General features: G+C 44.9%; 3 protein-coding genes and 1 non-coding gene across 6 annotated transcripts; 3 read left to right on the top strand and 1 right to left on the bottom strand.

Annotated features, from left to right (window-relative positions):
- Positions 1-1,280: 1,280 nt before the first annotated feature.
- Positions 1,281-37,067, top strand: TMEM132A (transmembrane protein 132A). 3 transcript variants are annotated; one of them, XM_053285573.1, is made up of 12 exons: positions 1,281-1,590; positions 24,877-25,091; positions 25,218-25,436; positions 27,052-27,452; positions 27,717-27,866; positions 29,595-29,787; positions 29,885-30,028; positions 31,089-31,294; positions 32,964-33,240; positions 33,921-34,112; positions 35,020-35,377; positions 35,689-35,934. In XM_053285573.1, exons 1-12 carry the CDS (start codon positions 1,521-1,523, stop codon positions 35,781-35,783), a joined length of 2,520 nt encoding a protein of 839 aa, XP_053141548.1. In that variant the 5' UTR covers positions 1,281-1,520; the 3' UTR covers positions 35,784-35,934. The 3 variants fall into 3 exon arrangements, with proteins under 3 accessions (XP_053141548.1, XP_053141545.1, XP_053141546.1); XM_053285570.1 differs by having other exon boundaries at positions 35,020-37,067; XM_053285571.1 differs by lacking the exon at positions 1,281-1,590 and adding an exon at positions 18,783-21,707 and having other exon boundaries at positions 35,020-37,067.
- Positions 37,068-39,370: 2,303 nt separating this feature from the next.
- On the bottom strand, positions 39,371-64,498 carry SLC15A3 (solute carrier family 15 member 3). Its single transcript, XM_053284042.1, has 8 exons — positions 63,777-64,498; positions 59,097-59,395; positions 54,916-55,078; positions 51,090-51,197; positions 46,575-46,743; positions 43,014-43,172; positions 41,844-42,002; positions 39,371-40,815 (listed from the first exon to the last, which is right to left on the bottom strand). Exons 1-8 carry the CDS (start codon positions 64,341-64,343, stop codon positions 40,661-40,663), a joined length of 1,779 nt encoding a protein of 592 aa, XP_053140017.1. The 5' UTR covers positions 64,344-64,498; the 3' UTR covers positions 39,371-40,660.
- Positions 64,499-96,520: 32,022 nt separating this feature from the next.
- LOC128341408 (U1 spliceosomal RNA) lies at positions 96,521-96,679 on the top strand. The gene has a single exon (XR_008314411.1). It is a non-coding gene; the product is annotated as a U1 spliceosomal RNA (small nuclear RNA).
- Positions 96,680-114,157: 17,478 nt separating this feature from the next.
- Positions 114,158-140,591, top strand: CD6 (CD6 molecule). The gene is made up of 12 exons (XM_053250330.1): positions 114,158-114,182; positions 116,110-116,202; positions 121,504-121,812; positions 127,643-127,945; positions 129,935-130,009; positions 131,397-131,546; positions 132,667-132,670; positions 133,776-133,894; positions 134,926-135,027; positions 138,979-139,095; positions 139,557-139,664; positions 140,497-140,591. Exons 1-12 carry the CDS (start codon positions 114,158-114,160, stop codon positions 140,589-140,591), a joined length of 1,500 nt encoding a protein of 499 aa, XP_053106305.1.
- The last annotated feature ends 3,588 nt before the right edge of the window (positions 140,592-144,179 follow it).

Below are 144,179 nucleotides of genomic sequence, written 5' to 3'. Positions count from 1 at the left end.
AAATTGTAACGTTTTAACTTTTTTCTTTTAACTAACTTTTTACTTTTTCTGTTTTTACTTTGTTGTAAACCATCCAGAGACGTAAGTGTGTGTGTGTGTGTATGTTGTACTTTAAAAACACGACAACAACGAACAAAGATGAAGTGCGCGAGCACTTTTGAACAGGGTAGTTTAAGCCTATAGAAGGAAAGTGCGCCCTTCTGCCACCGATCTAAGCAGGGGCGTAGCAAGGTTGGAGTGGGCCCAGAGACAAGATTTTAAAATGCACCCCCCCCCACCCGAAGCTCAGCTCATGAAGTAAAGAAATCTTAAATGAGGGTGAATCGTGGTAACAAAAAGCATATATATATATGCTTTTATATATATATATATATATATATATATATCCTATGAGCCACAATAGAACATCATCCTAAATTATTTTTTTAAAGGTTTTGTCAATTGTGGACGATGCAAGTCATTTAATGGTACTAGAGAAAGACATGCTCCAGCGTGGTGTAGTGGTTAGAGTGCTGGACTAGGACCGGGGAGACCCGAGTTCAAATTCCCATTCAGCCATAATACTAGCTGGGTGACTCTGGGCCAGTCACTTCTCTCTCAGCCTAGCCTACTTCACAGGGTTGTTGTGAAAGAGAAACTTAAGTATGTAATACACCGCTCTGGGCTCCTTGGAGGAAGAGCGGGATATAAATGTAATAACAACAACAACAACAGTTTCGGAGGATAAATACAACTGGAGGAATCCTGGGCAGGTGCGCGGCTGGGAGAGTCAGTCATGTGACTTGCCTCCGGGGGGGCCCCCAAGGCAGTGGGCCCCCAGACAACTGTCTCCCCTTGCCCTATTATAGTTACGCCCCTGAATCTAAGCATCCCTACACTGTGTATAAAGTGACTGCTACGTGTTGTTAACTAGTAAAGCGCTGCTGTCGATGCCTCTCCCTTTGCTCCCCGTTCCCTTCTTCCTGCTGTTCTGTAATAGTTTACTTTGTTCTTCCTTCTCTTTCCGCTTTTGCCCACTCTCCTCCTCCCGCTCCCTTTGCCCTCCGTCCGTCTTCCTTGTGTGGCCAGCTACTCCCTCTTTTTCCTTTCCCCACTCTCTCCAATTGCCCTGTCCTGCACCGGCCCCGCCTGCTTCTACATTGATTTGTGGCCCTGCCCCAGGATGCCGCGACTAGTAGGGCACTGGGTCGTCTGCGTGCGGGGCAGGCACTTAGGACCCAGCGGTGCGGCGAGAAAGCAGGCAGGCGTTGATCCCATGTGCGGCGGCCCCCTCCCCCTGCCTGCCTATCTCTATTGTCTGAGCAGCCCGGCGGCAGCGGCAGCGCCTTGGCTAGCGAGTGCGATGCAGAGCTTGAGCAGCGCGCAGGCGAATGTGCACGGCCAGCAGCGTTAGTCGCCAGCTCGCCCATTTGCAGCTTGAGTTCCGGGCTGGTGTGGACATGCGCCCCACAGCGCCGGCAGGGGGGATCTGAGCGGAGGGAGGAATCCCATCCCCGGTGGAGTGAATCGGGTCCTGCACAATGGACTCTCGTCGAACGGCCCCCTGGCTTCTGCTTGCGATCGCGATTGTTCTCCCGAGTGCTCCCGGAGGTGAGTTGTCTGGCTGGGGATAATGGGAAGGGGTCTCTCCACCGACCCAAGCGCCCTGTTTTTGCCCCGGGGAAGGTGAGGTCCTCTCTTGCCTCAGAGTACTGGAACTGGGGTTCCCGCCGCGCGTTCTGTTTCTGGGAGATCGGCTAAGAGTGGGCTCCGCTGACCCTCTCCCACAGGAATGCCGCCCCCTCCCCCAGTGAAGTGATTCGGTAGGGAACCCCTAAACATCGGGTTTGGGAAACTATCGCGGGTTCTCTTTTGATTTCCATGGAAACAGCTGAGCACTTCTGCTCGTTGGGAGAGGGGCGCGTAGGCTGAGCCAATGGGACCCTCTCCCTGTGTTCCCCCAACCCTTGCGTGTTATTCCCGGATCTCTCTAGTGATGCTGCCCCCAAGATCGTTTCCCGAGCCAGCAGAGCCTCCTTTCCTAATCGCCGAGGGCCTCCCCTACTGGAAGTTTATCTGGCTGTATAGTGGAACACCATCACCTTCCCTACCCTCTTGACCCCCTGGCCCCGATCGACAGTGCCTAAAGATGAAATGATCCCACGGCTCCACTCTGAACCCCGCAGGAACCCCTAGAACCCCTTTGTTGTCGTGATTGAATCTTTGCAATGAGCACTACCTGCTGCTGGAGACTGGAGGGCAAGCAGATTTCCCTAGGAATGATCATGAAATGCAAATGAATCTTCCCGGGTCTGTTGCTGCTATAATTCAATTAGCCTTTGGTAGCCCCCTCCCTTTCCAGCAGGGTAAAATTAATCCCCACAGTGAATCGCTCTTGAAGGTGAGCTGGTGGCTTGCAAATGACTGAAGCTATAGAACTGACACCATTTCCCTTGGGAAAGTGAAGCTCATAAAATTGTGTCTTATGGAGAGCTGGGATTTTCAGCTCTGCCTTTATGGGTTCTGGCTGGATTTTATCTCTACAAGATTACACCTAGCTCCCCAATTCATGTAACACCCTGAAGAACACTTGTAATCTGCCGTGGGTCCATGGGAGAAAGAGGCTCTCCTCAACCAAATGTGGTTTAAATAGCACCAGTATGAAGACAATAGAATAACAGATGCACCACCAGTTGCCACCAGATGACCCATCTTCTGTGGTATTAATTCCTGTAAGGCAGAAGGTCTGTAACCATTGCTTCTGCTTCTCACTAGTGATAATCACTGGGATGGGTCTATAGCTCTGTGGTAGAGCATCTGCTTGGCATGCAGAAGGTCCCAGGTTCAATCTCCAGCATCTACAGGTAGAGTTGGGGAAGACTGCTGCCTGAAACCTTGGAGAGCTGCTACCTGTCAGAGTAGACAATACCAAGCACATAAGGCAACTCCCTGTGTTCCTATGTGCCTGACTGATTTCAGAATTTCTTCTGGAGCACATACGCCCTGTGAGCACTGTCAATGTTGTTCCCTTAATACTGGTGTTATTTGGCTGTACTGTATATGTGGTACCCGCATCAGCAACTCTTCGATGTTTTTGGCCAGGTTCTCAGTGCTATTTTACTCAATTAGTTCCCTGTTGGATCCTTGTCCCTTTAACAGAAAATGAATGTCCTGTGCTGAATAAATCCTCCTGGTACTGTTAGTTAGCTTATGGAGCTACTAGGGAAGCCTGCCTGAAATCTTGGGCAAAGGTATGTTTGTTTTCAGTGGGTCAGGAAGAGAAGGGGCTTTGCCTGCTTTGGAAGCACTTGCAGAGATGCTGAATGTTTCGATGGAGAATTTCTAGAGAAAAACTGGGTTCCATAAGGGAAAGAGAGAGAGAGATACAGGAATATGGGAGGGCTTTGAAGGGGGAGGGACACTCCCCCCTCCCTTTGAAGGGAAGAGAGAGAGAGCTGGAGCCATCACAGAATGAAGAGAGGGAGGGTTATGTCTGGATCAGGCTGTCAAGCTGATGAGAGGGAAATTGATGAAAGAAATAGTAATTAGCAGAGAAGGGAGCAGAGGTGATAGAGGTCACACCCTAGGGGATGAAAAAGCCAGATTTGTAAAGAGTCCACTTGTTTCTTCCCTGCCACCCGGCATTCTAGGACCTGAAGGGCCAGCGTGTGATGTCATGGTATCTCTCAGCCATCTGCTCCTTTTTCAGGGGAGCTCAGTAACCCAAATCTGGGGAGGTACGATAAGGGATCTCAGCAGGGCTCAGCATCATTTGATGTACTCATTGTTCTGTGGGGGGTGGCATTTGTTTGCTGTCATGCTGCGCAATATACAGAGAACGAGTAGGGAATATGAATATAATGAATATTTATATACTGCCTTTAAACAGCCACCTAATGGTACAGTGGGGAAATGACTTGACTAGCAAGCCAGAAGTTGCTGGTTCGAATCCCTGAAACACCTATATCGGGCAGCAGCGATATACATACAATACAACAAATACTTATATACCGCTTTTCAACCAAAGTTCCCAAAGCGGTTTACACATGGAAATAAATAAATAAATAAATAAATAAATAAATAACTTAAATGGCTCCCTGTCCCCAAAGGGCTCACAATCTAAGAAGAAACATAAGAAAGACACCAGCAACAGCCACTGGGATGCTGTGCTGGGGTTGGATAGGGCCAGTTGCTCTTCCCCTGCTAAATAAAGAGAACCACCACTTTAAAAAGGTGCCTCTTTGCTCAGTTAGCAGGGGATATAGGAAGATGCTGAAAAGCACTGTCTCATACTGCGTGGGAGGAGGCAATGGTAAACCCTTCCTGTATTCTACCAAAGACAACCACAGGGCTCTGTGGTCGCCAGGAGTTGACACCAACTTGATGGCACACTTTACTTTTTCAACAAAAGTTCCAAAAGCGGTTTACATAGATATAAATAAAAAAAATGGCCCCCTGTCCCCAAAGGGCTCACAATCTAAAACAGAAACATAAGATAGTCACCAGCAACAGCCACTGGAGGGATGCTATGCTGGGGATGGATAGGGCCAGTTGCTCTCCCACTGCTCAATAAAGAGAATCTGCTAAATAAAGAGAATAGCCACAGCATACAGAGAACGAGTGGGGAAAAGCAAAATAACTCAGTTTATAGAGGCTATATGGCATAAATACAGGTGTCTATGGGCTTGTGTGATTTATTTAGAGCAGTTCTATGGATCCACTATACTATGCCAGTGACCATGAATGTCAGTGGCATGTAGTGAGGATTCCCTCTTCGCCCAGCTGGTGCAAACTGTGGATGGGAGTGTTCCCTCAGTTTGTCTGAGCCATGATTGCCTTTGGTCAAAAAGTACATTTTAAACTTTAACATAAGAATAATGCACTCAGTTAAAATGCCTTTAATTGAAGAGTCTCCTGCCTGCAAAAGTGGTATAAGTTGAACAAAAGCTGTACATCTCAGAGTAAAGCAGGCTATTCTCAACTGCCCGCCCGGCTGCAGATGTCTAAAAGAACACCTGTGGTGTTGTGGAAGAGCATTCTTGCACTAAATAAGAATTTTGCCATTGTACTTCCTCAGCGCTGTGGCCATTGAAAATAACAGTGTTGCAGTGCAATTGCACAGTTTTACATATTAAGTCTTTTGCAACACTGTGGGTGTTGTTTTAGATGCCCGCAACAACGTGGACATGTGAGAACTGCCCATGTTACTCTGCACGGAATGTCAGCCACTGTCAGGAACTGATCCAAAATTTCTATTTTTCAAGCAACAAGAGTTCTTTTCAGAAAGAGTTTCAGAAAAAATTGGGAATGGTAGGCCTTCCTCAAATAAATGGATAAGCATTTGCAAAAAAAGGTCCAGTGAAACCAAAACACAGCTCTTTCTTTTGAAAACACTTTCTCATCAGACTTTTTTGCCTAGCTCTGGTTTCAACCTTTTGCTCTTGGTCCCTCTGTATAGCAAGGACTAGGCTTGCTAGTCAGTATGTGCCAGTCCCTGAATCCTATCTTCAGTTTGTATGCTCGACTGATGTCTGGAGCCTGAGTCCAAACACAATGAGTGTAGCCCCTCCTCTTTATATTCTGAGCCTACATCAGACCATCCCAGGCCAGCTCCAGCAGCAAAGTATCCATGTGTCAGTCTGGAAGGGGAAAGGGTTGTGCCTCCTACACATGTAACCTAGACATGCCTGTGGCTTCAATCCAAGCTGCTCTCTGCAAGCCCATGCCACAAGTGGTGGTAGTAGTGGGGTCAGTGCAGGCAAAAGTTCTGTGAGCCTGCCAGCATTTCAGATGAATGAATGAAGACCAAACCAAAAGCACAGACAGGTCTGATCCAGGCACATCCATTAACACAACTGGGATAACTCGTGTACTGTTTTGGTGTTGTAGCATTAATGTGGAAGCACAGAAAGGCATTGTTAAAAAAATGCAGGAACAATGTGGCAAGTAGTGACTCCCTTTAATTACTTTTAAAATAGTTATACCCTGCTTTTCTGCTTATAAAAAAGCATCCACCGAAGTAGCTAAAAAGGAATCAAAATGTGCAAAAAAGTAATCAATATAATAAATAACCCTTTAAAAAGAAAACAAAAATCAACAAAACATTCACCAGCTAGCAGAGAGGATTAAATCACAAGGAATTATGACATGTGCCATCCAGCACTACAAAGTGCTCTTGAACACAGGCACAAAAGCAAATCCACAGAGGTTATAGAATTCATGGGTTGAAAGAGAATGTGCTGTTCAGTTTGGCCTTGTTCAGAGTGCAGATGGAACTAGTGCCAGCCCTTGGGTGGCATGTGGAGGGTCCAGCAAATAGAATGTCACCAAATCAGCCTGTTCTGGTATACTCTTAGTATGGCAGTTTCTTGACTCAATGTGACCTTTGAAGAGTTGGTCCCAAATTAGGATCCTAGTGGAGAACCAAGCTGAAATGATTACTGGCTCTTCCAGACAGTAATAAACTGCAGGACATGCAAAGCCTTTGTGCGAGTTCCAAGCCCGTTTTTACTCCCCGTACACATTCTGCAGCAAGCTTCTGCACTACTATTTTCTGTACACATGCCAAGCCGGGAATCTTGTGCAGTTTCCCCATGCCACCTGCCAGCCAGCTCTACCATTCTGAGAGGAACGTGTCCCTTTCCCTAGTTGCCAGGAGAGCAGTGGATAGGTTCTTCTCAGAATGCAAGAGCTGGCTGGCAGGTGGCACTGGGGAAATTGCGTAAGATGTTCTAATAAAATTGCACTAGGTCAGGACTACTCAATGGTGGCCCTCCAGCTGTTTTTGGATTCTCAGCTCCCAACCATCTGCAGCCACAGTGGCCAATTGTTAGGGATGATGGAGTTGTAGGCCAACATCTACAAGAGTGCTGAAGCTGAGCAGCCCTGCACTAGGAAGTAGTGCAGAAGCATGTTGTGTGTATGGGGAGTAAGATTGCACTTGGAAAGTTTTGCACATCCCGCAGTTTATTGCCATCTGGAAGAGCCCTATGTTGGATTTGGAGGCAGGGACCTGAGTTCAAAGGTTCTCAGCCAGGAAGCTGAATGTGTGCGTCCTTGGATGGGACACTACCACTTGACTTAACCTGTCTTACTGGAATGTTGTGAGGATAAAATGGGATAACCCTGCCTACACCACATTGTGGCGTAAAGGGGCAATACAACTATCACAGATGAGTAACAGGCAGGGTAATTTTTTTTTTAATTTTACATTTTATATCCCGCTCTTCCTCCAAGGAGCCCAGAGCGGTGTACTACATACTTAAGTTTCTCCTCACAACAACCCTGTGAAGTAGGTTAGGCTGAGAGAGAAGTGACTGGCCCAGAGTCACCCAGCAAGTCTCATGGCTGAATGGGGATTTGAACTCAGGAGCACTCTTAACCACTACACCACGATGGCAAAGCATCTCAGTGTGCTATTATATGGGGTTTAGAGAGCTGAAGCTTCCGTCCGTCGTTGCTGCTGTTTTACATTTTGCTGACTGCTCAGAACCCCTTCTATAGAGCATAATGGCCCACTTTCCAGGGGTACTAATTGCTCAACAACCCTCCCTTGCCTCAGCAGCAGCTGTTGCAACAACAACAATGCTTGAACTGTCCCCAAAGATATAAGTGGGGGGCATCCCTACATCTTCCTCAGGTTGCATCTGGAACCTGGAAAGCTTTCTTTAAAGCCAAAACAGCTGGAGATGTTATTTGCTGAAACCCTGAAAAACTCAGAGCATAGCCTTGAAAAGATGCCGAGTGGCTGATGCACAGAATGCATTTCCCATGCCCTGATGGACCACTGCAAATGTCCTCCCAGTGGACAGTCTACTACACACATGCGTACCCCCTCCCCCTCGGGCTTCTTTGATACCAGGAACATGCTGCCTTTTTCCAGATAGATAACTCACTGAGCCTCTAATTAGATCTCAGTTAATTAAAAACAGCATCATTATCATTTTTAACATTGTTTGGAAGCAGGAGAAATCCCAAATCAAAGCTAAATCCCAAAACCTACTTGGGTTTTTTTTTTTCTTTCACAAAAGCACTGCAAAAAACACACACCCAGTCCTTATTCTCCGTCCTTGCACATCCTACAGCATTAAAATGGCTGCTTTGAAAAAAGCAAACCTGCAATCCAGGTGGAACTGAGGTGTTGATAGAAATATTGACAGAACTAAACAAAGCACATTAATGAGCAAATCACAGGTGTAAGCAAGCACAGTGGATGGCAATGGAGCTATGCTAGTTTACTAGTTGCCCCCAGAGAAAGTCTTAAAATGACATACAGGTTTTTTATTTCTTTTTTAAAAACAGTTCTTTACAGCTTTCAAAGCAAATACAACTTCTTGTTACACAAACTGATTATGAGAATGCTAGGGTTGTCTGCCCCCACCCCCAATTAGAAGTGCCAGTCCTCTAGAGCTGTAATATTTTGAAACCAGAGCAATCCATTGTGCTTTACAGAGCTTTTGTATGAAATAAAGAACATCCCTTAAAATAATGTCTGTTATTCCTAATCCTTGCTTTTTTCTACTTAATGCTGACGTATCCTTTGCCACCTTCCAACTACTAGGAAAAGAAAACCCTTTGTAACATTAGTGTAGTCGATCACTTCTTTCAGAAATCTGACCTGATCATGGTTTATTAATTCCATGGAGAGCAATTGAAAAGAATGATTTTTGCTGACTGCAAGTCATTTCTTCAGTGATGAGCAACCATGAATGTGTGGTCCAAAGAGTTAAATTGTCAGACTAAAAATCCCTTTCTCTCTCAGCTACTTGGCTTTCATTCCCTTTTCTCATCTGATGTTGTGTTCATACCAGTCCCTGGGTGACCAGAGAATTCGGGGAAAGATGAGGCTTGAATTTCTGATAGAAAAAAAGGAGAAATGCAAACACCTTGGATTGTATATATATATATCTCCTCCCCAGGCATTTCATGAACATCACAAAGGCAGTATTGCTAGCTCTAGGTAGTCCAGATAATTGGATGTGCCTTACAAAAGGATGATATTTTTTAAAAGAAACCCTTTCCTTTTTATTTGTCTTGTGCTTTTGGATTGTTTAAGTTAATGTTTTTCCAAATCCTTCATAATCGGGACATTTTCTCTTCCCAAAAGGCAGCTAAGATTTCACAAAATCTTTCACAAAGACAGTTTGGGGTTTAAAACTGCTAGCTAGCAGCGCAATCCTTTGAGAAGTTCTCTTCTTCACGTCCCATTGAAAACAATGGCGGGGCGGGAGGGTTGGCTGCAGAGCTTCCATTTATTTCAGAGAGGCTTGTGCAGAACTTCTAGGTGGATTATATGCTAGGTTTGCTAATACACCAAGGAATCAAAAAGCGAGAGAAACTAAATGTTATCGTTTTATATTACATTCATTCCTAGCATGCCTCAGGTTAGACTGGGGGCAGCCGTCTTCAAACTGATGCACAGCCACATTGGGAAATGCCATCCCTAGTCAAATGAACTTACACTCCATAGCCCTTTGTTCCATTTAAGTGTATTCATTTCAGTGTGTTGGGGATTGTTATTCACTGCAATATCTCTTCTGTGTCTTTCTTACAATAGCTCCTACATTAGAGCCCTCTTCAGACATTATTATCAGACTGGGTCCAGCCAACCAATCCCAACAGCACACCGCTCACGGTTACAGTGACACTTGTCTGCAGAGGGATATGCTATAACCATGATGGCTGCCATTTCCGTGACTGGCAGCCTTGGGCACCTGTGAGCAGTGCGCTGCTGGGATTGTAACCATGAGCAGCATGTTCCTGAACTGATTGACTGGCGGACAGGACCTGCTCTGAGAGGCTGTACGCAATTACAGCGTCCCTTCTAATAACATCTGAAGAGGGCTTAGGTCAGGCACCTTTGTGTTGTGTTGATGCAGAACCACCTAGTACGAAACAGTTGCTGACATCCTGACGAACGAAGCATGCGTGTTTTTATAGTCTTGTTTTTAATTTTTCGGTGATCCGCCTTGGGATTGTTTTAATGAAAGGCGGTATATAAATTTAACAATAAATAAAATAAATAAACAATGTGTGCTTTGAGCCTCTGTGGGTACGCAGCGGGAGCCTTTGCACAACTGCCCCAGTCCTCTAGTATGTTTGCTGCTGCACAAGAGCCCTAACACTGAGCGATGTGTTTCTGCTCTTACAGAGTGCTTCTGGAGTGTGGGCTATGCTCGGAAATATTAGGGCTCTTGCACAACAGGGCATGTTCTAGAGCAGGGATTCTCAACTTTGGCTCTCCACCTGCTCAATAAAGAAAATCGCCACTTTTAAAAGGTGCCCCTTTGCTCAGTTAGCAGTGGAAGAGACACTGCATTCATGTCAACTGTGCTGTGTCCCAGTTGAGTCACCTCAAGGACATTTTAATGGGGAATGTGCTGGTTCTACTCAGCATTTTCCCGTTGTAACAACTACACAAAGTATCGGAGGAAAGGGAGTAAACTCTGAGCCCCAGTGGAGCACAGTGTAATCTCCTTTACTACATTTATCCCACTCTGTCTAAAATCCAGGAAGATTTCTTTTAGGAACATAAGGAAGCTGCCATATACCGAGTCAGACCATTGCTCTATCAGCTCAGTATTGCCTTCACAGACTGGCAGCGGCTTCTCCAAGGTTGCAGCCAGGAATCTCTCTCAGCCCTATCTTGGAGGTGCCAGGGAGGCAATTGGAACCTTCTGCTCTTCCCAGAGTTCCCATATTTCTATGGACACCTATGAACCTCTGTTTCAGAAATAGATGCTTTTGCATAGTTACAAACCACCTTTTGATTTAAAACTTAATTTTTTGGAAAAAAATTCCCGAAGTATAATTGTGAACAAAAACATAAGCATATTATCTATTAAACCAATCAAAGAAAAATATATGAATAAACATTATAGTAAAATGTGTGCTCTTGTTATTAATAAATAAAATCCAATTTCTAGCAAATTTGTGTCCGTATTCTTCTTTGCTTTTCTGTAATATGCCAGCGTGGTGTAATGGTTAGAGTGCTGGACTAGGACTGGGGAGACCTGAGTTCAAATCCCCATTCAGCCATGATACTTACTGTGTGACTCTGGGCCAGTCACCTCTCTCTCAGCCTAACCTACTTTACAGGATTGTTGTGAGGACAAACTTTATGTACCGCTCTGGGGTCTTTGGAGGAAGAGCTGAATGTAAATGTTACAAAATTAATATCTCAGGTGTTTTGTTTTGGTTTTTTGCAATGCTGTATTCCAGATTTTTTTGTTTAATACCGATCAAATACTGCTGTGGATTTCAAAGAGGATTTATCAGAGAAGGCAATGCAAAGTCTAGCAGCAGTTAAGTGTAGTACAAACTCCAGATTATCAGTCATAACCTCATCTTTCAGATATCTAAAAAATACAACCTTTAAGGAATAAATAAAATTCTGTCCAGTTATTTCTTTTTTCTTCAAGATTTCTACCCAAACCTTTCTTACTAAAGAACAAGAAAAGAGTGTGACATCTCCAACAGTGATCAGTGCAAGATTTATACATATGCACTAGGGGTGTGCAATTTGGGTTTTCGGGTGATTCGGCTCGGACCCGAACCGAATCACCCCTGTTCTGTTTTGTGCCCGAATCTGGGTCACCCGAATCACCCTTGATTCGGTTCGGATTCGGATTTAATCACCTCAGAAGTGTGAATTCTCATTCTATCATAGCAAATGAGATTTTTTTCAATTAAACAACTCTCATGACCCCACTTTCACTTTTTCACACTTTCCTTTACTATGAATAATATGAGGAAGTAATCATTTTAGCACACTTCACCTTATGAAGACAAACCTCATAAAAATAAATTCACCAAAATTCACCCCCTGCCCAATCACTCTTAAATTGGGGGTGGGTGGTAGCCTCCACCCATTAGACACTATCTACCAGCCCACCCCACTCCTTTGGGGCAGATCCACTTTCTGCCCCCAATCTGCCCCAAAGACACCCAAACTTCAAAAATTCTCAAAAAATCAGCCCTCTGCCCAATCCCCCTGAAATTGGGGTGGTAGCCTCCACCCATTAGGCACTACCACCCCACCCCACTATTTTGGGGCAGATCCACTTTCTGCCCCCAAACTGCCCCAAAGTCACTAAAACTTCAAAAATTCTCAAAAAATCACCCCTTTGTCCAAACCCCCTGAAATTGGGGTGGTAGCCTCCACCCATAAGGCACTACCACCCCACCCCACTATTCTGCCCCAGGCCCCACTTTCTGCCCCAATATGCCCCAGTCTGTCCCAAAGACATGAAAATTTCAGAAATTTACCAAAAATCAGCCCTTTGCCCAATCCCCCTGAAATTGGGGTGGTAGCCTGAACCCATTAGGCACTACCACCCCACCCCACTCCTTTTGCCCAGATCCCATGCTATGCCCCCGAACTGCCCCAAAGTCACTAAAACTTTAAAAAATCTCCTAAAATCAACCATGAACCGAATCACCCGAATTTTTCGGGTCCGAAATTCAGGTGATTTGGCTCGTGCCCGAAAAATATCGGGGGACATCGGGGATGATTCAGTTCAGCCCCGAATCACCCGAAATTGTTCATTTCGGGCACAGATCATTCTGTGCCCGAAATTTTTTGCACATCCCTAATATGCACCAAATCTGGTGGGATTAGATACCACAAATAGGGATGTGCATGGAATCGATGGAGTGGTGGTTCAGAGGTGGGGGGGGCATGCCTTTAAGGGTGGGGGTGGGTGGCCTTCCCCCTCCCACTGCATTTCCCCCCGGTGCTCCATGTAAAAAGTGCCCATTGGGGCAGCAGTGTATCTCCCGGCCACCCCAGTGTCCTCCTCGGCTGGAAGTACCCGGTGCACCTGGGTACCAAACTGGGTTAACAAATATGCAGGTTTTTAAAAAAATTGGGTTAAAAACACAAACTGGGGCTCTACAGATGGGTCCTGAAAGAAACAAGAATGGGCTCAAAAACAACAAAAAAGAGTCCCCCAAATAATTAAAAAATGCAGTGCACATCTCTAGAGACATTTTTTTCCCCTTCCAGGAGGGGGGGCGGGAAACAGCTGGGGATGGGATGACTTTTGGTGGGAAAATGCTACAAAAGAGTTTAGCAGCCCTTCTCCCCCTGCAGTAATTTTCCCCATCAAATTGCAGTCTCAGCAACTGCATTGTATACGGGGTGGGGGGTGGGGGGGAGTTGCTAAAAAAGAATCATGGAACTACATGCATTCTTCCTTGAGAGAGCTGAAATTTAATCCACAGGGTGTGTGGGAAGTAAATGAAGTGAGAATCTGTTTTAAGCAAGAGGGAAACAAAGTTAGCTTCCATTTCCCAGGTCTCTCCAAAACATGACATAAAATCTCAAGAGTTAAAAGCACAGTTAAGGTGTCCACAATGATGAAAAGTAGCCTAATCTGTTCTTTTACTGCATTTTTTACTGCAGAGTACACTTTGTTATGCCTTCTCAGCCATAATGTACCACAAAGTGCAGTTAACAAAATCCCAGAGCTTGATTTTCCAGATCAGTGAGATGCTTGAATCTGCTGAGCTGGGGCTTGAAGTACTATGTTGGAATGAAAGGATCTTGAATTCATTCAGAAATATGATATTATTAAAAAAGAAGAGGGTAGGATTGTTGCAACCTAGCTGCCACTCAAGCGTGAAGACATCCTAAGATGGACCTTGGCAGGAGGTGGAGTTCTAATGCCTTAGGCTAGGAATCTGTCTGATCCCATAAACACAACTAGTTTAACTTGTATCTAACTGCCAGACGTCATACATCTTACATTGCCAGTCATGCGTTTTCTGGTACTGCGCATTTCAGTGCAATCTTTGTGGATGTTTTACTGAGAGGTAGAAAGTTCTTCATGAATATCCACATAGTTTAAGGAATTTTCCAGATTATTAAAAAACCTGCATTTTAAATCTTTCGGAGGTTGGAAATGTCATGCTGATTAAGCAGGCTTTTAATTGCATATCATAGTGTTGTCTTTGTGTTCAAGATTATTGGAAACAAGTTATAGGCAAGTAACTGGTATAGTGCTAAAATGTTAAGTAGTAACTTCTTAATTATTTAGAAGATAACTTTTAAGGGGCTATTGAACTTCTGTTGTAAAATCTTTTCATTGATGTGAAAAATTGTACTAGCTCATCACCGGAAAACCACACCAACCCCAGGTGTTACTGAATGGTTAATTAAGGTCCTGGATATCGCCAATTAGGTGGATAAAGTGGTTTTAAGGAATGGTGGTTGTTCCTAGTACTGAAAAAGTAGTCTCCATTCTGTATTGAAATACTCCGTTTTATAACAAAAACCTGGAAATGTAATTTTCCCCTGTAAATTAATTGTGAACTGTAAAATAATTATTTAACCTGAATTATTTTATTTTTAAACATGCATTTCCCATTTAGTGCTCGTAATGATCTAGTGCCAATTACTCCCATCCAAATGTAATGGTATGGTGAAATAACTTTGCTGGCAAGGGGGTGGGGCAGCTGTTTGTAGCTGCTGCTGTTCGTTCTTTCTTAATGGAGAGAACTACACCATAATATTGGAGAAGGCACTCACATAGCCTTCAAAATAAAGGCTAACATAAATAAAATAATTCACTCAAGCAAAGGTCCTCAAAACATTCTGGTATTGCTGTGGGGGATGAGGTGGTAATCTTGCTGCCATGTTTGCCATCTTTTTTGGGGGGGGGCGGGGAGTGACATGAGCAATTTTTTTGCCAGAGACAAAATGAAGTCTGAGCATGCAAGCAAGCAAGCAATGTGTCCATTGCCAGGGCCTCCTTCCCAAAACGCTTGCCTGTTTTAAAACTGGAGGATTGGTTGGTGTCCTCTAGCTTCTTGAGTTCCCTTTGTTTAAGCACCTTGTGCTTCTGGCTCCATGATTTGACTGATTTTACCAGACATGACAGTGTGGTATGTGTCAAAGCTGGTGTCAGGAATTGGCAAGAACAAGCAGTTGCCCAGGCCTACACACTGGCAGAGCCTCACTTCTCAGAGTCCTGGCTTTGCTCCTCACTGTTGTTGCCTCTTTGTTTGCCCACACTATGTTCAAGAGGGGATGAGCAAGAGAGTAGCCATGGCAGTTTCTGTCATCTGCTCTCTCACCAGTGCTCTGCCTTGCAAGTGAGAAGCTGAGGAGGACGAGGGCCCTCAGAAGGAGGGGACCCACACTGAGGGCATCTTGCCCAAAGGCCCTCTAAAATCTGGAGCCAAACCTTATCCATATTTACTGTATAAGAGTGACAAATGCCTTTTATATCCTGCTCCCTGCCCCTATGTTCTAGTTCGGTTCTTCTGTGCAGTTTGGAGACCTGAGACCTAATTAAATTTCTCATATAAGTTCTGAGCCTGTAAATGCTATCAGCAACACTGGCTCCTAACCATCCCTGAGTCTAAAATGTCACATTTTGTTATGGTGCTTGTCCCTCCCTCCTGTTGCCAGACTGTTGGCTTCTCCTGACTGTGTACAGGAAGTGCTGGTAATGGCAGGGACTAAGGAGCTCTGGGACTTGTAGTTCTTGAGATGCCTTTTCACAACCTGAGGCACATATCTCTTTGTTTCGATTTGCAAGTCCTAGAGTTTTTCCACCGTAATCGGAGCCCATCCTTTAGCTAGGGTATTTCCTTCATGCTATCAGAATCGGCAGGAAGTGATCACAGCAGAGTTTTCCTGGAGGCTAGGTTGATCGCTAATCCCCAGTTCCTTTCCTGTTGCCTTCAGGATCGGCAGCAGAGAGAGAGCTCTCCAAACTTTACTTCTTTAGTTTCTTTGTTCTCTTTGTTTCTTTCTTTGGTCGATACCTGCTGGGTCGTTTTCAGTCTGTCGCTTTCAGTCTAAGCTCTCCCAGCCATCCTGTTTTTCTTCAGCAGCTGCTAAGCTTCTTTCCCTCTCAACTTTGAATCTTCTGCTCCTCCCCAATCTTATCTTCCTAAACTCAGCAATGGAGCGCGCTCATGCCGCCGCCGCCGCCATCATGACTTCAATGTCGGAAGGGGAGACAAGAACCTCAAGTGCCACCCTTACAACGGGGGCGTTTTCCAGCCCGGGGCAACAGAGCATAGCTCAAAGTGCTACCCTTTCTATGGGGGCCGAGGCCGTGCAGAGAAAAAAAGACCAAAAAAGCCCCAAAGGCAAAGAAACGAGAGTAGGGGGCGGCGGAGCAGCTGAAGGCTGCTGGAAGCCGCCGGAAAACTACAAAGCCCCCGATCACGAGGTGAATGAACGCCTGCCTTTGTGGGCGGTCTGCAAGCAGCGGCAGCCCCGTCAGATTACTTCCCCAAGGCTACTAGACCACCAGGGAGTGGACCAGCTGGGGAAGGCGGCGGAAGCAGCGATGAGCGCCATGATACTGCCCGTGATCGCGCCTGTGGGAAACCAGGGCAAGGAAGCCCTGGAAGGAACCACAACGGCTGCTGCCACAGAAGCCTCACCTGCGGATGCCCAGGGGCCCAACTCGCCGTTACTCGTGAGTAATCCCCTGTTCAGGGAGGTGCGGAACCACCCATATCAGAGGAGGTGGCTGCAGGGCCGAGGGGTTCAATAGCCAGGGAGTTTTAAAACACTTTCCCCTGCCCTGGCTTTGGAAGCGGGGACGTCCCCACCCCCAGTTGGAGTGGGGCATAGGTATGACCCCTCGAGGCCATTCTGAAAATCAGAAAGAGGAGGCGCTACCGTTCTCCCTCAACACCCTCCTCAGAGACTGAGGGCGCCTCTCCAAAGAAACCATCTAGAAAGATCCCACCTATAGCGCCTACAATCCCAATCCCGTTGCGGCCAGGGGCCAAACCATCCCCAACCCCCCAGGGACCAAGGGGCCACCCTGAGGTATCCCCCACCTCCCGGGAGGCCAGACACCCCGGACCACTTCTCTTCTGGGACTGAGGAAGGAGAGATATCCGAGGAGGGAGAGTCTACTCCCTCAGGCAGGCAGCAAGTTCAACCTGCTCTGGTAGAGAACCCCTCTTTTTATTATAGAAGAGTGCACAGAGGCACAACACAGCAGACTTAGTTGGGCATGCGTGTATGCTGAGAGTAAAGTAACTTGGAGCCAGTTCATAGTTTCAAATCAATATATAAGGCATTTATTAGAGAACTTCATTCTAGATAGGAAAGTGAGGAGTTGGGATTTCTGGTCTGTCTGTCTGGCTGGATGCAGATGGATTCTGCATCTCTGCACACATCGTGCAGGGAAAAGAGCTTACTTCCATGCTGCAAGGTAGAGGAGGAGGAAGAGAAGAGAGAGAGGAAGGAGGAAGTGTCCCTGAGATCAGCAACCTACATTCCATAGGGATAGTGTCAGAGCAGGAGAGAAGGGATCACCAATGTCTTGACCCTCTAGCCCTCTGACTCACTAGTCTGCCCTCCTATGTTACGGAGACAAGAGACAGTGCAAAGCCCTTCACTTCCAACACCCCCTCTCAATGTCTCGTGGCTCAGTTCACTAGATTCATTTTCTCTCTCAGCTTTTCGAAGCAGGGTCTTGGTAGTGTCTTAGTGAGTAGATCTGCAAGCATTTCATCTGTTGGGCAGTAGATCAGCCGGATTAGTCCATCCTTTTGCAGATTTCTCACTAAATGATACTTCACTTCAATATGGTTGGTACGCCTCCTTACGTCTGCTTGTCTGGAGAGTTGAATGCAACTTTGGTTGGCTTCATACACTGGTATGTGCTGTGGTACACCCATAACTAGATCTCTCAGTCATTGACACAGCCATTGTATCTCGTGACAGCCCTGTGCAGCTGATACATATTCTGCTTCACTGGTTGATGAGGCTGTTATGTCTTGCTTGGTGCTTGACCAGCTTCTGGCTCCATCTCCATAGAAAATTATGTGACCACTGGTGGATTTCCTTTCTGTTAGGTCTCCACCCCTGTCTGCATCTACATACCCTTCTAGTTTTTGGTTGAACTGTTAGCTGGTAGCTTGAGCTCAAAGTGTGCAGTACCCTTTAGGTGCCTAACAAGTCTCTTAATTGCATTCCAGTCCTTGACTGCTGGTCACGCAGTTTTTTCTGAAAAGTAAGCCTACTGCTGTACTAAGATCTGGCCTAGTGAGCATACTAATGTATAAAGCTTTCCCAATGCTTCGCGATATCTGTGGTGGTCAGATAGTGGCTCAGTTTGAGCTTCTTGCTTTATGTAGTTCACTTCCATTGGAGTTGGAGGGATTCACGTCTTCCAGCCGGAGCAGGTTTATTAAGTCTTTAAGTCTTCTGTTCTTGGGTGATGAGGAAACTTCCATCTTTCTCTCTTTGTACTTGAATGCCCATGTACTGTGCAATGTTGCCAGGTTGCTTGACTTCCACATCTCTGTTCAGATGATGCTTTATTCCCTTGATATCTTCTGGATTCTCATAGGCAAGAATCAAATCATCAGGATACGCCAAAAATGTAACTCCATTGCCATCTATGAATGTCGTGTACAGGCAGGGATCCACATCACTTCTTTCGAAGTTTGCTTGAAGTAGTATATCATTTAGTTTTATGTTCCATGCTCTGGCAGCCTGTCATAAACCGTAAATACTCCTTTGCAGTTTGCATACATAGTCCTCTTTGCCTTTCCCCAAGAAACCTGGTGGTTGTTGCATGTAAATGTCCTCTTCTTGTTTGCCAGGCAAGAATGCAGTTTTATGGCTAGGTGTTACGGCTAGGTGTTCAACAACATGCATTCCTTTGCTAGCAGCAATACTTAACAGAGTCCTTACTGTGGTATGTTTAACCACTGGTGCAAAGGTTTCATCTTAAGCTTCTCCATTTGTTCTGCAAATATCTTTTTGCTACTGATCTGACTTTGTAGCGCTGAATCTCGCCATCAGCATGATGTTTGAGTTTGAGGACCCATTTTCAACCTATAACTTTTCTCCCTTGAGGTAACTTAGTAAGAGTCCAGGTGTTTTGTTTTTTTCTCTGTGGAGCCTCAAGCTCTTCAGTTGCAGCTTGTTTCCACTTCTGGACTTCTGGTTGTGGTAGCCGGAATACTTCCTCCCAGGATGAGGGTTCTGGCTGTTCCGCCGTTCTTGTGAGGTAGGACAATCTCGGGGCTGGAACACCTCTGTTTGAGCGCGTTGGTCGCCTCACCTCACCCTCTGTGGTCTCGCCCATTACCTCAGGTGCGTGGTTGGATCTGGACCTGCTGTCTCCTCCTCCTCAATTCTGCTGAGATCAGGAAGCATAATCAGTCGTCAGGGTGTTTTGGTCTGGTTGCTGGCTTCGCTGAAGAAGGAGCTCTTTCATTCTCATCAGAATACACCAATCTGCCTCTGGCTATCCGGCTGGTGTCAGGAGCCAGAATTCTGTAGCCTCTGGATTGTGCTGAGAGCCTACAAATTCCCTTTTGTGGTCCTAGCCGCTAAGCCGTGCTTCCAAAGACACACAAATGTATCATGGACGGCTTATGACATGGATGGCTTATGACCATGCCAAAGTTCATATGGTGTTGTGCCTATAGGCTTTGTGTGCATTCTGTTTTGTGTGTATGTAGCAGTCATGATGCCTTCCCCCCAGAGTTTCCTGTGGGAGGTGCGTGTCAGCAAGCATGCATCTTATCAGGTCCAGGAGGCTTCTGTTTTTTCTTCTGAGACTCCATTTGGGACAGATTGTAAGCTACTGTGGTTTGATGCACGATTCCATGTTCTCTCAGGAACTGCGGGGTGGCGCTGGACATAAACTCTTCTTCCATTGTCTGTGCACAGGATCTTTGGCTTCCATCCAGATTTGTTGCTTGCCATGGCACGTAGTCCTGGAGTTACTCGAGCATCTGTGATGTCTCCTTTTCCTGCATGCTCCGGATTGACTCATAGCTCCTGTGTCCCAGATGTCTCTGCCACAGTTGCTACCGTAGCAGTTTTCATGCAGGCACGACTTAGCGAGGTTCACTTCATTGGACTGGTATGCCTCAGTGCTGAACCAGGCTGGTCTTTCTTTGGCTGTCTTTGATACAGGTTGCTTCTGCACACTGTACAGGCCTTTGCATTCAGAGCCTACAAGGCAAACTTATCCATTCTGGGTAACAACACATTGTCTGTTTCTAATATACAGCTCAAAGCCTTGTTTTCTCTAGCTTGGATGTTGAAAGCAAGGAGCCTGAGAAGTCAGGGATATACAAGACATCTCTCACAAAAAACTCATTAATTGATCCATCCTAGGAATTGCAACACAAAATTCCTTCGCCTCTCTTCCTTGCTTTAATTGTAGTATTATTGCCCAAATGAACAATCTCTTCGGGAATATCAAGCAATTCAGTATAGAAATCCAAATTTTTTGAGAGATGAACTGAGGACCCACTGTCTAATATGAATCTTCCATTTCCTTGAAACAGTGAGGCACTAAAATTCTTATTGGAATTTGCACGCTTAATAATGAATTAAAGAAAATATTTAAAATGACATTTCCTAAGAAGCCAGAATCCTTCCTGCTGGGAATAACACAAGGTGTAATCTCTACAACTAATTTAACATTTTTTATGTATGCTTCTACAGTGGCCAGAATTATATATGCACAGAAATGGAAGAGTAATGAACTGCCTTCAAAAGAAGACTGGCTGATAAAAATTTTGGAATATGCGGAGACGGCAAAACTTACAGCACTAATAAGAGACCAAAACTTGGAATGTTTTAAAGAAGACTGGAAACCATTCTTGTTGTATCTAAAGAATTACTTTCCTACTATGGACTTTACAGCAGGGTTTGAAATTTAGCAAAAAACTGCAGGTTGGATAGATTAGCTATGTTTGTAAGGGTTTGAATTTATGTTTTGAAGTATTATTATTATAGCAAGGGTAAATTTTATAGCTGATGATTCACGAAGAGATGTGTGCGGGGAGTCCACCTTTTTGTGTGTATTTGCAATGAATGGCTGTTAAAATTAATAAAAATTGAATTTGGGGAGAGAAAAAAAGGAATTTGCACGCTTAAAGTTCTTAGTTAAATTCCTCTCAGTAAAATCGACTCTGTTTGTCTGATTCCTGGGACAGCTCGCCACCTTGGGACCAGATTGGCTACACAGAAAACATCTAATGGGCATTTGTCCCAGTTGCCCTCATTCCAGGAGCAGTCTCCCTGGTCATGTGACCTCTCTGTCTGGATTGAGTATCCTTGGTATAAAACTCTACAAGATCTCAGCCTTCCATGGGGAGCAGGCAGCCTTCGAACGAACGGTCTCTCAGCAAGTTGTCTAGCACACTTCCACGCCCCACCCAGGCATTGCTTACTGTTCATCCGACTTGGGTATGTCCCTAGCTAAAGGATGGGCTCCGATTACAGTGGAAAAAGGAGCATTGGGTCTTACCTGTGAAGGGTCCTTTTTCACCGTAATCGGAGCCCATCCACCCTGACCCGCGGAAGCAAACTTAATATTGGAGGATAATAAGCATAGTTGGGGCCAACACTGAAACTATGATCACCGGGGCTAGTTCATGTGTATATATGTGTACTATATAGAGGCGTTGGTGTGACAATGGTTAGTAAATATTAGTAGATATTACCGCTCATGTGGATGGGCAAGGGCTAATCTAATCCATTTCCAACCTTAGAAAAGATCATTCCTTTTTTGGCTAAGCTAACCTCAAAACAGAGCTCTCTCTCCAGTAGTTTTTCACAGCATCCTTCAGCACGACAGTCGGAACTGGGGATTAGCGATCAACCTAGCCTCCAGGAAAACTCTGCTGTGATCACTTCCTGTCGATTCTGATAGCATGAAGGAAATACCCTAGCTAAAGGATGGGCTCTGATTACGGTGAAAAAGGACCCTTCACAGGTAAGACCCAATGTTCCTTTCTATTCATACCGCTCTCTCTCTCTCTCTCTCTCTCTCTCTCTCTCTCGGTTCACATGTAACCACAGTTAAGCCTGGTTCCACAAAATGTCCCCAAGGCTCAGAAGCACATGTGCTCACCCCACCCACTATCCCATGCCCCCAATTTGTAACTAACTTCAGGAATTGATACAAATTGCAGCTTATTTCAAGTGAGTAGGTTAGAATAAACTGAGATTGCTTGGTTTCGACGTCATAACTGATATTGGTGTATTCCAGGGCTGCTCAGCTTCAGCCCTCCTGCAGATGTTGGCCTAAAACTCCCATAGTTCCTGGCTATTGGCCATTGTGGCTGGGGATTATGAGAGTTGTGATTCTTACCCAAGTTAGAAGTAGATGCTTGTGTGGGCATGGGAGGGGGGAGCATTTGGGCAGAAGAGACTGTTCTTCAAATTCTGAACTTTTCTATGCTGTCCCTCAGGGCTCCATATTGTCTCCGATGTTGTTTAACATCTACATGAAATTGCTGGGAGAGATCATCAGGAGATTTGGTGCAGGGTGCTATCAGTATGCTGATGACACCCAAATCTGCTTCTCCATGTCAACCTCATTGGGAGAAGGCATAACTTCCCTAATTGCCTGCCTGGAGGCAGTAATGGGCTGGATGAGGGATAACAAACTAAGGCGGAATCCAGATAAGACGGAGGTACTTATTGTGCGGGGTCAGAACTTGGGAGACGATATTGATCTGCCAGTTCTGGATGGGGTCACGCTCCCACAGAAGGAAGAGGTACGCAGTCTGGGGGTGCTTCTGGATCTGAACATCTCCCTGGTGTCCCAGTTTGAGGCGGTGGCCAGAGGTACTTTTTATCAGCTTTGGATGATACACCAGCTGTGTACGTTTCTTGAGATGAATGGCCTCAAAATGGTGGTACATATGCTGGTAACCTCTAGGCTGGATTTCTGCAATGCGCTCTATGGGTGGCTGCCTTTGTACGTAGTCTGGAAACTACAGTTGGTTCAGAATGCAGCAGCCAGGTTAGTCCAATAATGGTTAGTCTCTGGATCATCTAGGAGAGACCATATCACTCCTGTGTTGAAAGAATTAGATTGGCTGCCAATACATTTCCAAGCAAAATACAAGGTGCTGGTTATTACCTATAAAGCCCTAAACATCTTCGGCCCTGGCTATTTAAGAGAACGTCTTCTTCACTATGATCCCCACTGCCTGTTGAGATAATCTAGAGAGGTTTGCCTGCAGTTGCCGTCAACTCGTTTGGCGGCTACTCAGGAACAGGCCTTTTCCATTGCTGCCCCTGGACTTTGGAATGCGCTCCCTATTGAAATAAGAGCCTCCCCACTCTGGCAACTTTTTAAAAAGCACTGAAGACACATTTATTCACCCAGGCTTTTAGTTAGATTTATGGTTTAAATTTTTAATGCTGGTTTTAAATTATTTTAATGTCAATGTTTTTGATGTTTAAATGATTTTAATTGTTTAGTTTTTATTTTAACTGTTAAATTGATTTTAATTGTTTTTATTTGTTGTAAACTGCCCTGAGCCATTTTGGAGGGGTGGTATATAAATCAGTCAAGCAAACAAACAATTCTGGGGAACCAGGTTTAACCATGGTTCTGCCTTACATCTAAACCAGCTCCTCCTGGTATTTTGGAAGACAGCCTTGGCTGGTAGCTCACTGGAGGGAAGGAGAAATGATATATGGTTTCTATTGACTCTTTCTTTGTGTTTTCTGGACAGCTGTCCCTGCCATGTCTTATAGTGGTATCTACCATGTACTATGTTTATGCTAAGCAAGCAGAATAGCTGAGTACTAAAATCTGCCATTCAAAATATACAAAAATATGCAAATCACCTGTGCTGTGTTTTGCTCAAAAACTCAAACATTGCATAGTTTGGCAGCTGTGTAAATAGCTGAGCACTGAGTCTTTTAAAAGATTAATAAATAATAATAAAATAGGACAAAATCGGCCACACTGCTATGTTTGAAGTGCTACACCTGTAATGGTGTAGTGTGAAGGTACTCCAGAGTTTGGCTGTTAAATAAGAAAATAAGATAAGTCCTTCCAGATCAGACCAAAAAGCCTTGTAGTCCAGCATCCTGCTTCCCACAGGAAGTTTTCCAACCAGATCCTCCATGAAATACAAGTAGGGCTTGAAGACAATAGCCCTCCCCTGCTGTTCCTCCCCAATAACCAGTATTCAGTGGCATACTACCTCTGAACATGGAGGTTCTGTACAGTCATCATGGCTCAAAGCCATTGCTAGGCCAGTTCTCAAAATACCTGTCTCCAAAACCTGTGGGCAGAGTATGCTGTTGAAACCATGGGAATGATCTAGAATTATTCGGGGTAAAAGTCACAGATAATCCACTGTAAAATCAATTTTGGAATAGATCATAATCTGGAAGTCCAGGATATCTAATGGAGAGTCAGGCTTTACAGTAGAATTCATATCATGCAGCATTAAGGGATTCATAGGTTTGATTTTCTTTGTTTTAGATGTGCCACTGTTTGGTATCGAGTCTTCCAGAGTGACATTCAAGTTAAGCAGATAGTTTTTGAAAATAATTTTTTTAATGGATTTTTAAATAATTAAAAAACTTCAAAAAATCAGCACATATGCGGATTATGCAGCCCGTATGTTCAATGGTGTGTGACCATCAGAAAGAGTGTGGTGGGGGCTGAAGAACTGATGTGCTTCCTGAAAGATCCTCTCGAGAGGCACGTTTATAGTGGCTCTTTTGCCTTTCTTGAATATGCATGAGCACTGTAACAACACGAACACTGTGCATGGAGTATTATTGCTTCTTTTCCTTTTACCATTGCTTGATTCAAATTTGGCAGAGTCACCTGGATCAGATAGAATTGTTTTTAGGGCTAGGTCTTGTGGCATTATGAGCTGCAAGTTGGCTGTCTCTGATCCAAGCAAGGCATGAGACTAGAACTCTAGAGGTCTTCGTTTTAGTGCCTGGTTCTAACAGAATTAAAAGCAGTCTCATGATCTCCAAATATTCACTGCTTTCACTTTTCCTATAGCGACTGGGAAAGGAAGGGCCATGGTACCACAGGGGAGGAACACAGTCTTGTGTGCATGTGGAATGGGGAGAGGTTACATATCTGGTGCTGATGAATATGGTTCTCCTCTCTGCAGTGAAGTGTGAATCTGACTCTCCTGGTGTGGTGTACCTGCCAGCTGAACTAGAGGTGCTAAATGGCCCGGAGTATTTCCGTCTTCAGCGTACAGATCGTTACTTGCCAGGAAATGCTTCTCTCAGCTCCCGCTCTGAGACCTTCCTCTTCCTCCACCGTCAGCTCACAGCAAAGCCTGCCATCCAAGCTTCCTACCTGCCTTTCACTGCCCAGCAGGTAATCATTCCGCCCAGGGTGGGAAGGGAGCTCTTTAGTATAAGGGATGGTGCAAAGCCACCTTCCTCTCTCGATTGTTCTGAGAGAAGCTTCACTACAGAGCTCAGCTTCTCTCTCTCCCCCCAGGCAGTCCCAACTGACGACTCCGAATTCACAGATGTCTCTTCTGCTTGGGACGTCCGGGCTGTATCCATTGAGGGTACAGTGTCTCCTTATGAGCCATACTCTAGGGTCCTATTCCATCTCCAAGGGCAAGAATGGATGTTGGGACAACAGGCCCTACCTTGCGTCACCCTACATGTCTTCCACCAGGCCCAGGTGGTTCACAAAGCCTGCCACCTCCAGGTTGGTCCACGCATATATATGTATATACTATCACAACTATCATTTATATACTACTTTTCAACCAAAAAAAGTCCTCAAAGCAGTTTACATAGAAAAAGAATACTAAGGAGAAGATGGTTCCCTGTCCCCAAAGGACTTGCAGTCTATGTTAAATATGATGAATAAAAGGAAACACAAGGGAGGCACCAGCAACAGCCACTGAAAGGTTGCTGTGCTGGGGCTGACGAGGGCCAGTTGCTCTCCCCCTTTTCACCAGTTTGAAAGGTGCCTCTGCCTAGTTAGGGATTGGCATGAACATGCCACGCCCATGAATCATTCTTCTGCCCAAGGAGGAATTAGGTATGTGACCCTGGGATGCCACAGAAGGTGAATTGGGACTTGGAAGAATTGCAAGTCTCCTTTGGAAGAAGATTCACACACCACCACCCTGGGCAGCTTGTTTAGGGGATGTTTAGGATGACAAGTGTAGGGAGTGCATTTGCCTGTACATTCTGAGTCTAAGAATCTTTTCACAAGTCCAGCATTTGTCTCTGCAGAGCATGTCAGCACAGGTGCTGGCTTACAGGTGTACTCTCAGGGATGCTGTATGTCCCCAGATTCCATAACAACTGAACAGGGCTATTATTCAGCACCACCAGGCCAAGCAAGCACCCACTGCATGTGTTACTCACATGCACATCTCAGTGTGAATTTGCATGGGAAGGAGGGTGCATAAGTCTGTCGTACGGTCCCTGGATGGTGGGGATAGTCATACTTTATATTAAGGGGAGGCATGTGAAGATATCTGGGTGATTCTTAAGAGTCACTTCTTTGGACCTTATGGGGGCTTGGAACACAATGGGCTGCAAAATGGCACCATTGATCTTGGCTTTCCCTGTAGCCTGTTAGCTTTCTTTCCTGAGCCTGTTGTCTGTCTCCTCTGACCACTGAGTCCTCTGGTCTCCAGAGCATCTGCGTGGCCTGGCTCAGAGCCCCCCCCCCCCCCGGGCCAAGCATGTGGTAGCTGTCAGATCTCCCTCTTGTGCTGGTGGCCTAGTAATGTCAGAGTGAGTCTGAAGTTTCTCTTGATGTGAATTCCCTGCTACTTCCCGACTCCTTCTTTGTCACTGCAGAACATAGAAGTGACTGCTGAGAGGGCTTGCAGTCTGCATGGGACTGAAAAGACCAGGGTGGAGAAAGAAGTTGATTGGCAAATAATATGGGGAAATGGAGTACGATGGCAAGGAGCTGGGTGAGCTGAGGCTCTGGAAAAACCTTGCTGAAGAAGTGGGTTCTTGTTTGTAGTGCAGCAAAAGGGTTCATGTTTTATATCCAGAAGGTCCTAGGATCAGTCCCTGGTACATGCAGTTAAACCGATCTCGGTTTAGGTACCTGCAGTTAAACCGATTCCCTGGTACCTGCAGTTAAACTGATCTCTGTGCTGGGAAATATTTGCTGGAGACCTTGGAGAACCACTGCCAGTCAGTGTAGGAATTACTGGGCAAGATGGACCAATGGTCTGATCCAATATAAGGTAACTTTGTATTCATTCATTCATTCATTCATTCATTCATTGTCTTGGGGCTTAAAAGGGGAAGAAGGAAGTGGCTTGACTTTCTCTGCTTTTCCTGACCAGGCACCCCTGGGGGTGTGTGTAGTGGAACTAGAGCTGCCGCCTCGCTGGTTCTCTCCTCCGCCTGCCAGCAGTCAGCGCAAACCTGAGGATTCTACTCTCACTCCCCTACGGGCTGAGCTGTACTACACCCTGGGGCCCTCTGTGCCTGGGAAGACACCTGGAGAGTGCCCCCACGTGAGACCCCCAGAAAGACCACGGCCAGGGACAGAGGGCACCAAGGAGCATCTGCACTACGTGGGCCCTGTTGAGATCAGGGTGATGAGCCCACCACGACGGCAGGAAGTGCGGCTGGATGATAACGTGATGGTCCGGGTTCCTGACATGGCCCTGCGCCCGGGGCAGCTCTTCACTGCCACCCTCATTTTGCAGCAGAACTTCACTGCTGACCTGCTGACACTCCGGTAAGTCGAGGGAGTCCAGCTGTGGTGCTTGGATTTCTGTCATAACTTGCTCCTTCCACTTAATTACAAAGAGGCTTGGATTTCGAGAGAGAGGAGTCGAGATCTCCTTGATGACCAAGGTTTCCCAGTTTCTGATGGTTTAAGCTCATTTCTTCAAGGCGGACCCTGTCTGGCCCTCCCTTGACCTTTCATCTGGCTGCTTGTGTGGTTGTTCTGCTGACTTTTACGTGTTTGTATGCATAACCTTGCTGGCTTTTCTTTCAGAATCAAGGTGAAGAAAGGGCTCCAGGTTCTGGCAGCTCGCCCCACCAGACCTGAGGCTTGGACTGTGAAGCTGGACAAATTCAAGGGTACCAAACACCACACAGCTCTGGTCACCTGTCGCCGTTCCCTTAGCAGTGGGCTGGACTGGAGGTGGGTGATCAGGGCCTTCTGTAGGATTGAGATTCACACTTTATTCAACAGGACTAGATGTATGAGGAGCCACACAATCCACATAGGAGCTTGCTCAGCCCTCAGTGCATTCATTTCAGTGGGAAGGAACATGGCACTGCCAACACTTTGGGGACTTTGGTTGAAAAGCGGTATAAAAATATCCGTCGTCGTAGTAAATACTTACTCATAGCTGAAAAGGCAGTATTGTAGCCAGGGCTCTGTGTGTGTGTGTGTGTGTGTGTGTGTGTGTGCGCGCGCTTTAAAAAGTTAGAATCCTGCAAAGAGGCAGTCCAGATCCTGCATCAAGAAAAACTGGATTTTGTAACCTGCATAGATTATGCAGATATAGCAATTTGCATCCATCCCGACTTTGCATAATGGTTTGTGCCATTTCTACTATTTGGCACCATTCTGTTGTTTTTAAAAAAAAAATCATCAGGAGAGGCAAGGGGCTATATGGAACAGTGATGCTCTGTTCTACCCTTACTTTGCTATTCTCCTGCTTTCTGAGATCTCAGTAGGTGCTTCTTGCAGTACCTTCACAGCCATATAGGGGCTAGAAACCTGTCAGTTTTTTAGAGCGGGGGGCGGGGAATTGAAGCTGATATTCTCAGGAATTCTGCACCCAGTACCACATTCTAGTATGTGCCATGTAGAGTCATGGGGTGCGCGCACACACACACACACCCCAAGTGTAGCGCTCTAAGTATAATTATTTGTTCCTGCCAAACACAAAGTGTGTACAAGGGATTCTAGAGCAGAGCCATACTATTCAGCTGCACCAAAGTGGACATCCCCTGCTATTCTGACAGGCTCCCCAAAACCTCACTTCCTTCTCTGCCAGAGGTGAAGAGATAAGACACTCTGAAGCAGGACAGTCATTGTAGCAACTGCTAACATGGAACCCCAAACCCTGTCCAGTTTGACCCAGTTATACTTGAATCTGGCCTCTAGATGACTAGAGATGTCTGTATTGTCCAGATTGACCCTTCCCTGGTAACACTGAAGAGGTGAGCAGAACCTCCTTGCTTTTTCCCCAGTTGCCTGAGCGGTGGTCCGGGGGAGAACAGTATGGTTGGGTGTGTGAAGCTGAACTGCTTATTCCCCATAAACCCAGTTGAACAGAAATTCAGGAATGGAGTGGCTAATAGAGCCACCTCATCATCAGTCCATCCAACCTGATTGGGTATGCAAAACATAGCAGTAAAGAGAGAGTTGTAGGTGGTGAGAAGCTAAGGTACTGCATCCTGGTACATTTGAATGGAAGCCACCTAATGGTGCAGCAGGAAATGACTTGCCTAGCAAGCATGAGGTTGCCGGTTCGAATCCCTGCTGGTACCTATATCAGGCAGCAGCAATACAGGAAGATGCTGAAAGGCCCCATCTCATACTGTGTGGGAGGAGGCAATGGTAAGCCCCTTCTGTATTCTACCAAAGACAACCACCGGGCTCTGTGGTTGCTAGGAGTTGACACTGACTTGACAGCACACTTTACCTTTACCTTACATTTGAATGGATGGAAGGAACTGTGTGACCTGGAGAATACCATTCAGCTCTTCCTGGACTTCAGCACCACATGTCTCAAGATGGTGAGGTGGATTCACAATTGCTCCAGGATGTTCTGTGAGGGGCTCCGTGTCTCCTGGGCTCAGTGCACTCTTCGCTCCCCAGTTAACGATGCCTTCTCCTATCCTCATCTCCATTTAGGGCAGCCGATTCTCCAGAGTTCCTGTATCTGGATTTTGTAGTGGAGAATGGCACAGGGGGCCTGTCTTCTACACGTCCTGTCACTTGGCAAGTGGAGTATCCTGGCCAGGACCCTGAGGCTGAGAAGGACAAGATGGTGTGGGAGATACAAGTCTCAGAGCGAGATGTACGGGCTTTGGTTCCACTGGTGAAGGTGAGGCACTGGGGTTCCACCCTTTCCCACCCCACCCCATGATGCGCCTGAGTAGCCTGTAGCGCTGGTCTCATGTTCTTCACATGATCCTTTTCAGGAGCAGGAGATTGTGAACACTGCACTCCTAACAGGAATTCCTTACTCGGTGCCTGTGAAACTGGTTGTGGTAGAGACCGGGGGAGCTGTGTCTGAGGTCACTGAGCAGATGGGCTGTGAATCTTCTAACAAACAGGTCTTGCAGGTGAGAAACCAGTGTGCCTCACAAATGATGTTTCCTTCACTGCTTACAGATCAAAGAGGCGCCTTTTTAAAAAGCGGTGATTCTCTTTATTTAGCAGGGGGAGAGCAACTGTCCCTATCCATCCCCAGCACAGCATCCATCCAGTGGTGTCTATCTTATGTTTCTTTTTTAGATTGTGAGCCCTTTGGGGACAGGACAGGGAGCCATTTTATTTACTTCTCTCTGTCTGTCTATCTATCTCTCTATCTATCTAAACCACTTTGGGAACTTTTGTTGAAAAGAGATATATAAATATTCATATTCATATTCACTGTGTCAGCAGTTGTAGGATGATAGGTCCCTCCCTACCACTTGTGAGGGGTCCCAGCTTCTGCCTTTCTCACATGTTGCAAACTTAGTGTATACCTCGTGGCACTGAGTCTTTGCCCCCAAAGAGTCAGATATTCTTTCGTATCCTTGTATGTGGAATGGCTATCTTGTAAATGGAAGAGGCAGATCCTTCCTTGTGACTTGGAGTGCCCTTATGCTTCTCTTCCCTATTCCTTGCAAGCCTCCTGGTCTCACTTATTCTTACTTGTTATCCTTTAACCTCTCAGTTTCAGACATGACAAACCATTGATCCAGACCATTCTGTACATCTTGGTCACACCCTTCTGGTTACCTCCATAACTGATCACAGCCCTGTCCTCATCTCTCTGTTATCCTGAACTTCCTTCATTTTTTAACACAGAAAAAAATTTCAATAGAAAAATGCTGAACCACAGGAAAGGCTACCCCCTCCTAACAAAACATCCATACATCCTCTCTCCCCACCCCCCAACTCCTGCCTTCCTTAGCTGGTTACAAGAGGGTGGAGCGCCATAACCATCCCTGACAGTTCCTTGCTAAAGTGTACAGCCAAGGAGGAAAGAGAGGCCATTCCAAGTATATGGCTGGGTCCCTATTGAGAAAGGGAACGTGGTCGTCCTCCTCCTCTGTCCTCCTACACTTTGTGCCAGCATCTTTCTGGGTGTTCATCTCTGTGTTTATCAACCTTGGTGTTTTTAAAACTCATCCTCAGGTGTCGGATGTGTGCGATGCTGTCTACGTAGGGGGGAAAGAGAGCCGAGGGGCACGTGGTGTCCGGGTTGATTTCTGGTACCGCCGGCTCCATGCTTCCCTGCTCTTCACTGTCTGGGCCCCGCTATTGCCTCTGCGTATTGAGCTGACAGACACCTCCCTGGAGCAGGTGCGGGGCTGGAGGGTCCCTGGCCCTGCCCCAGAAAGGTAAGCGCTACGGAGCCAAGAGAATCCCCAGCCTTGGTTTGAGTCTGCTGTTGACACAGTGTCTGCATACAACCAATGCTTCAGCAATATAGGAAACAGCCACTGTATAAAAACCTGGATAGAGGAGAGGGAGAATGGAAGGGTCACTCACAAGTGAGTGTTCTGAATCAAAGCCCAGAGTTTGTATCATGTGACAGGGTCATTTGAAGAAGAGTCCCAATTTCTCCATATATGTCCAGCACTTCCATATTGACAGTTGTTGCTCTGTCAGTCCAAGGGAATCAACAGTGTGAAATTAGGTGATATCTTATGCCCTCTGGGCCAACTCAAGAGTGGTGTAGGACCATGCAAGATCTTGAATTGCACCAAAGTCTTTGTCCGAATCCAGCTGTTGGGATCCATGAAGATCTGGGTAGAATCAAGGAGGGAACATGAGGGTGGTCAGAACAGTACTCCCTCCCTGGAGAGAGAGCCCATAGCTTAGTTGCAGAGCACATGCTTTGCAATCCAAAGGTTCCAGGTTCAATCCCTGGCATGTCCCAAGTAGGGCTGGGAAATGCCTCCGTTGAAAATGCAGGAGATCTGCTGCCAAGCAGAGTAGATCGTACTGAGCTAGATGGGCCTATGGTCAGACCTAGTCTAAGGGAAAATGTTCAGAGATACAGAGTTTTAACATGTGGTTCCTGTTGCACTGTTGCTTGACTACAGATCAGTTAAATTGCTGAGAATCAACGTGAGAAATAGATATTCCTATTTGCATTGTGGCAAAGAGATTAATGGCCACAGTGCTCTCGAGATATATTACTTGTAAGTTCCTTGAACGTCTTTCATGATCAACAAATAAGTGTCAACACAGCTTGAAAAATAAGAGCTCTGGCCATGTTTGATTAATACCTGGTACACATTGAGAAAGAGATGATGGTGGTGGTGGTGATGGTGATGATGATATTAATGATGATGATTTAATATAGTGCCTAGAGGTGTGCTCTGTTAGGTGTTTTACAAATATAAAATGTTATAGAAGACCCCGGCTCACATACTGCACAGCAACCCACATGTCTAAGGGCAGGCGTGCTCATTGCTTCAGTGGTACTCTACACCCCACTGGTGTGGCTTGTGGAGATAGGGAGGCTCCGTGGCTACTAAGGAGTGTGTCCTTGCACTCCCACTGCTACCCCCGTTATTCCCAATGGGAGTAGCAGTGTGAGGACGCATGCCTTAATAGCCACAGAGCCTCCCTGCGTTCACAAGCTGTGCTGGCGGAGTTTAAAGTGCCGCAGAAGCAGTGAGCATGCCTGTCGCTTAGACAGATGCCTCCCTGTATTATGGCGTGTGAGCTCTTGTGCCAAAGAGCTCATAGAGTAGACGAAATAGCAAGGCACAAAGAGGGAAGGGTAAGGAAAGCAAAGGAAAGAAGGGTATGAGAACATGTAAAGAAATCCTCGTTGGCTTCAGTACAAAGCTTGGTTACAAAGTTCTGACTCTAGTTGTAAAGGAGGTTACTTTCCATGATTGGAAGCATTCTGCAAAAGCCACTTGAGATACAGTATGTAGGTTTTCTTTGAGGAGAATGGCGATCTGCCCTAAGGGACACTTGTAAGGATTACTGAGATAATGTGAAGTGCTTCTAACACTTGACATGCACTGTGCAAATGTCTTCCCTGAGCAGCAGCTCAGCAGATCCTGAAGAGGGAGGAGAGGAAGCTGAGAGGAGAGCACGCGGCTGCCGGCTCCAGTACCAGCGTGCCGGGGTTCGTTTCCTTGCCCACTTTGTGGCTCACCCACTAGATGGTGGCCGTCACTTGACCTACATGCCAAGCTCCGATTGGCTGCTGGATGTTTCACATCTGGTGCAAAAGCATGCTCGAATCCAGGACCCCCGAGTGGCGACACTGGAAGGTGGGAGCGTGGTGATTGGCCGTGAGCCAGGAATGACATCTGTGGAGGTAGGGAAGCTATTTGGCGGGGGTGGGGAGACAGTGAGGTGGGGTTTGTTGGTTATTGAGACTGAGGGGGCTGGGAAGTTTGCTTTGACATGTGGTGAAAACTTACTGCAGATGGGCCGTCTGGAAAATTGAGATCTCTGGAATATCAGTGGTTGGCGCGTATGCTTTCGATATGTACTCTGTTATTGAATGACTGATGTGTTTTGGCAAAAGGTAGAGGGATGGGGTGAACAGACTTCTGTGAACAGGTGCTTGGAATTGGTACACACAGTTGCGCTGTGTGTGGAAGTGGGGAGCAAAGAGGGTTGACCTGAGTTAAGTTTCAGCGTACTTCACTTGTTGGATGACGTATTGGATGATGTGTTGAATATCTAAAGGGAGACTAGCAAGGAAGAAGGATTTGGCAGTGTTACAGAGAAATCCATGAACCTTACTAGTCCACAAATATAAATAGTTCACCTGCCCATGAACATATCTATATTAGTCACTTGGAGACTAAGGCTGGAAAAAATAACCCACTATCCTGCCTGGTGGCTTGGAGGCAACTCTCCCTCTCCACAGGTGGCTATTTACAAGTTGGGTTTGGGGTAGACAAGGTGGGGTGGCAAAGAATACGGATCTGGGTTCTGTGCAGTATCCTGTCTTCAGTGTCCTCCTGTCTTCTCTGTCCCCTGATCCAGGTGCGCTCTCCTGTTTCTGACTCCATCTTGGGGGAGCAGACCCTCGTGGTGTCGGAGGAGAAGGTTTCCATCTCAGAGCTGCAGGCTCAGCTGGTCTCCGGCGTCTCACTGACTCTTTCTGTGGAGCCGGGGCACCCCAATGTCTTCACGGCCACGTGCCAGGGACTCTCAGCCCTGCGTTTCCTGAAGCAGGTGAGAAGGCGTTGTCACAGGGTAGGAGAGGGAAAGCCACAATGGCAGGTAGTATCTTGCATAGCGAATATTCACCAGGCAGCTGGCCACCCTCCGTCAGAGATGTTGATGGGAAGTTTTTAGGTATGTATTGCCGTTTATTAATGTTGTAACTTTTGGGAGCTCAGGTTGAAAAGCAGGATAAGAATTTAATAAATTAATGACATTTGGGGGGCCAAGGGGTTGCTGAATGGTGTTCCCTGTAATAAGGATTCCCAGAAGTTGTTGACTACAACTCCCATCATCCTTCAGCTGTAATGGCCTTTGGCTGGGGATGATGAGAGTTGTATTCAACAACAACTGGGAATCCCTGTTTCAGGAACACTGATGCTAAATCCATACAATGAAGATGTAGCCCCCCATCTTGTTGTGGTCCAGCCAGGCCAGAACTAGATATTACATGAGCTGTGTGGCTGCCTCCAAAACCAGGAGCCCCACATCGCCTTCTCTTCTCTACCCTGGCAAAATCTAGTAATAGAAATGGGGGCAGGTGTTTGAGTTTCTCTGCTCCTGCATGCAGTAGCCAGGGGAGGGGAGGGGAGAGTAGTAATGTGTCCCAATGCACTGAGACTGCATGGCTCCTGTGCAGTTCTTGCAAGCTAAGTGACCAAAACCTGCCACCATGCAGTATTTGAGTGCGCATGTCTCTGCTCCTCAGTGACCCCTGGAAGCCATCTCTTGACTCTCAGAACTCAGCAAGCCACTATCAGGGTAATCAGGTGGCAGGACTGTGCTCCAGCATGTTGGAGCTGACCCATTGCAAGCCTTAGCTCATGTTAAACTGGATGTATGCCTGACTCCTCACATCATCTCTGTGGTCTTCTTCCCTTCCCTTCCCCTGCCCATCCCCATCCCCTTTTCTCTGCAGGAAGCAGTGCTAAGCTTCTGGCTGGTATTCACTGATCACACCTTGGCTCCCATAGAGCTGTACAATGGGCGTGACGTGGCGGTCTCACTTTCTTCTCTGAACCCTAGCGTGGTCTCCGTGCGGCTGGGTGAGGAGCAGGCCCGCCCAGTGATTGTTGCTGAGAGCCTGGGCCGAGGGTCCCTCCTGCAGCTCAGCCTGCATTCCCCAGACTCCTGCCGCAAGGGCAAGCACAGGGCTCCACTCTCCCAAGGCACAGTGTGGCTGGAAGTGAACTTTGGACAGCAGCCCCCAACAACCAGCAGCCCGCGTCAACAAGATCACCATCGCCATGACGAGTCCCCCTTCCAGCGAGCAGAAGGTGCCATGTCGGGGGAAGCAGTGACAGTTGCAGCTGTCACAGAGAGTGGAAGGGGATCGCGGAGGCGTGACCCAGTGGGGGTGGGGCCACCAATGACCAAATTTGAGGGTCCTGGTGGTAATTCTTATGAGGATGCTGAACAGGAGGGTGTGGAGGAGGAGGAGGGGGAGAAGGAGGAGGAAGATGAGATGGTGAAGGCCCCTGCAAGAGTAACAGACCTGGAGATTGGTATGTACGTTCTCCTGGGTGTTTTCTGCCTCGCCATCTTCATCTTCCTCATTAACTGTGTGGTCTTTGTTCTCCGTTACCAGCGCAAGGAGCCTCCAGATGCTGGTTCCGGGCCAGCCTCTTCGACCCAACAGCCCCACAACTGGATCTGGCTGGGCACTGGCCAGGAGGAGCTTGACCGGCAGCTGGATCTGTGCACCCAGCACTGCCAAGACCAACCCCTTGACCCTTCCAGTACCAACGATGGGTGCTGCTGCTGTGCGGGGCCAGAGGGCAAAATGGAGGCTGTGGCCCAAGAGAGCCCAGCTCTACCAGGGACAGAAACCACTGTTTCTGCCAGTACTCTGGGCCCAACTGGCCCAGGAAGCCCTGCCCTTGCCACCACCTTGTCCAGGAAAAAGGACGGCAGGGAGGTCGGTGGCCGGCGGAAGCGTGTGGAGTTTGTGACCTTCGCCACTCCCCCTGGCTCTGCCCCCAGCCCCCCTGCCTCCGCTCCTGCTGTCCAGTCCATCCTGGTGGCCAGTGAAGATGACATCCGTTGGGTGTGTGAGGACATGGGGCTGCACGACCCCGATGAGCTGCGCAGCTACATGGAGAGGATCCGGGGCAGCTCCTGACCTCAGGCTCTCCTGGGCCTCACCCATATCCCTATGGGCAAACCAATAAGGGACCAGCATTTGCCCCCCTTGGGTGCTCTCCTAGGATCATCCCGCTGGGCTTTCTACCTGTTCCTTCTAGTGGGGACTCTCCACAACAGGAAACTAGCCTTGGGTCACTCTGCTAGGGAAAGCTGAGCCAGAGATACTCTGGATCTCTATGTTAGAGATCTCCATCCTTGGCTGTACCATTAAGCCCATCCTCTTTTCATTCTGGAGAGGGGTTTACAGGTCAGAGTCGACCCCCTCTTGCTACGGTCTCAGTGGAGTTAGCTCTCTCTCCTGTGGATAGAAGACCCCTCGAGTCCTCGTTGCTTCTCCACCCCCACCCCCAACGCAGGATTTTATGAGGTGGGAGGCGAGGGGCTTACAGACTGGAAATCAACTGAACACCAGCAGCCAGCCAACTGTGATGTGCTCTGGAGGGGAACCTGGGGGCCTGCTCCTGGACCTCCCTTATTGCTTTGATTCTCATTGCCAGTTTGTGTCCATTGTGATGGTTTTAACAGCGAGTGTCCTCCCTCCTTCCCTCCCTGTGGTCTGAGCCTGGGGCTCTTCCCCTTCCGCCTCCCCCACCTTGTAGCCGGGCAAGGGCAGATCTCCAGGGAGCCCTGGCCGGTCCTTGTTCACCCCGGCTGCGTGCCTGGTGTCCTTGACAGTTTTGTACAATCGCTCATATTTTATACCTGTAGTATTGGGAAGCTGCCAGGCAAGTCCTTTATTTATGGAAGATTTTTAATTCTTACATTGTTAAAAAATAAAATAAATAATAATGGAGGGGGAGAAAAGAAAACCCACCAAAGATTTCCGTGTCTGTGCTTTATGGTTCATTTATGCTTCCTTTGTGATAGGGGGACCAGTCTAGTCCTCTGCAGCACTCTCTGCTCGCCAGGTCAAGGCTGGGCATCTGGAAGCTTCACCCTTTCCGGATCTCATCTGTAACCTTTGTGGGCCAGGACCTCACTTAGAATGAGTGGGAGATAACCGTGGCAGCTCCACAGTTGTCAATCTTTTGTCAGTCCAAGAGATTATCTGGGCATCCATCCGCATGGTATGTGTGAGTCTGTCAGCAAGACAATTTTTTAAAATAGCCAAAACCCGTCAAGGGAATTCCTGTCTGAACCAGGGTGGACAGATGCAAAAGATGACAGGGCTCTGTGGCCGCTGCCGCTGCCAGCCAGATTATTCTTTGGGAAGCAAAAGCTGGTTGTTGCTGAGTAGGGATCAGTGGGGATGTAACACCCTTAACAATCATGGGTATCTTATATTTAACCCTATCCAGCACCAGCACAGCATCCCTCTAGGGGTTGTTGATGATGTCTGTCTTGTGTATCTTTTTAGGTTATGAGAACTTTGGGGACAGGGAACCATTATTCTTTTTTCTATAACTGCTTTGTGAATTTTTTCTTTGAAAAGCAGTACGGGATATAAATAATAATCACCATCAATGGCTGACACGATCCGCAACCCTCCAGTGATGGAAGAGGGTTGCAGAGGGCTTGGGGTCCACAAGGAGCCTTCAGAGTCCCTGCACTGAAGGCTCCTTTGCACAGCAGACTGCATGCGCAGGGGAGGGGGAGCAATTTCCGCCTCCCCCCTCCAAAACCCCTTTCCACATGCATAAACCCATTCTTGGGGGCTGCACGGCCCCCAGAAACATATGTATACAAGTGGCAGTGAAGGAGGTGTGGAAGCTGCTAGGTTAGCACTGTGCAGGCATGCAATTTCCACATAGCTAGCAGCACCCAGTGAAAATGTGGGCCAACATTTTCACTGGGAACCATTGCAACACCCTGGGCTGGGTGCTGCTGACTAGTCTGCAGCCATGCGCTGGTACAGTGCTGATTCAGCCAAGCCCCCTTCCCTTCGCTACTGTCTCGCAAGGCTCCCTGGTAAGAGTCTCCAGTCCCCACCACCCTTGGTCACTGCTCAGCAGGGTCAGCCTCTTATTTCTCACCACCCACCAGAGGGTTCCTACACCTGAAAGAGTTGTGTGTATAAAAGAGAATTTCAGCCGGGGCAGCTTTTCTTATCATTGCATGAAAAGCTGCATCAGCAGAAACTCCCTTTTCTATACAAGTTTTAAGGGTAGAGGAGTCTTGTCCTGTCTCTGGTAGGGATGAGCCCGAACAGGCTCAGGCGGGTTGCGGAGCAGTTCCCTTAAAAAGCAGGCAAGTAGGTCCTTAGCTGCTCCTGCGCTGCCCCACCACTTTTCCGGGCACATCGCTTGCTCTACAAAAGGCCGTGCACAACTGTGGTGCTTCTCCCTGCAGCCTGCATGTGGCATCAGCACAAATATGGCCGCTGTGCATACGTGGTAGCCATATGCATGCCACTACCATGCACAGGGTGTAGCGCCACAACTGTGTGCGGCCTTTTGTAGAGCAAGCGCCGCACCTGGAATTGCGGTGGGACAGCGCAGGAGCAGCTAAGGACCTGCTTACCTGCTTTTTAAGGGAGCCATTCCTCTGCCTGCCAAAGCAGTTCAGCTATGGGTGCCTGAGCTGGTTCAGTACTTCTCTAAGGAGGCCCCAAACTGCTTCATGCACATCCCTAGTCTCTTGCACTCCTAAAATTTGGAGACACTGTGGCAACCTCTTAGCTGTTATGATGAACTTCCTTACCCCCCACCCCCCACTTCTAATATAAACCAACAAGTTTCAGGCCCACTGCTCATAAATCATTTAAGATTATGTTTTTATGACTGGGAAATGATCGCTATAGGCCCCGTGGAACTCATCTCTGGAATTCCTGAAATCTTTGTCAGCATGAAATGTTTCTAGATAGATTTTAACATTTTAATTTTTGTTACACACACACACACACACACACACACACACACACACACACACACACACACAGCTAATGAGCAAATCCAGTGCATTCATGGTTGGAATTTAAATGGGCTGTGATAAATTCCAGCCCAGCTGGGTGTGTCTGATGTTCTGGACCAGTTCTCAGACCCTGCTAAATTCAACCAACCAACCACATTTCCAATAACATTTTTGTTTGGGCTTCATCCACCCTACTGTTAAGAAACCATCTTTTCATTGTGTTTTCATTGTGTTTGGTTATCCCAAGTTTTTTCTGAAGGAATACAGAGGCTAACTTAGAGGTCATCAAAAAGGTTACTGAATTTATTATTAGAATGTCTTGGTTTTGTACACGGGGGCTCACATTTACAAAAAATAAATTTCCAGTCCAAGGATCACAAATGTTTTTGTCTTTCAAAACAAAAGTAGAGATGCTTTCACTAAGGAATATAAATCTATTTCTGTATCTTCCATGTATGCAAGATGAGGTCATACAGCCACTTCACAGAGCGGAGGCCAAGATGATCAGCAGCCCTCTGGTGAGAGAAGGAGGGCTGTGGGTCTGTAAGCAGACTTCAGAATCCCTGCAGCACATCTCTCAGGAGCAGATTTATGCAAGTAGAAAGGGCTTTGGAGGGAGTGGAGAGATGCAAAAATTTCTGCCCCTCCCCCTTCACACCTGGACCACTGCACAAAGCAGCCTGAACGCATCGTATCAGCCAGTATATGTAACACTTTCTATGTTCTTCAAATGCCAGATTCACCATTTTTAGGCAGAAGAGGAGAGGAAGGAGACCACTGCATATTGATTTCCCTCTGGGGGGGGAAATGGCAACTGATAATGTGCATCATTATTGTGTGACTAAGCCAGTTCACACAAGAGAAGAACATTTCATCAATTGCATTTTATATGCAATTCCCATTCCCCATTGCATATTATATACAAAGTTAGCTGTAGATCTGATGTTTTGCCATCACCCACCACCCTTGATCTCCATTTATTACATCCATCCTGGCCTTAGCCAGTGAGAATCTTTTGTCTAGGAGGAAGTTTTCAAGCAGTCTCCACAAAGGATGTAAGGATAAGATGACCTTACTCAAGGAATGCACTCTAAATGTGGCGAGCAGGGTAGAGTGGTATAGAAGTCCCCCCCACTTTGAGGGAGTATAACTCCCCCAACAAAGAATGACTTAGCTGCAGATAAAATTAATAGGTAATGGTAGGAACAGGGCTCTGTTGACATAAGAGCAATCTTATGAACAGCCCACCTAATCTAGACTCAGTGGCCTGAATTCAGGGTACTCTTCAGGGTAATACTTAACCCCCAGTCTCCATGTTCTGTTATTCACACTCAGGTTCTGGACATAAGACATTAATGCTAATTTGAATAATGGGGCTATATTCACCAAGTCTCTTGGCTAGCTGTCACTGATGGCTATATTCCCCCATTCATTTCGCTAATCCCCTTGTATATATTTTTAGCTGTCACAGCATCCCACAGGTTAATCATATACCATGGTAGTGTTGTTGGGCTGCATGCTGAGGTCTTTGATCCTCCTCATGGTCCTGAAAACTCCTAAGCATGTTAGTTGTGCTCACATCCAACACAGGAGGGGCAGGAGGCAGACCGCTTATGGCGCTCGTAATGGACGGAGATCCAGACAAAGAGGACACAGGTTACTGTCTGAATCGCAGCCAGCAGGAAGAAATAATAATCCATCCGACACTTGTTTATATTCCCTGGGGGCGCAGGGGGAGAAAGAGAGAGTCATTAGTGTACCCAAAGCATGGTTCTGTCAGAGAGCTGTGATCTTAACATCCTGGTTTGTTTAGACCATGGCACCATGGCTCATGCAAAGCTGGGAAATGTTATTTAAATTTGGGTTATAAGCCAGGACATTAAGTCAGTATTAAACTCTGGTTTAACATCATGGCTTGCAAACTGGATTTACACCACAATTCCATTTTTTGTTAAACAAACCGGGATACTCAGCTGTGCAAGCAGAGGTGGTAAGGGGAGGCGGGGGGGGAGGGAAAATGGAATTGTTAGTCTTAAGGCCCTAACTACGGTAGCTAAGGTTAGGTGATCATCTGAACTGATCCAAACTGTTTCCAAAGAATGGAGTAATAATTCAAATCCAGATTTGTGAATATGAAGACATTCTAGATTTATTAGTATGACATCTTAGCAGAGGTGCCCTTAGCTAATTTTGGAGCCTGGACCTAAAGGCCTTTGGAGGGCCTCCCTCTGCTGCAGGACCCTCCCCCACTGCAAGTTAAGCATCACAGACACACACACTGTGACACACAGTATTTTTTAACACATAGGTTCTTGAGGGCACAAACAGCAACTGAACTCACAAGAATATAAGAATATAAAACAGGTATATTTATGCAAATATGCATTAGCAGAAGCATTTCAACACGCAACCTAACATATTCCCATTCTTTCTCCACTCCCCCCCCCCGTCTCTAAAGCACCCGGCACAGGTTTTAATCCACACTTGGCCACCCAGCACAGCAGGCCAGCGGCAACCACACCACCCAAAACAGTCTAAGGAGGATTTCTGGGGCCCCAGGGGATGTGGAGGCCCTGGACTTCAGCCCTGAAGTCCAGGCGTAAGAGTATACTACTGCATCTTAAAAGTGTGACTGTGCAATCTTTTGCACTTGATCCATCTTCCCAACTCTGGTAAACACTGCCTTGTTGACTTCAATTCTGAGGACTGGTCTTGTGGCTGGAGGGCATTTATGTCTCTATTACTTACCATAATCCTCTGGGCAGTTCATCCATCCATTGGGTGACACTGAGAGCAAAGTCAGGAGGCCAGATCCTAAAAGAGATCCCACACCAGAAATGAAGAAGAAGAGGCCCATGATGGCTCCTTGCATGGATTTGGGAGCTTCAGAGTAGGCAAACTCCAGCCCTAGGAAAGAGGGAAGAGTCAGCAAGCCAAGAAAGTACGGTATAGTTTTATGAACCAGCCAAGAGATGACAAAAGAACAAGTCATAACCTCTGAAATTAAGCCCCCATTGGCAATTAGGACTTTATAATTAAACACTATAGTCTTATGAAAAGGAAAAAGCTTTCATTACACACACAATTTTTTAAAACTGCTTTCCAGTAAATCCCCAGTTGGCTAACTAAAAATAATTTCAATTCAATTTTTTTAATTTTTGTTAAAAGGGAATGGTCTCTCTTTGGATTTCGATCCTCCTCTTCCTTCACATAGTTCTTCCCAGAGATTTCAGAATGTCTCTTTCTATTGTCTAACATGATATGCTTGTCTAGCATGAATGGGAGTGACTTGCAGAGCCACTGCAGACACAGAACCTGCAGCACCCACTGCAGAGGATGGGCAGAAGTGCTAGAAGCATGACTGCACTTTCCCCCATTCACTACAATGGAAAGAAATACAGTAATGCTTCTAGCACAACTGCCCGTTCTCTAGGGTGGCACTGCTGCTTCCGTGTCTGCAGCAGCAACTCTGCAAGTCACTTCCATTCATGTTAGACACGCACATCATGTCAGCCAGAGACATTTTCAGTGATAAGTGGCTTCTTCCATATGAGTCTCCCTGTGGCTTTACTCTGCGATCTGCGTCCCATCATTTAAGGTTTTGGTCTGCCAGGAAACAAAGTAGGGCCTTCTCAGTAGTGGCTCCCATGGTCTGGAATGCTCTCCCCAGAGAATTTCATTTGTGCACCACCCTGAGTAGAAAGGCAACTAGCAAACAAGCAAAGCGCCTTTTGGAAGAGAAGAGAATCTGCTGTGGGGGGTAGGTGGGGGGCACTAGCAGGGAAGTGCAGGGGGGGCTAGACCTTTCCCTGCCCACCGTTCCTCTCTTCCAAATCCCACACCCCCCTGCTTCCTAGTGGCTTTCCCCTTGTGAGGGTTGTGTTTGCAAAGGCAAAAGGTGCCTGTGGTGTTGCTTACCTGGAATACTAGCAAAGATTTCACTGATTCCAATGAGCAGGTACTGGGGGATTTGCCACCAAATGGGGAGTGGGGCTGCAAAATATTTATCTTTCCCAATTTGCTGTGAGATGGTCTGGTTGTTGTTCACGTATTCCAGCCTTTTAGTCTCTAGAACACCTGTTGGGAACAAACAGCACTTGGAACCAAAGGAAGACACATACAATTAGATGAGGCCGCCCACACAGCATAACTGGGTGAGGGGACCCCATCTCTGTCATCAGAAGGACCCCTTAGCAGGATTGCTATTCCTTTAACAAGAGGACAGTATGCTTTATACAATGACAGCCCCAGCTGTTAATAACAAGATAACCTCATGATGTACTTCAATGCATTTTATTGCTTTCCAATTCAAGCTCTGAACTGCCCCCTCCCCCTATTGACTACTGTTTTGATGAGTTGCTGTTGTGATGCTTAAGGAGTCTTAAAGGCTGGTGCACAGGCAGTGAAGCACAGGGCGGGGTGAGAGGAGGCCAAGCACACACCTCTCTTCTGAGAAGGAATGTCTGTTTGCTGCTCAGGACTGCCTCCTACTGCAAGTGGGGTTGCTCTGGTCCCTCAGGACAACCATACTGGGCTTCCATATGGCAATCAGGGAGCCCGCGATATACAGTTGCTCCTGGTGAGGACAGTGCTTTGAGCATCAACATCAGGATATCAATCTGGAAAACTTTTCCAGATGTTGCAAGTCACCAGTCTATAACTGCATGGGGCTCATATAATGACAGGGAAAGGAGGAGGGCCTTTCATGAAATCCACAAGCTCTATCCCCGACTGTCCCATCAGTAATCAACTCAGCACCCTATAGCCACCCTATAGCCTTCTTAAAACAGTGGTTGACAGTGCAGCCTCCTGTGCACGTTCAGCACACTGTGGGTGCTGCTCTAGCTTCCGAATGGCAGTTGTGAAAGCACACATTAGCACAAATGACAAAATTGTGCAAGGGAGTTGTGCGATCTCCCAGCCATTATGTCCAATGGCTGTGTGATGGCACAACGTTGTTGTGCAATTCCAGCATTTGTACAAGTGTGTGCTTTCGCAAGTGCCATTAGGAGGTTGCAACAACACCCCCTCCCGCAGAGCACTAAATGCATGCAGGAAGCTGCATGGTATGTGAGCCTGGGGACAGGGGTGTATCTAGGGGTAGGGCAGGCAGGGCACGTGCCCTGGGCGCCACTTGAAGGGGGGCACCATTTTGTAAATTTTTTTTTTTTTAAGAAATGGCTGCCAAAAACAAAATGGCCACCGTGCATGCTCAAATGGCCTCTGTGAGGCCCTAGGTCATGCCAGGCCTTACAGAGGCCATTTGAGCATGCGCGGTGGCCATTTTGTTTTCAGTGGCCATTTTTTAAAAAAAGATTTTTTAAAAAGGCCACTGCACATGCTCAAATGGTCCCTGCGAGGCCCTAGAGGCCAGTGGAGGGGAGGAGGAACCTTTGCAAACCCCCCAGCCTTTAGGAAGCCCCCCAAAGGGGCTACAGGTAAAAAAATATATATATAATATAAGTCACTGTACACATATTCAGATTGGCACTATGTACAGAGAATCAGGGCTTGTGAATACTGAGCTGATGCTTATGAGCTAGGATTGTATTCATTTGCTCTTACTTTGCTTCTTGTGATAAGTGAGTTAAATGTGATGTCTTGCTAATATGGCTATTAATGGTGAATTTGTCTTTGAATCAGTGTGAAATCCTTAATATTAAGGCCCACTGGGAGTTTCTTGCTCTCTTTCTCTATTTTAACTGTCTTTCTGAAAGACTAGAATATATTCCAAGCAGTGACACAGTTTACTCTGCATATCCTTTAATTATTTACAGAGTATCTGGGAAAAGTCAAATTCTCCATTTATTTTTAAAACTTATGTAATGGTGATGCTACAATACATAGTAGAGAATTAGACAGGCACTTCTGTTTAGTTTTCCAAGTACACCTCCACATAGTATTTGGGTATTTCATCAGCCCCAGCATACTGAAATTTGTAGTTTTCCAGCATTTTTTGGTCTGGCTAAGTCCACTGCTAAAATAGTTTTTGAAATTTTAAAAGATTAACGAGCTTGACATATTTTTCAGCTGATATTATGGTCAAGTTATCTGAAAGATGGGTGTCAGATGCTTGGACAGGGGGCGCAATTTCAGTGTTTGCCCTAGGCGCTATTTTCCCTAGATATGCCTCTGCCTGGGGCTTCAGAAGGTGTAACAGGGCTGGGCCTCCTCTTGTAAATTTGAGCACCCCAAGTGCACCATTGCCTAGTTTTGCAAGGACTGCCAGCTGGCCGCAGGGCAGGATCTCCTTAACAAGTTATTTGGTCTCATAAAAAACTTGATCTCATTTGCTCTGTGCCCAGATGGCCCCAACTGGGCACAGCCCTGCTCAACTGTACAGAAAATGTGCTGGGGAAACGCAGGCACCTTCCACTTGAGGACCTCCCGGTACTCACTACATGGACCAACTGTGTGGTCTGTGCTGGTCTCTGCCAGTCATATGGCCTGGTGGGGAGCCAGCACTGCTAAAGCATCCTGGGCATCCAGCACTGGAGGACTCAGGCAGATTTACAGCTTCAGGGGGGAAAGGCATATAGTACAGTACTCCGGTGGGGGATGATGTGGCTGCATATGTGTCACACAAAGCTTCCTGCTTATGGGAAGTTTGCTTGCTTGATCAATCAATCAATCTACCACTTGGTATCTCTCTCTCTCCAGGTGGTGTACACAATCCAAATTACAATATGAAACTAAAATGAAAACAATTAAAACACGTTCACAGAATAAAAACTAGCCAACCCGCACAGAGCATCTGTGCGCTTTGGGGCCGGCTGTTTTCCCCTCCCTCTCCCTCCTGCCCCGGTCTCTCCTCTCTCCCCCCTCCCTCCAGGCTCACGCTCTCTTGCCCTCCCCCCTTCCGTTCCTCCCCCCTCCCCCCACACAGACCCTCATCAGGCTGCAGGTGGACAAAAAGGCACACACACACACACCCACAGCTGCAGCTCAACTCAACAGCCTCCTGCCACCCAGCCAATCCCAACGTCTCCCACCACCCAGCCAATCTGGCGCCTCCGCTGTCCAACCAATCCGCTGGGTTGCCGGGACGCATCCCCACAGAGGCACATCTATGAGAATTAAATATATAGTTTACAAACAATTCACGGAATAAAACAAAACAATGTATATGTCACAAAATAAGGTTCAAGGTACGCTTTCTTTCTGGTGTGTCAGTTTTCTGTGTTTTGTTTTGCTTTGCGCAGAAGAGCATCCAAAAACATGCAATCTCCCAGATGCTTTTTAAAGTGGTACAAACCTAGGAGGGCTGCAGCACATGATATTCCTGAGCATACAAACGGAAGCTCAGAAATGCTAGAACATTCTCCTGGCCCCTGAAATTATCCACCTGTAAACAAGTTTGTTTCTCATGCTATTTCGGCAAAGTAACCAATAAACCCCTGATCTTTTATGTTTTGAGTTTAAACACAAGAAATGGGAGAGGAATGGTGATGGATGGATGGATGGATGACCGGAACTCACCTGCTGCAATGACTGAGGTAATGCCAAAGAACATGCCCAGAGCCATCCTCCTTAGTGCTGAAGGCAACAGCTTCCTCTTTGCCAAGAATGGATCTATGATTCGATCCTTCAGTGGGACTAAGATAAGCAGAACCACCACGTTAGCTAGAAGGAGCCAGGCATCTGGAAGCTAGAGGAAGAATGAGGTCAGGACAAAAAAGAATCAGATGTAGATAGGGACATAGGAAGTTGTCTCATACTAAGGTCATTCACCTGATATTGTTATCTTGGGCAGGGAGGACTGGAGGGGAAACACAGGATCACACCTACCTTCCCCCCAGATGATCCAGCTTCCAGCCATCTTCTCCGGTAGCACTGCTCATGTGCCCACAAGACCCATGCTGCTGGGAGTGGCGCGACCATCTGGAGCTGGGTAAATGCAACCCAGCCTCCAGAAAGCCCACAGTGCACTGCACGAGGAATGTGGTGCATTGGGGGATTTCCCCACTGCCAGGCACTCTAGGCAGGCAGCCCAAGCAGCTACATGAACTGAGGCAGAAAGGTGTGCTTGTGCCCTTCTACCTCAGTTGAACACCCAAGTAAAAAACTCGGGCTACCTGGCGGGCCCTGATCCTAGCGCTGCATATGAGCAGCCCTTCCCGGGTAGGGCTGTGCAAGCCCAAGTAGGGCTACTCATGAGAACAGCCCCACTGAGTTAGACCATTTGTTCATCTAGCTCAGTATTGTCTACACTGACTGGCAGCAGCTCCCCAAGGTTTCCGGCAGGAGTATTTCCCAGCCCTACCTGGAGATGCTGCCAGAGTTTGGACCGGGGACCTTTCACATGCAAAACAGATGTTCTGCCACGGGCCTACAGGCCCATGATCCCCTGTGTATTTATGGATACCATTATTACTACTACTACTATTTACATTTTATATCTCGCTCTTCCTCCAAGGAGCCCAGAGCAGTGTACTACATACTTAAGTTTCTCCTCACAACAACCCTGTGAAGTAGGTTAGGCTGAGAGAGAAGTGACTGGCCCAGAGTCACCCAGCTGAATGGGGATTTGAACTCGGGTCTCCCTGGTCCTAGTCCAGCACTCTAACCACTACCCCACACTGGCTCACGATGGATACAAATATGGATACTGTAGATTTACAGCAACCAGTCACAACACTATGGATTTCTGCTCCATGGGGTTGATGCACATGAGCATATTTTATAGAGTGTTCGAAATAGGGCTGTCCGTTCCATGACACTGCTAAGGGCCATATCACGTAAACAAGCTGTCATACTGAGTGGAATCATGCAAGGACTTCAATAGTTGTGCTTAACTAAATGCCCACAACTTGCAATCCTATCCCCACTTACTGTGCCAAGAATGACTCCCCAAAGCGCCAGGGTAAGTGGACCAAGTTGCACACTGAACACTTGATGGGGCGGGGGTGGTGGGACAGACACACAGCCACTTCACCCTGTTGGGAATTCTCTCTGGTAAGAGATACCCTTCTAATATAGCAGAGTGCACAGAGGCACAACATAGCGGAGTCTGCCCAGGCATGCGTGTATGCTAAGAGTAAAATAACTTGAAGCCAGTTCATAGTTTCAAATCAATATAGGAGTATTTATTAGTGAACTCCATTCTGGATAGTAAAGTGGAGAGATAGGATCTCTAATCTAGCTAGCTAGCTGGATGCAAACGGATGCATCTCTGCACACATGGTGCAGCGAGAGAGGAGCTTACATGTTGTTGCAAGGGAGAAGGAAGGGAAGAGAGAAAGAGGAAGTGGCAGGAAGGAAGGAAGGCAGTCCCTAAGAATAGCAATCTACATACCAAAGGGATAGTGTCAGATAGGCTTGTGCCCGAAACGTTTAGGAGGCCATTGTAAAGGCCTCCGAAACATTTCGGGTGTAGGGGCTGTTTCGGCGCCGGCGGGGGTAGAGCTTTAAGGGCGGGGGAGAGTGTACTCACCACCCCCCCGCCGTGTTTCCCCCGCCGGCGCTCTCCAAATTTAAAGCCCCTCGGGGCGGCAGCATTCCTCCCTGCCGCCTCGTTCCCCCCGTTGGCCGGAAGTGTCCGGAAATCGCAAGCGTGCGTGCGCCCGTCGTGCGTTCCGGCCACTTCCGGCCGACGGGGGGAATGGGGCGGCAGGGAGGAACGCTGCTGCCCCGAGGGGCTTTAAATTTGGAGAGCGCCGGCGGGGGAAACGCGGCGGGGGGTGGTGAGTACACTCTCCCCCACCCTTAAAGCTCTACCCCCGCCAGCACCGAAGATTTTCCGTGCACATCCCTAGTGTCAGAGCAGTAGAGAAGGGATGACCAATGTCTTGACCTCTCTAGCCCTCTGACTCACTAGTCTGTCCCTCTCTGTCACTGAGACATGAGACAGCACAAAGTCCTTCACTTCCAACACACCCATGCTGAAGTCTATGCCCATCTGCTCAACCTATATTTTCAACGAAATGTCTGTGTGAAGTGGCTCTCATTATGGCCAATTCATAGTCAATTGGGCACATGGCGACCACTTGAAATCACTGTGCATTGCACCCTTGCTCTCATGGGCTGCTTGGAGTGGAGCAGCACATTTTTACAGGCTCATTCTTTAGCACACAACTCCCAACACACATTTATGGAGGTTTAAAGCAACATTCAAAAAGCCGAATTCTGCACATGGTGAGACATGCACGTGGTTTGTTGTTCACCACAAGGAGGAAGACGGTGTTTGCAGACATTTCAGACAAGTTTCCACAGAGACTGCCATATGCCTCATGGCTGTGTGAATTGGCCCTCAGTTTTGTGGAGCTGTGGTGTAAACTAAAGGATGTTTTCCTCAGAACAAAGTTGAGAGAGATCCCTTAAATTGCAATAGCACAGACAATAGGCAGACAACATCAGAAAGCATGGGGATGTAGGCAAATCAGTATTCTATTCCACCATTTTATTCCTTAAAAACATAAGGAAAAAATAAAAGGGATAGTTTCATATTCCTGAAATAGAAGCAATCCCCTTGAGAAACAAGTCTGCTGTTAGCACAGGCATCTGACTTCTTCCCCCCAAATCCCTCATTCTCCTGCAAATACATAACATCCTTTCTTCCACTTCAACTCCTCCCTTACCATAGCCCAGTTTGTGGCCTGCAGGGAAGAAGAACAATTTCTGTTCTGTCTGTGGTAGCCAAGGCCTGTGAGCATAGCTAGAGTCACATGCAGCTTGTCAGGAGCCATTCTGCTTGCAAAAGGAAGAATTGTGCTCAGGCTGCAGAAAAGAAGGGATTCTGCTCTAGGTATGCCATTTCATGCTCTTGTTTTTGCCTCTAACCTCTAACGCTTCCTCACTCTGGAGCAGGCCTGCTCAACTTAGGCCCCCCAGCTGTTTTTGAACTACAACTCCCCTAATCCCCAGCCACAGTGGCCAATAGCCAGGGATTATGGGAACTGTAGGCCAACATCTGCAGGAGGGCCGAAGTTGAGCAGCCCTGTCTGGAGGAACACTGGTGCTCATTTACACATCCTGCTGAACAGACAACGAGGCTGTTCACACAAGCAGCCCTACCTGGGAAGGGCTGATCGTATCAAGCGTCGGGATGGAGGCCGATCCTAGCACTGCCTCTCTGGGTAGTAGCCTGGGAATTTACCAGAGGGTTTTCCCTGGGTTAAAGGGAGCTAGCTACATGACCAAAGCAGACATAGAGCTGGGAGCCTAGAGCGCCCAGCTCATGGGGGAATTCCTCAATGCACCATGCTTATCGTATGGTGCATTGTGGGATAACTGGAGGCTGGGATGCATTTTCCCGGCCTCCAGAATGCTGTGGCAGAGCCAGTCATGTGGCTGCACGAGCTGCATGGCTAGTAGGGATGTGCATGGAACCGGTGACTACCAGTTTGAATGGGGGGAGGGTGCTCTCACCCCCACCCCTGCCACGTTTTCCCCGCTTGAGCTGTGCTTTAAAATGATCCCATGGGGTGGAAGCGTACCTCCTTGCCACCCTCTAGACTGGAAGTGCCTGGTGCTTCTGATGTCTGCACATGCACCGGGCACTTCTGGTCCGCCACACACCAGAGCAGCAAGAAGGTACACTACCACCCCATGGGACAATTTCAAAGCACAGCACCGGCAGGGAAAATGTTGCAGGGGAGGGGGGTAAGAGCACCCTCCCCGGTCCTTAAAGCTATCCTTCTCCACCTTCCAATCGGCCAAACTGCTGGACCTTCGAACTGGTTCGGGGGTCCATAAAAGGATCTCTGAACCAGTCTGTGCACATCCCTAATGGCTGGGGTCGATGCTGGATTGTCTGGGGGGAAGGTTAAAGGTGCTCTCCTGCCTTCCATCTGCCTGCCCTCCCTGGCCTAGCAGAAGGTCATGTGAACCACCTTAATGTGTGTCACCATGTTGCAGAATGACAGCATCAGAGGACATCTTCTGAAACGTGGAACTTGACGCAACCCTCTTATCCTGGCTTCTGGAGCCCTAACAAAACCACACCATTCAGTGTGCCACGGGACAAGGTAGCAGCCAACCACTGCTTTGGCTTACCGTGTAGCTATTGATGGACGTGGGGTGAGTGCTGCTATTCAAATAGCTGTGCTGGAAGATGCTGGGGATTAAGAGGTGCAGACCCTGCAGGTAATAGGTGGACTGCATCTAAAACGCAACAGAAGAGGAAAGTCATTGCAGAAGGAAGAGGTGCTCCTAGCACAAGGTAATGTCAAAGTATGAGCTCTTTGGTGGGCAAATTTCCAGATCATCAGCTGCAAACAGCTGTGCTGTTCTTTCCAGAGAATAAGGGCCAAATGCCACATTCCAGAGAAGAAACGCCATGTTTATGCACATTGTATTTTATGTTTATGTCGCTTGGCTCTGCATGGCGGTTGTTTAAATAGTAGCCTCATGAGGGGGGACCAGTATTGGGCCTGGGGCATGCAGGGAGGGATATTTATTTTTTTCTTTGCACACTGCAATCCTGATGAAAATGGCACCCGGAAGCTTCCATTAATACCAAGAGTGGCTTTTCCCCTGGGACTAACAGCAGCTACAGGGGTGCAATTTTCCTTGGGACTATGGTGCAAGAGGAAAGGGTTAAATACCCCCCTCCTCTTGCTCCACGTTTGGCCCTCAGAAATACAAGACCTGTTTTGTAGTTCGTGTGTGTGTGTGCTTGCGCGCGCACACACGCACAGATTCACAGACTGTGGTACAAAGAACCTGGTTGTGAAGTTCAGGATCTGTTAGTCATCAGTGACACAAACACTTCTTGAAGCTCTCCACAGAAAATGCATTTCAGGCTGATCAGAGCTCATTAGGTCAGCTGGGACATTTCAAATGCCAAAAAGAAGTATTATGACCAATAATTAGTTATGGAGCCCTGACTGTATTTTAATGCTCTGCCTGTTGCTGCCTGTGCTACACCAGCTGGCTTTCCATGCAAATAACATGTGCATGCAACAAGGTTCTGAAGATAGAGTAAGGCCAGTTAAGACATAGGGGTGGGGTTGACCTTTGAAATACGTGGGGCCACAAGGACAAAAATCTGTTTTGTAACAAGCAAACCACAGCTGAGATAGATTAAGATCTGCTCACACCTGTGGGTCTTTAGCTCACACTGGTCCCCTGCCCAACTGTATGGCAGATGAGACAGAATGGAAGGATAACTACCCAAACAGCTCAAACTGCAATGCCTGCTAAGGGTCATCCTGGTGTTGGCTATGTGGCTACATCAGCAGATTTGGCTGCATGATGACATCACAAACGGCCTTTTCATAGCAAGGGCAATGCTTCTTGCCTTCACTCCGAAGAGGTGACCACCTCCACCCCCCATTTTGTAGGCCTTTCTCAAAGAAACACTGGAACTGTGTGTGCCTTTCACAGGAAGCACTCTCATGCATTCTTTTTGGTTCTGCCTTAATTTTAATCATTAATTGGTTAATTAGATAAAAAGCAGATTATTAAGAAACTAATCATGTGCCAGAAGTACCATAAGCTGGTATCAGAACAGCCATCCTCCTAGCCAATGTTTTACAATTGTGTATCCCTGTCCCCTTGCAAATATCTCTCTGGGAAAATTAGTTCTAAATTTCCCTGGCAGTGAACACTTGCCTACAAACAAGGATTTATAGCCCTGTATTTAAAAAATGTATGGGAACAGAAACACCTTCACTTTCATATCTTTGCTTGTTAATGCACATTTCGTTTCTGTTTTATTGTGACCGCTTGTCAACTTTACAGCTATATTATGGCCTGTAACAGGAACCAGGGGGGAAATGAAACTGGCAAGCCCTGACATTTCTACCTTCCCTCTTCCTTGATATCTAAAGTGACTGCAAACCTTGTAGCCGGATCCTATCTATGCATATATACTTGGAAGCAAATCTTGTTCAGTGGAATTTACTCTCAAGTAACTGTACATGGATTGCCGTTCCGGTTTCTCTTTCTGCTAAGAAGTGGAGAGAGTCAATAGGAAGGGATCAATAGGAGAGAGTCATTAGGAAGCGGATTGAAAATAAGAATGCTAATGTTATAATGCCCTTATACAAATCTATGGTGCGGCCACATCTGGAGTACTGCGTACAGTTCTGGTCACCGTATCTTAAGAAGGGCATTGTAGAATTGAAAAAGGTGCAGAGGAGGGCAATTATGATGATCAGGGGTCTAGAGCACCTTCCTTATCAGGCAAAGCTACAGCATCTGGGGCTGTTTAGTTTGGAAAAGAGGCAACTACAGGGAGACATGATAGAGGTGTATAACATTATGCATGGAGTAGAGAGAGTGGATAGAGAGAAATTTTTCTTCCTCTCTCACAACACTAGAACCAGGGGTCATCCCATGAAATGGAAGGCTGGGAAATTTAGGATCCACAAAAGGAAGTACTTTTTCACAGAGCACATTGTTAATCTATGGAATTCTCTGTCATAAGATGTGGCGACAGCCACCAGCCTGGATTGCTCTAAAAGGGGTTTAGACCAATTCATGGAGGACAGGTCTATCTATGGCTACTATAGGCCACCTCCAGCCTCAGAGGCACGATACCTCTGAATACCATTTGCAGGGGAGCAAGAGCAGGAGAGAGGGCATACCTTCACCTCTTGCCTGTGGGCTCCGCACAGGCATCTGGTGGGCCACTGTGTGAACCAGGATGCTGGACTAGATAGGCCTTGAGCCCAATCCAGCTGGGCTGTTCTTATGTACGTGTTTCTACAGGCAAAAAGTTAAGCTATTCTCACATTCTGTGTGCAGTGACAGATGCAAAGGAGGACAGAACTTCTGTATCTTTAAAAGCTGAGCAGAAGAGGCCGTTTGAGTTGGTAAACTAGTCCCTGGTTCTGGTCTGAAGGCACAGGAAGCAGCAACTTGGTTAAAGCTAAGCAGGCCAGGGTTTAGTCTGTGTTGGGTGGGGGACCACTTGGGGATCCCATGTACAGGGCCTTCAGTATGCAAGACAGATCAAATATAAATGTAATTAATAAATAAATCTACCCTTACATCAAGAATTATGGGTCCTTTGAGTATGGGGAGTTGCCCAAAGGATTATGATACAACACTGGCAGGTAAGTTCCAGTCCTGCTCTCCAGCTGTGGCTAACTTTCCTGTTGGCCTTTGAATTGGGTTTCTTTCAACAGAATGGCAGAGAAGAGGAGTTCTTAGTTATCTGGCCTAATTCTAATGAACTGTTTGTGGTTTAAAGAGAAACTATCCTTGGAAGGTTCCCCCTTCTATTATTAAAAATGGGCACTGCTTATATATTATGTACATGATTAAGGTTTTATTTTCTTTTTGCATTTTTTAAAATATTCAACGATGCATTTATTCATATGGAAGATGATTATTTTTGTTGTCTGTTTCAGTTGAAGTAAAGAGGGGGAAATAAACAAATAGGGATTAGAAAAGTGACACCTGCTGCAATTCCTTTTTCTACTCAGCAGTGAAAGGTCTAGGAGTCCTCTCCTGTTTTGTTGTATCATGTGATTCTAGTTCTATTCAGGAGCCATTTCATACCTTACCGAGGAGCAAACCTGGATTTGCCACGGAATGTACACACTCTATAGGGGGCTGCAGCCAGTCCTGGCTTCCTCTGGACACAGCTGCACTTAATGACCCGTTCAGCTTAGAACACGAGGATGTGTGTGTTTCTGCCCCTGCCCCATGTCCTTAGTGGCACATCATAATGATGTCAGGACACCTTTGAAACAGATATTACAGAGAATGAAAAGGAAGAGAGCATTTCGTGTGTGTGATGTATACATTAAGAGACCCTATGCTTTGGGGAGGTTTTGGAAATGCAAGAAGTTCATCTGCTACCCTCTGTTCCATCTGAGTCCTCCCACTAAACAGATCAGAGGGGACAGGGAGTGGTGTCACGCTCTACCTGGAAATAGACCATCCAGTAGGGGATGAGAGTGAGCAGCACAAGCAGGATCTTCACCATTGCCTGAAAGTTAGAGACATCCTCATTGGAAGGCCCCCCAGGCTGGTGCTTTGGACCTGGATGCGGGCCAGCAACCTCGTCTTCTGCTTGCAGGTTTCCTGCTCTGTACAGAGAAGGAAGAGCAAACATGTGTGAGGGCAGTTCAAACACAATCAAGGCCACATTCTCTTGAACTATATTCTGGGTTCCAAAAGCAGTTTGTTTGGACTTGTTATCCTGAAGCATCAGTTTCACTTTCAGATCACGGGTGTGAATCAAAACTATAGCCCATTCAGACATTGAGACTGTTCACATGTGCACCCTAACCTAGGCTAGGGAAGCCCAGCCTGGGTAAGACTGTGCATGAGAACCACCAGCATCGGGCCCGATCCCGGAGGTGCAGTGCCGCCTAGCCCAGCTTTTAAACCTGGCTTTTAGCCGGGGTTAAAGGCTTGAGTGAGCACTTAACCCGGGATTAAGGATCAACATGCACTGCACATGTCAGCATATGGTGAGCCAGTGTGATGTAATGGTTAGAGTGCTGGACAAGGACCGGGGAAACCTGAGCTCAAATTCTCATTCAGCCATGATACTTGCTGGGTGACTCTGGGCCAGTCACTTCGCTCTCACACTTCGCTCTCACAGTCACTTCGCTCTAACCTACTTCACAGGGTTGTTGTGAGAAGAAACTTAAGAATGTAGAACACCGCTCTGGGCTCCTTGGAGGAAGAGTGGGATATAAATAAATAAATAAAGTAAGTCATGTGGTTCACTGTGGGATATCCAGAGGCCAGAATGTATCATCCCGGCCTCCAAAGCTCCACACTGTCGTCTGGGAGCATGATCCGCACTCTCAACAGCATTTCCTTACTCGTTTGGGGTGAAGGTGAGTTGGAGCAGCCTTCCCACCCCACTCGCCCACCCCCATGCCCCTGGTCATGTGAATGGCCCCATTATGTTGTATGAGTGTATAGATGTCTCTACACTTGCACATGTTTTTGTATGGCCCCGGGGAGGACCTTATTCTGCCAGAGGCAATTAAGAATCATTTGGACTGGTGGTGAGCCCCTATTTTGCCTTCGCTCTTCACCCATATTGATTTGTATGGCCTAATCCCCAAGGTCTGGGGGATAGCAATCATTGTCTCCATATTCAAAAAGGGCAGAAAGGATGACCCCGCCAACTACAGACCCATCCGTTTGCTCAACACAGTCAGTAAGCTATACGTGAAACTTAAGGACTGGTTAGAACAAGAAAATCTCCTTGCAGATGAACAAGCTGGTTTCAGGGAAGGCCACCCTACTATGACCGGTGCTTAGTTCTTTAGCACCTTTTTGGGAAATACTCCTCCTGCAGTGCAACCTCCCTTTATGCTGCCTTTCTTGATCTCAAAGCAGCATTCAATTCTATCTTTCGTGTCAAACTGCAGGAGAAGTTGGAAGCCTCCTCCATTGACCGGCATCTGCTAGATTTAATTCGCGCCCTGCATGCAGACACGTCACTTCGGGTAAGGTACAACCCACAAGGCCACCTTTCAAGACCAGTCTCAACCCAGAAGGATGTCAAGCAAGGATGCATGCTGGCCCCACTCCTATTCAATTTCTAAATTAACACAATGGTGGGCCAGCTCAACAACCTGGATTTTCAGCCCCTACACTTGCTGGGAGACACTTTGCCACTGTGCTATACATAGATGATGCAGCAATCCTCTCAAGGACCCCCATCAGCCTCAGAAGAGTGCTGAGGGCCCTAACACAGTACTGTAAGGAATACCTCTTGGAAATTAACTACCATAAAACTAAAATCATGGTCTTTGCCAAAAGTCCCAAAATTCAATCTTGGTGGCTAGATAGACATATGATTGAGCAGATCCCATGCCTTAAATATTTTGGGATAGTTTTCTACTCTAGCAGCTCTAGGAAAGCCCACCGGGAACATGTGGTTCAAAATGCCCAGAGGAGCTCCTCCGCCATCATCAAATGCCTGCATACAAGAGGAGGATGTTATGTACCTGCGGCCCTTGACCTGTTCATTGCCAAACCACCAGCCCAGCTTCTTTATGGCAGACAACTGGGTCCCTTCCACAGTTTCGCCCCAGTGGCATGCATGCAATCCAAATTCCTGCGGTCAGTCCTCCAAGTTCCAAGTTGTGTCTCTAACGCCACTCTGCGCTTGGAGACAGGCCTGATCAAAGAGGTGTGGGTGTGGGTGGCCATCTCAGGGTGTGGGTGGCCATCTCAGCTATGGGCTCAGACTATCCTTTCGCCCCATTGGTCTTGCTCCTTTTACCTTATGTGATGGCTACCAATCTAAATGGAAATGGCCAACTGAGACAAAAATAGCATTCTTGGACCTTTCCCCCTTAATTCTACTTAATATGAGCTATTATCAGGCCAAAGCTTTTATAAAACAGCATATAATGGACACAGAGCACCAAACCAATTTAAGGAGGGTCCCAAATTTTTTCATCAGTAAAGGTCTTACATATTTACCCTCCCCAGCACCATATCTTCCTCAAACGGAAGTCCCAAAACTTAGGAGGGCATTCATCTTGGCACATTATCACGCCCTTCTCTCAGCTGTGCTTGAAGGTCAAAAAGGAGCCAGTATAGTGTAGTGGTAAGTGTGCCAGACTAGGACCAGGGAGACCCGAGTTCCAATCTCCATTCAGCCATTATACTTGCTGGGTGACTCTGGTCCAGTCACTTCTCTCTCAGCCTAACGTACTTCACAGGGTTGTTGTGAGGAGAAACTCAAGTATGTAGTACACCGCTCTGGGCTCCTTGAAGGAAGAGTGGGATATAAAATGTAAATAAATAAATTTCAGAAAGATCCCACTCGCAGAGCGGCAATGCCCCTGTGGCTCTGGGCAGACTGAAAAAACTGAGCATGTCCTACTTCACTGTTTGTATTACAGAGACATTTGCTCTTCCTTTATCTACCCATTGCTATGCAAGTCCCAAGACATTTGAGCCATATCTATGTCTCTATGCTGCTTTCTGATTCTAAGCCCACTATTACATACAGCGTTGCCAGGTTCTGTACGGCAGTGTCCAAAATCTGTTGGACTCTGGTAAATGGTGGGTCCAAGCAGTCCTAGTTGGACGTCCTGCTGGCTCCTGCATGCTATAATGCATTCATCCAACACAGTGCACCATCTGAAAGACTTATGCTCCTCCCACTTTTTTGTGCAATAACTTTGCACTTTTCATATATAATTATATAGTCTCGCTGCATTTATCACTTAGGCTTTTATGCAATTACTCCTTTTTGTGCCTTTTATCCCTTTTAATACTTTTCATGCCTTTTATACGTTTATGTCTTCTATGCCTTTTAATGTTATTTTATGCCCTTTTACGTATTTAAGTGTTTTTTAATGTTCCCATAGGGCTTTTAATGTATTGTTATGCATTACACTTTGCACTGTGTAACCACCCCCTGTATTTTATGCTGGTCTATGACCGTAATAAAGAGGATTGATCATTCTTGTATGAGTGACTGTACTTGTGTTCATTTAAAAAGTGAACTTGGGTACCAGCCCCTCAAATCCATGGTACAGACAGGAAGTGCATTGCTGTACCTGTGTTCAACATAACATGTGAATATGTACAGATCTGTACTGTATGGTACTGTAACTCAACTGTACTCTCATTGTATAAGTGTTGAACACAATGTGTGAATAGGGCTGAGGATATCAGCTTCCAAAGTATGAGCATTCCTTAGAACTCAGGACCCTGTGTCACAGGGGAAGATACCCATATCTCATTCCCACCAAGACTGCAGTAACTGCTCAGGCTTGGGCATTGAGACAAGTGTATTAGCAAGTACATATGGGTCCACAGTCATGCGAGGCTTGTCTAAATTGAGGAATTCTCCTCTTATCCATGCTGTAAGGGAGGCCTACAGAATTGGAGGCAAAGAAGCCTTCTACCTGAAGGCTCTTTCTACATGATCGTTCCCACACTGCATTGATAAACAAAGAAGACCTCCAAGGAATTCTAGCACTCTTCTCTTCACTATTAGTGAGCCAAGATGGCTGCCATCACAGAAGAGCTAAATAAAGGTTACATAGGTCCACCTAATTTCTTCAGAGACAGGTGGTAGCCATGAGGCCACCCTGCTCAACTGAAGCACTGCCTTACCTGGCTTTGATAGTCCTCTTCTGAAGCGCCTGACCACAGCAGCTGTTCCGGAGGGCCACCTGCAGCATGGTGGACACCTGGCTGCCCATGGCAGGCTTTGCAACAAAGGTGGGGGCAGCCAGGACAAAGACTAAGAGGGCGAGGGCCAGGCAGACAGTAGGGATGGTGTAACCAATAAAGAAGTCCACATTCTGCTGGATAAAGGCCACCACCAGCAGGGCGATCACAGCCCCAATGTTAATACTCCAGTAGAACCAATTGAAGAAACGGCGAGTTGCATCCCGACCACGGTCTCTCACCTGTAAGAAAAACAAGACATAGGAATGAGTCCTGTAAGTATTTCCTTTAGATGGCCAGGCAGAGATGCATTAGTAAATCAGAAGACATCTGGTTCTCTTTTCATTTCCAAAAAGGTCACCAAGCATAGGAACATAGGAAGCTGCCATATACTGAGTCAGACCATAGGTCCAGCTAACAGACTGACAACAGCTTCTCCAAGGTTGCAGGCAGGAATCTCTCTCAGCCCTATCTCGGAGAAGCCAGGGAAAGAACTTGAAATCTTCTGCTCTTCCCAGAGCAGCTCCATCCCCTGAAGGGAATATCTTACAGTGCTCACATATGGTCTCCCATTCAAATGCAACCAGGGTGGACCCTGCTTAGCTAAGGGGACAAGTCATGCTTGCTACCACAAGGCCAGCTCTCTCCATTTTACTGGTCCAAGAATAAGTGGACCAGTAAAATGCCTGCAGGTTTGTAAGTCTTGTGGATTTATTTACAAGGCTGGTGCATTTATGTATATGGAATGTATGGTGAGCAACCCTGAGACCAAATAAAACAAAATGGAAAGAGCTGCAACCAAGGGCCAGTGGTGTACAGACCCAGACCCAGCTGTGCCTTGACACACTCCGTCCCATGGGGGAAAGAGTTGTCCACTGCACTGCACATGGGCCACTCACACACATTTATAAAGCTGGTAAGTGAAGGACTTTTAGGAAGGAGACAACAGCTTCTTGCAGGCTCAAAAGGAAAGATGGGGGAAAGGATGAGTCATGGATGGATTCTGCAAAGATGCCCTAAATAAGGATGCAATTAAGCATTCATTCATTCATTCATTCATTCATCAATCAAATTTGTTCACCATCCCAAACCTCCATCTCTGGACAGTTTACAACAATATAAAACAAGTTAAAACAAAAAAAATTAAAAAACCCTAAAACCATAGTCAAATTAAAAAGTTTGGGTGAAGAGAAAAGTCTTTAGAGATTTTTTAAAAGTTTTCAGAGATGAGGAGGCTCTTATTTCTGCAGGGAGCACATTCCAGGGTCTTGGAGCAGCAACAGAGAAGGCCCGTCCCTATGTAGCCACCAGATGAGCTGGTGGCGACTGCAGATGAGCCTCTCCGAATGAATTTGGGAGAACTGAAACCTCCCTTTAGCAAGTGCTAGTACCAGGGTGGATCAATCTAAAGCAAGACAATTGTCAAGAAAAAAGAGCCAATTTAAATCATTGCTTTAAAGAAAAGAATTTCTATTTATTATTTAAATGCTTGCTAAATAAAAGTGCATACTAACTACCGGTAGTATGTAGAGTCATAAATATTTATAAGTAGAACACTGACTCTGAGCCAGCTACAGAGACCAGGTTTTTAATAGATATAAAATAGAAGAAAAAGGACCCAAATGGATCAGCAAAGGATGTCTGTGGGTTACTTGCTAGACCCTGGTCTCTGATGTCAAGCCATTATCTAAGTACAGGAACTATTGTGCAGCAGTATATGATGAGCAACAAAAGATATATTCCCCACAGTTCATAAAAGGGTCATAAGTGCATAAGAGGGTCATACATTCAGTAGAGATAATACATTTTTACATGAGTACCCAGAATGTTGGGGGCAATATGCTAAATCATTGTAAACCGCTTAGAGAGCTCCGGCTATAGAGCGGTATATAAATGTAAGTGCTATTGCTATTGCTATTTACATGGCATTCAGATTTTATTTTAAATCTAGTTATTTTTAAAAGGGAACTGATTACAGCTGAAACTTTTAAAAAATCTGATTTAATTTTTTTTTTAAAAAAAATTAAATCAATTTTTATCCATTTTAGCCAATGCCATGTGTTACCAGCTGAGCTTATTCTGCCCGCTCCCAGAAGCCTCCCTGGTTGCAACTGCATCTCCAGGGCGCTTTCCAGACTAGCCGCGCAAAAGCGGCAAAATGCTCCGTTCAGGCAAACCACTTTCAAAACGTAAAACCTGAAGGGCGAGCAGCAGTCTTGCGAAAACGAACAACCTGAAAAAACCCCACCTTTTTTATACCAGATAAATGACCTCATAGCACAAGTCGGATTAAATTCAAAACAAGGCATCGGCATATGAACAGCACCCTGTTGTCAACGTAGGGACTGTGGTGTTATGACACAGGAAGTGTGGAAGCACACTTCAGAGATGTGTTGTGACCCTATTGCAGGGTCTAGTCTGGAAAGCACCCAGGCTTGAAGATTGCACTTTTGCTATGCTCAGGAGCTGCACCGCAATGTGAGCTCCCAGTCTATGTTAAACATGGGGACAAGTCACTTAGTTGGCAGTGGGCTAGTCGCCCCTAGATTTGACTACAAGCCTCACAAATTGGAAAGGGGATTAGATTCACACTCCTTCTTTCTGTGAGGGGGCCCTGGCTAAGTAGACTCTAGAAATGGCAACTGCAGGTGTCTGGCATTCAGGGTCATTTAAGCCTTGGAATGAAACCTAAACTCCCCTCTTCCTCTCACAAGGAGAGATAACACCTCAGGCCAGGAAGGGAAGGCAGAAAAGACACCAGTGCAACTGCAGCCTCCATTACAATAGGGAGGAGTCGGTGATGTAACTTTGAAGAGGTGCCCATCAAAACTCCTGATAGAATTATTGGGAGAGTCCGTCCCAGCACAGGATATTCTATAAACGCACCTGCACACTCCAATTGTCCTCACCATCAGCCTTGAATATCATAAGCGATTCACACACATTCCTACCCAGGAAGGCACAAAGCATTAAAAAAAAAAAAGGTTGTGTGGGCTCCCCTATTCAGCAGAGCAGGACAAAAGAAATGTGCCCTCAAGGCACATTTTGGAATATAAGTATCCCTAACTCCATGACCCATTGTGCACCTGGGACTCCCACTGCGAAACTTCTCAGTGTTCCCTTGTGCCTCTCACTCTGGACCCCATCAGACTGCAACAAGAGACTCCAGCAGACCACCTTGGTGTTCCTCTCCAGGACAGGTGATATAGCCTCTTGCCCGGCTTCTTCAGCGCTGAACCTATCCCTTTCTCTTATTTCTGAAATCTTGCCCCTCTGTATTATTATTATTATTATTATTATTATTATTATTATTATTATTAATTCCATTTCTATACCGCCCTTCCAAAAATGGCTCAGGGCAGTTTACACAGAGAAACAACAAATAAATAAGATGGATCCTTGTCCCCAAAGGACTCACAATTAAAAAAAAAACAACAGAAGACATACACCAGCAACAGTCACTGGAAGTACTGTGCGGGGGGTGGAGAGGGCCATTTACTCTCCCCCTGCTAAATAAAGAGAATCACCACGTTAAAAGGCGCCTCTTTGCCAAATTAGCAGGGGTTTAAAGTACCCCTCTGGCCCACCTGGGAATTTACACATAATTTGGAACTTTAAGAGAAATGTGCCTTATAATAGTCTATTTTTAAACATATTTGCAGTGCTTCTACTTGATTTAGTCTTATTATTTTTGCTTTAAATAAACTCCTTTTTGATTTAATTAAAGCCTCTCTCTTAAGCCAATTTTCTTGAGTTCACACACTTGCGCAAATTAAGGCTGATTGGAACCGTCTCTCCTTTTGAGCTAAATTCCCCACATTAGCTCGAACTAGGGGGTGCAGGCCAATCACACTCGAGGCAGTTTCATTAACACATGTTTTGAGGACCCTTCCTATGAAGGAACTAAGTGGCAGTGAAATGAGAATCAATCTGAAATGAGGGGAAGATGAATTCAAAGATGCTGAAGAATACTTTGCAGGAGTGGCATTGAGCCCTTCCAGTGCTGGAAAGAGAAAGCAGCCACCCTGCCACAAGCAGGCTGAGGTTCTGGGGCAAGGATAAGGGAAATCCAACACCCTCTCAAAAGGAAAGGAGAAACTGGTTTTCCTTCCATTCTTTCTGCTATCCCCAAGAAGCTCACTAAAGAAGTTCCTTCCTCTTTTCCAAACAGTGCATTTGAAACTTCCGATATTCCAAGTACTAAAGTAGTTTTAAAATACTAAATTAAACTCACAAGAGTCATTTTAAGTAAAGACAAAGATGAACAGAGTGGAACCCCTTACTTTCTGAGGCTTTAGCCCACAGCACAGTTATTTCTCCACAAAGCCTAGAAAAACACACTTTTAAAAATGAAAATAGACAACCACTTATGTTGTTTTCACCTAAGCTACAATGCTTGCAGGTATCTTTGCAGCGTTCGTATTTGTTTGTTAACAACTCTGGGTGGAAACTGAGGGTGTTGGAAGCATTCACTTTAGATGTTAGAGACCATTCTGCTTTGAAGAGGCAGCAGGGAATGGTCCAAAGTGTACTGCAGATGAAACCATCCCATGAGCCTTTGTCCACTAAAGGCAGAACCACCCTAGTGACCCATTCTGAAAGAAAGGAAGGGAGATCTCTTACCTGGTCAGCTCCAAATGGTGTCAGGTTGGCTTTGACAGAGCTGATGCCCAAGGCCAGGAGCACTAGGCCTCCATACATTATAGGGGCACAGTACTGATTTGGCAATTGTTGTTTGCACTCCGTACTACCTTTTTGGCATGCAGGCTGGACTGTGGATGTCGGCATCTCTCCACACAGCAAGAGCCGTCCATTTTGCAAAGCTGTGGCGGGCAACAGAGAGGCCGACACCAGGTACAGCAGGAAGCTGAGTGTGATGGTCCAGAAGCGGCCCAGGTAAGCATCAGCAAGCAAGCCTCCGATGGGCGAGAGCAGGTAGGAGGCACCTATGAAGAGCAGAACTGCCCGCGAAGACTGCAATCCACCCCAGTTGAAGTTACTGCTGTTGAGGTACAGGACGAGATTGGAGACAATGCCAAAGAAAGCTGTCCTCTCCAGAATTTCCACCAGCAGCACAGCTGCACAGGCAGTCTTTCTGCCCTCAAAAGGGGACACAGGAGTAGGCCCTTCTGGGGTCTCCTTCTGCCCCAACAGGGGCTTCCGTTCCCCTCGGACACCTGGAGAGGCCATGCAGTCCTTGCCTTGGGATCCTCGTTCTTCTCAGGTTAGGCCCTCTTTCTCTGCTTTTTCTCAATCTCTCCCTTTCCCTTCAAAGTCTTTTTGTTCTTTGCTGGCCTAAATTTCTTGTTCGCCTCTCCTCTCCAAGCCTTTCAATGCTGCTGGCACTTCCCCATATCTCTGCTCAGTACAGTCATCATATGACAACTAATTTCATTGAAAGGAAACTTTCATATTGCACTGGCCGGAACAGGTTCCCCTTTCACATGAGGCTTCAGTCGTGCTTCTTCCCTCCCCTTTTACAGCCTCCCACCCACTTTTTCTTTGATTCTTTCCCCCCTCCTTCTACAAAGTACATCTTTCTACAAAGGTTCTATCAGGGCATAACTAGATGAGGCACGGGAGAGCAGTCATCAGGCTGGCCTGCATTTTTTAGTCTAAGCTTATGAGATCACCCAGCTTTCTATTATTATTATTACTATTATTATTATTATTATTATTAACATTTTATAGCCTGCTCTTCCTCCAAGGAGCCTAGAGCAGTGTACTACATACTTAAGTTTCTCCTCACAACAACCCTGTGAAGTAGGTTAGGCTGAGAGAGAAGTGACTGGCCCAGAGTCACCCAGCAAGTATCATGGCTGAATGGTGATTTGAACTCGGGTCTCCCCGGTCCTAGTCTGGCACTCTAACCACTACACCAGGCTGGCTCTGTGTGTGTGTGTGTGTGTGTGTGTGTGTGCACGCGCATGCGTGCTTGCCTGCGCCTCAATCAACTTCGCAGTATCTGGACTGATTTGAACCACATTGGGTACAGTTGGAGGGAGGGACACATAGGGACACCTCAGTGGTGATGATGTCAACCATCCCAAGGAGAGGAGAACTGGTCTTGTGGCAGAAAGCATGACTTGTCTCTTTAGCTAATCAGGGTCTGCCCTGGTTGCATCTGAATGGGAGACTTGATGTGTGAGCACTGTAAGATATTCCCCTCAGGGGGTGAAGCTGCTCTGGGAAGAGTATCTAGGTTTCAAGTTCCCTCCCTGGCTTCTCCAAGATAGGGCTGAGGGAGATTCCTGCCTGCAACCTTGGAGAAGCCGTTGTCAGTCTGTGTAGACAATACTGAGCTAGATGGCCCAATGGTCTGACTCAGTATTTGGCAGCTTCCTATATTTCCAATTGGAGAGTCGGTAAAAACTCCTTTTTAAAAAGGAAAGTTGTTTCCCCGTTGGCCTGTACAACAACAAAAAAGTTGTTTCCCATTGGCCTGTACAACTGACAATCAAATTAAGAGGAGTACAAAGTCTCCTGAATTGGTGTGATTGGAAGTGGGGTTAGACTGGTGCTCTACCCATTAAAATACAGATTAGGGCAAATGCCCTCTGATGGAGTTTCCCCATGCTTTAAGAGACTGTTGTCTGGACTGCTGTATGACAGCTAACTTTCATATTAAGAAAAGGGAGACATATTAGGTTCTTCCTCAGGTCCTGAAATCTGTTTCTCTCCTCATCATTCCCCAAGGGAAGAAGGAAGGAAGGAAGGAAGGAAGGAAAACCATTTTAATATTTGCATTCATTCAAATTCCATTCCTAAACGGATGCTAAAAGCAAAACTATTTGAGATGCCTCAGATTTAGGGGCTTTCCAGGCTTTTCTTTGTACAATAAGTACAAAGGACAGTGAAACACCCCCTCTTTTGGGGGGGAAGGAGGTCCTATGGTAACGGGGGCCAGGCGGAACAACCCCCTTACACACCTGTGCATGTAGGCAGATAATGCCAAGGTATCACCACAGGATACATCATTAAGCTGTTCTCCCTCTCCATGCCACCTCCCTGCAGCATCACCAGCAAGAGAGGTTCCTGGCCAGCCACAGCCTGCGCTGCAAGAACTAGCCATATCAGCCATGCCTGTCACGCCCATGGACCAGCCAGATCCTGTCCCATGCAGGGCGATGACCAATGCGGAGTGAATGGCCCAGATGCACAACAGAAGGTGTGTAGACCATCTCCAGCTCGCCCAAGACTTTATCACGCAGCATGCAGAAGACTTCACAGGCCACCTGTGATCTGCTGCATGAAGCGGATCTCAGAGAGCAGGAAAAAAGGTGCAAGGAAGATGAAGATGAAGATGAAGACGACGGATATTTATATACCGCTTTTCAACAAAAGTTCCCAAAGTGGTTTCCATAGATGGAAATAGATAAATAAAATGGCTCCTTGTCCACAAAGGGCTCACAATCTAAAAAAGAAACATAAGATAGACAGCAGCAACAGCCACTGGAAGGATGTTGTGCTGGGGATGGATAGGGCCAAAAAAAAGAGAATCACCACTTTTAAAAGGTGCCTCTTTGCTCAATTAGCTTTGCTCAGACAGGCATGTCATTGAAGAGGCAACTGTTTAGACAGTGCAGGCCTACAAACAGGTGTCAGAACTCGCAGTGCAGACCTACAAGGATGTCTTAGACTGCACGGTTAGGGAGGTGGTGGGTGCCATGTAGCAGTCTGAAGTGGCTGCAGAGAGGAGGTTTGACCACCTGCCTTGCATGCATGGCCAATTCTGTTCCCAGGATCACCAACCAGCCAGCACACTTTGCCCATCAGCAGCTGCTCTACCAACCCCAGCTACTGATGCCAGGGCTCTACCTGCCCACACCAGCGGGCTATTCCCAAGCCATTCTGGCCTCATAAGGAGGGAAGGGCAGTTCTTTGCTCCCCTGCAGGAGCACACACAGGCCCCAATGCCCCCTGGCCCACCACAAGGGGCCTTCAGAGTGCCGCAGGGTGGTTGTTTGCCATTCCCTCTCCCTACACCTTTAAGACTTATCCCTGTGGGTCCACATGTAGGGCCACTGGGAGGCAGCCCTGCGAGCATGTATGGGCAGCAAGCCAGAACCCCTGTGCCCATGGAGCCCATGGCCCTGCTGCAAGCCCCTCTGTACCTGACACCCCAGGACCCAGGGCAAGCAGGAGAAAGGCCCTCTGGTGCAGATCCACAGCTGCCACCAGGCAAAGCCCGCACCAAGACAAGGTTCTTCCACTGCACACCACTCCAGACCAAGAGCATTGTGGCCAAGGGGGTCTGGGGACATGTTCAGAAATGCACTGCCCACACCCGCTCCTCCCCTCGCAAAGAGAAGGCCACTGTGCAAGGGGGCCCAGTGCAGCCACACTCATGCTTGGAAAGGCCAGGGGGACAGGGGGAGATGGCCATACACAGGCTACAGCTTCCCAAGAGCAGAGTGGAGGGGATTCAGAGGAAACCCCCACCCAATCTTCCTCCACCCCATAGACTCGCCAGTCAACCCCTGTATACATGCTTCTTATTTAAGAACATAAGAACAGCCCTGCTGGATAAGGCCTAAGGCCTATCTAGTCCAGCATCCTGTTTCACACAGTCGCCCACCAGATGCCTCTGGGAAGCCCACACGCAAGAGGTGAGGGCATGCCCATCTTGCTCGCCTGCAACTGGTATTGAGAAGCATCATGCCTCTGCGGCTGGAGGTGGTCTATAGCCCCCAGACCAGAAGCCATTGATAGACCAGTCCTCCGTCGATTGTCTAAGCCCCTTTTAAAGCCATCCAAGCTATCACCACATCCCATGGCAAAGAATTCCATAGATTAATTACATGCTGTGTGAAAAAGTACTTCTTTTGGGAGAAGTAAATCCGTTTGTATTCTTACTTCTCTCTGTCATTAATTTCGAAGACCAAAGTTTTGCATAAATTTATTCTGTAATGAACTGCTTGTTTTCGCTTTGCTATACCCCCACTTCAGTCCAAAAGTTAGTCAGGAGTGCATAACCAACACTCCAGAACAGTTTCTTTAACACCATATTTGGCATATTGCATACTGTTCTGATCACTGTATCTTAAGAGAGACATTGTAGAACTGGAAAAGGTGCAGCAGAGGGCAACCAAAATGATCAGGGGCCTAGAGCACCTTTCTTATGAGGCAAGGCTACAACACCTGGAACTTTTTAGTTTGGAAAAGAGGTGACTAAGTGGAGACATGATTGAGGTGTATAAAATTATGCACGGAGTAGAGAGAGTGGATAGGGAGAAATGTTTCTCCCTCTCAATCACCCTGCCCAAGCAAAGGAGATTGGAGATTGGCCTGTAACTATCCATCACTAAGGGGTCCAGGGAAGGCTCCTTTAAGAGTGGTCTAACCATTGCCTCCTTCAGACAAGGAGGCACCCCACCCTTCCTCAGCGATGCATTTATGATATTAACTAGGCCACCTCCAACCATCTCCCTGCTAGATCGAAGCAGCCAAGTTGGGCAAGGATCCAGAAAACAGGTGGTAGGCTGCACCACCCCAAGCAGCTTGTCCGCATCCTCAGGAGTCACAGATTGAAACTGATCCAGTCTAATACTGCAAGAGGGATCTCTGGACACCTCCTCCATAGACCTTGCAGAAATAGTGGAGTCCAAGTCGGTCCGAATACAAGATATCTTATTCGCAAAGAACCCATTAAAGGCATCACAGCAGAGCAACCCTGGGGACTGATTGGAAGTAGATGGAGCAGAAACCAAACTCCTCACTATCACTCCGGGATAGCTCCGCCAAGCATGAACCTGCAGCTGCAATGCACGCAGACCAGAATCTCTTTTTTGCTGCGCGCACCGCCACCGCATAAGTCCTCAAATGGGTCACATGCTGCATCCTGTCAGATTCGAACCGAGTTCTCCTCCACTTGTGCTCTAGTCGCCTACTCAGCCACTTCAGCCCCCGCCTCAGTATACCAAGGGGCCATTTTTGCAGCAGAATATATACTATAAGTAATATAAATTTCAGTTTACTTTAGATAGATAGATAGATAGATAGATAGATAGATAGATAGATAGATACACACACACACACATATATATACAATCTGGAATTGTCCTAAAACATCTTAATCCAAACAGAAGATATGCAACCTGATCTTATGCCCATTTATCAGAAGCAAGGCCCACTATGAACAAGAGTAAATGTGGATAATGTGTCAACTCAAGACAATTGGGAGGTTCAGAACAATTGACTAAAGAATGACCCTTCACTATTTATACCTTCTATTCTCTAAGCACATCTATGTTTACCAGCAAAGCAACGAATTAGGACTGTAGAATCTTTGTTAAACCTCAGCAGTAAGTATGTAGCTTAGATCTAAGATTGTGTAAGGGTTAGAGATCCTTGTGTAAGGGCTGAGTATTACCATCATTTCTCCTCAGAATACTCACCACTATGCTGGGATATTCCCACACTAGCTGACCCACAACTAAGTGGACATGGGGGAAACTTTCAGGAAATGGTAGAATTACTAAGAGAGGTAATTCCCATGAAAGTTCTTCTGGTTGCAGTAAAGTGTATGTTTGAGCACAAACGCTGTTAAATAACTGATGCGGGGGGGGGGGGGGCGCACTATGTTCCAATTAAGGAAGTTGAAAGAGAAATGCAAATTAAATACTAAAAGCAATGAACATTTAGAGCGGAAGCTGTGTCCCCTATCAGGTCATTTTTAACATGAAAAGTGGATAATAATGTGGCAAGGCAATTGGAAACACACACAAGGGAGATTTCAACTGACAATCCCCTGCGTGTCAGCTAAGAGTCTCCTGTGCATTGTTCCAATTGTCTGGACATGTTATTCACTTAGTAGGTGACTTGCAGCACACCACACAACAACCTGCCACCATTCCCCAGTGTGTTAAGAGAAGATATCTGTAAGCTCAACATGGAGGAGGAGGGGGATATCCTCTCCTATTGCTGCTGCTGCTGCTGTCAGGTACAAGTTGCCCTTTCCTTCCACCAGGGTACAAGCTGTCAAGGGAAGAAAAAGAGGGTCATATCCCATATGCCTCTTTTCATGGTTCCAAAATTTCATACAAGGCAGGACTACTGGGCCTTTAGCAGTTGTCCAGCAGATTTTGTGGGTATATCTTCTCCTGTCATAGTGCTTCAGTGGTGGAAGAAGCTGCACCTGCTAAAATTCTCCCTTCTCTAGTACTATTATAGAGCAGCCTGTTCTATCTTACTTCAGTCTTACTGATATGAGGTTTTACTGTTTTCATTTGGCTATGATCTCCTCAGGTTAGTTAGTTCTATTAAGCCAAATATAAATATATAAATAGCCAAATAAAAACAGTAAGATCTGTACTTCCAACGGCATATGGTTATGTCTGTGTAGGATTGCAAACTTTCCCCCACCTGGACTCCTGTATCCTTAATGGCTGCATGATAGGGATTGGGGGAAAGTCACCAGGGGGCAGCTTTTCCTAGCTTGCAGATGTGGCGGAAATGTGATCTGTTGCATTTGTGCCTGTCATACAGCTGTTAAGGACACAGGAGCCTGGAATGATAGCATGATATGAACCTTCCATAAAAAACAAGATGTGGCAATCCCAGATTAGGCACCCCATCTAGAGGCGGATTTAGGCACGGGCCATGGAATGGGGGTCCATGGCTTCCAGACTCCTGGTCCCCCCAAATGTTCTGGGGGGCCTCCCCAGAGCCCTGATGCCCCACCACTGCTGCCCGCCCCCCGCTGCGTGCTGCCGCTATTTCCCCCTCTTCACTGCCAGGGGGAGCGGAGCGGAGCAGGCCACGCACACACACCGGTGGCAGCGGCAGGCACAGGCGGGCCTCCTCAGCCTGCGCAGACCAGCCTCCTCAGCCTGCGTGTGTGTGCCATTGAAGTATGGGGTGTCGCGTTCTGTGTTGTCATGGGATACGACACTCCATATGCCAACAGCGCATGCACGCAGGCCGAGGAGGCGCACCTGCTCCGCTCTGCGCCCCCCGCCCCAGCGGTGAAGAGAGGGAAATAGCAATGGTACATGGTGGGAGCCAGCCCAGGCAGGTATTTTAAAAATGGGGGGCTCGGGGGGACTCGCAGTGGGGGGGCCTCCAAAGTCCCTCAGCCTTAGGGCCAGGTGCCAAAAATACCTAGGTGCACCCCTGATCCCATCTGGGAATACCCAGAAAACAGTGAACAGCAATATTTTTAGAGGTGGCAGAGGTCAGGTGTGCTCTGGTATCCCTTTGCTTGCAATGTCAGTGAGAATGCTGGGGCTGGGCGCAGTTCTCCCTGGAATATTGCAGGGGATCTCGAGAAGCACCTCTTGGGAGTTATTCACACATGGCTTCAAACTGCGGGTGAGGGGTAAATGTTGAGTGAAGCCACTTCGAATCACACTCGAGGTATTCAAGGAAGCAGCCCCTCCCCTCTGCTCTCAGGTTTTGTTTTGGTGCAAGTCCACATGGCATGCTTCCATGTTTTCCTTCTAGCCAATGGAGATGGGGGAGATATATTTCTAAAGAGCTATATCTGCATTTCTAAAGAGAGTCTCCCTCTTATCATGTTAATGATTCTACATCAATGCCTCTCCCTATTAGCTCTGGTGTTTTCAGAAAAAGTAGCTTAAAACCAGCATTTTAGAAACCCGCAAGTACATCAAGATAACCTAGAATTCGGAAGACAAAGACCGATTTGTGTGTGGGGTGCTTCCAAGGATCTCGAAGGGACTTCGGGGTACGTTTGGCTGGTGTGTGAATGCACACACTCTCTTCCAGAGGAGATTCAGGGTAACAGCCCTGTCTGTAAAGCCTCCTGGATCTTCTGATGCAGCCACTTTAAGTAAAGTCCTGGGCCAGTTTTGAATGGCCATTTCCTCTCAGACTGGGTTTGTCCTGTAGTGCTAAAGTGGAAGCAGGGGGAGCAGAACTGAGAGAGAGAGAGAAAGAGAGGTGAGGATTTTGTACAGCAGCCAGTTGCTTTGGACTGGATTCTCTAGACCTCATCTAGCAGGGGATTAGCAAGGGAATCAGTACATCCCCTGTGTCATGTACTGGCGTCAGTTGCGCTGAACTATCTTTTCAGGCCCTAAAGAGAAAGAGCTGCCTTGGTCAGGATCCAAAGACATCTCAGCACACATGTCATCGTGTGCTTCCATGCATGCACAGCAGAAGGAGGAAAGTGTTCTTTATGGCTGCAGCCTCTCACACCATGCTGGATGCTGTTCTGGAGCCCCTGACGAAATCCTGGGCTTTTGCTTTTTCAGGGGGGTGCAAGACAATGAGGTTGGGTAGGTATGAAGCACAACACAACTCTTGGAATCTCAGCCTTTTCTGGACTCACCCATAGCATGAATGAATGAATGAATGAATGATTATTACGGTCAATGACCCATAACAAAAGCAAGACAATACAACTCGTTTCACAAAATACAGAAAAGGGGGAAAATTAGTGAACCAATCATTCTAATACCATTACTCAAACAATTTAGATCTAATCTTGACTGCTGCTGCACAAAATTTAGCCACATTCAGTGTTATACATTCACTACAGTCTGCTAACAGAAAAGAAACATATCCATCCTCAGTTCTCCCACAGATATTCAATAAAAGAGGGGCAATCAGTTCAGAACGAATATCCTTATAGAATAAACAATATAACAAAACATGAATCACCGTTTCTACACCTTGGCCACAGAATCACAGAATACCATTTTATTATGATTGGCTGACAATGACATGATGAGGGAAAAGGTAAAGTGTGCCATCAAGTCGATTTTGACTCCTGGCGTAGTCCCATTGAAATTAAAAGGACAACTTAGGTATGGCCTAACTTGTCCTTTTAATTTCAATGTGACTACTCTGAGTTATTTTCCTCATCCCGTCAGCCATTATTCTAATTTTTATTTCATTCTTACTCTTATAACCCAGAACACATTGTGAAATAAATATGAACTGCAAAACACACATTTTCATGAAGTCCTCCAGACTGCACTTTTTCACACTGAGATGTCATAATCTGTGATGGTCTTCCAGTATGTCTCACTCCCAAATACAAGCATGTTCAGAATTTCAACATTTTGTACATTCTAGCAAGATCCAGCTTCCAAGTAACATTCGTATTACTGCTGTGTATGCCAAAGCTGACAGGACAAAAGCTCTCTGGTATTGGCTACAAATTCAATAGACACTTGTAACCTGTAGATGTAATGAGAGAATTGGTACTGGCCAGCTAAGATACCTACCACTTTGCGGGGTGGGGTGGGGGGATTCCTTTTGGTAACAAGGCAAAGACACTTGACTAAATGAAACTTAATGAGGCATTTGTAAAGACAGTCATTGCTAGGGGCAGTTAAGTGGCAAATTGGAAGATGTATAAATCAAGTCAGCCATTAACTACTGTGCCTCCACAATAATCAGCTCTAGGTGGTGAGTAATTAACAAATAATACAGAGTGACATTTTCTTTAGGGGCAGCGTGGAAGGAGGAAACATGCATGGTGAAAATGAAGCTGTGGAAAGTGGGGGTTGCCTGACAGCTGTGGGGTTAGGACTGTGACAGACAGACTGGAGGGACCAGATGCAAGAGACAGAGCTTCTCTGCGTCATGCAGCCTGCAGTGCAGTGGGAGCCAGTAATGGCTATGATTACATGTCTGGCAGCAACTGCTTCTTGCAGTCAGGCCCCTTCTGGGCACCCAGATGCCTGTGACAGGCTGCTCTTTCCCAATGCCAGCCCTACAAATCAACCCTTTGAACCACACAGAATGGTGCTAGACGGAGGATTTGTCCATCACCAACTCCTTCCCCCAATACTGGTCTGTTTGTTTCACAATCCTTATATCCTGCTTTTCTCAAACTGATCAAAAGCAGCAAACAACTTAATAATAGAACAAAATGAAAACATCATCAAATTAAACAAAGAACAAAAATACTACAAAGAACAAAAATAATACTAGTAAATAATACTACTCGCCTCCCACAATTCACAGCATATAAAGCCAGCCAGCCAGCTAGATATACACACGACATATATACAATTACAGTAGCAATAGTCGCAGCAGACAATCGGCTCCACAGCCCTCTAGAAGAGCAGATCTTCACCTAGCATCTTCATAGAAGAACAATGTAAGAGCCTGCTTAGCCTCCACAGGGAGGGCATTCCTCAAGGTCAGTACAACCACTGAAAAGGCCCTGCTCCTAGAAGATGCCCATTGTACATCCGGCTGCAAAGGCACCCCAACCAGGGCCTTTGGTGAAATGGGGTAGACCACGCAGGTGTGTTGAACGTAGACAGTAAGCCTTTAGGTCAAAGCGGTGTGAATGTTACAGTTCCATGGGGATGCAGAACAAGCACATAATATGCTAGGTGCAGAATCCAGCTTCCTAGGAATCTTAGATTTTAGTTTGGGCAACAGACTTGTTTGCAAGTGTGTAGGCCAGTGATCTTCTCTATTTTTTCAAGCTGGGACCACTTTGGCAAAAAAAAAAAAACCCTTTAAGGTGAGAGCCATTTCCCAGTATGCTGAATTCTGCATAGTACTGTCTTTTTCTCCGTGCTGGGAGGCTTTTAAAGAGTGATAGAACCCTCTCTTAAGAGCTCTGTCGGGGCAGCACTGGGAAGAGCTATAGTTCCCAGCAGGAGTGGCCCATCCTAATGAGGTGGCGGGGGGATGCTGAACTAGGTGTGCATGGAGTCCTGGGGAGCAGGGGCAGCCCATCCTAATGAACTGAGGGGGTTCCGGTTCCCGGCAGTTCCAATTCTCCTCTTTCTCTCATTCTGCCCCATTAACAAGAGCTGTGCTGCTTGCAGGCTGGCCATTCATCAGGTAGAGCTGTGTGGCCTGATTAATCATTAATTGGCCAGCCTGCAAATTGTGCTGCTCTTGTTAACTCTGGGATGGGCCAGAATGAGAGAGAGAGAGAGAGAGAGAGAGAGAGAGAGAGAGAGCAGCAATGGAGCTGCCAGTGACCAGAGGGGTTCAGCACCCCCTCAGTTCATTCGGATGGGCTGCCCCTGCCCCCCAGTACTCTATGAAAAGCTTTCAGAATGATGCAAGGGCTGAAGTAGGCTCGGTTTCCCTTAAAGAAGCCCCAGGGCAAAGCGCAGATGAGAATGGTTGCCTCTGCATGGTGTGTGTGTGGGGGGGGGGCGCTGTGTAGAGTATTCAGCTTTGGCAGAAGCTTCACATACCCTGCAAAATAAGTTATGCAAAATAGCAACAATTCTCAATTTACTCGCACTGTATTGTCTATACAGAAATCAGAGTTTCATGCAGGATTTTGATTGCCTGGGTGCAATTTGTGGTGTTTGCTTTTAATAGTGCAAATTACGCACAACTCAGTCTCAGGGCAGGGACTACACTACATCTATACTCTACACACCACATAGGTCATTGACTCAAACTAAACAAAGAGCAGGGATACAAATAATAGGTGCTGTTTCTGTTTCGTGATCTGGTATGGATAGATCTCATGTTCAAAGGCAGGAGTTTACCTGGCAATGTATGCATCTGGAGTGTTGCAACTGAACTGTCTCCATCACAGTTTTTAGAAAGCAAGTAAAATCTTGGCTTTTCACCCAGGCTTTTAAATGAGTGTTTTGTTTGCTGCTGCCTTGTGTCTTGTGGTTATATTGTAAATGTTTTTTAAAACTTTTAATTAGATTTGTATTTTTATATACCATTTTAATGCTTATTATATAGTTTTTATGGTTTTATATTGTTTTAAATGTTTTGTAAATTGCCTTGAGATTATTTTAATGAAAGGCGGTATTATTATTATTATTAATAATAATAATAATAATAATAATAATAATTTGATTTGTATACCGCCCTTCCAAAATGGCTCAGGGCGGTTTACAATTAAAACGGATGGTTTACAATTAAAACTGGTATAAAAGTGTAACAATAAAATAAATACATAAATTGTCAAATAATTTAACCAGGCCATGCAAACCAGGATGTGAACATATGCCAGACCATAAGAACTCCTCCCAACTAGGGGCCCTGCTGAGCTGACACTTCCTGAAAGTCTGTTGGGAGGAGTGTATTCTTCCCAGGGGAATTTTCACACGTGACATTAAAAACTCATGCCCCATGAATGCAAAACCTACATCTGACTAGAAAAGGTTTGTGATTTCAAATATGCGTTTTTTGCTGCTGAAATTTCCGCCAATATGGTTTATTGCCAATAGAAAGACAGCCCTTTGGAATAATCAAGTAATCAAGTTGGCTTCAAAATGGCATGATTTGCATACTGTTCACCTGTAGTTCTGTTTGCTTACCTTAGAATTCCTGAGCACTTTGGACAGGCTGTCATCACATTTTAACATCGCCCCTCCCCCCAATTTACAAATTCAAGGATGGCATTTGATCTTATTTTTTTTCCTTCGCATTTTTAACATGAGCCTATTAATGGGCAACAAAGAAAGATTGTAGATTTCAAAAACTGGGGCATAGCTGCAGAACTCTGAAATAAGAGGCACACCCTATGTTCTACTGCCTGGCCATGGTGTTTTGGAGCAACCCTTTAAAACCAGAGGCATCAGGCAGCATGGTGTGGGGTTTGAATGTGGCCCAAAGGATGAGCATTACTCACGTGTCCCTGATCTAGGATTATCTTGGCAGTCATAGTCTGAGCTAATTAAAATAACAAATAAAGATGAAGAGGGAAACATCTGACATGGAAACAGCATTCCAAGTAATCATTTGGCAGTGGCTCTTCTCTCTTCTGGCTGAGTTATAGTCAAGCAGCTTGATAACCAAATTGTGTTTGTTTGTGACGAGGGCTGGCATAAAACCCCATGCTGACACACTGGCTCAAGCAGAGATAATGATAGCTTGACAAATCATTCCCCCTGGATCAGAAACAATATGAATGGAGAAATCTGATGGCAACCCTACCCCTGTGTGAGCAGGGCCAACATGACTTAATGCACCAAACTGTAACTGAAGGCAGTGAAGTTCATGAAAGCAGGTTCAGACAGATATACAGAACAGTACTGATTGCACAGTATTAAATGTGCTCTAGAGTATCATTTGAGGTGAATTGGATGCACATAAGATCTGAGTGCAAGCATTCAGCCCACCAAATCTTGATATTTTCTTGATATAAGCACTTTCCAAAAATGTTAAGTAGTTTCAGTCCTGTCCTGTTCTGGTCTTCTTAGAGGGTTTTCCAAATTCCAAGATCCTCTTTAAAGGAGCTTTTCTTCCTTCCTCTTTTTTTCCTTTATGTATCTCCATTATTAAGGCTACATGGGAAACTGCCTTCTACTGAATCAGACCATTGGTCCATCTAGCTCAGTATTGTCTTCACAGACTGGTAGTAGCTTCTCCAAGATTGCAGGCAGGAATCTCTCCAGCTCTATCTTGGAGATTCCAGGGAAGGAATTTGGAACTTTCTACATGCAAGCATGCAAGTGCTCTTCCCAGAGCAGCCCCGTCCTCTAAGGAGAGTATCTTCCAGTGCTTACATATAGTCAATTCAAATGAAAACCAGGGCAGACTCTGCTTAGCAAAGAGGTCAAGGCATGCTTGCTTCCACAAGACCAGCTTTCCTCCTAGAGGTCTAGAAGCAACTTACCAGGTAGGTAACTGAGCCAGAAAGCAGACAGGTAGGTCAGCAGAGGTAAGCAGTCTGAAAAAACAGGTCTCTGCCCGCTCAAGACATTGCTCAGACTTAGAAAGCAGGCCAGAGTCCCAAACTTTATCAGACCACCAGGTGGGACCCAATTGGCACCTTGAGTAATCTGAGACTGAAATTGTACTTCTGAATTCCCTAATGAGCAGTGAGAATATGTAATATATTGAATTAAGATTGCCATTAATTTATTTTTACTTTTGGTCAGGTTCAGGTCAAGTTTGTGAAGTCCTTTGGATGGCTGCATCTTCCATATTATGTCAACCTACAACCCAGTCACAGATGCATTTCTGTAGTGCTTGCCACTGCCCATTAGAGGGCAGCATTTCAAAGCTTCATTGGGTGCATATGAGCTGGTTTCCTTGTGTGGAGGACAATAGGCAGATGTTAAATTTAAAAGTGTGCGGTGATAGCTCTGTCTGTGTGTCTCTGTGTGATTCTCCTTGATTTATCTGAGTAACAGCACCAGATTAAAGGAGTGTGTGTGTGCATGCCTAAGTCCAACAAAAATGTTAGTACAAGTAACAAAGGGTTTGATGAGAAAGATGTATGGTGAACTCACCTTCCTTCCTCATCGCTGAAGCATCCCAAAGTATTGTGTAATGTTCAGAAAACAACTCTTGTACCCATCTTCAAATGCCTGTCCTCTTCAGCCAAAGAAGCCAATTGAGTTATATAGCAGGAAATTAGAACAGAGAAAATATTTTCTTGATGGCAACATCGGGAATCTGATTCAAAAACGTGAATGTATGGAAATGCACCATGATGCTAATTATAATATGACTGGTCTCAACAATCTCCACTAAAGGACAGGCCTTCCGAGGAAGAAGGAATATGAGCAATTTATGGAGCCAAAGAAGAGCTGAATAAGCTACTGCAGAAGATCCAATTCTGAGACAAAGAATGATGTGTGCATTTATTTGCATTTGTATCCCACCTTATACCCCATGGTCTCAGAGCAGGTTACAACAATTAAAACACATTTACAACATTTAAAAATTCTAAAACATTAACCTATAAAAACCAACCAAACTATTAAAACAATACAGTGCAAAAAAACCAACCCTACTTTGAGCCAAAAGACAGGGTACAGAGGCATTCTTGGTTGTTGCTCATGTGTGTTGATCCTCCAGGGGACATAGTAGAAATCTTAGTTCTCAGTTCATGTTATGTCGTATCCTACTTCCCAGTGCCTGGATTTCCATTTGCACTGCCTGGTCCACCAATGTATCTTTCCACGTTTGTTGCAATTTAAAACCGGCTTGAGTTGCTACCAAGGCTAGGAGCTCGCTGACTGTTGCCTGATGACTGAAACCACAAGCGAGTGAGAGGAACTACTGTATGGAAACTAGTCACAAGGTAAGGAGAATGAAATGAAGAGCATGCTGGGCTATTTCTTTCTCCATCTCTGAAGATCATTGTTCTTTTGGGTGCACCCATGAGCAACAATGGTGATGGACCTCCTGGATGTGCTCCTAATAGCCCTTTCCCTAATGGCGGTCAAAAAAGGTACCTCTTCATTCTTATTTGGTTTCTTCCTGAATTTCTCTTTGTGCTGGCTTTTCTGTTCTGTTCAGCTTTCCAGCTTTCCATCTGCCATTCAAACAGACCCTTTCTTTTGGTTTACCTTGTCTCATAAATGAGTTCCCACCTTCTGCTGCTGCCTTGTTGGGGCCAGGACCAATCTGTGGCACCTGAGGATTAGGTGTCCCCTTTTTCCCCCCCCATGTTCTGCTTTCAAGTCAAGAGAACTGTTCAGACTTTATTTGCTCTCCTGAAGTTCTCTTGCAAGTAAGAGAGCCTTCGAATGCAAATAACAGTGAGGCGATTCGGATCATTTAGAGTGCACACCCATACCAATGGGGACTGGAAAGAGATTCTTCATTCATTTCACATGAGACTTTTAAATGGCAAAGAATTACAGCTTCTTTGAGATGTGAAAATGACATATCAATTCAAGCGGCCTGCAGATCCTAGGTCTTCTACAGCCTTCCTTGGCCACTGGGCCAGCAGTGCCCTCACAACATTCAGAAACCAGCCTTAGAGCTTATGCCCACTACTCACAGTATTTTTCTCAATGCAGGGGAAGCAAAATCTATGTTAGAAAAAGTGAGGGAAATTGCATTCCTGCTGTAACTTGACATGGCCACGGACTTTCCCATTTATTTCCAAGATGTAAGTCTGACCTCAGAAGCCAAACTGGCATCTCAGCAGCAAACAAAACCATGTCTAAGCTTTTTCAAGTCCCTGGTTCCCCCCAGATGCTGCTACTCCCCTTGTTAGGATATTTAACATGTGAAGAGAGAGTCTCGTGTCACTCCTCTCAATAGTCTAGATTTCAAAAGAAGGACTAGATCAGGATTTTCTTTAAAATGAATGATCAGACCAGGGGTTCATCTAGCTCAGCACCCTGTCTTGGCCTTCCAGATGTTTCTGGGGACCTCATAAACTGAGCACAAAGGCAACAGTCTCTTTCCCACCAGTAACTGGTATTCACGGGCATATTACCTCTGAACATGGGGGTTTGATTTCGTTGTTAGCATGGCAGATAGTCACTGACAGACCTCTCCTCGATGAATTTATCTGACACTCTTCTAAAACCATCTAAGCCACGGGCTCTCAAACCTGGGTGCCCAGATGTTGTTGGACTACAGCTCCCACTATCTCCAGCCACAATCGCAGAAGGCCATTGTAGCTGGAGGTGGTGGGGGCTGTAGTCCAACAACATCTGGGGACCCAGGTTTGAGAGCCCCTGATCTAAGCCATTGGCTATCACCACATCTTGTGGTTAATTAAGCATTGTGTGAAGAATTAAGCATTATGAGAAGAACCTCCTTTTGTCTGTTCAAATCTTCTGCCAGTCAATTTCACTGGGTGAAACCTTGAGTTCTAGTATTTTAAGCAAGGGAACAAAATTCCTCACGCTCCATTTTCCCCACACCATGCTTAATTGTATACATTTATTTCCTATGTCCCAGCCACCCATCATATTTTTTAAAAAACAAAACAAAACTAGAAGCCGGCACTTTTCCATTTCCTCATAAGGAAAGTGCTCCAAGCCGCTGATCATTTCAACCGGCCTTTTCTGCACCTTTTCCTATGGTCTATCTTTTTTGCAGTGAGATGACCTAAATCTATTGCCACACCATCCATTTATCTCCTGGCATTCTGATATTGGTCATTTTATTTTCAAGCGCTGTCCTAATAATCCCCAGCATAGACTTTGCCTTCTCCACTACTGCAGCACACAGAATGGCCTGTTTTATTGAGCGATTCACTATAGTTTAGACCCCATCAGTGTATATGTGAAGTAAAGTCAGGATTTCCTCCCAGTGTGCATCACTCCCCCCACCCACCCACCCACTCATATTGCAATTTCATTTGCCATTTTGTTGCTCCTTTGCCTCATTTGGAAAGATTGTTTGGAATTCTTCAGTTTCCAAAATCCTGAATAATCTGTTGTCATTTGCAAACTTGGCTGCCTTGCTGCCCACCTCTGACTCCAGATCATTCATGAATGATAAATAGCACCGATCCTGATACATATCCCTGGGAAATCCCACGGCTTAGTTCCTTCCATTGTGAGAACTGTCTATTGCTGTACTCTGCTTCTTGTTCTCTAACCTGTTAGCAATCCTTAAGCGGTCCTGCACTCATTCTTGTCGCATGGCTGCTAGATTTCCAGTCCATGCTGCCTGCTACCTAGTCAGCTTCTGCATGTAAACTGAACTCAAGATGTTTTTTGGTTTAGTTTTAGTTTGTTTTTTTAAGTGAACTCAAGATGAAGGCTCTCCACAGGCCAAACTACTGCTTGGGGCACACTGTAGCAAAAGTGGGCCGGAATGGTCAGACAGGCAATCTGGGGGAAACACTGTGGAGTTCCAGGAAAAAAATTCGCCTATGTTTATTAACTGACATCCAAACTAATGTCTTACAGATCACATAGCATTTTACGCACGAAACAGGGAAGGGGCAATTTTCGCCATTCCCTCAACATGCTTCAGCCCTTTATGCCTCCTGAAGAGATGTCCCCGAGGGACGCAGGAACCTCAGGGAAATATTTTTGGGAGGCACAGTGGGCTGCAGATGGAAGGGTGGATCAGCAAGAATCACCCCTCCCTCACTGCGTGCATGAAACATTATTCAAGGTGTGCAACATTAGTCTGGATGTTCGCCATTATCATGCTTTGACCTTCAGTATAACATTCACACAAAATATGTGGTCCATTTTAATTACTCAAGTTCGCTTCAATACTATTTATACAATGAATGAACCTTCCTGATCTTTATATTTCAAGTCCCTGCCTTCAGATGTTAGGCAACTGTCAACTAGGTTTATGGCCTTCTTTATACTGGCACACTGTTAATGGAATACCTTCCTCAGAGACACTTGTACAGTGCCATCTTTATTTTCTTTAAGTGTGAGGTTAAAATGTTCTTGTTCTCTGGATCCTTGGGTGACTGATGCTTTTATTACTGCTGCTGCCTGTTGCTTTAATGGACATATTGGTTTTTATTTTTAATGTAGCATTGGATTTTTAAATTGGTTTTAGATTATTGTTAGTCACCTTGAAGGCCTTATGGCAGGAAGGCAGTATACAAATGTTTTAAACTGGCAAACAAAGCAATAAAGCATCCGGTTTCGCCTCACTCTTTCAGTCTCATATCTACACGTAGAATAATGGTGTTATCCACTGGGAATAGAGAACTAACATGTGGTGGACTAATTAATCCAGAGTGGCATGCATTATCTTGAAGGCCTTGTATAATTCTTCTGCTTGGTTTCTGAAGCTTTTTCAAACATTTCGTTCATTGGTTCCTATTCCCAAGAGGCCAGGAGTTTTCTTATCTCATCCTTTTATCTCTTTCTGTCGCCACTTCAAAGTGGTTCCTATTCTGTCAGCACTACTGAATGTATAATGAAAGGAATACATTTGGAGATCTACTTATTTGGATTTAGGATGAAGCTTTTCCAAATAAGTGTTGTTCCTTTCACTAAGACTGATGTTAGAGCTGCCAGTCTCCAGGTTGGCCTGCAGTCACCAGAAGCCAGCAACCTCCAGGGTGACTATTAAAAGCAATCCTAGAGTTTTGAATGGTTTGACGTTGATGTTGTAAAAAATATTGAGGGGTAAATGTATCCAGGGATAGCTTCAGTCAGGCCTGTCAGCCCTAACTGGTATAGCACTTCCATGCATTAATTAATTAATGAAGGTCTGCACATGCAGTCCACCATGTTTCTGGCCTCTCCATCCTCCATTGTTGCAGTCCCAGGCAGGCAGCAATAGCACGATTTTTATACAGACTCTGGTGGGCTCAGTTTGTCTTTTCCCTGTCCAAGCATCCTCTTTCCCCTGCTACCTTCCTCACTTAAGAACTGATTGAGGCTAAGAGATGTTTCTGCAATTCACACTAGATCTATCTTTGAAACTGCTGGTGTAACAGCAGGCACACACTTTTTTTGTTTTGTTTTGTTTGTTTGTTTTGCAGCATTTCTCTGGATTGGGGCCATAGGGGAGGGAGATGGGACAACAAAATGAAAAGTTCTTTTCTTAAACATGTACAATGAGAGCATATTTACTGCAGGAAAACAAACTGCTTTCCCAGTGCATAATGAAAGGTTCGTAGGATCCAACACTTCAGATTAAATGACTTCCACTAGTATAAAACTCCAGTAATTTGATTAAAATGTAGTTGGTTGTTTTTATTATTCACTGCATTTGGAAACTTTATTTTTGCTCCTGATTCTATTATTGAAAAGAACATCTGACAATAAAGGACCCTTACTGTTTTTCTTGTCCTGAATTGTCCTGTAATTGCTTTCCTGCAAAATGGTGCGCCAGATTCAGTCACAAACATGGTTAATGATGCCAGTTATTTTTAAATTTGTATAGATACACACATGCCAAGGATCTGGCCAACTATTTCATCACCTCAGGATAACAGATATCAAGGTTCTTCATTACTCTTTGAGTCTAATCTATTGTGTCCTGCTGGAAGGGAAATTTTGGCCCGCAAATAGGAGGGAAGCCAGAGGGGGCTCTTTTTTGCCACCCCTACTGCTCCTGCTTTTAGAAGGCTACAAGAGAGGTATAATTTGGCCAGAAACAGGGGTAGTCAGGGGATGGGACTTTAAGAGTCCCCATATCTTCCCCCCACAATTCAAGCACTGCCCTTCAGGCCATTGCAGAACTAAATCAGGGCCAAACTATGTGCAATGTTAGATTTGTCAGTGTGTGTAATTACAGGCTTACATTTAGTTAGAAGTAAACTTTAGCCGGAGCGTGCTCTCGATTTGGATCAGAATTGCAGCATGGAGGGGGGAGTATTTAATCCTTTACTGTCATGCTGCTTTCCCACCAAAAAACTCTACCCCAAGCAGCCATTTAGTGCCACTGGAGCAAATGGCACCTTCAGGGTTCAACAGGTACTTCAGAAGGGGACCATTTTCAGCAACAATTAAATTCCTCTTATCTCCAAACTGCTGTCCCAATCCAATTCGTGGTGCCAAGTTGGGGCTCTATGAGTAAATTCAAGCCTGTAGAAACACGCTTGATGCTTTTATATCACATGTAGTTTGGCCCTAAGATGGCCCACAAATAAAGAACGCTCTCCTGTCTCGAAGATCACTTTTGTTAGTGATTTGGGGGTAAGGGGAAGATTAGTCTTTTCTTCCTTTATAAAGACCATCCAGCAATGTAAATTTGTCAGTTTAACTGTGCTGAGGCCTAAATTATCTAGGATATGGGCCACAAAGAAAGCACTTACTCATTAATTTTCTGTGTGTGCCTGGCTACATTTAAATGCACATACTGGCCCATTGGTGTGTGAATGTCAGAATGACAGTGTTCAACAGCCTAGGAGGTCATATTGTTGGCATGCTAATGATATATGTGAATGGACTAGAATGCATGCTAAGTACATGTTGATATGAGCAGGTATGCATGGAGTGCTTACAATATCTAAGAGCTTTCTGCATGGCCCATGTCCTTCCCATATAAATCAGGCTCGAGGCTGGATCTCTCTGTGTAGCAGAATGAGGTGGTAGAGTCCTGAGGTAGTAGAATGGACGATATCACTTCAGAATGCAAATGGGGAGTCACATTGTTCAGTTCTCTTGGCTGTATGATAAACAGAACAATTTCTCTCCAAATAGAAAACCAATAAAAGGAGGGAAAGGCTAGACTTTAACACTTTCCTCTGCTGTGCTAGTTTTCTACCTTCAGGAGTTTGGTTTTTTAAAATGGCGGAACATTCAGAAGTGGCATCCCCTGTCTGTAGACTGAACTGGTGCAATACATTCTACCCACTCCATCTGGTGCCTTAGAGGGTTTCTAGGAAAAATCACTTGCAGAGATGTTTGACGTTTTAGAGCTACAAAGAACTTCCATCCCTGTGGTTCTATTTCTTTCAAGGCTCCTAGTTTTTATTTTCTCGTATGTTTTGTACAACTAACTACGCACTCAGCTAGAGCTCTGCCAGTTTAGATCAGCCAAGGGCTTGACCAGAGATCATATCCTTGAAATAATTCATCCTTTGATGGATTAAGGAAGCCTCACTATTCTCACGCCAGTGCCTGCAGGTTGGCAGTAAACCTTGGCTGGGCCAACCCAGCCAGGGCAGAAAAGATAGTAGCAATTCTTCCTCCTGGTGTGCCAGGAAATCTTGCCCTCTGGCCGATCTGTAGCACATCAGTCAAAGGGGATTTGCAAGCTAGCTGTAATCGGTTCCAAATGCTGTGTGAATTTATCTTGATAGGAACAACCTGCCTGACAGTTGTGCTGTTTGTAAGGCTATGTGGCATCAGGGATCTCATTCTGCGGTAGCATCTCTTTCAGAGCACGAGGCAGGTACATCTTTACATGTTCACCTAGAGGATGTGATGATGTTCCTATCACAGTGGAAGCAGCCTGGCTTTTATCTGCTGGAATAAATCCTCTGAAATGAGAACTGGGATAATTAATTCAGACTGTGTGACATGGATGCTGATAAATATCGAAGCGCTGAAGGGCAAGGAGATCCCTACCATGCCAAGCCTGTTCATACAGGAGCCCTTTGATCAAGGAGCTGCTTATATGTTAAAGAAAGCCAATCGCAGGGAGATATGCAGGTTAGAATGAAAGAGAGTGAGACTAAAATGACATAGGCCCCCAAGGGTACAACCTTGCAGGAGAAAAAGAGATAGGAGTGTTTTGCCTAAAATAAACCAATGGTAACAATGAGATCTATTAGGCTGTGGGAAAGCAAGTACAGAGTCCTATTGCTTGAGCTAAGTGGCCCGTACACAACATCCGCATGTGCAGCGGACAGTCACAGACACGGTGACCTGATTTCTCTTGGGCACCAGCAGTTGTGAGCAATGCTTGCTGCCAGAGACATCGAGGCAGCTGCCTGCCTACAAACCAAGCAGCAGGCAGTCATTATGCATGGTTACAGTTTCACAGGAAGAAACAACAAAAGAGAAGCTCTCGTATTGCCAGATGCTTTGGGGCTCTTCCATTTTAATTTGCAGGACTAGGGTAGCATTCATTACTTCAAGCCCGTAAGTGTTTAGATTCCAGATCATAGGCTCTGAATCTGCTTCGGGTGTCCAGCCCTTCCACTAATCTTGGCAGCAGCTGAAGGTTCTGGGTGTCATTTTTAATCAGACAGACCCAAATTTTCTCAGGCAGGACTCCCTGAATCTAAAGACTAATGTGGTAGTCTACCTGATTTGATGGTTTCCGAACAGACCGCTAGATCTGTTACTATTGACTGGACTCTGCTGAGACTAATCCACCACCTCTTCAGCTTAGCAATATTCCGTTATACAGAATATCTTATGGTTTTGTTCCCTCCAGAGCTATCCTGCTCACCCTAGGCTGGTTTTTTTTTTTTCAAATGAGAGGAAAGAAGAAGCCTCTATTTCAACCTAGGGCATATAAGAACAAGTATTAAGCTGAAATGGAAAGCATTAAGCTGTTTTTTTGTGCTCGCAGGTTATTTTTGTAACCAAGACAGTTTGGATGACACCATTACTAGAATAAGTAGCTGCCTGGTAAGGAGAAAAATGTATGGCGCTAGGGAATCAGTGAGTGAAGATGCTGAATTCTTTTTCAGTTCAGTAGCCTCTTTCCCCTCTTGTTCAATCAGACAGTACTAAGCTAGACTGGTGGTCTGACTCAGTATAAGGCAGCTTCCTATGACCACACTGGCCAGGCATTAACAATTGGTCAGAAACTGGATTCTGGGTTAGAGGGTTAGATGGTCTGACTCATCATAGTTGATAGTTTCTTGCTGAACTTTCTCTATTCACTAGTATTTATATCTTTTGAACAATTGATTGATTGCTTGATTAAGTGCCGTCAAGTTGGTGTTGACTCTTAGTGACCACATAGATAGATTCTCTCCAGGATGATCTGTCTTCAACTTGGTCTTTAAGGTCTCTCAGTGATACATTCATTGCTGTAATAATCAAGTCCATCCACCTTGCTGCTGGTCGTCATCTTCTCCTCTTTCCTTCAACTTTCCCCAGCGTTATGGACTTCTTAAGGGAGCTGGGTTTTCGCATAATGTGTCCAAAGTATGATGGTTGGAGCCTGGTCATTTGTGCCTCAAGTGAAAATTCTGGATTGATTTGTTCTATGATCCATTTGTTTGTTTTCCTGGCTGTCCATGGTATCCTCAAAAGTCTTCTCCAGCACCAAAGTTCAAAAGCATCAATACTTTTTCTATCTTGCTTCTTCAAAGTCCAGCTTTCGCATCCCTAGAGTGCCACAGGGAAAATCATTGTCTGAACGATTCTAATATTTGTAGGTACAGACACGTCACAGCATCTAAATATCCTTTCCAAGGCCTTCATTGCAGCCCTACCAAGTGCTAGTCTGCAGCGTATTTCCCGACTGCTGGATCCTTTACTGTTGATGGTCGATCGTAAAAGGCAGAAGCTATCCACCTCTTCAGTGTCTTCATTATCAGTTCTGAGGCTGGTTGCTGTACCCGTTGTCATTAGTTTAGTCTTCTTTACATTTAGTTGTAGTCCCATTTTTTCACTGTGCTCCTTGACTTTCATTACTAGAGCTTGCAGGTCATCCGCATTCTCAGCCATCAGAGTAGTGTCATCAGCATAGTGCAGGTTATTGATATTTCTTCCTCCAACTTTAAAACCACACTCATCTTCTTCCAATCCAGCTTCTCTCAGTATATGTTCAGCATATAAGTTGAATAAAGAAGGAATAAAGAAGGAGAAAGTATACAGCCTTGTCTTACTCCTTTGCCGATCTAGAACCAGTCTGTTTCACCATGTTCCATCTGGACTGTGGCTTCCTGTCCTGTGTATAGATTTATCATGAGAACAATGAGATGTTCTGGGGCCCCCATTTTCCTAAAGATATTCCACAACTTGACATGGTCAACGCAATTTTTAATTAATTTCCTTTTACTATGAAGGTATTAATTTCTTTAAATATACCATTAATTGATCCAAATATTTCACTGAAGAAAATCCATATAAGAATATCTACATTAACATTTTGCCTTTGATAATAATTCCACAACTGAAAAAAGGAAGGCCATCTCCTTTGGAGCTAGTTCATTCTTTACTGCCTATTATGAAATCTAATCCAATTTGTTAATTTCAGAGTTTTGGGGGACCACAACAGATGAGATCCGTGATCAGGTTGCATGATCCCCCCCACCCACTTTGAAGCAGCGGCAGGGGGCTTAGATTTTGAATGGAGCATTGATAGTGGCATGCATGTATATAACCCTGTTCCCCAATGGGACTAATAGCAGTGGGAGGGGGGCATTTAAACTCCTTTCCCCTGATGTTGCAGCCCCAATCTGATTTTTCGCCCTTGTCTGCTTTTAATAAAACAATGGGATATTATGCATTACCTGTCATTTGGTGTTGTTTGGCCTTGACTGATCATGAGGCTGCTAGGTTGTATGACCCCATAAACTTCAGTCTCATGGACCATTGTCTGAAGAACAGAATGGTTTCCAAGAATATAGAAGTTAGTCATCCCTGGTCTATATCTATATCTATATCTATATCTATATCTATATCTATATCTATCTATCTATCTATTTCAAATTTGGAACAAACAGAAGATGAATTATTATTCTTATAAATCTATCTTTTCCTTCCAATATTCAACTTTCAGTTTCTCATGTATTTTACTTCCACCTGATCTCCAATTAATTTACAATTATATTCACATTGTAAATATAATAGCACACATTTTAATAACAAAATTTTGCATTCTGGTATTTAATATATCTCTGATATATGTGTTGTGCAATAAGTTTATGATCTTTACCACCTTTGTACAATTAATACCTTAACTGTGGGGGTGAGGAAGAAAGGAGAATATGAATTTGTTTGTATGGAATGTTTGTTATGAGAATATTAACAACTGATTGCAAAAAATCACAGAATCAAGAACTCCAGGCACTAAAATCTCCTAATGCTGTTTAAGCCAATTAAAGTGTGTGTTATAGTGCACAAATGTAAATGAGCAGGTTATAGAACTTTAAAATGATTTTGCTTGTCGTGTGTTCATAGTGCTGCCCAAATATATTTAACTGACACTAATCAATCCTTAGTCAACATTCATAGTAGAACTTGCAGTGGAGTAGCTATTCTGTCATCTGCTTCAACTTTATGAAAGATGTTTGTTGGTTTGTTTGTTACTATATTTTAAAAATTTCACCCTACTTTCCACAGTAGTCTCAAAACAGCTTACAAACAGAAATTAAAATTCAATTTAAAATGAAATAAAATAAAACTACACAAAATGCTAGATAAGATAATTAAGGACAGTTTTAAATCCATTTTCAAATAGTGAGTTTTAGGGAATGCCAGTTGGAAGAACTGCAACTTTAAAAGATATTGAGGCTATTCACGCGATTGCAGAAAATCGGGCTAGCCTCCGCTAGCCTGGTTTTCTGCAATCGTGAGAACCACTGGGCTTGGCTGCGAGCCCAGTGGTTCTAGAGCGGGTAACCCTCTCAAGTAGCCCGCCCCTAAAACCGGGTTTGAGGAGTGAGCGCTCTGCAAACCCATTTTTTAAAATCGTGAGTAGCTGCGGTGTGGCTCCACGCCGCGGCTACTCATGAGAAGACCCCCAGAGGGGAGGCAAAAAGCCGCCTCCCGGCTCCGGGGGTCTTGCCAGCATGCTGGAGCTTCCGGGGGCCATTTGGCCTCCGCTCCCCCCCCAGCCCCCGCTGGCTCTGTCACACAGCCGGCAATCGTGTGGGTGGCCGATCCGGCTGCCCATGGCTCCCGCCCTGCTCGTGTGCAGGGAGAGCAGGCTTAGCCTGCTCTCCCCACTGAGCTCCTGAAACCAGGTCTCACTGATCGTGAGACCCGGCTCATTGTGACATTGCTAGAGAGGGGGCTAGCTGGATCTCCCTGCAGGGAGGGCGTTCTACATGGAGGGTTCCATCACAGAGAAGGCCTGATCCTGCATGGCTGCCTAATAGACCTCAGCTGGAGATGGCTCACCCAGAAAACTCTCTCTGCTAGTTTTTATAAGCCAGGCCAATTCACGTGGGAGAAGATGAACCTTCAGGTCCCTTGGCCCCAAACAATTTAAGCTTTAAATGTCATCAACAGCACATTGAATTGTGTCCAGAAACATATTGGTAGTCAGTATAGCTTGTGAAGGACCAGTATGAAATGGTCTGTAAATCTGGACCCAGTCAAGTCTCCCACAGATGCATTTTGGACAGAGCAGAGTTTCTCAAGAGTCTTCTATTAATGTCATCTGAGTTGCAATTTTTAGCATAAACGTATATTGTCCTTTCATACATATACCCCACACCCAAGTATAACCTGTACCCAAGTATTCCCTGCAGAAAATCATAACTTTTTTTTGGGGGGGGGACTTTCTGGACCCCACACTTTTGTAAAACATGTAGGGTATATCACTGTGGGGTATATGCAAGGAGCCACCTTATCTGCCCCCCCCCAATTGAACTTTCTGCCACTCTTAAGGCTAGGGAATGTCTTAGAGAGTTGGTCTTGTGGTAGCAACTATGGCGGATTAACGTAGTAGCAAATTTGCTACGGGCCACGTGTTTTCGAGGGCCCCGCACGCTCGGCTTCCAACTGGGAATTAAAGTTAAAACTTTACCTGTTTTATTTGGTCCATTTTAGATAAAATATCCCTTTTCTGCTAAATGTGCCTTTTAAGAGAAGGCCCAGCGCAGCATCTATCCAGTGGCTGTTGCTGGTGCCTACCACATTTTTCTTTTTAGAGTGTGAGCCCTTTGGAGACAGAGAATCATCTATCCACTCTTTATTTTTCTATGTAAACCACTTTGAGAATTTTGATTGAAAAACGGTGGGTTCACTGTTGTTGTAAGTGTGAGTTTGTGGCTTAGTCTCCCAAACTCCAAAATATAGCAAATGAAAAAATCGGATTACCTTACTATGGTAATAATTTATGTTTTAATATTTATGTGCATTTTTTAAAGTTTAGGGCCCCTTTATAACATATGCTAAAGGCCCCGCACTAGTTTAATCCAGCCCTGGGTAGCAAGCTTGACTTGTCCCCTTAGCTAAGCAGGGTCTGCCTTGGTTGCATATGAAAGGAAGACTAGAAGTGTGAGCACTGTAAGATATTCCCCTTAGGGGATGGAGCCACTCTGGGAAGAGCATATAGGTTCCAAGTACCTTCCCTGGCATCTCCAAGATAGGGCTGAGGGAGATTCCTGCCTGCAACCTTGGAGAATCTGCTGTCCGTCTCTGTAGACAATACTGAGGGAGATGGACCTATGGTCTGACACAGTATATGGCAGCTTCCTATGTTCCTAGGTATACAGTTTGGAAAATCCTAGGGGAGATGGGAGGTTCTCCATGCACCTTCCCCACCACTTTGTTTTTGCTACTGACATTTTCTGCATCTTGAATGTAATATATTTAATGTAGGTGGTGGTTCCGGGAAGCTTTTCACACCCGGCTTTTAGTTCACATCTCCTCCAGAATGGAGGTGTGCATTCACATATCCACCAAATTTACCCCAAAGTCCCTAAGAGCTATCAGTGAGCACTTCACACACAATTCAGGTTTTTAAATCACGTGTTAGAGTGTAGCCTGATTTATATCTGGGGTAAAAAAATGATGCAAAAAGTGATTAAAAAAAAAATTCACTGTTTGCGTTATTTGGGGAGGGGGGTAATGCCCTGCTGTCTAGGAAAACTCCAGGGGATTACTACTGTGGCAACAACGGCAAGTTCTGTATTTGAAAAGTTATATACCCTGCACTCAGTACCCCGCACCCCCTTTTGCCAATTGTAAAAAACTGTATAACATGCAGGGTATATGTGTGAAAATCAGTAGCTGGTGCTTTTCTTTTCCCCCCTTTTCTTTTCTTTATTTTTGTATCAGAGAACATAAAACATTAGATTTCCCACAAACACACACACAATTGGAATAAATTATTTTTGACTTCATAGTTTGTGTGTTGGATAGATATTGTTCTAGTATTAACTGAGGACAGAAATATAGGAACAACATTCATTTTAATTACAGATATAGTTTGAGATCCCCCCTCCCATATTTGCAAGCCTTATGTCATTTCATTTATTAACACATCAAATTGCTCACTGATAAGACTACCTAAATCTGCAGATTTTCTACTCCTGAGAATAGATCTCAAAAAGGAATCTTGCAATATTACTTAACTGGTGTTGTATGATGCGATGGTTCATTTAGTGCCAATCACGCAAGCTTTTCTTCATTTATGTTATAATGTGGGTGATAATAGCTGTACCTATGGATAATCTGTAAGACTTTCTGAAGAAATACAGCTGGAATGCAGATACTAACAGTCACATTATCAAATATAGATTATATTGGTACATGGAACAATATATTATTTTTTGCATAATAGTCACCCCTTTAATTGCCTTTTCCTTTCTAATTGTGATAGACAGTAACATTCTAGAGAGCACAAAGGTTAATGGCAAAAGGGAACATCCTTGGCCATTTCAGTTGTCTCTTCATAAATGAAAATGATTTGAATAATTCTAGCTCACTGTATCCCAGTGAACATCACAATTCAAACATCACAATTCTGCCCTTAAGGCTGTTGTCCTATATACTTGGGAGCAAGCCTCGACAAATGCAAAGGGTCTTGCTTTCAAAGAAATATCTATCTAATTGAACTGCAACCAAATTCTAGGATAGATCTTTTTAGATCTTGCTATTGAATTTGTTCAAATGCTTTATGGGCATCTAAAACGAACACAGACATTGATATTTTAGTTATGTTTGAGTTGCAAGTGATATTAATATCATCAGATATTATAATCATCAGATTAATATCATCAGATATTAATATATCTTCTAATATCATCATATTAGTGATATTAATCATCATATTCGTGATATTAATATATCTTCTATCATCAATCCCCCCACCACACCAAGAAAATCAGTCTATTCCATTTTGAAATTTTTGCAAATACATTTCAGTCAAGATACTAAGATGATGGAAAGTATTTTGTTATCTTTGTACTTCACAAAGAGTTTGGTCTGTAAGAATCTAGGAACATAAGAGCCCTAGTCAGACATTATGTTGTACCTGTATGCAGGTCAGGAGCAGCCTGTACAGGCAGAGCAAGGGGCAGTAAAGGAGCCTCAGGTGTGGCTCATCCCATTCCTCGTACTGGCTGCCTCACTCTGCCTCACCTCCCCTGCTGACATATTAATCCAGGCTGTTAATGCAGGCTGCTTATTCAATTGGGTTGAGGAACTGGGCAAATGAGCAGCTCGCATGCCTGGGGTTAATACGGCAGCAGGGGAGGCAAGGCAGAATGAAGCTCTTGGGGCAGGGAGAAGAGAGCGGGAATAAGCCACACCTGTGGCTCCTTTACCCTTTTGTCTTCCAGCCGCATGGGCCACTACTGCATCAAAGTTGTCTATACAGCACGTCTTCTATTACATGAATTTCAGTTATCCAATCAATGTTCTGTGAATCAACTGAAAGGAAAGCTATAAAAGCTGGTGATGTGACAAATTGCAGCATCACTTCACTGGCTTATGTGCACAAATGTTTAGGCCCACTGATCTTTCTCCCCCTTGCTCTTCTGGTTATTTATGCACTTCCATGTGCTTTTTTGATAATAGTTTTGTAAAATATGCTACTGAAAGTACAGAATTAGATGAGATTCCTGGAAAATGGCATCCTCTAGTGATCCCACCTGTCCAACCGAATATACAAGAGTCAGTACAAAGAGTAAAGTGAGCTTTTGGGTTTCAGTGTGCCTACACATAGAAGATGTTCAGGTGAATGTGCCCTTGATAAAGTAACTGACTGATGTTGTTTGGTTCCCTGCGGATGTCTCCCAAATAGATATGGGAACAAAACTGGCACAAGAGTTTGCTTCAGGGCTTTGTTCCTGGCAGAAGATGGCATTGTATCTCTAGGCAGTCCATTGTTGCTGGAGAGTAGCTGCTTCAGATTGTTTGTTGTAAGCATGGCTAGCCCTACCACCCAAAGCCTGTCCGTGGGAAGAATCTTCTTCCAGAATAGACTCTAAATTCTTAATGATGCACTAGAGATGTTTTAGCTGAAAGTTTTAGGTGGTGTGACATTTGCTCACTTTTTCTCATGGACTGTATTGTACTCGAAAACAAAATGTCTGATTTGTTTCAAATTCAAATCGAATTCTGAAAATTTGTTTCGAATCTGGTCCAAAAATTCTATTTGAATTCAAATTGAATTAGAATCAATTTGACCCAGTTTTGGTGCCTTTTTTAACCAATCAGGGGCCTGAATGGTTTTAAAATGGTGCCACATGGCTCTCGAATCAAATTTGAATCTAATTTTAAAAATTCAATTTTTAACACTGAATTCAAATCGAATTGCCCTTTTAAAGGGTGATTCAATTCGAATCACTCAAATCACACAGATTCAAGACGAATCTATTCAAATCAATTTGCATATCCCTAGTAGTAGGTGACTCCTAGATATCCATCTGGTCTTACCAATTGATTTCTTTCCTTCTGTGAGTGAATATTGTTTGTTTAATAATGCTTGATTTAAATTTTGCATGTGTTCTCTGCCCTATAAACTGGAGCAAATATGCTTATCTCCTTGGCTGTAGACTATGAATTGTGTGGTATGCACTGAATAGGAGTTAGAAGTATGTAGGCATGTGTAAGGCAGCTCGCTTCCAATATAAGGTAGTGTTTCTTTGCCTGTGTTGTACTGTGATGCCCAGAAATTAAACCTGATGCATTGAGTGTTCCTGGCTGACCTTAATTGCAGGTTGGCATCATTGGAGGAGGAAGTGTGAGGGAAGGAAGGCTTCTGTTTGAAGACGTCGAAGAGAAGTCTTCCAAAGCTCATTAAAAATAACAAAGAAATATTGCCACTGAGACTGAGTGCCTTCAAAGGGATATTTATTTATTTACTAAATTCTTCTTATATACTGCCTCCTCCAAAGACTCTAGGCGGTGAATATGGTGGATATGGGTTGTTTCTTTAAGTTCCCAAGTAAAAGTGAGTGACCCTCACCCTTTTTATCCCATGTAGTGAATATTTATAAAACTCTGGCTACAAATACCACAAGAAGCTATCTAGCCCTTGCAGAAATTTGGCTCTGAAACCCAACAAAAAAATATTTCAGACTGAATTCTAGGTTCTCTCTCTTTATACAGGGACCTCAGGCAATGAACAATTGTTTTAATTAGTTCTTATTTTAAAAAAATCATTAAAATTTCATAAAAATACAACTAAAAACCAGCAAACACTAAAAGGACAACTAAACAACTAAAAGGAAGTTAGAGGACAGTGACCCACTGATCAAAGGCCTGAATGAAAAGGACAGTCTTCATTTGCTGCCAAAAAGACTGAGAGAAAACCACGTAGCATTACATGTTGTCCATAAGGCTCTAATTTGGAGAATTAAATGTTCAGTGTTCCACAGTATACACCAGAATACTTCAGCCAGCATAGCTTCCTGGCAAGCCATGGCCTAACAGGCAACCACCGTGAAACAACGTGGAGTGTGCAGTCTGCACAGCTTCTTTCCCGTTTGAGAATGACTGTATTCCAGAGGCATTTTTCACAGTCTGTGTTGTACACTGCAGTACCTAACCAGGACAGTGGGAAGCAATCGTGTTATCCTTATGCTGTATGACTTTCGATGTTGTTGCAAGGGCCTTTCCACACTTTCCACCGAACGAAGCTTAATAGGCATGGTTCGGTGGAAAGGCCCTTGCGACAACCCTGACTAACATCCAGTCCTGATTTTGTAACTGCAGCCAGACCTGGTTTTGTGACTGCACAACACACATCCCCAAATACGTGTTTGTCTTAGGGTCAAACTACACAGGATGCAACAAAACAAAACAAAACCAAAAAAACCACCCTTTGATTTTTACATTAAAATAGCAATGAAAATTGCTCCCCATACCCCCGGCTGCAGTTACCTTCAGGAGGTAACTGCATAAGGAAGATGGGGTGACTTTTATCAGGGCTGTAGCACAAGGGGAAAATAGCAAATATCTCCAACCTCCACACCATGGTCCCGATCCTGACCACCCCCTGTGGCTGCTATTTTAATGTAAAAAACACACACACATCAAAGACAGAAACTCTAATTGCACTTCTAGCATCAAGCGTGTTTACTCTTTTTCACATACTGGTATACAGTTTAAAAGTGGAATGTGTGTGTTGACCCTTGGTCTATTAATACAGTGTATAGTGATATTTGTTGTAGGAGACTAAAATACACTGAGCAGTATTATTACCAACACTAGGTTTTAATACTTACTTTAATAATTACCTGGTAGGGGAGACACCTTGATCATGAAGGAGGTTTTCCCAGGGTGAGGCTCATCCATTGCACTGCGGGTGTGCTGACCCCTGCGGTTTCTCCAAATGCAGGAAACTTGACTGCATAATTTGTGGTAGTGCTGGGCAAAGCGGCACCTTTTTAACATGGTGAATCTCTTTATTTAGCAGGGGAGAGTAACTGGCCCTATCCACCCTAAACACAGTACCTCCAGTGACTGTTGCTGGTGTCTATCTTGTGTTTCTTTTTAGATTGTGAGCCCTTTGGGGACAGGTAGCCATCTTATTTATTATTTCTCTATGTAAACCACTTTGGAATCTTTTGTTGAAAAGCGGTATATAAATATTTGTTGTTGTTAATAGTTGAAGACAATTGATTCTTAATCAGGTCAGTTAGTCTATACCTTGATTAGCCAATAGCCATATATCAATCACGGATTTTAAGTGGTGATACCCACTGTGAAAAGGTGTGCAGTGTGCTGATTGCATTGTTTGGATCCATCTAGTTTCACTTCCTGATTCTGGCCATGTGTTTCAGATGATTTCCCGAAACAGTACATTATCTGTGTGTGTAATTTTGTCAAGAGATGCTGTGATTGTCATAAAAAAGAAACTTTAAATATTCCTTCTGCTGAGATACTGCAGTGTTGATTTCAATCAGCTAATTGAATTATTAATCAGTTAAAACTAAAAATAGTGAATTGATTCACACCCTTTTATCATTTGAGTGCCCTAACAGAAGACCGGGGACCTGAAACAAAATATAGCGGAGGCAGCTATGACTGTGGCTGAAAAAACAAAACAAAAACAGTAATGTTTAGAAACAGAGATTCAAGTGGTGTTTGTTCAATATTTTGACATACAAATATGTTGCTGTCAGATCTGGTTTAAGGATGTCTACAAACACAGGAAAAGCCATTTTCTGTAGCCTGCTGTTATTGCCAAAGGGGACAAATGCTGCAGAAATATTGTCAGAAGAAACCAAGAGATGGACAAAGAACTCGGCAGAACCCCCAGTATTCACCAGTTCCCTCAGCCCAAAGCCCAAGACATTAAACAAAGTCTGCCCTTGTTGGGATGATAAAAGATGTGGTTATTTTTGCATTGAAGCAAACAAGGCTGACTGAGGCTGACACACATATACTTCCCACTAGCTCTGCATTGCCTGAGAGCCTTTGTGCATCTGCAAGCAAAAAACTGTGGCATGATGTCCTCTGGGGGACCAAGTCACAGCTCCCATCCTTCACAGGTCAAAGGTCGACAAAAGTCCATGCAAGCATTCATACCCGCCAACATCTCAAGATGAAAATAAGGATGCACATGTGCACATCTCCCCTCACCCAACTACATATTGCTAAAGTCTCTTCAACTTCATTGACTCCTGTTTGTTATATTTATTTATTTTGCAATTGTCTGTCTTGCATCAACTGCTGAAGCAGGAAGCTTTGTAAAATGATCCTAAGTTTCCTTCTTTAAAAAAAAATTAAATATTCTTTTATGCTAAAATAATATTTAGCATAATATTTATTCTCAGTGGCTGACCTACTGACTAATGAAGCGCACACGTAAGTGACGTGTTTCCTCTCTTTCAGATTGCTTCCAAAGCACAGGGAAAGCAGGGATGTTTCACCCACTTGCACAACATCATGCACATAGAGGTACTGGGGAAATTGTATGTAACATCCCCACAGTCCCTCTTTAAAACGTGTATGCTTCATTAATCACGATGTCAACCACTAGCCGACATCCAGACTAACAAAGTACTGGTGCTACAGGAGAAGCACCATTGCTTCTGAAGAGTTCAACTAACTCAGCTCAACCACTCATGCAGCATGAAAAGGGCAAATTTCAATGGCTGCCTCTTCCCCAGAAGCACTCCATGCCACCCTGGAATATGTCCCTGAGGGTTGCCCAGCCACCAGGGACATATTTTCATATGGCACAGTGTCTGTGCAGGGGAAGAAGAAGGTTATTTAAATTCCCCCCCCCCGCCCAACACACACACACACACACACACACACACACAGTAAGTCACTCTTACAGCATTAGTCTGGAACTCTTCATAAGCATTGGTGCTACAACAGTGCTTCTCCCATAGCACTGGTACTTCATTAGTCTGAATGTCAACCAGTGGATTTAGTTAGACCAGGGATGCACAACTTTGGCTCTTCAGCTGTTGTTTGACTACATCACCTACAGCCACATTGGCCAGTAATCAGGGATAATGGGAGTTGTAATCCAGAAAGAGCTGGAGGGCCAAAGTTGTGCACCCTTGACTTAGACTATAGCAGTGTTTACTATCTGGATAGACAATTATGGGGAAATGAAGGGAAGTTTGCCATATACTTAGGAAGCAGAGGAAAATAAAATCTCTCTATACAATTCTCCTAAACATACCCGGTGCTATTCCCATGGGTGGCAGCTCTTGCGAGAGTTCACGAGTAAGCTGCCAATTAGCGATGGGGACAAGCAGAAAGAAACTTCCGGCCAGGAGAACGGCTGAGCAGCCAGGGAGAAGCGGTGACCAGGCCGGCCGACCACCAAGGTAGGAGAACTGGTGGCCAGGCCAGCTGGCGAGAGAGGAGAAGTGGCAGTCTGGCCGGCTAGCTGGCAAAAAGAAGAAGCAGTGGCCCGGCCAGCCAGCCAGCTGAGGGAACACAAAATGGGGCTGAGGGGTGGCGGCAGGTGGGGGGGGGGGAGAAGCATGAAATGAAGTTGGGAAGGGAGATAGGGAGAACTAGGGGCACAGATGCTCTGCACCGGGTCAGCTAGTATATAGTAATTTACCATGCTATACATTTTTATTAACACTTCAGTGATAATTATCTATGTAGGGAAATACCTCTAGAAGCTTGATTTAGAATGTAAACCCCAAATTATCCTTATCTTGAATAGGAAGAATTAATTACTGCCAACATTTCCCCCCTATTTTTAGTGTTTGCAGTCCAGTTTTTATAGTATATAAGATCATTTTTATCAATCGATTTGCGGAGGGTGGGGCGTGGTTTGTAAGAATTAAATGAAGCATAATACAACAGGATCTGGGGAAAGATAGTTTAGCAGCATTAAATTTAATAAAATACTGCTATGCATCACAGTTATGATCTCTGACCAATTTATTCATCTCTGTGGAAGAACCTGTCTGGCACAGGATTGAACAATATTCATTACAGATAGAATGGAAGTAGTGCAATGGCATTTTGTGCCCATGTGCATGCATAAATTGAGATGCACCTGTCTCCCCTTTTCATCAAGGGACCTGGAGAAGGGTGTGGACCCTGAAGAACTCTAGTCAAGGCCAGAGTCAGGGGTCAATAGCATTGGGCAACTGGCCTGGCCTCCAGAAGGGCCTCCAGCTGCTCCCTGAAATCACCTGTGTGCACAGGTGAGCTGATCTTGTGGTAGCAAGCACGACTTGTCCCATTAGCTAAGCAGGGTCTGCCTTGGTTGCATTTGAATGGGAGACTTGATGTGTGAGCACTGTCAGATATCCCCTCCCCTTAGGAGACGGAGCCACTCTGGGAAGAGCATCTAGGTTCCAAGTTCCCTCCCTGGCATCTCCAAGATAGGGCTGAGAGAGATTCCTGCCTGCAACCTTGGAGAAGCCGCTGCCAGTCTGTGTGGACAATACTGAGCTAGATAGACCAATGGTTTGACTCAGTATACGGCAGCTTTCTATGTTCCTATGTTCCACATAGTCTTTGTGCAGTGGGGGTGGAGCAGCTTTCTCAGCCAAGATATTTGCTCCATCTTCCGCTCCTTAAAGACTAACATGTTTATCATAGCACGAATTATTTTATAGGGACCACAGTCCACTTCATCAGTACCAATCCAATGTTTAAAAGGCATTTAAGAGAACACCTTCTCTGTTTTGAACCCCGCCGTCTATGGAGATCATTTGGGGAGGTCCATCTGCAATTGCCACCAGTTCCATTGCTGCCCCGAGACTTTGGAATGTGCTCCCTGCTGAAATAAGAGCCTCCCTATCTCTGACAGCTTTTATTTATTCATCCAGGCTTTCAATTAGAATCAATTATCCATCATTGTTTTAAATTGTTTTAAATGCTGGGCATGCGGCTTTATCCCTCCCACATTCTCTCCTGGGGCTATGTGAAGGCGAAGGCCATTGTCATTAAGTGCCTAAAGGATATTGAGCATCAACGTCTGGTTGCCCTTGGAAATAGACATTGTTCCACCTTATAGCTTGGCGTCTCCCTCCCAGTTGGAAACCAGGCTGCCAGATATTTATCTTCCCTTCACTTTGTTAAATTCAGGTTAGCCTTTGCTACGGCCAGGTTGAATGTATTACCTTCTGCTATACTCCTAAGCAGGTTTTCTAAAGATCCTACTGTTTTGGGGTTGTGTTCATGTGGAGAGGGTAGCCTTGAAACTGTCATTCACATCTTGCAATATTGTCCCCTATATCGTGATTCTAGGAGAGAATTATTGTCTCCAATTTTAGAGCAGTTCCCTGGCAGGCCTGACTCCTTTTATCTTAGCTACTGCTTGGCTGACACTAATGATGAAGTCACCAAAATAGTAGTTAAATTCATTTATGGGGCTATGAGACAGACATCCCGCCATGGTTTTCTATAATGTATTTTTAGCTTTATTTACATGCTTGTTTTTACATTTTTGATATTCTTTTTTATATTTACTACACCTCTGTATGTTTTTTCTATCGTTTTTCTTCCTGGTTGGCTTAAGGCTGTAATAATAAAACTGATTGATTGATTTAAATTGTTTTAGTGTATTAATTTTGTTTTAATCTGTGTTGTTTTATTATAAACTGCTCAGAGATGTGAGTTTGGATGGTATAGAAATATACTAAATAAATAAAAGGTGCAGAAGTTACTTTTGAAAGCTTATTTCAATACATTTGTGAGTGCGGAAGGTATGGCAAGATTTTTTTATTGAGTTTGCTGTAGCAGACTAACACGCTTGCCCTCTGGAAAAGTGGTCCGTAATGTTTTAAAACGAAATCCCCAATATATATGCCAAAGGCAAACTAGAGACAAATGATTTATTAGGTCAGTTTTCCATAAAGCAGGCTATCCTTGATAAATAGGGACAGTTGGAGTGTACCAAAATTTCCAGTCTGATGGACAATGTGCTGAACTACAGGAGACACAAACTATTCATGATACAATCTCCCATCATTTCTGTTTTTACTTTAAGCAGCTTGCTGGGAAAAAAATATGAATGTCTCTCCCTTTGGGGTGAAGAACAGCGTTGAGGCATGAGGGTGGATTTAGACTGAGAAAACAGCACAGGGCCCATGCTGACTCCTCCTTCCCTCATCACCACTGCTTGGGTCAAGACATTTTGTTGAAGGAGCCTTTTGGCCTGCTTTGCAGTTGGTTTATGATTTGTTCTTTGCATTTCCTGCATGTATATTCTTTATTTTTAGTAGTACTACTAGTACTACTAGTATCCACATGTGGACAGTACTACTAGTAGTACTACTAATATTGATATACTATTTTTTGATTGGGATTGCTTTTACTCTCTTAATTATTTTGCAAATGTTTAGTCTGCTTTTGGTTGTTTTTATTTGGCAGCAGCTGATTCTGCTGGCATTTTTGGATTCTTGTATTTTTATATTGTGTTTGATCTTGTAAGCCATTTTTGAGCTCTTTATAGTGGGAAGGTAAGATATAAATGTATAAAATAAATAATAAATTTATTAAATAAATGTATAAAATAAATGTATAAAATAAATAAAAAGGAGAGGAGCTCCTCACAGCTGCTTTTAAGTAAAAGGAAAAATGTTGAGGAGATCTGATCCAGATCTCCTCTGTCTCATGTATTTTGGCCTTAAGCTGTGGGTTGGTTCTGTTCATGCAGGGCCAACCCATCGGTATAGGCAACCTAGCAGCTGCCTAGAACACAAAGTATTACAGGGTGCTGCCATGCCACACTGATGTCCCAGCTGCCACTCCCCAGGCCTTTTCATCGATGAGGCGGCAGCGGAGGTAGAGAGAGGCTGCGCCATGGCAAGTGTGTGCCCCAGCAAAGGCAGCTGCAGCCCGGTGTGTTTGGCACACAAGTGAACTGTGTGTCTGGCAGAACCTTGTGCCAGACTCCCCACACTGAGGGGGCAAGGTCTGAGGCGGCTCAGGGCTTGAGGGCTATGAAGGAGGAAGAGTTCCTCTCCATGCGATGCACCACTGCTGACCACTGGGCACATGCAGGGCTCCACACTTCATTGCTGGAGTGGGGATGTTCACAACCTTGCAATTAAAATGTACATACAATTCCTATTTAAATGTCCATACAATTCCCACACTTCTAGAACTGCAGGCTCAGGTTTTTTTACATTTGTATTCTGATAAATGCTTCTTTTGCACAATTACAAAAGTGAGAATTACGGAGTGCAATAGTGAGAATTTAGCAGTTTAAAAAAAATAGAGAGAATGGGGAAACAAGGGCTATTCTATGACTATAAAAAGATACCACATGAAAACTCAGTGCAGACCAATAGTAAAGAAGCTTCTACTTCTGTAGTAAGGCACAAGATTTTGAACAAGAAATTGGCGTGGGGATAGGAAGATTGGGGGCGGGTGAGAAAATTGACATGGGGCGGTGGGGAAATGGGGTGGGGGAAATTGATGTGGGGAGATTGGGGTCAGGTAATGGAAAATTGCATGCAATTCACACTGCAGGTGGGGAATATGGGAGATTGTGATACAATTAATGACATTGTGTCATGGGGGGGAAATATCTCCCGGAACAGCATCAGTCAGAATTGGCAACCCTAGATATATTTGAGTGTATATCATCTTTTGGGTTTTTAACAGAACAGAACAGAACTTTATTACGGTCATAGACCAATATACAAGAAATACGAACAATGCATTATGTAAATAAAATTTGGGGTTTTATGTATCATGTATATACCCTTTTTGGTTGTGGCCCCTCAGCTTTGGAATGCCCTGCCTGAAGAGTTTTGCCATACTTCCTCCCTCAATGTTTTTTGTTTTGTTTTTTTAAACCAGTGGAAAACACATCTTTTAAAAGAGGCTTTTAAATGTTTCATCTCTGTTTATATCTGGTAGGTTCTTTAATTTTTTTTACAGTTCTCAGTTTTTAGCTTTTACAATAACTTTTAATTTGAAACGTGGTTGGTTTTTTAAAATTGTAATTTTAAATGTGGTTTTATCCTGGTCTTTTAGTTAGTTTGTTTAACGTAAATTTGGTTAACTTAATTAGTCTTATTTTACATTGTATCTTTTTATTAATGTTGTGAGCCAGCCCGAGCAGTAGTGTACTGGAGGGGCGGAGTATAAATATTTTAAATATAACATATACATATACATATCTATATGTAATGCTAGTCCTGAATGCTTATGCTCCATTACTGGGAGAAGCCCTAACATCTAGATGGCATCTGTTATGGATTGTGAATGGACGTCACGAGGGGTCTGTGTGGCAAAATACAGTTCTGGCCTCCAAATTACTTTTTGGAGCAACCCCATGAATACAGAGGTTGGCCTTTCTCCATGTAGGTGATGGGATCTCTTTTTGTAGAGTATTTGATGATCCCCACCATAGTAGTACACACCTGGCTAGGTAGGTACTTCAGCAAGTTCTTATGTTCTTATTCACTACCAGTCTGGTGGCTATAGGGCACCTCAAGCCTCTGAGGCAAGATGCCTCTGGATACCACTTGCGGGGGAGAAACAGCAAGAGAGCAGGCATGCCCTTACTTCTTGCCTGTGGACTTCTCAAAGGCATCTGGTGGGCTACTGTGTGAAAAAGGGTGCTGGACTGGATGGGCCTTTGGCCTGATCCAGCAGGGCTGTTACGTTAAGTGCTGGTTCACAGTACCACACATGTTTTATAGGGACCAGCACAAACTGTTCATTTTAAAGGGCTCTGCACATTTCCAGGGAAACATTTCTAGCATTCCCATTTCTCCACTATAGTGTTGAACTGGGAGTACAGGATGCAGATACCTGGATATGCCTTTACAATATATAGTAACTTTTCTCCTGTAAAAAACAAAACAAAACCCAACCCCCTGTGTTATATGGATTACTACAGATGACCATTCACCCCCTTACTGAGGCTTTTTACTATGGCCTGATATCACTACACAACATTTGCCTACACATCTTCAGCAGAGCAAAAACTTGGGGAAACAGATTTTATTAATATAAAATGTGGCTTGCCATGTGGCTGGCAGAAGTAATTGTCATTTTATTTATTTATTTATTTATTTATTTATTTATTTATAAGATGCTAAAGTCTTGGGAAGGGCAAGCCAAAGCGGCTCACATCATAACAATACAAACATAGAAATGTCATAATAACAATAGAAACATGCTAAATAATCAACAAGCAGCAGCAGACAAATATCAACTGGCAAATCCCCAAACGAGCAAGCAAAAAAACCACAGCCTAAGCATCTTGCTGCCTCCAAGGCACAGGGAAACAGCCAGTTCTTTGACATGGCACCTAAAGGACTGAAGCATAGAGAGGCCAAGTGGTCCTCTGAAGGGAGAGGGTTCAAGGGTTGGTGCTACCACCAGATAGTATTGTTAAGCTTTGTATTCTCCTGTAACAGGAGCCCCTGGTGGCGCAGTGGTAAAACTGCCGCCCTGTAACCAGAAGGTTACAAGTTCGATCCTGACCAGGGGCTCAAGGTTGACTCAGCCTTCCATCCTTCCGAGGTCGGTAAAGTGAGTACCCAGAATGTTGGGGGCAATATGCTAAATCATTGTAAACCGCTTAGAGAGCTCCGGCTATAGAGCGGTATATAAATGTAAGTGCTATTGCTATTGTAACATACCCAAGGGCCAAACTAGATGAGACAACAGGGATTTGTGAATGGATTGCCAGTCTCTTTACATTTTTGTAAAAAGTTGCCATGTAGGCCCCAGTTGAGAATGGGACAGTGATGCTGTGAGAAGGGTGGTTTAGCCCTCCCTGCTCCACTGTTTCCCCAAAGAAAATCACTGCTAAAACTATTTGCCCTGACCCGGTAAACTTATGGGTACAGGAACGTTTTCCCTAATGGGGCAAATAGCAGGTGACGGGGCATTTTGTTGGGGAAAGTGTTGTTGGGGAAAGTGTGAGGTGGGGTGTGTAGGGCTCAAATCCCCTCCTTCAGTGCTGTAGACCCAGCCCAAACCCCCCTCGCCAACATCTGCTTTTAACAAAAATTGAGAGAGATGCAAGATCTGTTCACAGATTTACATTGTCTTGTCTAGTTCCTGTCTAAGAATGCAGTTGATTAAACATGGCCAAACTATCAAATAAAATCTCAGTGTAATAGAGAAGAGTGTGTCTAATAAAGAAGAGGATGTGTGCCAAAGCAGCCTTTTGGCTATCCTACTTGATAATGTTTCTATCAACAATATAGCCTCTGACTCAAACAGAGCCTGTTATTTCCTTCCTATAGTCGCTAACAAGACAATATTTTCGCTTGTGTTTGTGATGACAGAGTTTTGCCATTCTATATATGAATGAGTGAATTCTCTTCTGAAATTTGTTGGTGTGTTTTATAAAGAGGAGACCCTTAAAACTGATGATGGGAAGACCACGATGGTGATTTTTGGGAAGAGATACCCAGAGGATGGGGCCATAACTCAGTGGTTAGAGCATTTGTTTAGCATACAGAAGATTCCAGGTTCACTCTCTGGCATCTCCCAGTAGGCCTAGGAGAGACTCCTGCCTGAAGCCCTGGAGAGCTACTGCCAATCAGAATAAGCAATACTGAGCTTGATGGATCAATGGTCTGACTCTGTAGACAGCAGCTTACTATGTTCCAGTCCATGGAGACAACAGACCAAGTTAAGGCTTTTATATATCTGGACACATCTTGCAAACAAGATATGTTTTTAAGGTCTGCCATGATTCACAGTGGCAATATGATATTCCTGGTCTTTAAGATCTTCAGTGCTAAAATTCCAGCTCAGTGGCTATGTGGTGCTGAAATCTGGGGCTTGGGTCAGATTGATCATTTTATCTTAGCCCAAATCAAATTTATCTGGGCCCTTTTACAAATCTCTCTTATCTTGGATTCCAGCTTCATATGTGAAAGCTAAAACAGAGCTAACCTCTCCAGTAGTCAAAGCTGATATTTTGATATATGGAACATATAATTTCATAATGAAATGCAAGTATTGAGGTTTATGTACCTCTCTTCAACTGAGCAACCCATTTTCTTCAGCATCAGAATCTTGAAACTACCATACCTCTTGTATTTCATGGCCATTTGGCCTCAGGGGCTGACATCCAGATGAACTCTACATGCACCAAATAATGTTGTGAGCATGCAACAGAGCTGATTTTCGCAGATCCCTTCCTTCTGCATCCATCTGTGCCACTCAAAAATATGTCCCTGATGATCCAGCAGCCCTTGGGGACATATTTTCAGGAGGTACAAAGCTCTGCAAAGGAAAGAAAGGATCAGCAAAAAAACTTCTCTTCATTGAGGAAGGATGCACACAACACTGTTCTGGATGTTAGCCCTGTTCCCATTTTTCTTTTCTTTTCTCAATACAGGTGTGTGTTTCTCTGTGTATGTAGATAGAAACAGAGAGACAGAGATATATACAGACCAGCTGAGGATAACACAGTATTTATCTGATGAAGTGGACTGTAGCCCATGAAAGCTTATGCTACAATACATTTGTTAGTCTTTAAGCTGTCATAAGTGTTTATTGTTTTCACAGTTTGCTTTGTGTCCCTTCTCCCGAGCCCCAAATGCCTCTTAGAGAGCACAAGCCAGTCAAGTTGAAAATAGCCACTAGGCTAATAATTTTCTCCCTTTTGCCAGGTCCCTCATCATTCATTTCACACGTCTTAGATTGTGTGAGCCTGTGGTCAGGAAGGACCTGTGCATTTTATTGAGGTACAATACAGCGGCTAGACCACTGAAGTTACTTTTCTAGTCACAGAACTGAACTCTTAGTTGGAATCAGAGAAGATCCAGGGCTGGCCCTAGGATTTTTTGTGCCCTAGGTGAAGTATGACTTTGGCGATCCCCCCCCCCCAATATTCTGTTAAAATTATATTCTGTACTGTGGTGGGGTGTGTGTGCCAAAGTCATACTTGGCAACTCTACTGTCTGGGGTGGGGTTGGGGGCAGTAAGGTAGCAGGATTATACTTTTTAAAATTTGTAAGATGTCCCATCACTGTCCCCAGGGGCGTATCTAGGGTAGGGCAGGCAGGGCACGTGCCCCTGGCGCCACTTGAAGGGGGCGCTATTTTGTAAAATTATTTTTTTTTTAAAAAAGGCTGCTGAAAACAAAATGGCCACTGTGCATGTTCAGATGACCTCTGTGAGGCCCTAGGCCATGCCAGGCCTTGCAAAGGTCATTTGAGCATGCATGGTGGCCATTTTGTTTTGATCAGCCATTTTTTTAAAAAAAAGATTATTTTTAAAAATGGCCACCGCACATGCTCAAATGGTCCCTACGAGGCCCTAGAGGCCAGCGGGGGGAGGGCAGAGCCCCCATGGCCTTTAGGAAGCCCACTGAAGGGGCTACAGGTAATTTTAAAAAAATAATATAAGACACTGTACACATATTCAGATTGGCACTATGTACAGAGAATCAGGGCTTGTGAATAATGAGCTGACGTTTATGAGCTAGGATTGTATTCATTTGCTCTTACTTTGCTTCTTATGATAAGTGAGTTAAATGTGATGTCTTAATAATATGGTTATTCATGGTGAGTTTGTCTTTGAATCAGTGTGAAATCCGTCGTATTATGGCCCACTGGGAGTTTCTTGCTCTCTTTCTCTCATTTTAACTGTGTTTCTGAAATACTAGAATATATTCCAAGCAGTGATACAGTTTACTCTGCATATCCTTTAACTATTTTCAGACTATCTGGGAAAAGTCAAATTCTCCATTTATGTTTAAAACTTATGTAATGTGATGCTACAATACATAGTAGAGAATTAGACAGGCACTTCTGTTTAGTTTTCCAAGTACACCTCCACATAGTATTAGGGTATTTAATGAGCCCCAGCATACTGAAATTTGTAGTTCTCCAGCATTTTTTGGTCTGGCTATGTCCGCTGCTAAATAGTTTTTGAAATATTAAAAGATTAACGAGCTTGACTTGTATTTTTCAGCTGATATTATGATGAAGTTATCTGAAAGCTGGGTGTCAGATGTTTGGACAGGGGGCGCAATTTCAGTGTTTGCCCTAGGCGCTATTTTCCCTAGATACGCCTCTGACTGTCCCACTCCATGCAAAGTCCACCCCCATCACACATCTCAGACCCGCCACTAAGCTGGCTGGTGCCCATGCACAGCGGCCATTTGAAGAGTCAGTCCAGCAAAGATTTTGATTTGGTTGGCCCCTCAAAAGGCTGCCACACATGCACATTGTCCTGCTGAATGGACAGGGCAGCAGCGGCAGGGGGCGGGGCAGCAGCGGCAGGACATTTTATGAATATTTAAAGGTATAATCTTTCTTCGGCATGATCCCCACTACACGTTGAGATGATCGAGAGAGGTCCGTCTCCATATGCCGCTGGCTCGTCTGGCAGTGACTCGTGAGTGGACCTTTTCTGTAGTCGCTCCTAGGCAGTAGAATGCGCACCTTATAGACATTTGGGGGTTTAACATCTTTGCCAGCTTTCAAAAGAGCCCTTAAGACACAATCTTCCAACCAGGCTTTTAGTACTCTTTGAAGGTTTTACATTTTTAAATGGCTGATTTTGACAGTTTATTTTATTTTGTTTTTCTTGTGTGCATTTTTGTGAACTGCCTAGAGCCTTTGGAGTCAAGCAGTATATCAGTTTAATAAATAAATAAATAAATCTGGTCCCTCCCCACCCCACCCACTACTGGGAGCCATGGTGGCTATTCACTGCAGGGAGGGTTAAGGAAGCAGCACCCACTGACCCCCAAGATTTAGCGCCTTAGGTGACTGCCTAAGTCTGACTAGTGCATGGCGCGGCCCTGAGAAGATCATCAGTGTACTCTATGATGTTTTATCCATTCATAGAATCCGACAATCACTCAATAACTCCATGTGTTCCAATGTGCTTATGAGCCCTATTCAAATATTCCGTTGTATGTCCATACATGTGTCTATACACATGTCCATGTTTTTGTGTCAATGAATGTGCATTCATTTTAAACAGCCTGGGTATAGGGCTCCCTAAATGCATACAGATCCATCAGTACAGATAGAAAAGGAATAAGTCCTCCCACATGGTGCATACATGACTAGAACTGTGTGTGAAGCAGAAGTAGCAACTATGCTGTGCTAAGAAAATGAAAACTGACCCTAAGAAGATTGTAGGTGATATGTCTATGATGGAGGAGCACTTCTAATGCAGACCTGGATGCAGGAAAGCTCCCCACAACAACAGCATTTTGCATGGTGATATTGTGGACCCTTGTGTGGAAGTGTGTTCCTGAAAGGCATGTGCCTTGGCCTTTCTGAATCTGGGCCACTGGTATTTCTGTTATGAAGCTTCAGTTAATTGATGTGAGTCTTACATGTGGGGTGAGCTGGAGAAAGACTCATCTAAACCCTGTTGAAATTAATTGAGATTTATATAGTAACAGTGGTGGGTGGGTTGTACCTGGTGCTTGCAGTCAGGATCAGCCACGTAATGGTACATTGTAAATTCATAGCCTTGGCTTCTGTAGTGGAAACTTCATGCTCTTATTTTGTATGCTGCCTATGCAGTGTAGGAAGTAAATGTAATGTTTTGTTGGTGTAGAAAGCAAAATCCACAGTCAGATGCTCCACACATATGTTCCTACTCTATGAGAATGCCACTCACTTCATGTCAGTGATTTTAAATTTCCTTCAGGTCATGTTTCTGTCCAAGTTCAGGGGTTAATCGTGTAGGGAAAATTCACAGTTAACTCCCATTGTGACCCAGGATACTTTGATCATTATTCAGGAGCTGAGTTGTTATATTTGTGGCTCAAGCAAAATGCAATATAGAACTTTCAGTATGTTTGGAATCAAAAGTCCTATCTTCATAATATTTGCTAAGGGATTGGTGGTTCCTGGCATGCTTCAAATTGTAACGGTTTAAAATAAAAGAGAAATTCAAGTCGTCTTGGCTAAGATTGCATCTCCTTGTATTTCTGAGCTGAAAAATCAATCTGCATAGCACTCTTAAGTTTTAACTCTGAATTCATTCTATTACAGTGAAAAATGCTAATTATAGCCCTTCTGTGTTTAGCTTGCCTCTAAGCAGAAGCACTCTAACCCCTGGACTTTGGGGCCAAAGTCCATGGCCTCCACATCCCAAGGGCCTCCCCTCCCCCCAATCCTCTTCAGTCTGTCCTGGGTAGTGTGGTTTATGCCCTCAAAGACCTACGTGTTAAAAAATGATGCTTAACTTGCTTCTTCGTGCGCATCTTGCAAGCTTTGCAAGGAGTGTAAGGAGAGGAGGGCAGCTTTCTCTCTTCTTTCCTATGTTTCTTGCAAAGCTTGTAAGGGTCAGATTAGTCCCAAAGAGCTGTTCTTGAAGCAGCGGGGGGTAGGGGTGGATCTTATCATCCTGCTAATTTACCAGTAATCTTCCACCTGAGGCAAGCACCTCACCTTGCCTCATGAAAGTACTGTCCCAGGAGGAAAGTACTTCAGGAGTGAATAACATTCAGATAACTGTATAATTCAGTTCTATATAACAGTAAGGAGTGATGTTAATGACCTGAATCTGAATGTTATCCTTTATTTGGTTCTAGTCAGTTGATTTCAAATTGATGGCTCACTTCACAAGCAATTGCTCCACAGAGTTAGCTAAGCAGAAGGAGTATCCTTAGTATTCTGTGAGATAAGCAGAGTATCCTTCTGCTTATCTCACAGAAGGAATAATTTTTTTAAATGAAAAATAGTGGTATACATTGATAGAAATCAATTTCTCTTCTCTACCATTGGAAAGTAGTACCCTTCATTAGTGGCAGTGATGCTGATCCTTGTATCAAAATGTGTTCCTGTGTGTGCCTTGACCTTTCTAGATTTGGTTGGCATTTCTCTGTTGTGTAGCTGCAGTTCCTTGATGTGGGTCTTGCACAGGAGCGGGAGACATGTGGGATGATTTTCAGAAAGACTTATGCAACCCTGCTGAAATGAAACAGAGAGTCAGAGACCGGAGTGTATGTATTTGTTGGAGTTTGCTAAAACTGAAATGTGCTTTGAGGGTGATGGCTCTTTTGAGGAACCTGCTGCAGGTTGTGCTGCCTGTTTTTAGCAGTCTGTTTGCTTCCAATGGATTCCGCTTATATATTTGGAGACTCCCTAAGTGTCCACAATTCTCTCCAAAGGAAACTGAACCCTGGAATGCTGCTCTCGACTCTCGACTTCTTACTGCTTGCAGAAGTAGGGAGCACGAAACTGTTTATATTATTTTTTTATAAATATCCCACTGTCTACTCACATATAATCTGTGTAGAGTATATGCCTAGACATGGACAAGAATATTCTCCAACCACTATCCGCCCCCCTCCCCCCCGCCCCCAGTCTTCATCTAGAGAGGAGTGGAAAGGAATGCTTAAGATAATTATTCTCCAGTTCACAAATTCTCATCTCACAAATTTCTTCATACAATAAAAATTTGCATATCCATAGATGGCTCCTTGCGGGCATGGCTAACAAGAGGAATCGGACATCCAGAATACCTTAAGAAGCATACTCTGGGTGGGGGGAACCAATGAATTGAGACTTCTGGGGTGGTTTTTTGTTTGTTTGGGGTTTTTTTAAAGGGTGTACAGGTGGCTGATAGAATCTATTTAATTTTATAATCAAGTTTATTAACAGAATCATATTATTTTTCAAGCTCAAAGAAACAAAGTCCTTCATTGTCTTGGCAAATCTTTCTTTCTTTCAGAAAATAGTTAATATTCAGTTCTAAAGGCACCTGAGCAGCTGGACATTATTTTGCAACCCAAAGAGAAGAGTCATTCACAGGCATTCAGTATAGCATCAAGCTCTCTTGTGTGTCTCTCTTCATTCATTCAGTGAGGCCTGTTACTGAATTATGTATACTATTCACTCGGAACATATGCTGAGTGCAAGACCCCAATCAGCTTTATATGAATCTAAGTATGTCCACATTTCCTGAGTGCATGCAGAGTCATAAACTTGTTCATAAACTAAGTTATAAAATTAAATAGATTATGTCAGTTGCTTGTGGAGTGAGTCTCTTGTCGTCTTATAGAAAGCAAGCAACAATCCAAAAAGTCTTAGTTGTTTCTGTCCCGCTCAATCATTGCTGGATGCTATTGTTCTTTCTTTATTTTCTTCTGAATGAGAAGAAGAAAATAAAAATGGAAAAAAGCCATTTCTGGAAAGTCAGCTGAGAATATTCTAAAATTCAGTACTACGCTTGATCTTGGCCAAGAGGCCAAGTTCATTAGTTAGTTCATTAGACATTCCTCAGATTTCCCCCCTCCCCATATTCTTCCCCTGAGAAATTCTCAGGGGGCATATTCTCTCCGAGTCTAGTATGCACAATAAGATCTGCACATGTGTACAGTTACTCACACATTATGTTCAATGTACATATAGTAGTATACTGCCTAGCTGTATTATCCATTTGTTAAGATCTGTATCAAGGTTCACTTTCTAAAATTAACATGTGTACCAAAAATGTGCATGTATATAAATACCTGTACGAACATTCGACACAGTGTATGAACAGGGCTACAATCTCTCTGTATCACTAAACTTTACATTCCGTACTTGCCCCTGCTAACTGAGCAAAGACACCTTTGAAGTGGTGATTCTCTTATACTTAGGCAGGGGGAGAGCAACTGGTCCGATCCAGCCCCAGCACAGCTTCCCTCCAGTAGCTGCTGCTGGTGCCTATCTTATGTTTCTTTTTAGATTGTGAGCCCTTTGGGGACAGGGAGCCATCTTATTTATGTATCATTTATTTTTCTATATAAACTGCTTTGAGAATTTTGTTGACGAGTGGTATATAAATATCAGTAGTAGTAGTAGTAGTAGTAGTAGTAGTAGTAGAAAACTCTGGCTTAGATACTGTGTAGGCCCCCACTGATCCATCAGTGGGGCAAGCACACTAGCTCCCTGAAGGTGGTGAGCCCATCGGTGCCCCTTGCAAATCCACACACCCTCTGTGTCTCTTAAGAATCATGTCGATGCTGTAGGATGTTTCTCCCATAATTCCCAATGGGGGGATGCGTCCTAAAGCGATGATATGATTCTTTAGAGCCACGGAGGCTCTGAGTGTTTGCAGGGCTTGTCGACAGGCTCTCCACACTCACAGAACCAGCGCGTGCATCCCACTGATGAAACAGCGGGGGACTGCACAGTATCCAAGCCTCTGTCTTCATATTTAAGAATATTGAGACAAGAATTAAAAAATATGACAACCTCAATACTGAGATTATTCCTGGATTTTTTGATAAGATTTCTTTGCCAAGAATCCTGCTATTACATACATACCTTTTAAAATAACCTCCCTATAATAGCCAAAGTTCCAGGATGTGTGTGTGTAAATGAGGAGATTTTATGTCACGATGTGCCGCAGCACAATCCTATGCATGTTTGTGGGAAGTAAATCCCACTGTGTTCAATGGGGCTTACTCCCTAGTAACGGTAAGAATATAAGAAGACCCCTTCTGGATCAGAGCAAGGCCTCTGAAAAGCCCACCAGCAGAACATGAAGGCATGCCCCCTTCATAAAGGTATGCTGCCTTTATGGTCCTGAAGGAAGCATACAGACATCAAGACTGTGTTCCAAACTTCAGCCTTAGCTGTTTCTTAAACAGCTTCTGAACTATAAAGTGACATGTAAAACAAAAGAAGAAATTAGCCAAATTTTCCATAATACAACTTTGTCGCTCCCTTTGTTAACAACTACAAATAACCCACAATAAAATGAACAAAACTAGTAAACATGAAGTGGCATGCGGATATTCTGTGATGTGTATCATAAAAAGGAAGCAAGTCTATATTTTTATAAGAATAAGAAGATAATTAAACGTCTGATTGTGCTCATTCTGCTATAACCCATTGGGGATAACCAAAGAATTATACATGTGCAATGTAGTCTCATCATTTATCTATTTTGCCTGTACAGAAATAATTCATCTAATCAGAAGTCTAGACACATCTTGTACAATGTTTATGGGATGTCAATGAAAACAGGCTGAATAAAAAGGGAGGACACATGAAACGGGGGATTTAAATAATGAATGCTCTATAACATTTTAAATATCTCACTAAATTTTCATGGTTGTGCATGAAACTGAACACAGGCCATAAAGGTGCATTTGATACAAATCAGATAATTGCATAGGTATCACTGATCTGGGCTGACACCAAATTATTTATGACACCAAATTATTTAAAGCTGTTATTTCAGATATCTCTTATAATCCACAGTTAATATAATATATGAGTGTTTTTTCAACGTATTTGCTGATTTAAGCAGCAGGCAAAATGAAATAACAGAATGGAATACTGTTGTGTGCTTGCTTTAAAAGCCTAAATAAAGAATAAATATCATTAAATTGAACAGTTAAGAACATGGTTTAGAATAAATTTGCACTTATATTGTAATTTTATCTATACATACATCTTGGATATTTCATTAATGTAACTTTTAATGAATAAACTGGAATTTATTACAAATATATTTCCAGAAAAATAAAAATAAAAATGTGTTGAATAATAATATTCTACTAACTAACTTTATATGGTGTTTTAACTTTAGCTAAGTATTTATCTATAAGTCGCTATTTCTTCCTTTAGGTTTATGTTCAGAATGAACAGTTTGGTTTGTGTGATGTTTCTATAAATAACTGCTCATTGGTGGCTTATTTTCTATGCTTGATGAATATAGGAGGAGAGTAAACGTTTGATAGTTATAAGAAAATATATTCCATGCTGAGTAGTTCAATCTGCAGCTAGAAAAGAGTCTTCCAAAATCTCGACATAGTTTGAGCTCTCAAGAGTCCTTCATCCCCAGATTAGCAATCACACAAGTTCTATTTAGCACTTAATTATGTACCACAGAGCCACTTCAAATTAGTTAAAGTTATTCCAATGCCTAGATTTTTCTCTGGTGATGTGCCCTTGGAATAAGACATAATCATTCTTTCTTTCTTTCTTTCTTTTTTTATTGTATTAAGTGTGCCATCGAGTCAGTGTCGACTCCTGGTGACCACAGAGCCCTCTGGATGTCTTTGGTAGAATACAGGAGGGGTTTACCATTGCCTCCTCCCACGCATTACGAGATGATGCCTTTCAGCATCTTCTCATATCGCTGCTGCCCGATCTAGGTGTTTCCCATAGTCTGGGAAAACATACCAGTGGGGATTCAAACCGGCAACCCCTGGCTTGCTAGTCAAGTCATTTCCCTGCTGCAACATTTAAACGCTGCATATCCATTTGTGTTCCCAGGGCAATTAATGTTAACACTAATACTAATACTAATACTAATACTAATACTAATACTACTAATACTAATACTAATACTAATACTAATACTAATACTGATACTGATACTAATAAATACACAAAGTAAACTACAGTTACACAAATGAAAACAGCAGTACAACCAGAAGCTGAAATATATGTTCTTCACTTGCAACACTGTTTTTGTTTCAGTCCAGTCAAAGCCAACTGCATTTTCTTCAGCCTCCACTTTGACAAACAGGAGTGAAGACAGCACAACGGCAGCGCCCATTAGGACGACAAAAGGTAGGCTCCCGTTAGGAGAAGCTCTTTTATTGTGAGGTGTTTTTCTCCATAAGGGGGTGATGGGCTGTGACTACAATAGCACGTTTTATCTGTCAGTTGTGGGGAATGTAGCAAATACAGAGACAAGTCGACTGGGTAAGGGCTTGTTCATAGGGCCATTTTGCTGCTGCTACTGCTGCTGCTGTTACAACCACACATTTATTTGGTGCTGACTGAGTGATGTGCTCTGCAGAGCCCTTTTTGTGGGGTGATGACGTAGTGAAGTCACCTGTGGTGAAAATCACTTGTGGTGACCTCTCTTGTGGTGAATGTGCCAGCGCATGTCAACATCAACTATCAAGCATCTCCTTATTCAGCTCACATTTTGAAAGGTTCTCAGGATGTGGTAAGCTGCTTCTCTTCAGAGATCTAAGCCTCTCTGTTTGCCAGTCTCTCTATCATCTATTTTCCCCAAACACCAACTAATTCTGGCCATAGGCTGAGTCAAGTGGCTGGGTATGAGGAAGAGGACTATGTCTCTTTCCCCACTTCCTTGTTTCTACTAGGCCGCACCACACCCTTCCTCCACAACAGAAGTGTGGGAAAGCAGCGACTGGAAGAGGAGGATCACACAAAGCTAGAGCACACCCCAGGCGCCTCTGAATCACGGATCTGAGGGCACACTCCAATGCCATGCAGGGCAGTGAACATCTGAAGCTGCCTTATACTCAGTCAGACCATTGGTCCATCTAACTCAGTATTTTTGACACTGACTGGCAGTAGCTCTACAGTGTCTTGCCCAACCCTACCTCAGGAGTCTAGGGGTTGAGTCTCGGACTTTTGGCATGCAAAGCATGTGCTCTGCTACTGAGCTGTGGCCCCATCCCTGAGCCTGTGGCCCCAGCCAGGCCAAAAACAGCACACCAGAGAGTTGTTTCTTGTTTCTAGCAAGTCAGCATGAAGTAAGAATGCACCCCAGATTTCTCTAAAACACACTCCAATTTGGTTTACTCCATTTCCTTCTGTCCACCCCTTGCTTCTCTCTTCTTCTATGGCCCCAATGCCCCTTGAGAAGGGTGAGTGTTAGTGAACGTGGGAGGCATAGGGTGGCATGTGGCACCCCACAAAGAACCAGATTTTGTCCCAAAGCCACCAGCTGCTGAACTCTGCTTGACCCATACCAAGAATTATAGTACCTATAAGCAACAAAGACTTATAGTACCTTAAACACAATGAAAGACTCATAAGAGTAGGGTAAGCAGCTTCAGATGTAACAGTTTTGTACAGACAGTTAAATGCATAGTCACTGCCGTGTTTGGCAGACAGCACTTCCAGAAGGGGACCTTGCACAATGAAATTGCAAAGGCTGTGTGGGCAGCTGCAACTCGACATGAAAGTTCATAGACATGAAAAAGAAGCAGTATCAACAAAATGTAGATATGACTGCACACTGAGCTGGATTCAGCTAATTACACATTATCATCACATTCATCTGTGATCTTAAAACCAAGCAGAAAAGTCTGGTGATATTCAACAATTAAATAAACATTATTTGGAACAGACAGCGGAGCATGAACATTAGTCTGTCAAAGAAAATGTTCCTATACTTGTTCAGCAAACAAGAAGTGCAGCATAGTTAATGTGGTTTTAGGATCTTGGAATAGCACTTGCAGCCTTAAGCCAATATCCAGACTAACCAAGTGCTGGAGCAGCATTGCTCCAAGGAAGGGGTGACTTTTGACAATCTCCCCTTCCCTCTGAAGCAGACAGTGACCCCGAAAATATGTCCCCGAGGGTTGTGCAGCCCTCAGGGACATATTTTTGGGGTCACTGCCAACTTCAGAGGGAAGAGAAGATTGGCGAAAATGGACCCTCCCCAGAGCTCATGTTGCACGTGAGCTGCACAAGGATTTCTTAGACTGGATGTTGACCATTGAATGCAAGAACACAGGTTTGGTTTCTGTCAGTATGATGGTATCCAATGGCCAGCATCTGGGTCACCTCAGGAAACTGAAACTGAAACCCACTAGAGTGAAGACAAACATATTATTTTGACAGTGCAGGTTCTTACATACATACATACATATCAGCAAATCAGGGGTAGGTCATCTATCAGTCATCTCCTCCTATTTCAGACTGTCTCCTTTGCAAAAAGAAATTATGGCATATCCTTTACCTTATAAAAACAAATCTTACACACTTTTAAAATGATTGCAAAACTGCTCCAGAGATGGTTTGTGATGGCACATGCACTAGCTAATAGGTATCTTTCACAGCCAGCTTTTACTTGATTCAAAATGAAACAAGTTCTCCCTCAGACAGGAAGTAATGTGTGTCATACTGAATCCAGTAAGGGTCATTTCAGACTGCCTTTAGAGGTCTTAAAATGTTAAATCTGTCTTCATCCTCAGTTACCTAGATCCACCTGAACTGAAGAGAAAACAGATAACTTTCACTCTCTTTTAATGCCAAGTCATATCTAGTACGTGGAGTGGTTGGGTCAGGCATGTATGAGCAAAATCACTGATGGGCAAATAGACCAAAGAGGATGCTTTATGCGTAGGCTGTCTCCAAGAAGAAGGGAAGGAACAAATACTGAATTGCCTAGAGAAGGGCTAGATAATTTGGAAGCAATGGATTGGTTTTTACTTTGGTGAACACAATATCAAGAAACAGCTATTAGAAACAGAATTTGTATGCATCCTTGCCTCTGCCGGCAGTGTGAGGTTCACAAAAGCACAGCACTAAGTCTGATATATTGGAGTGAATGGCTTTCGAGCTGCAGGGACAACATTTGGATTAAAACCTTCAGAATCATAGGGAGATTAGGATGTACATATTGTAATGGTCACAGTCTTATCTCCATTGGTTCTGGAAACTGTTTAATTTTGGATAGATAGCACCCTGCACATTGGCACAGGATTGATTTTGGAACCTGGATGCACTTGTATCCAGTTCCCATAGTCCACTACTAGGGGCCTAGGGAGTGTAGCATACAGTGATCTGCAATCTGGCTATATACATGGCTGTTGAGGAGTATGATATGCTTCCTCCTTGAAGGCAGGGATTTCGTAGAGTAAAAGATTCTGAGTGTGTCCAGTGGTGCCCAGATGGAAGCAGGGGCAGTTGTTGTGCAAATATGACCCAAGTCCCCTGCTGGAATTCCTCTTGAAGAGCGGTGCCTACCTCATAACTGGTTTTTGAGGTTACCCGGAGCTTCATGCTTATCCACCTCAGTGACATTTTCATCAAAGAGGCAGGAAACTGTGTGGGTGGCTGGCAGCTTGTGTTTGCACCCATCCCACTGATAGGGAACTGAACAGAGCTGGGGTAGATTTCTTGAGGAACCCATTGGCTAGATCTGGGGATTTCTGTACCAGCCTCTGTCAGGGTGGCTGATTGTAGAAGCTTTGTTGACACTTTCTTGACAATGGGTCTACAGGATACAGAGGACCCACTCACTGATAGCTAGTCTACCCATGAGTTTCTCAACATGATTATTGTATGAGTTCTGGAAGCATTATGGATCTCTGAATGCGATGCAGAATCTAGACCATTAGTTGCTTCATGACTGTTCAACCCACCCACACATACTTTCTCTTCATAGCAGTTTCACAACTGGCTTGGTGAGAATTTTCAACTCCCTGAAAGTTCTATGAGAAAGTTGAACTGTGTGCCACTCACGGCTCGGTGCTCAGGGTGCCCATCATGGGCAGGTATTAGGCAGGTCGGTGGCTTTGGCTGAAGCCTTTGAAAAATTATTATTACTTAATTGTTTGGGAGGAAAAAGGTGTGTCTGTACATACAGGTCCCAACAAAGCAAAAACAATTCCAAAAAGCCAAATCTCCTTCCTTTGGTCCTCGCCACAGCAGGGATGCCTCAAACAGAAGGAAGATGGGACAAGTCCAGACATTCTCAGTTGTTGGGTTGCTGTAACCTAAAACTGCACAACTGAACACCTCATACAGTGGGCAATTATATACCCGCAATTATGTCACTTGATTTCTCATCACTTGATTACTCAGCATTCAGGCCTGGTCTATACACTCAGGGGGAATGAGGTGGTAGGATCCAGTGGACTGTACCATATAAGACAGCAAGAGGGGATGACTTCTTTTCTTTTTTTAACATAAAAAACCCAAGCAGACAAATACCATCACAACAGAAAGGAAGATTCTTGATATAGGGGTAGAGGAGCATTCAAAAAGGTGATTTGCCCAACTGCAGTTTGGGGTGCTATAATCGACTCTGCCAACTCATTCCCACTTCATTCGACTGCCTGTGAAGACAAGGCCTAAACTACTGACAGCTGAATGTGTCATATTGATTTGGGTGTAAATAGTCATATCTGAGGTGGTATATGAAGGTTCTATTTGGCTTATTCGTGTGTGATGGCTCATTCATGCATTCAAGTCATGAATTTATTTATAAAGCACCTACACTTTTTTCTAGGCACTGTACAAAAATGGAGACAAAAAACCAAAACCCCAAACACACACCCAAATATAGGCCCTGCCCACACATCAACATAACACGTCTTTGGCCCTGATGTCAGTAGCGGTCCAAGACCCCGGTGTACCTGAGGTAAGCCACCAAATGTGTGGAGCCTGATCCTGGTGGTGCCACAGCAGCAAACCTGCCTATGGAGCCACTTGTTTTGAAGGGATTGAGCCTAATCCTGATGGCGCCACAACGGCAAACCATTATGAAGGGTGGCTCTGTAGGCAGGTTAGCCACTTCGGTGCTGCCAGGATCGGGCTTGATCACAGCGCTTCACACGCAAGTGCAAAACTGGGCTTGGCTCCCTTAGCCCGGTTTTGCACACGTGTGTGAATAGCATCTCTACTTTTTACTTATTCCAGAGACCACCAATTAGCTTTATTTGCATATGGGCTCCACTGTGCTGACCTCGCTCATTTGTATGCCAAATTTAGAGATACCAAATCCTATAGAAGGTCCCAAGTTCCCTCCCTGGCATCTGCAGATAAGGCTGAAAGCAGTGTTCCCTCTAACAGGGATTCCCAGATGTTGTTGACTACAACTCCCAGAATCCTCAAGCAAAAGCCATTGCAGATGGGGATTCTGGGAGTTGGAGTCAATAACATCTGGGAATCCCTGTTAGAGGGAACACTGGCTGAAAGAGACTTCTGCCTGTAACCTTGGAGAAGCAGGTGCCAGTCTGGGTAGACAATACTGAGCAAGATGAACCAATGGTCTGCTTCAGTAGAAGGCAGCTTCCTATGTGCTTAGCTATCCTTCTATTATTTTATTCTACCATTATATGACCTATGACCCATCTTTTCTTTACTTCTTTCCCTCAGAAATTCAGAGGTTGCGTTTGATGGATGGCGGAAGCAACTGTTCTGGCAGGGTGGAGGTTGAAAACAAGGGTGTCTGGGGCACTGTATGTGATGACAACTGGGACCTGGCTGATGCTGAAGTTGTGTGCCAGCAACTGGGTTGCGGATGGGCCATTCGTGCTCTGGATTCTTCTCATTTTCAAAAGGGGACAGGCCCCATTCACTTGGATGAAGTGAAATGTTTGGGGAATGAGTCTTATTTATGGGACTGTCCATCTGAGATGAAACATGACTGTGGACACAAAGAAGATGCTGGTGTGGTGTGTTCAGGTCTGTTTGATGGAACATATCTATTTTTCCATATGTGTATGTTTGTCTACTGTACATTGTAATCCAGGAATAGTCAATTTCTTGTATTTGCAGAGATGGGCCCTTGCTGGCCAAGCTGCCCAGTCCAAAAAGATAGACTCAGAAAGTCTATCTGATTCTTGAAGGTCCCACCAGACTTGGCATACAGGGCAGAGATGCGAGGGCAGACATTGCTTCCTTATCTGAACAGCTTCAAAGGGAGTAGAAGTGCACTGCTACCCTCCCCTCTGTTCCAAGACTGGCAACTCATAGGCACACGTGTATTGACATGAGCTCAAGAGGAAGTCAAGGTATTTCTGCTCTTACTGAAGTAGGTCAGAAGAAGCAGCCAAGACACTTACAAACTGGCACCCTTTCTGTAGTTTGAGCATGGCAGAGCAATTAAGACCTGTTACAGAAATGAGTGGTAAAAGCAGGATGAAAGCATATTGCCAGGCTAATGTTGCTTGCAGCCCATTTGGTAATCTCTGCTCTAATCTACATGTTCAGTGCTGATTGGAAACAATAAACAAATATTCCTTCTTTGTGGACAGTAGAAGAAATTCCTTCTTTAGCAGTGTGGAGGAACAGACTTCCAGACTCTCTTCCTTCTTCTGCAACCTCCAGCTCTGACTTGCTCCAGGCGACTCTCTTGACTTCTCCTTCCAGGACTTCCCTCTCTAAACACTCTCAATATATACAGTTTCTCTGGCCCATCAGTTCCTCAGCCCAGTCAATCAGAACAAAAAAAAATTCCCTCCATTTTTAAAAATATCTTTCCCCCCAGAAAATCAGCTGTCAAAATGCTAAACCAAATGTGAAACAAGAATGAACTTTTGTCCCTGCCATCCTTCTCCATGTACAGGGATTTGCAACCACAGAATTCTATTTACAATAATAAAGTTTGGGGAATATAATATAATACAATTCATTTATCAGGGCTTATTTACAAGAAGAGTTTTGGGAATATTAATACACTATACAATGCGGGGGCTTATTTACAGAAACCCAAGAGGTCTAGGCCTCGTTCCTTCACAAGTAGCATCTCAACGGAAATGGCAGCTCACTTCCCAGAGGCCTCAGGATTATTCTAACAGAGCTCAGCACTTTGTCTGGGACAGATGAGGACCTCTTTTAGTCCCCCCCCCCAATTATTCCTGAAATAAATCTTATGTCTCCAAAGTCTCCAGACCCAAGCAAGCAGTGCTATTATTTGACACTTCTGCATGTTGAATGTTAAATTTCACCTGAAAAACACAGCGTAGTTCCTCCAAATACCCTGCCTTTAAACTAGAAAGCCAACACAAAGCAGAGTGAAGAGCTCTTACATTGAGCTTGCAGAACGTTCTCTTTTTTTCCCCTCCCCCTAAGCCCATTATCCCACTGTATTGGATAATTATCAACCAGTTTCTAATATTCCATTCTTAGACATGGTGCTCAAACACGTAGTGGTGACCCAATTTCTGGTCTTTCCGTATGATTACCCAGATCCATTTTAGTCTGGTTTAATCTCAGTTTCAGCTCTGGTGGATCATCTATGCCAGGTGCTTGACAGAGAGTGCATCTCTGTTGGTTCTGTTGGACCTCTCAGCAGCTTTCAGTACTATCAGTCATGGTATCCTCCTGAATGACCCTGCTGGGATGGTGTTTGGGGGGCCCATATTATGGTGACTCTGGTCCTTCCTAGACGATAAATTGTAGAAGATGCTGCTGAGAGCAGCCTCAGTGTTCCATCTTGTCCCTTATGCTATTCGACATCTGTATGAAACTGCCTGAGGAGATTGTCCAGAAATTTGGAGATGGCTGCTAATTGTTGGAAATTCTCTGTGGTGAGAGTATCCCTTTCTCATTATAGCAGAGTGCACAGAGGCACAACACAGCGGATTTAGTTAGGCATGCGTGTATGCTGAGAGTAAAGTAACTTGGAGCCAATTCATAGTTTCAAATCAATATATAAGGCATTTATTAAGGAACTCCATTCTAGATAGGAAAGTGAGGAGTTAGGATCTCTAATCTATCTATCCAGCTGGATGCAGATGGATTCTGCATCTTCTCTGCACACATGGTGCAGGGAGAGGAGCTTGCCATGTTGCAAGGTAGAAGGGCAGGTAGGGAAGAGAGAGAGAGAAACGAAGTTAGTCCCTGAGATTAGCAATCTACATATCAAAGGGATAGCATCAGAGCAGTGGAGAAGTGATGACCAATGTCTTGACCCTCTAGCCCTCTGACTTACTAGTCTGTCCTCCACTGTCTGAGACAAAGAGACAGCGCAAAGTCTAACTTCCAACACTAATAACATGAAACTCTAGTTATTTTAAAGGGAGGAACTGGACATGTGATTTTAATAAGAGGAAAAGAGGAAGAAGGGACGGGTGCCATTTGGTGCTGCACTTAGGGATTAGGCAAAATGCCTACTGTTCCGTTAATGGGTGCAATTCAAAGTACAGGTTATCACTTTTAAAGCCTTAATAGTTTAGGACAAGGATACCTGAAAGATCATCTCTCCTTTAATGAATCATTCTGCCCATCCACTGCAGTCAGGTGATGAAGCCCTTCCTAGCCATGAATGATGGGAAGATGTGATAGGGCCTTTTCTGTTGTGACACCCAGAATGTGGTGTTCCCTCTCCCAAGATATTTGTATAGACTTCTCTCTGTCAGTGATCCACCATCAGCTGAAGACTTTGTTGGCTCAGTGAGCATTTGATCCATCTGCTGCTTGAATCTCTGGCCCTGTGTTGTCTGATTGTTTGTCTGCTTTGTTTAAATTATTTTATGGTTGATTGTTAGATTGTTTTTATTGTTTTCTTCTTTGTCTGATGGGTGCTACCTTAAGCATTTCTGTGGAAAGAGAAAGGTGGGGTAGAAATGCCAAAATATTTAAATAAACATAGAAATATAAGTGGTGATAGGGATATCTAGGCCGTTTTCACACATGACATCAAAATCATCTTTGAGCTTTGTGTCTGAATTTATATAGTCTGACCAAATTTATGTTCCCCAGCTCTGGATTGAAGCCCATCTTTCTAAACAGCATAAGGAGATGGAGGCAGGCGTATAGTGCCCCTCTGGAATTTGTTGCCTCATGTTGCTTCATGGTATGGTTGACTTTGCTTTGAGACTCTCTGGCACTGTTTTGGTGCATGCATGAATGCTCCTAAGTAGGCTTGCGTAAAGCAGCCCTCCTTCAAGTTGGAAAACGCTTTGGAGCTTCTGTAGGGTCCCCTATTTGACTCGGTTCCCTCTGGCCCTGCTCCCAAAGCTTTGCTTCAGCCCTCTTCACCCCAGAAAACTTCTTACTGGGATCAGCAGGGGGTTGAAGGGGCTCAAAACAAGTTGAAGGAGGCCAAACCCAAATAAACTCCTGAAACTTCACACAGGTCTATTATTAAGGTAGGAAAGAATGATTATTAAAATAGGCCATCCTGAAACTGAATATCTGTCCTACTACTGAAGATTCCCTACATACACATCTCCTTAAGGCAAATGAAACTATATGTTTTATGTTTCATCAACATCTGCCTGGCTTTCCCCACTTTTCAAATGGCATCTGTGATGTTGGAACCGAAATTTCTCCAACATGAAATTTGAAGGAGAATGTCAGGTTCATCCCAAAGAGAAGTTGACCTTTGAAGAGATTTTAGGTTCTTCCCAAGGAGAACATCAGGGTATTTCCTCAGATGGTTTGCCTACATCCCTAGCATGAATTGATTCTGGACTGGGACCCCCATGCAGGTGAAAGGAGTTTTAACCCTTTGCACACCTGCTTTTTCCCCCACTGAAAAGCACCCCCAAAGCAGCTATTTGCCCCCAAAGGTGCCATTTGTAGCAATAACATATTTAGAGGCAAATAACCACTTCTGGAGGGATTTTCCATGGGAAAATAGATGGAGTGCAAAGGGTTAAAGTCTCGTTCCACCCATACTATTATTATTATTATTATTATTATTATTATTATTATTATTATTATTTTATTCAATTTCTATACCGCCCTTCCAAAAATGGCTCAGGGCGGTTTACAAAGAGAAATAAAACAAATAAGATGGCTCCCTGTCCCCAAAGGGCTCACATTCTAAAAAGAAACATAAGACACACACCAGCAACAGTCGCTGGAAGTACTGTGCTGGGGGTGGATACGGCCAGTTACTCTCCCCCTGCTAAATAAAGAGAATCACCACGGTAAAAGGTTCCTCTTTATCCAGTTAGCAGGGATTAGCTATAGTCCCAATCCAGATCAAGTGCCTTCATTGATGCTATTTGAAAATGGGAAATACCATGCAGTATACAATGGAGTGTTAAATTTGGTATTTAGTTACCAGTTTGTCATTTCTGAATGAAAGAGAACAGAAGAGAGACAGTTTTAATTAAATGTATGCTCTGATTGGTGTGGCTGCCTCATTTAATTTGCAAATGCAGGACATGGTTCTACAATTCTTAGGATAGTTTGTGAATGCCCTATGTGGACCAGATCTAGGCCAGCTAAAAGCAGAGGCGCTCTTACCCCCGGACCTTGGGGCTCTGGTCTGTGGCCTCCTAGGTCTGGGGTGGCCTCCTGCAGCCACTCTGCACTGCCCGAGTGACTGTCCAGCTCCACTCCCTCTGTCCAGCTCCACCCCTCCTCCCAAGTGATGGCCTCTCACCTCTCTGCTTCCTGAAGGAAGCAGAGAGGCGAGAGGCCGAGTCAGAGAGGCGAGAGGCTGTCACTTAGGAGGAGGGAGTGGAGCTGAAAGGAGCTCACCGCCTCTCATCCCAGATGGAGGGTAACAGGGGGAACGCTCCCCTTCTCACCCCCCACCTCAACCACCACTGGGCCCCATCCCACCCTCTCCCTGGTAAATATCTCCTTAAAGAAGAACTATCTCCCTCCCCGCACAGCAGCATTTTTTTCTTTAAAAAACAGTGTGCAGAGGAGGAGGACTTTCTCCTAACACCCCCCATCATGAGCGGGGCGCCCTCCAAAGCCCTTCAGGTCCAGGCTCCCAAAGACCTGGGTGCGCCACTGGCTATAAGCCCTATTCAGACAATATGTTGTACCTGATTTCAGATGCCTGTACACAAGTACATATTTTTGTGTGAATGACCGTACCTGCATTCATTTAAAAAGTGAACCTGCATACAGATCCCTCAAACAAATGCATTTTACAGACAGGAAGTATACTGCTTTACCTGTGTTCAACATAACATGTGAATAACTGTATCTGTATCCAGACAGGTACTTGTGTATAAGCCCCATTCAGATACTCTGTGTGTGTGTGTGTGTGTGTGTGTGTGTGTGTGTGATGCTGTAATCATATACAGTGTTCCAGAGTGTGCCCGGAATCCCTGCTCCTGAAAACCTCATTCTCCCCACACTCATCACAGCTATGGCATTTGTCTGAAGAGGCAAACACCATAAGTGTGATTGTGTGTGCCTCAGCTTCCATGATTGGCAAGCTGAGGCATCCCAGCCTGCCCATCATGGGAACACCTGCAATCATGCTTATGGCATTTGCCTCTTCAGAAAAATGCCATAACTGTGAGCTACGCAGGGAGGGTAGGACTTCCCGGCACGTCAATACTAGGAGCGGGACTTCTGGGTGCACTCTAGGGCACTGTACAGAGTAACAACACCCATTTTTTTCTATGATTGAACAGGGCTAGATAGAGTGTTGAACATAATAGGGCTGTAGAGACGATGAAATCTGATCAGTTCATAGACTGACAAGCAACATATTGCAACAATTCCTATAGCTGACCTCTGTCTCGGAGTTATCCCTTCGCTGACTTGACCCCCTTTCCTCTCCCCCCACCCCACCCCCGCCATTCCCACGCAGAGCACCAGTGGCAGCTGTCAGGTGGACTAGATCCTTGCGCTGGCCGAGTGGAGGTCTATCACCAGGGGGTCTGGAACACCGTATGTGATAGTAGCTGGTACCAGAAAGAGGCTGATTTGCTCTGCCAGTTCTTGGAGTGCAGTGACAAGGCCTCAGTCTTCAAAGAGCCTTATGACCACACACTGCCGGGCAAGCTGTATATTGACTGTTCTGAGGATGACGACTCATTCAGCAAGTGCTTCTGGCGCTACAACAACACCAATCTGTGTGACCAATCCAGAGCTGTTGGAGTGATATGTCATGGTAATTGCTGTTTGGGCTTTAATTAGTGTCTCTGTTAAATCCTAGCTCTCCCTCTCTCTCTTCTCTCTCTGGTATGGATTTTAACCACTAAAGTTGATACTTTGTCCACTAACATTCCCCACCATCCTCTTTTTAGGATTTAGGTTTAGGATTCTCCCCCACCCCACACCTCTGAGAGCCAGCATGGTGTATTGGTTAGAGTGTTGGACTAGGACCTGAGTTCAAATCCCCGTTCAGCCATGAAACTCACTGAGTGAGTCGGGGCCAATCACTTCTCTCCCCTCACTCCCACCACACTTCCTTAAATGATTTAGGGCTCGTCTGTGGAGTTGCCCTGTCAAACGGTGGCTCAAAGGCGTGCGTCCTTGCATCCCCGTGTACAAAGGAGTGTGTCCTTGCATCCCCACTTCTACTCTCTTTGGGGAAAATGGGAGTAGGAGCAGGAATGTGAAGACACGCCCCTTTTTAGGCACAGGGCCTTCCCGTTTTTGCCAGCCACGCGGGCAGGGTTTAAAGGAGTTTGATGTTAACATAGCATCACTGTCTAAGTGACAAGTGCGGTTAAACCCCTTAAACCCTGCCGGTGTGGTTTGCAAAGGCGGGAAGGCTCTGTGCCTAAAAAGCAGTGTGTCTTGGCGTGCCTGCTCCTACTCCCATCATCCCCAAAGAGAGTAGGAGTGGGGATGCAAGGCATGCTCCTTTGTAGCCACGGAGCCTCCCTGCCTTGGAAGGGGCTTGGAAGCAGTGAGGGGCCCGCTGGGAAGTTCATCAGCCATTAATCTCAGTTTAGCACATCTTGCCCTTGCGGTAAAGACCTTTAAAAAAAATTTTCCCAGGCCCATTCTAAATTGCGGCTGAATTTTTTATTCTGTTGCTGTGTTCTTATGTTTTGGTTTGTGTGTCTGTGTTGCTGCCAGTGTTCTATCATCAATGTATCATTAGTGGAACGGTCTGTTTTCTTATGTTATCGTTAATGGCTGGCATGATGGGCATCTCTCCGTCAGTGTCAGGGAGGGACCCGCTGTGGCTGCTGCATTAGTTGTTTCTAATGGAAGGAGTGCTGTCCTGCTGCCTGGAAGTGGTTTGAAGTCATTCTGCAGCAGTCCTGTTGCATTGCACCGTCAGGGCTGTCTTTGAAGTGGTCCAGCAACCCCGGCAGGTCACTAGTGTCAACGGAGCACTGCCCACCACGTCTGCCACTATGTTTTATGTTACCATTATCGGCCTGGGAACAGTAATATTGAAGAGCAGCATATACACCTTCTAAGCACATTAATTTATTTAGCATTAAACAAACAAACAAACAAACAAATGGTTTTTAACAGATCAGTTTAGGACAGTGACCAGACAATCAAATCCCCTACTTACATGTCCTGAGGCAGTCTGCTTACTCTAGCATAATCCATCATTTAAAATTGGCTAGGGGGCACTGAGGATGATCAAACAGGGGATCTCCAGAATGATCAAACAGGGGATCAACAGGGCAGGGGCGTAACTAGGGGAGAGGGGGCCCATGTTCTCCCCTCTCTCCAACAGCCCCTCAGAGTGAGGAGGATAATAAAGAAAATAGGGAGGGTTGGAGCCAGGGGGCCCCTCAGGAGCTGGGGGCCCATGTTCTTTGAACCCATCCACTCAATTATAGCTACATCTGTGCAACAGGGTATAATGGGCATAATGGATGTAATAGATCCTTTGTTATCCGTTGGGTGTCATCTACTGTTCTCTTCCCAGTGCAAATGGCAACTATAAGATCTAAGCAGTGGTTGCATTGGTTGCCTCCTGGCTTCCCTGCTGCACGATGGGTTCCTGGCTTTCTCTAAGGCAATTTCAGTCCTCTCCAATCTGCATGACAGCCCCCAGATTGAATCACTGTAAGGTTTTGTCTGAATGGCCCTGGCTAATTGTATCTCTCCCTCTCTTTAGCCCTAAAACCGATACGTTTCTTAGGCGCTGTTCCTTATTTCCCTATAATTTGCTTTTGCATTTCAGACTCTGATTTGGGCTTCTCTTCAGACACACCAAGGACTGAAGCAGTGACTCCAAGTTCCCTGCTGCCAACTATATGTAAGTGTGAATTTCCCCAAGGCACTTTCTCTTGATGACAGCGTAGCCCCAATGCAAGCTGGCTGCATTCTCAGCATAAATACAAATACAACTAACATTTATATACCACTTTTCAACAAAAGCTTCCAAAGCAGTTTACATAGCTATAAGTGAATGAATGAATGAATGAAATAGAAATGGCTTCCTGTCCTCAAAGGGCTCAAAATCTTAAAAAAAAGAAGACGCATAAGAGAGACACCAGCAAGAGCCACTGAAGGGTGCTGTGCTGGGGATGGATTTTCTGTGTTTCGATTTGTAACTGAATCGAAACAGCCCTGATTAGATTTGGATCCGAATCTGACCCATCCAAATCACCCCAAATTTGATTCGGTTCCGAATTGCAGCTGATCTGAATCAAATTCGGGTTTCCTATCTGTCCTATTATTTTCCCCAGATTCCCAGCTTTCATTTTTAAAAAAAGCTAAGCTCTAGCCCTTATAGAAGTGGAGTTATGGAGCAAAATGTGTGGTCACTATTTTTTAAGTGTTCGGATTCTTTGGTGTATAATAACTTTCACTCAATGAATCCTTATGAGGCTACCACACAAATTGTACCCTAGATTTTGGTACAAATTTGATTTGTACCCGAATCTAGCCAATGGACCACAGGGGTGATTCGTTTTGTCTCCGAATCACCCGAATCAGCTAGATTCGGGTACAAATCGATTTGTATCCAAATCAATTCTCACATCCCTAGCCAGTTGTTCTCCTCCTGCTCAGTAAAGAGAATCGTCGCTTTTAAAAGGTGCCTCTTTGCTCAATCAGCATAAACATCACAGGGGGAGCTTGTGACACTCAGCTCCCTGATTGCAATTTAGAACAGTGATGTGTATGGTAGCAGGAGTTGTGGTCCAACAACATCTAGGGACCTCAGGTTAGAAACCTTTGCACTATAGCAAGCAGTGATGCCAGCTGAAGAACAGAGCACCGCATATTGCCAAACAGGCCAGTGAGGGAATGAGAGGCGGTGAACAGCACTGCACTGGCCTTCTGGTCCAGGAGATGAAGTGATGGGTTGGGTGGCGGGTAGCAGGGCCAGCGAAGCAGCAGATGGAGTGGCATCAGTGCCAGGCTCGCCGAGGGGATGGGGACCTCCGGGGGCAAGGGCATTTCAAGTCACTTCAAGTGGTGACCAGCAACAAACTACCTCGGTCACTGATAAACCATGTAACAGTATACCTAGTTTAAGACATGAGTCTTTAAATGAGCATAAGTTCCCATTTAACTTCTGGTTTGAGAACAAAACAAAGAAGGCACTGAACGGCATGAATGCAGACACAGACTTAAACATTCCTTCTTCTCTTTCTTTTCTTCCTTCCTTTCACAATTGGCTCTATCTCCATTTGTAGGCTTGCCTGGAACTGAGAACTGTGCGTCCACGAGAACGTCACACCAGATATTGCTAACCTTCTGCATCATTCTGGGTCTTCTCCTTTTATTGACCGTGCTGATTTTAATCACGGTTTTGCTGAAGAGACGAAGGGAAAGTGGCACCTTTGGTATGCTGGGCATTGCCAACATTGTAGAGAAAAATCTATAAAGAATTTTATGGGAGGTTTGGTGGGGTGCTGATTTTGTGGAGAGACTATAGTAGGATGAAGTCATGGCTCTGAACCCCAGGAGCTTTTACAGACAGGGCTTTCCCCCCAAATCCACTACTGATTGGAGTGTGCCAGTCCATATTCGCTGGATTTAAGCCAACTTCCCTGTGGGCTATCAGGGACCAGGACAGACAGGGCTTTGTTTTTCTCCGAAGGGAGGCTGCGAATTCTGGCTTAGCCCAGAATTCCTCTATATCCAGCAGCTTTTGAAAAAAATCCTGGGGCTTCTGCTTTCTCTGAAGGTGTTGATGGAGGTGCTGATGGCTATGCAAAGGAGGTGCTGATGGCTATGCGAATGGTCCATCTAATCCCTTGAATTAAAATGCCTCGAATCTGCTGCGAAGCAGATTCGCTCTTCCGATACCCCAAGGCATAGAGCCATGTGTGAAAAACCTCCAGGCCAGGCTTTCATCTGACTGAAATCAGAGTAGCTGTCAAGTATCAGGTGGACCAGATCTGTACTATGAACTTACGTAGCCACTGAGCATATATTCCAAGCTGTCAAAGTTTCTCCATTTGATGTAGCACTGCCAGTTCCAGAAGCCTACTTTATAACATGGCATATGTAGTTAATGAAATCTGCAGCCAGAAAGTGCAGGAAGGTTTTGATAATAAAGGTTGATTTGGCAATGGGACCTGCAAACCTCTCAGAGAAAAATGCAGCATTCCGCCATGGTTAATATGTGCATTGTAAGGTAGACTCATGTCAGAAGATGCACATAAGATAAACATAATGTAACATGATTTTGCAGCAAAACACACATACATACAACCCTGGTTAAATAGCATGTATACACTTCTCAGAGCCCTGTTTTTGATGTGTACATGCACAAGGTTTTATGTAAAACATAAAATGCGACTTGTGCATTCAACGAATGTGTATTTACCACTCATGAATCATACAGGTACTGTGCTAGGGAGAAGTGATTGGCCACCATTCCCTGCTGTGTGGACATGCCGTGTGGTAAAGCATTTTTGGTGCACGATTTGCTGTGAGACAGCCCTGAGATCTTAAGAGACTGTAAGGTGCTTGTATGAAAAATGGATTTTCCAAGGGAAATATCACCACACAAGTGTGATTGTGCAATTTTAAGTATTGGAACAAAAGTGCGCATACGTAACACCGTGGGCACCTTTTTATATGCCCGCAACAGCGCAGGCAGGTCAGAACCGGCCGCTTTACTTTGCTCATTGCGTTGGCCAGTGACAAAATTGCCCTCCCTCTCCACCCACAACATTTTGAGAATTTTTTAAAAAATCCTTTTGGATGAGCACCTCCTCAGCTTACATTTCAGGTGTAAGAATGTACAACCACTGTCTGTGAGCAGCAGTAGCCATCTCGTTTTCCCTCAGCAACTGTGTGCTCCAGCTTAGCCACTAAAGGCATCAGGCAGTGATGATGCCTTTATTGGAAGAGATGGAGAGACCTGTCTCAATAAGTCCATTTAGTGACTGTTACATAGCCACACCCTCAACTAGTTTGACTAGTTCCCTGCATTCCCTGTGATGTGAGGAGGGGCTGGGGTTCCTGACAGAGAACACTCAGCACCTTCACGTCACCAAACTACTCCCAGGATGCTTTGGGGAGGAAGCCATGACAGTTAAAGTTGTATGCAACTGATATACATCAGTAGTGTAGATACAGGACTATTATTTATAGAGCATTTGACATTTGAACAGAAAAAACCACTTCCTTCTAGCTGTGATGGAAACAGAATTGCTACCAAGTGTGCTCTAAGTTCCCAAACGTGCAAAGATTTCTTCTTTTTTTTAAAGTTAGGTTTCACAGGTTGTGCAATCACAGGCAAAAATTCATTACTGTTACAAATATTACTACTATGAATATTTATACACCACTTTTCAACAGTTCCCAAAGTGGTTTATATAGAAAAATAAATAATAAATAAAATGGCTCCCTGTCCCCAAAGAGCTCGCAATCTAAAAAAGAAACATAACAGTCACTGGAGGGATGCTGTGCTGGGGTTGGATAGAGACAACCCCAGTTACAATCCCTGATTGTCCAAAATGGAAACATGTTGTAAGAGTAACATGCATTAGATAACAAAAGGCTTAGATAGCAATGGTGATGCTACAGAACCTCCTGTCTTTATTTCTGTGTGGTGCTCATGCCATTTCTTCTGCCTCAGGAGCTACTCCAGTCCTGGTGAATCACAGTGCGCAGGTCTCAGTTACTGGAGTGAATAATGACTATCGAGATGCCCCCACAATCCTCCCCAAAGGAGAAGGTATCAGGAGTTGTTGCTTACCTTCCTCTCCTCCTTTCTCTCATTCTGTCCTACCAGGATACCATCTTTCTCTCACATGCATTCTCTTGGTTTAAGCCTGAAGTTTCCAAACAGGCTATAGATCTGTTCCCGATGAGCTACTGTTCTTGATGATAAAGCACTTCTCCTTGTCTATCCTCACATATTTTTCCACTTAATATTGGCTAATGCCAATAGCAACTTCCCTTCCCATGCAAACAGCAGTTTAGTGAGGGGTGATTTTTGTCAGGAGCATAATGTTGGGTGGAAAGGGTTTAATAAAACCCCTCCACTATCTAAAATGTTGCGGTCCTGCTCATGATCTATCCTGGCAGCTACTAATTAAAGAAAAGGCCAAACATTGTGTTTAACATAACTATGGCCGCATTTGGATATAACATGACACTGGAGGTGAAGGGACCTCCGGTTTCAAAAACTGTACACTCGAATGTGGGCAACCGCAGTTTCAACAGCAAATGGACCCGTGGTTCCCCTCCCCAGACAGTGATTTGTACTTTCGGTTTGTACTGAGGTCCACCACATGGACTTCCGGTTCTGCAGTGCTAGTGTTACGTCCAGATGCTGGCACTGCAGGCTGGTTGCTTTGTAACCAGAGTTGAAGGAGGAAGCTCCTCCCTTGCTCCGGCTGCTATTGACTGCCAGAGCTGTCTTTCAGTAAAGAAGGAAGCCCAGGCAGCTAGTTCTCCCTCCTCTGCGGTCAGTGAGACTGCAGAGAGGGAGTTCTCCTGACTGTCTGGATTCAGATGGGATAGCAGGGGTAGGGGGCGCGGAACCATGAAGTGAGGGCATGCTTTAATATGCCCTAAGGTTCCAGTGGGAACCATCCTCCTATCCCCACCAGGGTTCTTCAATTAGGACACCAGTGCCTTAAAATTCAGCATGGTGCCATTTTGGGGAATGGCAGAATGCCAGATGCTCTCTTGACCAAACTGTGGACTGATTCTCCATGACTCATGTTTGCTCACAGCTCCCTTCAATATTCTCCCTTTCAGCAACAGCAGTGATGCCTCCGCCTACTGCTGAAGATTCTGACTCCGACTACGAACACTATGATTTCAGCCGCCAGCCGCCTGTGGCGCTCTCCACCTTCTACAGTGAGCATTTCGCCACTATTGGCACTGCCTGACCCTTGCTGAAAAGGCAGTCGCGTTTCCCACTTCTTGGGGCCAAATTGCCCATGATGTGGAAGATCTGTGACTGGATCTCTTGACATCTGTGTTTTTACTTTATTGCCGCTGCAGGTGGATCCAAATGTCACTAGGGTAAGGGGCTGTTTTCACAGTTTCCTTTCTGCCATTTAATCCTGTCCTCCATGCCACCTAAATCCCCCCCCCCTCAAACTACTGTAATCCCTTTGGGGCAATATACAGAGGGACCATGCTCATGACCTACCGGGTGGGCGGGCAGGGGGAAGGCTTCCCAAACCTTGCTTCGCCCCGCCAGACGATCCTTGTAAGCCTGGTGGGAGTGCATGCCTCATTCCCACACAATCAGCCCTGTTCCAGGCACCGCAGAGCAGGGCAGATCGCTCTGAGGCTGTGACCCGTTGTACTGGCCTCTACGAATCCCACAAGGCACCCCATGAATGTGCAGTGCGTTGTGGGGATCCCCCCAGTGACAGACGGGTGCCGATCAGTGTTTCAGTGCCAGATGAAAGCAGCCAGCCCTGACACATGGTCAAGTCAATGGGGTTCAGGGAGTGCTCATTCCCTTAACCTTGTTTAAGAGCTCGGCTTCTTAGCTGGGTTTGCCGCCGAGGCACCACTGGGAGGCAGTTCCCATGGGCAGCGAAGCCCAAGCTTCGCTGCCCCAGCCCAGTTTTGGCTACTCGTGAGAACAGCCTCATAGAGTGCATAAGTCCCCTTGCCGGACAAACAACAGCTTTGGCGGTAAGATTTAGATCAGGAAAAAGGTGCAGGGGAAAAGGCCTGAACACCTCATCCACCTATGCTACTATTCTGATCAAATTCAGATCCCCCTGCAGCTGCATTAAAATAAAATTGTGAGGAGCTCCAAAAGGATCTCTCCAAACTGCGGGAGTAGGCAACAAAATGTCAAATGCGGTTAAGTGTTGGCAAGTGTAAAGTGATGCATATTGGGGTAAAAACACCCAGTTTCACATATATACTGATGGGTTCTTAGCTCTCAGTGACTGACCAGGAAGGAGATCTTGGGAACAGCTCGTTGAAAGTGTTGACTCACTTTCGTGTGGCAGCTGTGGAAAAGGCTAATTCCATGCTAGGAATCATTAGGAAGGGGCTTGGAAATAAAACTGTTAATATTATAATGCCCTGATACAAAACGATGGTACGGCCACACCTGGAGTACTGCATACAGTTTTGTTCACCATACCTAAAGAAGGACATAGTAGAACTGGAAAAGGTGCAGAAGAAGGCAACCAAGGTGATCAGGGGCCTAGAGCAGTGATTCTCAAACTTGGGTCCTCAGGTGTTATTGGACTTCAACTCCCATAATCCCCAACCAAAGGCCACTGAGGCTGGGGATTATGGGAGTCGAAGTCCAATAACACCTGAGGACCCAAGTTTGAGAATCCCTGGCCTAGAGCATCTTTCTTATGAGGCAAGGCTACAACACCTGGGGTTATTTAATTTAGAAAAAAGACAACTTTGGGGAGACATGATAAGAGATTTATGAAATCATGCATGGAATGGAGAAAGTGCATAGAGAGAAATTCTTCTCCCTCTTACATAGCACTAGAACCAGGGGTCATCCCATGAAATTTATTGCCAGGAAATTTAGGACCAGCAAAAGGAAGTACTTTTTCACACAAAGCATAATCAACTTGTGGAATTCTCTGTCACAAGATGTGGTGACAGCCAACAACCTGCATGGCTTTAAGAGGGGTTTGGATAACTTTATGGAGGAGAGGTCTATCAATGGCTACTAGTCTGAGGGCTATCAGCCAACTCCAGCCTCAGAGGTAGGATGCCTCTGACTAGCAGTTGCAGGGGATTAACAGCAGGAGAGAGGGCATGCCCTCAGCTCCTGCCTCTGGGCTTCCCAGAGGCATCTGGTGGGCCACTGTATTCTTAAAAGCAAAAACATTAGGACATTCCATTGTAGATGTTGCACAATGTGTAGCTTGGTCCCTGCTCTTCCCAGTCCTTTAAATACATGTTAAATCCCCACCTCAATCCACAGTCTGTCGTTTCTCCAGGTCCACAGACGATTGATTGATTGAGTGCCATCAAGTCAGTGTTGACTCTTAGCAACCACATAGATAGAGTCTCTCCAGGTCCACAGACTATAATACTGCTGATTTTTCCATTCCAAACCATGCAACACACCACTTAATTTCTGCAGAATATCTCAGAAAGGGCTGTTGTAAGAAAAGATGAAGTGCAGAGTTAATTTTGTGAGGGGCAAGTGATGTTTTAAGGCCACACCAACATGTCTAGATTATGACACCATTTTTTTTCCAACTTAATATTTGTGGGTGTGAATAAATGCAAAGGTTACATGCAGGAAGTTGCATGTGTATGCTTTAAGAGCTGGAAATGGGGAAGAGGTTTCGGGTTAGAGGAACTACTAGTTTGAAGTGCAGCCCAAAGAACTGAACTCAAGATGGCCTGATTTCTTGGAGTTTTTTCAGACAGCAGGCTTTTACCATGAGGCTTTACTGCAGGTTCGGGTCATAATGGATACTCCAACTCAAAAAGAGGATTTTTTAACCCCTGACATAAATCGGGCTTGGTTCCAATACAGAGGGGAAAACCCAAATTGTGTATGAAGTGCTCTCTGAAATATCACACCAACTTCAGGGTAAATCTGGCCAATATGTGAACGCACACCCAAAGTAAAATCACAATAAAGCCACCATCTGAAAAAGCTCCTGGTAATTCCAGGGGTGTCCCTTTGGGAAGCCCACAGGCAAGAGATGAAGGCATGCCCCCTCTCCTGCTGTTGCTCCCCTGTAATTGGCAGTTGGAGGTGGCCTATAGCCATCAGACTAGTAGCCATTAATAGACCTGTCCTCCATAAATTTGTCTCTCTTTTTAAAGCTATCCAGGCTGGTGGCCATCACTGCAACCCATGGCAGAGAATTCCATAGATTAATTATGCACTGAATTTCCTGGTAGTTAGTTTCATAGGATGACCCCTGGTTCTGTGTGTGTGAGAGAGAAAATTATATCAATCCACTCTTTCCAAACCTTTTAAAGTATATAGACTTCTATCAGGGCCATCCTTAGAGAGCCCTGGCAGGGTGTGGGGCCCAGGGCAAATCCGCCAGTGCGGGGACCCCTTCCAGTTAATTCTAATGGGGGGTTAAAAGAGTGGGGCCTGGGGCGGTTGCCCTGCTTGCCATGCCCTAAGGACAGCCCCCTGACTTCTATCATGTCTCTCCTTAGTCACCTTTTTTCTAAACTAAAAAACCCCAGATGTTGTAGTCTTGCCTCATAAGGAAGGTGTTGTATGCCCCTGATAATCCAGTTCTACAATGTCCCTGTTGAGATACAGTGACCAGAACTGTATACAGTCCTGTGGCCACACCATAGATTTGTTTAAGGGCACTATGATATTAGCAGTTTTATTCTCAGTCCCCTTCCTAATGATCCTGAGCATGGAATTGGCCTTTTTCACAGCTGCCGTATACTGAGTCAACACTTCCAGTGAGCTTTCCCCCACAACCCCAAGATCTCTCTCTCTTGGTCAGTCATCAACAGCTCAGACCCAATCAATGTATATGTGAAGTGGGGCGGAGGGGTTTGCCCCATTGTGCATCACTTTACACTTACTTACATTGAGCCACATTTGCCATTTTTGTTGCCCACTCACCCAGTTTAGAGAGATCCTCTTGGAGCTCCTCACAATCTGTTTTGGATTTCACTATCCTAAAAAATTTAATGTCATCTGCTACCTCACTGCTTACCCCAACTTCTAGATCATTTATGAATAAATTATGAACAAATTTATGAATAAATATGTTAAAATCACTGAATCCAGTACAAATCTCTGGGAGACTTCACTTCTTACTTCTGAAAAAAGATGATGGGGTCTTCTTCTTTTTTGGCCCCTGGTTTTAGATTCTCTTCGATACCGAGCAGGTGGTGAAGACCTTCCTCCATGCAACTTCCCCATGCCAGCTGTGAACGAAGAGACTGAGAATGCACACCCAACTTCAGTGTGCTATCCACAAGAGGGTGAGAGGGTTTCCATACAATTGTATTTTATTTTATTTTATTTTGCACAACACCGGTGCAGTTGCTGCTACTTTGTTGTGCAGGATACAGACTGCTTCACTCACCACCATTCACAATCCAAGTATTGCACCTCAACTTCCTGAAGGAAGGAACCTGTGGCTCACCTCTCAGATCTCATGCTGCTCCACTGGCAACTTGGCAACTTCTTGTGTTGCTTGGGTAGTCAACCTGGTCCTTACTGCCACGTCGGGAGATTTATCCCAGACTCCCAGGATGGCTCAGTGGTAGATCATCTCAGTGGTGTGTTTACAAGTGAAATGTGAGTCAGCCCTGAGAAGATTGCTGTGAGGCAAACCTGAGTAAGGACAAACAAGAGAGGGGGTGACCTCTCTTTTGGACAATGAGGGACATTCAAAGGTAACCACATTTGCCTGATTCCTTTCTCTACTGGTTTTCTCCAGCAGTACCTGCAGCTGAGGACAGCACCAGCACCTCCTCTGGAGATGAAGACTGGTATGAGAATATCCAGCAACAGAGAAACCATCCCAGAAGCCCACCTGCCATCACAGGTGAGGAGTGCATCTGCCAGAGACCAGATGTAAAAAAGAACCCAACAACCTTAAAATACCATACAAAACACATTGAAAAGGCAGGCCCTGCCTAACTGGGTTACAATTCTGAAAATGTCTTATTCATATGCAGATTTGATCAGGCAAGATTTAGGGTTGGATCTGGCCCAAGGGTTGCCAGCTGGTTATCTCTGGTTTAGACAAAGCATTATGGAACCATTTGAGCGACATGGATATTGCACATTCTCATCTCAGCATAGTGCTGGTCACCATCTACTGCAGTCAAGCAACCCCATCACAATGCATTGCTCCAGCATTGGCCAGGAGCCAGACAGTGATTTTACTTTGGAAGGGCAGTTGTGCATTCACATATCATCCAGATTTACACTGAAGTCCCTGCAAGCTATTGGGGAGCACTCCATACATGATTTGGGGTTTTAATTGCGCATTGGAGCATAGCCCGACTTATGACCGGGGTTTAAAGAAATCCATGTTTTGCATCAGGTTTTTGGCAAATCTGAAATATCTAATATGCCCCCAAACTCACAGTATTTCACTCCTCTCAATCCCATGGTAAAGCCTGCTGTCTGCGAAAGGCCCAGGCCGAGCAGGATTCCTTAAAGAGAACAGTGCTAGGCTGGAGACCTCCACTCCAAATATCAATCAGTGCTGTTTTCTCCTTCATTACCTGATGTGACCTCCCAAGATTCCACACAGCTAAATTGTCAGGTCACTAAACATTTCAGCTAGCCTTTCAGCATCTTTCCTCTAAGATGTGTCCTTCTGCTACTCAGCAGCTGACCCAAATGCACTTTCCATTTCTTTGCTTCAGGCTTGACGACCTTTTCCAGGCCAGTGATGAACTCTGAAGCAGGGAATGACTCATCTGATAACAGTGATTATGATGATATGTGGACCCCTGCATGAGAGGGGATAAGGCTGCTGTAGAGCTGAGGATCCATCGGTCCCTAGTGCCTCCTACATCAAAAACAGCCAAGGACGGAAAGCCTGAGAACTAAAAAGGACATCTCTATTTCCAGAGACTCAACTGTGAGGATTCAGCGTTTTAAGAGACCAGAAGAACCTATTCCAGAATCAAACACTGTCCTAGTAAGCTGTCAGTATCCAACCCCATCCTGCGGAAGACTGGAAATATGTAATACACACACAATCACACACACACACACACACACACACACACACACACACACACACAGACAGCCTGAAATGTCCAGGTTGTGCTACTGTGAGAGGAGTCCCATGGGGGCAAATACTAGATTTCTCTTACCCTTTCTTGTTTTCTCAGTGAGGTTCTAGTCCAAAATAGTTGAGAATGAGATTCATAAGGTCCCCAAAGGGGACCCTATGAGTACCAGTTTAAAAATAAAGACAGAGAGATTAGGTAGAACCTTCCAGAAATAAGCACAGGCCAATCAACTGGAGTGAACATATGCTTTGTAATGTTCGCAAAGTCCTCATTCTAGGAATTACAACCCTCAAGCAACAGATTACAGGGATTGTGGTTTCAACTTTGAGGAAAACTCTTGTTTATTCTCAGTGAGTATTTGAACTTTCTGAACAGGAATGAGGTTCTTTCACTGATGACAATGTTACTCCACCTGAATAAAGCTGGAACTGCTTTTTAAAGGATCATCCTTTCCTAGGATGGTACATAAGGAGGTAGAAATTTAGGAGGGGAAGTTGTTTGGGAGTTTTAGTTTTATTTTATTTTTGTTTTGGCTTGGTTTTTGCTACACTGACATCTAGACTACATTGTGTCAAACATATATGGCAGGAACAGTTGCCAGTCAGATGCAAGTCTTTCCATGAAATCATTTCCACTTACTGGTGGTGAGGGAGCAGGACTATACCCTCTGGCTCTAACCCCAGTGCTGAAGCACCCACTGATGGCTGGTGCTTTCAGCTTTCATGGGAAACAGGCCCTCCCAGGTACACCACAGTAGCGGAAACCCAAGATGATCAGAGGTCCCACTAACACGGTGTTAGCCGGGGCAAAGACAATATTGAATGCAAGGAGGATTTCATCAGAAGAAGACTATTGTGTGGGGAAGATCAAGTCCCTTTCTCCTTTCCAGGACTGAGTTTCTACCTATATAGGGCATGAAACAATGATGATCAGCACTGGTCCGTCTCTTAGTAATATTATGAAGATATTACAACTTCACTAGGACTTACAAAGGCCTCTGTGTTTCTGAGGTGGGAGATGGTCTTGATGAGCAAAATATTGTTCAAGGAACTGAGGATGAGGGACTAATTTGACTTCCTTTTTCAGAGATCCCAGCCAGGCAACAAACAGGACCAACCATTCTTGACTGGTTCTTTTGAACAACAACAGTAGCAAATATGTATATACCGCTTTTCAACAAAAGTTTCCAAAGCAGTTTACCTAGAGAAGTAATAAATAAGTAAAATGGCTCCCTGTCCCCAAAGGCTCACAATCTAAAAAGAAACATAAGATAGACACTAGCAACAGTCACTGGAAGTACTGTGCTGGGGGTGGATAGGGCTAAACAAAGAGACTTGCCATATTTAAAAGGTGCCTCTTGCCCAGTTAGCAGGGGTCAGGGTTAGAAGGCTGCTTTAAAAAACCCTACACCTACTTTATCCGTCTCCAAGAGGATCAGTGGCTCACATCCAGTGCAGTGCACAGCTCATAAAAGAGTGGGGCATGCACACTGACTCCATGTGAGTCAAAACTGCATTTTCATGAGCTCAGAGAGGCTCCATCACTGCTAAGGATTATGTCATCACTTCAGTGACAAACCTCCCATTATTCCCAGTAGAAAGAGTGTGCCCCACTCTTCCACGCATAGTTTGCTGCACTGGATAAGAGCCAGTATCTCTCCTTCCACTGTGTGTTGGTAACAGGCTTCATTTAAAACCAAATAATAGCACGTACAATGACTATACCTCAGGGCTGATACACATGGCTGCTTTCCTTGTGGCAGCCATTTTGTATTCCCTCCTTCTGTTGGCTCCACGTTCACAGTGAACTTGAATCATTCTTTGTGAGTAGAAACTGCACCTTTACTTACTGCTGCTCAGCCCACATGAACCTTTGTGGTGGAGAGCAACAATGCAGCTTTTGGTTATGGCAAAAGAGTTTCACAATCTATTTGCCGTAAGCATGGGACTGCCATGAGCTGAGGAAGTCACAACCTTTTTCTGATGAATAGCCTTCTTCTGATTAACTGTGTTCACAATCTCTCATTCTCATCTTGTTAACTCTAACTTGCCAAACAGATAGCAGTGTAGTTAAATTAGGGTCACCATCTTCTTTCAAGAATAGGAGTGCCAGGGCCAGAGGGTGCTCCTTCCCTACACCAATAATCCTACCAAGTGTGCCATGAGATTCTGTTTTCTCCCATAGGTATACAGGTAGTAGATAGTGAGGTCATTCACAAAATCAAAAACTGTGTTCTACCCGGGTTTGGGAGCTGTGTATGCTCCCAATTTTCATTTGTGTGGAAGCAAGGTAAGAGGGAAACCTGGGTAGAAGTGATTGTGTGGAAACAAGATAGGAGGAAAAACTACTCAGTTTTTCCTCCTATCTTGCTTCCACACATCCGAAAATCGGGAGCACACAAGCTCCCAAACCTGGGTAGAACACAGTTTTGTTCTACCCAGGTTTGTGTGGATGAACTCAGTACATAGGAAGTTATCTTATGCTGAGCGGGTCCTTGGTCCATCTTGCTCAGTACTGTCCACACTGAAGGGCAGTGGCTCTCCAAGGTTTCAGACAGGAGTCCTTCCCAGCTCTACCTGGGAGTTATTCACACATGCCGCAGGGTATCTGAAGAATGAATCTGCTTCGCAGCAGATTCACAAGATGTCAAATTTGGGGAATTAGATGGACAGTTCACATGGCCATTGGCTCCTCCCTGCACTCCTTGTGATCTTTCTCCTTTGGGTGTTCTCACTTATTGCTCCAGGTTTTTTCTCCAACCAATCGCATATCAGAGGAGGAGGGGGGGAGACCTTTTTCTTCTCCTTTTTTTTTTCTTTGTTTGACAGCTAGGAACGGAAGAAGGGCATGACAGTTTGCAAAGCACCCAGATCAAACAACAGAGCACTTAACCCAAACCTGCCAAATCTGACCCAAATCTTTGATGATTTTCATAATGAACTTGCCTTTGTAAGTGACTGCCTTCATCACCTCATGCCCCCACCCACCCCGTACCATTTAAGACACAGGTAAGTTTAAAGGGCTCAGGTTACATCAAAGCTGGTGATTTCCCATACTACTGGTGGTGCTTTGCAGAAGGCAGGGGGTTGGGCAGGCTGGGCTGGGCTGGGGGTGGGTGATGTCTGGAGAAGCCAGGAGGAGCAGCTCAGCTTGAAGTCCCCCACCCCACAGTCAATGTCCGGCAGTGCTCCTGGCATCTCTCTGGCCAGGCAGGTGAGGCAGGGGTGTTTGGGGGGGGGCTATGGCATGGGGCCCCAGCAGCAAGGGAGGATGGTTCCAGAAGTTTCTCCACTTGGCACCCCCCTGCT

This window comes from Hemicordylus capensis, chromosome 1 (genome assembly GCF_027244095.1).
Source record: "Hemicordylus capensis ecotype Gifberg chromosome 1, rHemCap1.1.pri, whole genome shotgun sequence".
Lineage (NCBI taxonomy): Eukaryota > Metazoa > Chordata > Lepidosauria > Squamata > Cordylidae > Hemicordylus > Hemicordylus capensis.
This window is presented reverse-complemented; position numbering and strand designations above follow the sequence as displayed.

Bases quoted from the DNA above. Each gene is read 5' to 3' on its own strand.
- TMEM132A (XM_053285570.1), top strand. From the start codon at position 1,521: ATGGACTCTCGTCGAACGGCCCCCTGGCTTCTGCTTGCGATCGCGATT. The intron at 27,453-27,716 runs GTAAGTCGAGGG...CTTTTCTTTCAG, and splicing joins GCTGACCTGCTGACACTCCG to AATCAAGGTGAAGAAAGGGC. The intron at 33,241-33,920 runs GTAGGGAAGCTA...CCCCTGATCCAG, and splicing joins CAGGAATGACATCTGTGGAG to GTGCGCTCTCCTGTTTCTGA.
- SLC15A3 (XM_053284042.1), bottom strand. From the start codon at position 64,343: ATGGCCTCTCCAGGTGTCCGAGGGGAACGGAAGCCCCTGTTGGGGCAG. The intron at 51,198-54,915 runs GTAGAGCGTGAC...GTTGCGTTTTAG, and splicing joins ACTGGATGGTCTATTTCCAG to ATGCAGTCCACCTATTACCT. The intron at 42,003-43,013 runs GTAAGCAACACC...CCTCTTTCCTAG, and splicing joins AATCTTTGCTAGTATTCCAG to GGCTGGAGTTTGCCTACTCT.
- CD6 (XM_053250330.1), top strand. From the start codon at position 114,158: ATGAAGGCATGCCCCCTTCATAAAG. The intron at 121,813-127,642 runs GTCTGTTTGATG...ATTCCCACGCAG, and splicing joins TGCTGGTGTGGTGTGTTCAG to AGCACCAGTGGCAGCTGTCA. The intron at 127,946-129,934 runs GTAATTGCTGTT...TTTGCATTTCAG, and splicing joins TGTTGGAGTGATATGTCATG to ACTCTGATTTGGGCTTCTCT.